At 39.4% G+C, this 144,179-nt stretch overlaps 2 protein-coding genes across 4 annotated transcripts in view; one reads left to right on the forward strand and one right to left on the reverse strand.

Moving 5' to 3' along the window:
• The first annotated feature begins 10,086 nt into the window (after positions 1-10,086).
• Positions 10,087-114,939, forward strand: LOC132126566 (contactin-associated protein-like 5). The gene is made up of 24 exons (XM_059537885.1): positions 10,087-10,543; positions 45,876-45,986; positions 49,822-50,015; positions 67,773-67,920; positions 68,314-68,517; positions 69,293-69,477; positions 70,968-71,111; positions 79,995-80,265; positions 80,833-80,982; positions 81,615-81,786; positions 82,149-82,255; positions 93,231-93,350; positions 95,247-95,447; positions 96,330-96,486; positions 97,189-97,316; positions 97,478-97,648; positions 98,018-98,236; positions 99,671-99,907; positions 100,815-101,048; positions 111,318-111,451; positions 111,720-111,807; positions 113,018-113,230; positions 113,357-113,431; positions 113,721-114,939. Exons 1-24 carry the CDS (start codon positions 10,465-10,467, stop codon positions 113,915-113,917), a joined length of 3,939 nt encoding a protein of 1,312 aa, XP_059393868.1. The 5' UTR covers positions 10,087-10,464; the 3' UTR covers positions 113,918-114,939.
• Positions 114,940-139,302: 24,363 nt separating this feature from the next.
• The window catches only part of LOC132126313 (LIM and senescent cell antigen-like-containing domain protein 1), a 9,418-nt gene continuing 4,541 nt past the window's right edge, over positions 139,303-144,179 (reverse strand). The window contains exons 7-11 of one of the 3 annotated variants that reach the window (XM_059537504.1): positions 143,415-143,507; positions 143,255-143,303; positions 142,646-142,721; positions 142,152-142,285; positions 140,462-140,600 (exon numbers count right to left, since the gene is read on the reverse strand). In XM_059537504.1, the coding sequence (XP_059393487.1) occupies positions 140,599-140,600; positions 142,152-142,285; positions 142,646-142,721; positions 143,255-143,303; positions 143,415-143,507 (354 nt within the window). In that variant the 3' untranslated portion in view covers positions 140,462-140,598. Of the gene's footprint in view, positions 140,601-142,143; positions 142,286-142,645; positions 142,722-143,254; positions 143,304-143,414; positions 143,508-144,179 lie in introns of those variants that run through there. The other 2 variants (XM_059537506.1, XM_059537503.1) reach the window with 2 other exon arrangements.

Raw genomic sequence — 144,179 nt, forward strand, 5'->3', positions numbered from 1 at the left:
ACACTCACAAGCTGCTGTCCTTCTCTGTAGCTCGACTGTTTCTTCTGACAAGTGCTTTCTAAACAGCTAATTAAGTACTTTCACTGGCTTTGGCCACGCCTCACTATTTAGCAGATCGAAACCAGGCAGTCCCGCGATAGGCAAACGCAAAACCAAGCGCCACTGTCAGCACGTATTAACCAGGGTAAGACACACACAATTTAAACCAAAAAACTTTCCTAGCAATGACGATCCCACACTAGTCTGATGAGAAAACAAGGCAAAACACTCACAAGCTGCTGTCCTTCTCTGTAGCTCGACTGTTTCTTCTGACAAGTGCTTTCTAAACAGCTAATTAAGTACTTTCACTGGCTTTGGCCACGCCTCACTATTTAGCAGATCGAAACCAGGCAGTCCCGCGATAGGCAAACGCAAAACCAAGCGCCACTGTCAGCACGTATTAACCAGGGTAAGACACACACAATTTAAACCAAAAAACTTTCCTAGCAATGACGATCCCACACTAGTCTGATGAGAAAACAAGGCAAAACACTCACAAGCTGCTGTCCTTCTCTGTAGCTCGACTGTTTCTTCATAGGGGCGATAGGGGGAAAAGCGTACAGACGAAGCCTCGGCCAGGTCTGTACCATAGCGTCCAGTCCCAGAGGAGCTGGATGAACTAGAGAGAACCAGAGGGGACATTGCGATGTCTCCTGAGTCGCAAAGAGGTCCACCTGAGCTGTACCAAATACTCTCCATATCTGCTTCACCACCTCGGGGTGAAGCATCCATTCCCCGGGCCTCGGCCCCTGTCTCGACAGTATGTCTGCTCCCACATTCAATCTCCCAGGAATATACGCTGCTCTGATCGAGAGGAGCTTGCCCTGGGACCACAGAAGGATCTGGTGTGCCAGCTTGTACAAGGGGCGCGAACGCAGACCCCCCTGGTGATTGATATAAGAGACCACTGATGTGTTGTCGGTGCGCACCAACACATGGTGACCTCTCAGGTCCGGGAGGAAATATTTCAATGCTCGATAGACCGCTAGTATCTCTAGGCAATTGATGTGCCATGTTAGATGGCGACCACTCCACAGACCGCGGGCAGAGTGGCCACTCATGACCGCACCCCAACCGGTGAGGGACGCATCTGTCGCTAGCGTTACACGGCGACAAGGAACTCCCAGCACCGGGCCCTGATTCAAGAACCAAGGTTTCCTCCACATGTCTAAGGCACGAAGGCACCGCCGCGTGACCTTGATAACTCGACGTGGATTTCCCCTCGGGGAAAAACCCTTGGACTTGAGCCACCACTGTAGGGGTCTCATGTACAGCAGGCCAAAAGGTATCACGTTGGACGCAGCTGCCATCAGCCCTAACAATCTCTGGAATTGTTTGACAGTGAGTGACTGGCCTTCTTTGACTCTCTCGACTGATGTGAGGATCGACTCGATCCGAGCAGGAGACAAGCGTGCCTGCATCGTGGTCGAATTCCACACTACGCCTAGATAGGTGGTTCTCTGAACTGGAGAAAGTACACTCTTCTTGGCGTTTAGTCTCAAACCCAGCTCCCCCATGTGTGCGAGAACGACATCTCGATGTCGAGCCGCCATCTGCTCTGATTGAGCTAGGATCAACCAATCGTCGATATAATTTAAAATGCGGATGCCCTGCATACGGAGGGATACCAGAGCCGCATCCATACATTTCGTGAACGTGCGGGGTGAGAGTGCGAGGCCAAAGGGAAGTACTCGATATTGATAAGCTTTGCCCCCGAAAGCGAACCTCAGAAACTTCCTGTGTTGTGGAAGGATGGATATGTGGAAGTATGCATCTTTGAGATCTATTGTGACAAACCAGTCCTCGGATCTGATTTGAGCTACAACCTGGTTGACAGTGAGCATCTTGAACTTCAGTGACATAACTGAGCGGTTCAGGAGACGCAAGTCCAGGATCGGACGCAACCCCCCATCCTTCTTTGGAACTATGAAATACCGGCTGTAAAATCCGGATTCCCTGTCTAGAGGAGGGACCACCTCGATGGCCTCCTTCCTTAATAGGGTATTCACTTCTTGTTCCATAACCAGAGCCTGCTGGGGGCCGACCACAGTCGGTGTAACCCCGTTGAACTTCGGTGGTGGATGACCGAACTGAATGCAATAGCCTCTTTCTATTGTACGCAGGACCCATTGAGATACATTTGGCAGTAGCTTCCACGCTGCTAAATAATCTACTAAGGGAATCAGTCTCTCGAGACTGACCTCTGGTGTAAGAGGCCCCCGAAGGGGCGGCGAGCATCCCAGCTCCGCTACGGTCACGGGCGGAAGTAACTGGGAGTGGTGCTCGCTGGAGGCCGCTGCGCCCTGAAACTCTGGCAGGGTTGGCAGACCGACCTCCTGAGGGTACTGAGGTGAGACGGGCACCGTGTAATGAGGTGAACCGCGCTCTACCCCAGCAGGGGCTACCCTCTGGATCCTGGCGTCAGGATCGTTTCGTCGAGGACTTCCGGGCTTCGATGACAGATCTTAAATCGGCTTTCGCCCTAGAAGCCCCCGACTCAGAGCGTCGTTGCCCTCGGTCCCGACGTGGGGGAGCACGAGTGGCGACGCTCTGTTTTTGCGCTACCCGGTGTGAGGAGCCGGTATGTGGCGTGGTCATCTCCCGCCCAGATGTACCACGAGAGCGACGAGGGAGGAAACTCTGGAACGCCGCCGCCTGCTTGTGCGCCTCCTGGAACCTGTCGACGACAGTATTAACTGTGTCGCCGAACAGGCCCGAGGCTTGAAGCGGGGCGTCCAGGAGGCAGACCCTGTCCCGTTCTTTAATTTCTGACAGGGTCAGCCACAAATGCCTCTCCGCGGCCACTAAAGCTGCCATAGACCGCCCAATTGCGCGAGCGGTCTCCTTAGTGGCGCGGAGGGAGAGATCAGCGGTCTTCCTGAGTTCTTCAATCTCCTCAGACTTAATCCCCTCCCCCTCATCGACATCTCTCAGCAGGTCAGCCTGATAAGCTTGCAGGACTGCCATAGTATGAAGGCACGCCCCAGCCTGACCTGCTGCCACATAACCTTTGCCCACTAGCGATGATGTAACTCGAAGCGGCTTAGTGGGCAATGTCGGAGCCTTTAGAGACGAGGCCGAACCGGGTGACAGATAGCTCGCGAGCGTCTGTTCAGCCCGTGGCATCGCTCTATAACCACGCTCTCCCAGCCCCATCACGTTGCCATAGTATAGTGAATCAGGGCCAAAGAGGCGGGTCGAATACGGGTGTTTCCACGATCTCGATAACTCGTCATGGAGATCGGGAAAATATGGAAGGCTCCGACGTGGAGGTGGTTGCTGCGGCCGCAGAAAGCGTTCATCTAATTTGCTTCTCTGCGGCTCAGTCTGTTTTTCAGCAGGCCAGTCAATTTTTAATTTATCTACTGCCCGCGTGACCACCTCCAACAGCTCCTCATACTGGGGCGACAGGGGTGGCGAATCCCCAGCAACAGTCTCCACATCGACCTCCTCGGAGGACGAGAGGTGAAGAGCTGATCCCTCACCCTGGGGGGAAGAAACCGACGAGCGTGCTTCCGAACCCAGGGTTTGGGCGCCGGATCTGGCAGATGAGGAAGGAGATAAGGACTGGCCCGTCTCCATTCCTTCTGACAGATCCACCTGCGAGCCCCACGAGTGCAGCAGCCGCTCTGCCTCGGCAGAAGCGGGGCCAGCACCGCGAGGAACGCTGGTAAAGGCTCCCTCCTCGAAGAGAGCCCTCCGGGATCGAAGCGTCCGCATTGGCAAACGTTCACAATGCGGGCAGTCGGCCCCCTCGAGAGCCGACTCAGCGTGCTTCGATCCCAGGCAAGCCACGCACAGCATGTGTGTATCCCCACTCGTAATGTAGCGAGTGCAGGGAGGAACACACAGTCTGTAACGCGGCTTGGAATCGCCCTTCAAATATTTGGTCTTTTGCTTTTGTTTAGGCATATTGTAGCTGTTTTAGCGATCTTTTTAAGCTAAGGGACAGACAACAATAAATAGGACCAACAGACAGACTTTTGCACATGCACACACAGAGCGCTTGCTGACAGATTCGAAGCTGAAGCCAGCTGCACGGCACGTGCTTTTATAGCTTCCTGGTCGCTACGTCACCCCGCCCGTGACGTCACGCCTTTCCGATGGACTGATTGCACACGATATTCAGAGTCGGTCTCGTCAGGGACGTTCCCCAAAAGCGTTTCGACGCAGCTCGAGTTCCTGAAAAGGAACTTTGGTATCACCCCCCAAACACACTCTCTTCTATGCACACTAGACACTTTTCACACACTGCTGTGTGTACATCATCCCAAAAAAGGCTCAGATATATGTGTATGCTTACATGCTCATGCACTACAAATCATCTTACACTGTTCCCCAGCCAGCTGCTTGACTTACGATGTTTCTATTTGCACATGTACAATATTATGTGAAGCATTCGTATAGTTTGTATGTATAAGCAAACATTTATATAGTATATTTATAGTCAAAATCTGTCAGTAGGTTAGTTGTGTATACAGTAGGTACAGTATTTGTGAAGCATTCATATAGTTTGTATTTTTTAGATTACATATAGGTAAACATTTATACATAGTATATTTATAGTCAAAATATGTCAGAGGTTAGTTGTGTATAGGTTTATACTGTTTTACTTAATTGTCTGTATTTATGTAGCACCGCAGTTCTGTAAGGCACAACATTTAGTTCAATTGTAGGTTAACACTATTATAAAATAGTATGCAATAATAATGTATTGAGTGTAAATTATCATTTTAATTTAAATAATTAAATGGATGCCATTTTATTGTGACAATGAAGCCCCCCCCCAACCCAACCCTATACTTTATTTTAAACTTTTTGGTTATTTCCTTCATTTTTATTGAAAATAAATGTCTTTCCGATGTGATATGAGATTTGAAAAGGGAGAAAAAAAGTTTGGCCAAAAGTCAATTTGAACTCGGGTTGATTGTGTTAAAAAGCATGTGCTTTACCATCGATGCCACCAGAACTTATGTGCGACAAGTGTCTTTTTTAGTGTTAACTAGCCCAATCACACATTGGTGGGTGGGGTTAGTGTAAAAAGCCTCTGCCAACAAACCAGGCTATTTGCACTTAGTGTAAATAGACACTTGTTTTGTGTGTGTGTGTGTGTGTGTGTGTGTGTGTTTGTGTGTTTTAAAATAACTAATCAGAATATACTGTATATTTTTCCCCATTAAGATCTTTTGTGGTATGAAAATGTTCTGTGAATGGTAAAGGTTCTTCATGGAACCAAATGCCAACAAAGCACATTTGTTTCTAATAGTATAGGTTTGGAGCAACATGAGGGTAAGTCAATGAAGACAGAATGTTCATTTTTGGGTGAGCTTTCCCTTTAAACCTGGAATAAAAAATGCCCATTGATCTTGCATGTCATATTTCAGTGCTTTCTTTGCCAATTATAAGTGCATTTCTAAGCTAGCAAGCATTCTATATTGTCTAGTTATGCCTGAGACATTTTGCAGAGGTAGTCTAATGGTTTGTGCAAGACTGGCTAATTTACTTGAGATCCAGTTCTACAGATGCTTGAATAAGATACAAACAAAATACTTCAGAAATCAGATCTCATCATTGTACTATAAATGTTTGCTTTTAGATCTCCATGGGAACAGCATAGGAAATATGTCATTAGACTGCACCTGTTTCTCAGCCTTTCATTAGCTCAAGCTTAGTTTCAAAAGCTAAGGGGATTTAATAATATGCAGACCAGACGATGCTTTGCACGAAGGCACGAAGGAGACACGTTGAGACTTGCATGGAGGCGTTGAAAATGTCTGCTGCTCCGTCAAGATAACCTTTACATCAAACAGAGTAACAGCTGAAACTCCCAGAGAGAGCGAGAGAATTTAATATTCTACAGAATTTAAATATATGCAGAAACATCCTACACATTGCAAGAGGGGAATAAATATATAATGTGGAATAAAAAAGATAGCCACTTATAATTAATTAATATCATGAAGACTGTACTTAGTTCCTGCTTTAAAATTAAGCTCACACAACACACTTCATAACACTGCAGCATCCCTCAAATTACAATATATGCTCTTAATCAATTACAAAGTTCATCAAGCTGACTGAAGGAGAAAAGAATCAAGCTGAGTTTAGAAAAGCTTCTATAAAACAAGGTCTGCAGTGCCAAGGGAAAGCTATTCTTCACTGAAAGTTCACGATCTTAAATGTGCCATATTTTCCTCATCATGAGCTGTCATGTGATTCTCTCTGGAACAGATGAACATTTACATCATGGCATCGCTGACACTACAAGAGCATTCAAAGTCCCAACCCTTTTACTAGCCGCTATCCTGAGCTGTGAGGTCAAAGACAGCAGAAAAATGTCAAAAATGTCCAAGTCAGTTTCACCCAAGGATACAACTTCTTCCTAAATTATTTATAAGATCTTGTCAGAATATTACAAAAGCACATTAACTTGCACCATTGAGCACTGCCAGAAAAAGCACAATGTTGCAGAGTACAAGTTACAGATATTCAAAATCAGACCGTGGTAAAACATCTGGTATAATATAATGGAACTTTTGAAAAGCTATCAATTCACAAAAATCCTATTAAGAACTATATAGTATAGTTTCAACATCTACTAGAAGGCACTCAACTGTATTAGGTTAATCAGATAAACCTTGTCCTTTTTCTTTTAAAGCAACCAGTAATATATCAAGATCATTGTTTAAGAGACAGTGTGTAACAATCTATTGCTTGCCATCACACACTATCAGTAATAAATGTGTGTTTATATGAGTATATATAGATATTATATTTTTTGCCCTACTTTCATCACCACACCATATCTAAAAATATATTTTTGAACTTTATTCAATATTCTGTACTTTCTCCTTAACTTCTAACTGTATTATGTAAGTACTTAAATTATGTAGCAATATTGCAGTCCTCTAAACTTACTGTGTGTCTCAGTGTTTTAAAGGTCTGGTTGGAGTAAATAATTAGCTTAACACTTAAGCATCACAATTCCACTTAAAATTGGTTGATTCATTCAATTAATTAAATGACAACCTTTACTGTAAAGTGTTTATTTCTACATAACAAGCCTACTGAAATGCAATGCGTAGATACTGTATAAGCTAGAGTTCAGAAGTTTTTATTTAAAAGAGCTGTTTTCTATGTGAATATTTTAATAATAATTAAATTATGCCTGTGATTGCAAAGATGAGTTTTCAGCATCATTCTCCAGTAAATAGTGTCACATGATCCATCACAAATCATTTTAGTATGCTGATTCGGTGCTTAAGAAACATTTCTTCTCAATGCTGAACATTGTGCTGCTTAATACTCCTCTAATATTTATATATTTTCAGGATTCTTTTAAAGTTCAAAATACCAGCATTTATTTCAAATAGTCAAATAATAGTAATAGTACACATGAATAAGACGATAGGTCAGAGATTGTGTAAATCATTTTCATTTACCTTATTACATCAAACCTTCTGAAAATTAACTGGAGAGGTGGAGGGCAGCAGAGTTCTTGCTTTTCCTCATCAGTGGAAACGATTCCCATGTCCGCCATTGAGTGAAGGGCAGTGAAGATGAGAAGGCAGATTATGGTAAAAAATAAAGGAGAGGAGAGATTGTTTGCAGCTTAAAGGGTACGCTTCATTTCTCTTCATTTACTCTGAATTACCCCGGAGTCCCTCGGGAGGCTTGTCTTGCCCGGTGCCCTTCAGTTCATTCAACAAAGCCTTGAGAAGTTCACACTTACTTTACCTTATAGGAAACTGAAGACCCGTTGCAGGTAAAGGTTATGTAAAGTTAAATGAATTCCATCTCCACATCAGTTGTTAACCTGTGGTAAATAATGATCGTGAGGGTGAATATGTTGGTTTAGATACACATTATTTGAACTAGCAATCATTGTAAACACCACAATTTTGCTGCAAGAAATTACTCATACATTTTGTTTCATGACCAGAGATATAATTGCACTTTTTTAGCTAAATTATTCTTGAATATTGTTCCACCCAGTTCTAATATTTATCTAAAATGTAAAACTTCCCTGTGGCTTATTTACAGAATCTGTAATTCTTTTTGTTCCTTCAGTCAAGTCAGAAGTGCTGCCATCAACTGTGTGACATCTTAAACACATCTCTTTGATCTGATGTGCCTTTGATCTCCTCTCCGCTTTCTTTTTTGAATGGTAGGATATTCACTTTTGATTAGACACAATACACGAGTTTTATCAAGAGTGCATATGGATTGAAAGGTCAGACAGTTGCATATTTATAGACTCAATCAATGTAATTCAATGCTTACTTATTCATACACTCTTCTAAAGATACTGCCACCGCAAGCTGTCAGGAAAATCCAAACTTCTTCATTAGCAGATACTACTGTGTTCTTTATCTGTATATCTAATCTTGAATCTTCAGTTTATGCTCAAAAATAACTACTGGTGTAGTCAGACTATGAACAGTTTATGTATCCAATATGTGTCAGATGGTTAGTGAAAACGAGTGGTCTGTGGGTGTAAGTATATCCAACTGGTGAAAAGTGGTCAGTTTAAAAAGCAATATCAACAAGAGATAGACATATAATAAAGTCATGAAACGGGCCTTTCATGTGTCATCAGATTTTATCTACTTCATTTCCTCACTTCTGTTTCTGCAATACTGAAGTGAATTGAACTCCAGCATGGAGTGGATGTCTCATGGCATTTCTCCCACACAGCCAAATCGCCCTCTACTCAAGCTCCACAGCGGGAGTTCAGTAGGTCAGACCTGTTTTAATGAGACACACAGACAGCATGCATGAGAAAAAGAAAGACAGAGACCATGTATTAGAAAGTCGTGTTCACATGCTTGCCGCTCTTTACTCTGGACAGGATCAAACAAACATGTCCTTCAGATATTTACTCAGTCTGAAGCTCATGTTTTCTCATCACACACACATAAACAGAGTACTCCCTTGGTGTACCAATATGTCATGGTGATTTCAATTCACTCTCTGATATGAAGGAATTCTCAATATTACGCTAAATATCTATTAGAACTTGCTCAACACCAGCCGAACAAAGTATACCATCATAATCTGAACAATCAAAATGACTTGAATTATAGATATATGAATTTTGGATTACAAGTCAAACGTTTATAATATTATGTTTTATTGTTTTGGGGGGGGGGGGGGGGGTGGTATCTTATGCTCACCAAGGTTGCATTTATTTGGTCAAAAATACAGTAAAATATTGTGAGATATTATTACAATTAAAAAAATATATTTATATTGTAATATATTTAACACATTTATTGGTTTGGAGGACTCTGCACTAAAGCATGACATACATCACCATTTTATCAATTTTTGGACATTCTAGTACTTTTAAGTTCTTTTTTTTTTGCAATGAAAAAAAAATTATTTAGTGGAGAACTACACGCTTTCGGACACAGTGAAAGAAGCTAACGCTTTTATATGGGTTTTATTAAGAGGCACGCTACCTAAATATACATTAGGCAAGTTATTCTTGACAGCGTTTTTTCAAATTTTTATGACACTGTCCCTAATATAATGATTTCCTTTTAGTGAGGGTTCACCTTCCTAAAATATAAAAGGCATATATTTCTATATGATAAGGTCTATATATGTATAAAGACTTGAATCATAGGTGAAAAATAACATTTAGAATAAAATAATTGTAATTAATCACCAGTCTATATAAAATAGGATGATCAATGATCAGTACATCTGATTTCTCTCTCTCTCTCTAAACTTTTCTACATACTTCCTTTACCCCTCAGTTGAGGCTCTTTGGTTTGAAAAACCTCTTGATTCAGATTAACTATCCTAAACAAGAAAACATATTTCTTTCGTGTGGAGCTCTCCGTGGTCCGGAAATCCAGAGCGTGCCACTTGTATCCTCATACACATAGTCATAGAACCCTTATTTGAAGCTTCTTGGTTTGGAAAACTGATTTAGGTTTTCTGACCTATCAGGGAAAAGAAAAGAAAACAAAAAAGAAAAGAAAAGAAAAGAAAAGAAAAGAAAAGAAAAGAAAAGAAAAGAAAAGAAAAGAAAAGAAAAGAAAAGAAATCGAGAGCACGCCACTTGTATCCTCAATCACACAGAATCCAAAGAGCGAGTGTCTGAGATAAGCACAGACTCGGAAAGAGAAAGGCAGGGAGTGAGAGAGAAAGACCAGAATCAGAGAGAGAGAGAGAGAGAGAGGGGGAGGGAGAGAGGGAGACACAGAGACAGCATCAAACATAGAGCGCGCGCAAGTTTTGGATCAGTCCTTCAGAGGGATCTGAGGAAACGGCGGGAGTCGCACGCTCATTCGTGGCTGCATCTCATTGTGGTGGGAGTCAAAGCGTTACCTTCACGAGACTTAACGCTTTTCCCCTAAAGGTTTTAACGGTCGGAGGTACCTCAAAAGTGTGGAGCAGAGTACTTTTCCAAATATGAGATTCCACAACGGCATCGGAATTCTTCTTCTCACGACGTTAAGCTCGTTGACTTCAGTTTTATTGGCGGGTAACTGTAAGTTATTTTATTTATTCTTTCAAACACGATTGTTAAACAATATGTAAGTTAGTTGTGATAAACCAAATAAATCTAATCACGTACAAACCTGAAGATTTGAAGAAATCCTGTCAGGTTGCTCACTGAATTAAAAAGCATTTAAAAGGCAGTTTGTATAGCCTACCGCCAATACGAAAATCTCAGTGTCGTTTATTTGTTAAGTATTAATGAATTAACATTCATTGTGTCTGTTATGTATTTTCTGATGAGTTTTATACAGCAGCAGATAACTTCTCTTAGACCATTATGGCTTTTTGAAGTGACTCGACATTGTTTGGAATCACGCGGTTTTGTCTTCACTCAAATCTGCATTCAAAGTCCCGTCGTCGCTAAAATTGTGTATTATTTTATACACACAAAAAAAATATGCTAACTTTAAATTTGGGGTGTGTTTAAGGTCATGTTAGTTATGTTATCACAGCTGGTGTAAGCTTATTACACAGAAATGTCTTGAACCCTCTGTAGAGGTTAGAGTCGGTTATTCAATAAAGATGCATAAATTATCACGTCAAAAGAAAAAGAAAGAAAACTACTCTTTTGACAGCATAAAACGGGTTGTAATATATCCTAGTCTTTCATCTGTGCTCTTTTCGCGCATTCTCACATATACACATCAAGGCGTGCTCGAGCAAGAAGACACTTCTTGAAAAGTCACGCGCTGAGTTGCTCGCTCTCTTTTTAACATTTCATTTCATCTGTTTGGAAGCAAAGGCGAGAGATGGGAGGAGTACCATAGGAATAAAATGCTTGCGATGCCTGTGAAGATCTGCGGCGATCGAACAGCCTCAGATACTCGCACGGAAGGATGCAGTGTGTGAGTCACGTTCTAGGAAAATCGCATATAAACGCACAAACAATGTCTGAGATGTAAAAATGAAGAGAAGTGTGTATGTGAGAGTAAGGACAAAAATATTATTTGATCAGTAAACAATAGTATAATAGGCATAGAAGGCATGAAAAATTCCCATTATATTATGGGGAGAGACTGTTATATATATATATATATATATATATATATATATATATATATATATATATATATATATATATATATATATACCTGAGGGTGTGGGTTTGTTTATTTATTTATGAATGATAGAATGCTGAAAGAAAAGAAAAGAAAAAAACAACAACTTGGGAATTTTTTAGATTTTTTTAAGGCAAACATCTTTAGGTCTGAGTGAGGGTTAGGCTTTAGGGTTAGTGTTTAGATTTAGCAAATATCTTCACCTCCATATGAAAACCATTGTGTCTATGAGTATTTCTCAGCAGTATTGAGAAACCAACATGTGTTTTGGTGTAGCCTACACTAAAATACTTTTTAGTTGCAGTAGAGCATTAAGCATGTTTGACTAGTATGTGATTGTTTTGAAGGTTGCAGTGGACTGGGAATATGAGAGAGAGTTTTGGAGTGCACTAAAGCATAGATTTTAAAATTTTCTTCATTCCAAGTACCAATTATTTTGATTCCCTTGCATGGGGCTGCCCTCTTAAAGTATACAGGCCCATTTATACTGTGTGAGTAAAGCAAGATATTAAGTGGGCTATAAATTGTCATGGTACTGTGTGTGTGTGTGTGTGTGTGTGTATTAGTGCTTTCAAAATAAGCGCGTTAATACAGGTGATTTTTTTTAAGTTTAACATTTTAAAAATATTTAATGCAATTATTGCAGGGGTGGAGCTATGGTTGGCCACTCCACTCACAACTGCTGCTTCTGTCTCATTTTTCTTCACAAGAACCATTGTTTATTAAAACGCAGAATGTCTTTGTGACCACATCAAAATGGAGACTTCACTTCAATACCAGGAGTCACAAGCACGGAAATGGTACTGTGCTTGCAGCACGTGCTCTTCAATTATATATACAAATGCGCCAGCGTGCACTGTAGCCTTTATCATTTCATTTTAAATTGTGAAAGAAATATGAGCAGGCAATGTCGTAGTTATGTCATCAGTTAAGTCATAAAGTCATCAAAAAGGCAATTAAAGCTGTCTTAAAGGGTTATTCCATCCCAAAATGCAAAATGTGGCATTGGTAAAAGCTTTGGAACACAAATTAAGATATTTCTGATGCTTTCTGACAGCTCTCTGACCCTCCCATTAACAGCAATGTAATTAACACAATCAACATCCAAGAAGCATAGCAAGGAGATCGGAAAACTGTAATTTTATGAAGCGAAAATTATACTGTCTTTATGTTGTTTCTACAATAATTTGAAGACTGAATGCAAAATTATTGCAATGTAAAAAATTTTAAAAAAAACTTTAATGTTACGCGGGATTAATCTCGATTAATTGTGATTAATTTCAGAAAAATGTGTAATTAGTTATTTTTTAATTGATTGGCAGCATTACTGCATAAAATAATGTAAACAGCCATTATTATAGATTTAGTATAATTTGTGTAGGCTATAGTTAAAAAAAAAAACGGATAATGTTCTGCTTATCTTTTATTTATTTTTTATTGTCTATATTGTATATGTTGTAAATACAGGTCTCAGTGCTAAGGATTTTTCTTGCCTTGCCAACATTTTCACTGGCCCTGCCACAAAATATTAGATAGTTTTTGTTTTCATTGTTTTTTGACCATGTTATCTTGTACTCTCTCTAATAATTAGGATTGAATAATAATCATTTTAGATGCCAGCGAGGTTTTACAATTATCTGTTCTAAATTTGAAACCACAGCAAATACTAGCCTAACAAATATACAATTCAAACATTAGCAAGACGAGTAAACAGTGAGTAACAACAACAAATAAATTACAAATTACAAGCAATAGCACAAATAAAGTTTTTCAGGTTTGTAAGTGATTAGGTACATAAATCATATACTCACTCTGTATAACACTCTATAAATTAATTATAGATTAATTCTTGTTAAAGTTATAACAAGAATTAATCGAAAGTTGTTCACTTTAAGACACAGTGCATGGATTTTTGAAAATTTTTGGTATTTTGAAATAATTTTGTATGTGTTTGTCTGTTTAAATGCAAGTAGACATGAAGGAGGACTCAATCTGGTGTTTGTGGGTTGTAAGAGTTGTTTCTTTCTGTGTTCATGATGTGTGCACTATATAAAAAGAGTGAGAGTAATGAATTGAGTTACTTTTACTTGAATGGTTAAAAATCACTTAAATGTTCAAATTGGCAAGGCTTAAAATTGAGGAAAAAATGATAAACCTTTGTGAGGATGCAGTAGTGGCCCGATCGGGCAGTTCTTATTGTCAAGCCCTGATAGCATAAGCTGTGTTCAGCAGTGTTTACTATAAGCTGTGGCAAAATGGGTGATTTGTCAGACTTCCAAAAAGGTAAATTATGGGAGCCCATTTAGCAGGAGCATCCGTATCTTTAACAGCTTAGTTGTTTGGTGTTTTAAGAACAATTGTGTGTACACAAAGTTTGGCAAGACTTCATTAGCAAAGAGGAATCGTGGGCGAAAACTGAAAGTGAATGATAGGATCTGGGAAGGATTATGTTAAACAACAGAAAATTCAGAAAGACGACATCTATTAAAGAGCTGCACCTGGTAAAACTTTAATCACAGACAGCAATGCTAAAATGGAGAATAGATATCATGATCATAAAACCTGGACAGTTGGACCAGAATGTTATTAAACCACTGTGAGCAGTTTTGGACTGCAAGATCTGTGATTGGTCAGCTTGGTAGTATCACGTTTCCTCCTACGCATTTCCGGAATGATCTTCTGCACTCTGGACCGCCCGCCATTTTTAAATTCCGAAATTCAGTGAAGAGCCAACATGGAAATGGACCAAGTGACCGAGCGATTAATTGAAGAAGTGAGGAAATACAGCTGTCTGTATGACTCCTCTTCGGGAGATTACAAAGACTGCCAGATGGCTCTGTTTCAGTCTCCATTGTTCGTAGAAGCCCGCGAGGATCGAGGAATGTAAACACAGTGGAACCCGCTCGCGTCAACTAGCGTTTTGGCTGTGTAACTGCAGAGCAAAACAGACATACGCAGAAGTATAAATGCTCACGAAGGCGTCGCCTATGTGCGTAGCCTACGACGTACACTACGGTGTACACTCGACGCAGAAGTATAAATTGGCCTTAAGAGTGATGAGGTTGCGAGTGTTTTGTTGGAGGAATGTGGAAGGCTGCTGTCTGTGAGCAATCAGTGCCGCCCATGTCAGGCAGAGGTGCTGCAGCTTCTGTAAGACAGAGAAGTGGCATTCAACTCGCTCCCTGCTGAGAACAAAAGTCCTCTGCAATTTTCAATCTGTCTCTCACAGACTTCAGCGCCCATGAACAGGTGTGTGAGTGATTGAACTTGTGGACCCTTGCCAGGAGAAAATAACTTTCCTTTAAATAAGTTACGCTTTGGAAAAAGTGCTCTGAAATAGACAGAAACTGTGAGATCAGGGCTATAAGAATAATCAGACAAACCCCTAGAGGTAATGTAGCTGATTATGCTGGGAGCATGCTTTTAACAAAACTTTAACACAAAACTGCATGCAGAAAGAAATAGGTTTTAGTTTTTACACCCTTTCAGCTTTTGGTAAATGAAGCAGCAATTGTTATAAGCAGCATGTAACTTTGTAATGTGACAATGACGTTCTGGCATCATACCACAGAAAAGTAAATTGCAGTCAGTTGTATGGCAGTGTGGTTTCTTTGGCATTTGCTAGGGGTTTACATGTATTGCAGGCACATGCGTGTTATCATTACACTGGTAGAGCAGCAGAATTGTTTGTTTGCCTGCACAGAATGTGCTTCCATATTGTACACACACAAATGTCTTTAAGAAACAGAAAACATGCTTACACAAGCTTCCAGCTGTTGATGTAGATTAAAGAATTTAGGCAGTCAAGTCTGCCTGAATTATGCTAGGTCTGTGTGCTTCTGAGTCATGTGTTTACAGTCTTTTCTGCTGAGAGTTACGTGTGTCTTGTGGGTGTTTATTTATGGAGCCGTTTTCAGTTAGTTTCCACCAAATTCATGAAATGCTGGAGGGACGTCTTACTATATTTATAATCAGTTTGGGCACCACACCAAATACTGAAGCTGGATTTTAAATCATGTAGCTTTTCAGCAGTGAAGCTATTTTATTGATTAGTAGTGGAGCATGGCTGACAAACTCTGCAGCATAATTTTTTTCTGACAGTATTCAAGTGATCAAGTCGTGTTTCTTCTTTCAGCTGTTTATAATTGGAGCAGACTTTGTTATTAAAGGGACAGTTCAAACAAAAATGAAAATTCTGTCATTAATTACTCACCTTGGGGGAAGTCATGGCCTAGTGGTTAGACAGTTTGACACCTAACCCTAAGGTTGTGGGTTCGTGTCTCGGGCCGGCAATACCACGACTGAGGAGCCCTTGATCAAGGCACCGAACCCTCAATTGCTCCTGATGCACCGCAGCATAAATGGGCTGCCCACTGCTCTGGGTGTCAGGAACACAACTGGACACAGATGCAGGTTACAGTATGAGACCAAAAAAACTCCCTCAACCGAACAGAAACAGGCCGGGAAATAAGAAAAAAGGTCCAACAGAAAAATAAGAGACTTCAATGTCCTTGCGTAAACACCCGGCAGGGGGTGACCAATGGCGCAGCCGCGTAGAGAGTGGAGAGGGGAGGAAGACACGAGAGAGCCAGTACTGGAGCAAACCGAAACACTTCTGAGGAATGCAGGTGCCCGGTCTAGGAAATGAGGGAGGGGAAAAAATAGAAAACAAAACAAAACCAGTGGCAGCACACAATGGCACGACAGAACAAGACTTGACTGGATCAGACAGAATGGCTACACATGGACTAAAGTCGAACAACGATCTGGCACTGATTGGCACGACAGACGGGAATAAATAGAGCAAGAGATGAACAGACATTGAATTCAGGTTAGCGGAGTCAAACAATTAGAAGCAGAAACTGTAGTAATGAGGGGGAGGGGGGAACGCCACAGATAGGTGCAAGACGAACGATTAAAACCAAAACAAAACACCATGTGCACACGAAATGCAGAAACGCACACACCGAAGAACGGGGAGATCAGACAGCGGACATGACATTGGGTGTGTGTTCATGGTGTGTGTATGTGCTATGGTGTGTGAAATTTGCTAAATTGTTGGAACTGGAGACTTAAATGTATTTGAGAAAAAATCGTGCAGCATAATCTTGATTTAAATTGCTCAATCACATGCACACCACGCTCTGCTTACTACAGGGCTATTGAGGCCACACCCCCTACATGCACTATACTTTCCTCCATAACATGAACAGATAATTTCTTAAATCCTGCACACAAAATATCAAAATGGCCATCTTGGTATGTACTCATGTAAATTACATGAATATAAAAAAAATAAGAAAAATACTGTGCAACTAAATTAGGCAATACCATTGTACAACCCGAATTCCGAAAAGTTGGGACGTTTTTTAAATTTTAATAAAATGAAAACTAAAGGAATTTCAAATCACATGAGCCAATATTTTATTCACAATAGAACATAGATAACGTAGCAAATGTTTAAACTAAGAAATTTTACACTTTTATCCACTTAATTAGCTCATTTAAAATTTAATGCCTGCTACAGGTCTCAAAAAAGTTGGCACGGGGGCAACAAATGGCTAAAAAAGCAAGCAGTTTTGAAAAGATTCAGCTGGGAGAACATCTAGTGATTAATTAAGTTAATTGATATCAGGTCTGTAACATGATTAGCTATAAAAGCTTTGTCTTAGAGAAGCAGAGTCTCTCAGAAGTAAAGATGGGCAGAGGCTCTCCAATCTGTGAAAGACTGCGTAAAAAAATTGTGGAAAACTTTAAAAACAATGTTCCTCAACGTCAAATTGCAAAGGCTTTGCAAATCTCATCATCTACAGTGCATAACATCATCAAAAGATTCAGAGAAACTGGAGAAATCTCTGTGCGTAAGGGACAAGGCCGGAGACCTTTATTGGATGCCCGTGGTCTTCGGGCTCTCAGACGACACTGCATCACTCATCGGCATGATTGTGTCAATGACATTACTAAATGGGCCCAGGAATACTTTCAGAAACCACTGTCGGTAAACACAATCCGCCGTGCCATCAGCAGATGCCAACTAAAGCTCTATCATGCAAAAAGGAAGCCATATGTGAACATGGTCCAGAAGCGCCGTCGTGTCCTGTGGGCCAAGGCTCATTTAAAATGGACTATTTCAAAGTGGAATAGTGTTTTATGGTCAGACGAGTCCAAATTTGACATTCTTGTTGGAAATCACGGACGCCGTGTCCTCCGGGCAAAAGAGGAGGGAGACCTTCCAGCATGTTATCAGCGTTCAGTTCAAAAGCCAGCATCTCTGATGGTATGGGGGTGCATAAGTGCATACGGTATGGGCAGCTTGCATGTTTTGGAAGGCTCTGTGAATGCTGAAAGGTATATAAAGGTTTTAGAGCAACATATGCTTCCCTCCAAACAATGTCTATTTCAGGGAAGCCCTTGTTTATTTCAGCAGGACAATGCAAAACCACATACTGCAGCTATAACAACAGCATGGCTTCGTCGTAGAAGAGTCCGGGTGCTAACCTGGCCTGCCTGCAGTCCAGATCTTTCACCTATAGAGAACATTTGGCGCATCATTAAACGAAAAATACGTCAAAGACGACCACGAACTCTTCAGCAGCTGGAAATCTATATAAGGCAAGAATGGGACCAAATTCCATCAGCAAAACTCCAGCAACTCATAGCCTCAATGCCCAGACGTCTTCAAACTGTTTTGAAAAGAAAAGGAGATGCTACACCATGGTAAACATGCCCCGTCCCAACTATTTTGAGACCTGTAGCAGAAATCAAAATTGAAATGAGCTCATTTTGTGCATAAAATTGTAAACTTTCTCAGTTTAAACATTTGCTATGTTATCTATGTTCTGTTGTGAATAAAATATTGGCTCATGTGATTTGAAAGTCTTTTAGTTTTCATTTTATTAAAATTTAAAAAACGTCCCAACTTTTCCGGAATTCGGGTTGTAAAAACAAATACACTGACTGAAAAAACATAGACTGGAACTAACATTAAGGTGAGAACAGAGGTCTTAAAAATGACCCTCCCCCACACACAATCCTCTCTAGTCACCTAAGAGCAGTGTTGGGAAGGTTACTTTGGAAATGTAATAGGTTACAGATTACAAGTTACCCTGTTTAAAATGTAATAGTAGTGTAACTTTTTCAATTACTTTATTAAAGTAATGTAACTAATTACTTTTGAGTACTTTTTGATTACTTTTCTAAATTTGTGAAAATTAAAGAATAATAAATAAAAGCATATACATCAACTTAAATACAGTTATCTAATAAGCATGTGATGTATTCTGTGTAATAAACTCCTGAAACATTGGTGTTTTTTTCTTGAAACTGCTGTCTGTATATGATGATAGTTTTCTCAAAATAAGTAAAATGCACATGAAGTGACACAAAGCAGTTCTAGAAATTATGTTTATGTGCTCGTGTACTCCTATATTGAGGCAGCAGAGGTTGAAAACACTGCGAGCTTCAGTAGGCCTATGTGTAGTAAATGAAACCATGTCTTTGCCATTAATTTACAGGAGGGGCGGACTGGGAAAAAAATTCAGACTGGAAAATTCAAACTCATACAAACAAATTCATGGACAAAACTATTTTTTGTATGGACCTGACATAAAAAAGGTTTAAATCTTTAATTTGGGGACATGCAAAATAATTAAAAGTTCTCTCCTGAACTGAAAGAACACCTTCACTTCCATTTTTCTCTTCAGTCTCTTTATTTTGCCCTGTTATCCATCTCTCTCATGACTTTAATACTCAAGATTGAACAAAACTATACTTTACAATACACTACTCTACAATACTACAATATCTTTATAGAAAAATCCTAATACTGTACATGTCATGTTTTTCCCTTACAAAAAATTACCATGCTTTTATTAGCCTATATAAAAGTAAAATAACCTTGTTTTTTTTTTTTTTTTACAAATGGATTTGTATTTATTTTTAAATAAATACATTTGTAAAATAATTTTACATTTTTGGTTATCACAGTTAAACAATAGTAACCATTTTCTCTGGATTTATAGTTAAATATTTTAATGTTAATTTTCGTAAGGGTTGTGGTGTTGTCTGTCGTAGCTCCCCCTAAACCTATAAAAAAATCAGAAATTTTTTCAGCTAAATTACTACTATAACATTACAACAGATAATAATGATGTCCTTTATAAAGTATTTTGAGTGATGACTGATGAGCAACGTGCTGCTGCTTGATTAATTAAATAAAAAAACAAAGACAAAAAAGCATCTTTACAGATGAAACTGACCTAAAACCCTGAACAGAAGTTCTGCTTCTCTGCTCCAGCTGTGCGCTTTCACAGTCCACTTTTCTCTCTCTCTCTCTCTCTCTCTCTCTCTCTCAGTCTTTCTCTCTCTCTCTCTCTCTCTCTCTCTCTCTCTCTCTCTCTCTCTCGCATTGATTACTCTGAGTCTGATGCAAACCGTTTGGCGGAGGCGCGGAGAGCGCGCGAGTCATGACTAACACTTCATGACTTATTAGAGATTTAATTATCAAATGGCGGATTCGCAAATGATCGCTTTAGTATACAATAATGATATTAAATAGTGGGGCAAAATCGGCTGCCAGGCCACCGGGAATTGTCCTGGTTCTCCCGGTGTCCAGTCCGCGCCTGATTTCCACAGACATGCAGAACGTGCAAGTCATATATTGCATTTTTGGGGCTTTATATTCACAGACACTAGTCGATGTCATGTTTTGATTCAAGTGTACTGACCTACTTTTGATTTAGTCATCCAAAATGTGGCATATTCCGTCCGCGTTAGGCATTTCGTTTTTATGACTGGATTCTACAAACCAGACTGTGTTTCCGCATCCCGGAAATTATTAGGGCGGTATGTCTCAGAATAGTCAGTGCAATTTGGGAAAGAAAACAGTTAAATCTGTATGTGGATGTGTGTAAATATTCAAATGTAATCCCCTTTGTAATCGTTAAAAATTTCATAAGTAACTGTAATTTAATTACTCATTTTTTCTTAGTAACTGTAACTAATTACAGTTACAATAATTTTGTAATTAAATTACGTAACGCCGTTACATGTAACTAGTTACTCCCCAACACTGCCTAAGAGGGGGATTCCCCTCCATTTTCTCCGAAGACACACTTGCTGCATTTTAGCCCAAAGACTACATCTAAGTTTTGATATTTTAAATATATTTGATCTTTGGGATTCAAGTAACTAGTAAATACCAAAATGTGTTTATACAGTAGCTAGCTAGCCAGTAAAATCAAGATATGACAAGACAAATCTAAGCATGTTAGCACTTTTTATTTGACAATTTAGAAGGTATAAACTAGCTCAAGCTGTAATGCTCTTTCTGCTAGCCAGTTTTCTGTTATCATACAGTACTGATCAAAAGTTTGGAAACTATACTATTTTAATATTTTAAACATTGCATATCTTTTGCTCATAAAGCTTTCATTTATTTGATTAAAAATACAGAACAAAACAGTAATATTGTGCAGTATTACTGTTTTATATATATTTTCATATATTAGTTTTTCTGTGATGCAAAGCTAAATTTTGACTGAATGACAGTCTTCAGTGTCACATGATTCTTCTAATATTCAATTTTGGAAACAGTTGTGCTGAGTTCATTTAAAATAGAAATCCTTTTTTAACAATCAACCCTCTACATTGTGAGTGAAATACTCGCATATGTAACCAAATTTTACTCCAGGTAACAAAAAAAAAAAACGAAAAGTGACGTGACATATAGCCAAGTATGGTGACCCATACCCAGAATTTGTGCTCTGCATTAAACCCATCCAAAGTACACACTCACAGCAGTGCACGCACACCCAGAACAGTGGGCAGCTTTTTGGATAACGAGTCCAACTCTATGACTATTAGGCCACGACTTCCCAATAAAGTGGGATAAAATAATGTCTATCATTAGCCATTGGCTAATAAATTCTTAGATTTTACTCCAGTGTGTGTGTTCAAGACTATTATTAGTTTAGCACAAATATATTTTCACTCGCTGAACACTGACTGAGCGCATCAGCGTTTTGCTCTCCATCAAGCGATCTGTACTTTTTCAATTCATCTCAATGGACGCACAGAGCACCTGTATTTGTTGCACTGTAAACTTTCAACTATCTCAGACGAATGACAAGCGACAGACCGGAAGTCATTCATTTCGAATGGAGAGTAGTGCGGTAGCTGCGTGGAGTTCCAATCATATGCGTATGCGGAAAATTCGAGAAGGGTATAACTACAGCCTGGAGATCTCCACATAGGGGCAGGAACTCCAAAACAGGGTGGGAGCTCCAAAATAGGGCATGACTTCCTCTCATTGACAGACAGTTGCATGACATGCATGTAAAAAATTTCCCCCAATCCACTTCAGTGCAAACTCCAACCCAGAGCTGATTCTGAAGTTTTTATTGGTTGTGTCAGTTAGCTAGACCGTATGCAACTGCTCAACCGGTTGTGATGTATTCTATTAAAAACTATGAGTGTTAAGCTTAGAATTACCAATATTTTGTTCACTTTAACATTATTCTTTAAAAACTATTTTTGTAAAATTGTGCTTTAGAATAATAATCAAAGGCATAAATAATTATTTTATAATTATTAAATCATTATTATGTTGATTAGCCCCATAAAACCTATGATATTTTAATTTGGGGGTCATTTGTTTTAAGACGATACTTTCATACATTAATTATATTCAAATAGTTAATTTTACCATGGTGAATAAGCCGAGGTAACGGTTGCTGCACGACCACTTAGAAAGTACTGTGCAACTGCCACAAGGGGGAGAAAAGCGACAGTCGTGTCAGAATGTCGTGTGCAGTGGAAAGACAGCTTGTGTGAAGGTGCACGACTCGCCATCGCTTTTCTTATAGCGTAGTTTCTCACACATGCAAAGAGAGAGAGAGCCCTCGATGCGATAAATGTAAACTATATATTTTTTTGTATTTTCCTGTCCAAATAATGGAGTTATTTTAAAGTTATTCAGCTTTTTAGAACAAGCAGAAGATATCAACAACAACAACAACAACCTTTATTTATAAAGCACATATTAAAATTAACACAATAAAATTGATCCAAAGTGCTGTACATAGTGCATAGCAGGACTACACTATAAAAAACAACAATTACAAATTTCCAAAAGCTAAAGAATAAAAATGTGTTTTCAGAGTAGATTTAAAAGTGTCCAATGAAGGGGCAGACTTCACATGATAAGGGAGAGCATTCCAAAGCTTGGGCCCAGATATGCCTTTCCTCCGGTAGTGGGTGGAGCTAATAAGCAAATTGAAAATTGCTGATCTATTACCGTCTCTGTTTTGATTTCAGCAAATCAGTTCCACCGAACGCAGACAACGTGATTAATATTCATGAACCCAGCAGCTCATCAATACATAGTGCATTGTATATTGTTATTATAGGGCAATTCCAGTGTTATGGATGTGACATTTGAACTCATAATGACAGCTAAAGTGTGTCACTAAAAATAAACTTCTTACAATATTTAAATTGGCAATGCAATTCTCAGAACACCCAATCTAGAGAACTGACAGGCAAAATATATTTTTCTAAAATATATTTATGCCCCCCAAAAAAGACAAATAGTCTTGGATGTGACAGGAAATAACATAATTTTCAGTATACTGCATGTTTTTCTTTAAAGTCTGTGAACTTTTATGTCAAATGTATAAATATGTATAGCCACATGATGAAGGGGTCTTAGCTGAACATGAAAAAAGGTTTTTTATGAAGTGCATTTTGTGCATCTAGTGCATATAACTAGATTTTTATTCAACTTATTTTCCCTGATTCTGTGCTGTTGTTTTAAGTGTCATCTTGCCACTTTTAATCTGTTGTGTAAAATAGTCTTCGAGCTGTCAAAATCGGAGCTTGAATGACAGGTAGCGCAAGCGAATTAGAGTGCGCCTGTTTCGAGCCTAAACCAATCAGGTTCCTTGTACACTTTCAGGATGCCTCTCTACTAGGACGTGAATACTATATAATCAGACAGGCCAGTCACAGAACATTACAGCAGAGATGATAACGGAAAATGATTTTAATTATTATTTGAGATGTCGATCCCATTCCAATTTATTTATCACATGTATCTCCAGTAAACAACCATTTGTTTCGTTAACGTTTACATATGATTGTACTTATAGCCTAATGACATTATGTTATGTTACGTTCAGGGCTGGGAAGGTTACTTTTAAAATGTATTTCACTACAGATTACAAAATACAAGCTTTAAAAAGTAATCAGTAATGTATTTTGTTACATTACTCAGGTTTAGTAACTTAATCTAAATACAACCCGAATTCCGGAAAAGTTGGGACGTTTTTTAAATTTTAATAAAATGAAAACTAAAGGAATTTCAAATCACATGAGCCAATATTTTATTCACAATAGAACATAGATAACGTAGCAAATGTTTAAACTGAGAAATTTTACACTTTTATCCACTTAATTAGCTCATTTAAAATTTAATGCCTGCTACAGGTCTCAAAAAAGTTGGCACGGGGGCAACAAATGGCTAAAAAAGCAAGCAGTTTTGAAAAGATTCAGCTGGGAGAACATCTAGTGATTAATTAAGTTAATTGATATCAGGTCTGTAACATGATTAGCTATAAAAGCTTTGTCTTAGAGAAGCAGAGTCTCTCAGAAGTAAAGATGGGCAGAGGCTCTCCAATCTGTGAAAGACTGCGTAAAAAAATTGTGGAAAACTTTAAAAACAATGTTCCTCAACGTCAAATTGCAAAGGCTTTGCAAATCTCATCATCTACAGTGCATAACATCATCAAAAGATTCAGAGAAACTGGAGAAATCTCTGTGCGTAAGGGACAAGGCCGGAGACCTTTATTGGATGCCCGTGGTCTTCGGGCTCTCAGACGACACTGCATCACTCATCGGCATGATTGTGTCAATGACATTACTAAATGGGCCCAGGAATACTTTCAGAAACCACTGTCGGTAAACACAATCCGCCGTGCCATCAGCAGATGCCAACTAAAGCTCTATCATGCAAAAAGGAAGCCATATGTGAACATGGTCCAGAAGCGCCGTCGTGTCCTGTGGGCCAAGGCTCATTTAAAATGGACTATTTCAAAGTGGAATAGTGTTTTATGGTCAGACGAGTCCAAATTTGACATTCTTGTTGGAAATCACGGACGCCGTGTCCTCCGGGCTAAAGAGGAGGGAGACCTTCCAGCATGTTATCAGCGTTCAGTTCAAAAGCCAGCATCTCTGATGGTATGGGGGTGCATAAGTGCATACGGTATGGGCAGCTTGCATGTTTTGGAAGGCTCTGTGAATGCTGAAAGGTATATAAAGGATTTAGAGCAACATATGCTTCCCTCCAAACAACGTCTATTTCAGGGAAGGCCTTGTTTATTTCAGCAAGACAATGCAAAACCACATACTGCAGCTATAACAACAGCATGGCTTCGTCGTAGAAGAGTCCGGGTGCTAACCTGGCCTGCCTGCAGTCCAGATCTTTCACCTATAGAGAACATTTGGCGCATCATTAAACGAAAAATACGTCAAAGACGACCACGAACTCTTCAGCAGCTGGAAATCTATATAAGGCAAGAATGGGACCAAATTCCAACAGCAAAACTCCAGCAACTCATAGCTTCAATGCCCAGATGTCTTCAAACTGTTTTGAAAAGAAAAGGAGATGCTACACCATGGTAAACATGCCCTGTCCCAACTATTTTGAGACCTGTAGCAGAAATCAAAATAGAAATGAGCTCATTTTGTGCATAAAATTGTAAACTTTCTCAGTTTAAACATTTGCTATGTTCTATTGTGAATAAAATATTGGCTCATGTGATTTGAAAGTCTTTTAGTTTTCATTTTATTAAAATTTAAAAAACGTCCCAACTTTTCCGGAATTCGGGTTGTACTTTAGAATACTTTGAAATACTTAAAGGGGTCATATGATGCAATTTAAATTTTTCCTTTCTCTTTGGAGTGTTACAAACTCTTGGTGTATAAAGAAGATCTGTAAAGACTAAAAGTCTCAAATCCAAAGAGATATTCTTTATAAAAGTTAAGACTTGTCCACACCCCATAAAACTGTTCATTCTAATATGCCCCCACATGTCTACATCAAGATGTGGGAAGATTTGGATAACGCCGCCCAAATGTTCACGCAAAGAAAGAAGGCGTACCTTTTTTTCTTGCTGTTGCCTGCCGGCAACATTTCTAGAGAAGCTTTGTTTCATTGTGAAAGTGAAACTACTTTGTTTGGCCTTCCAAAAGGGCATAATATCCACTTCGTCATGCCTAGAGGTGATCCGTGCTGGTCTCTGAGGAAATACATCAACTTCGCGCTCACTGTGGACGAAGAGGACTCCAGTCCGGGGTCGTCACATGTGGTGGCCGCAACTACTTGCCGTTCTTCATTATAGTCGCCGGCTGTTCCTCACTCTTTGCAAGGACAGTCTGGCACTTCTAACTCACGGTATGTAAAGGATTTGTCACTGCTGATTCAAATGCGAATTTTGAGCAGTGTAGAGTAGCACTTGTTGTTTGTTGTTTTTCCGATCACAAATGCAGACAATATGTAACGTAATGCGTAAAAAGACAGTATAAATCATTATAATCAGTTATTATGTCCCAACTGGATGACCCCATTAAGCTATGAAACACACAAGGAACTGATTAACTTGATGTCTTGTTTTTATGCTTTCCAACTCTAAATAAAAGTGACATCTACCAGTCTCCCCAAATTCCATCAACATGTTTCCTGCCATACTAGAGGAGACAAAACTTTTGATCATTTTACACAAACACTGATGGAGCTTACATCGTGACCCCCCTCCCCCACCTGGGACAGTCTGATCACCTTTCTTTGTTTCTCACCCCTAAGTATTCACCCCTCATCAACTGTGTAAAGCCATCAGTGAGGACCATCAAAGTTTGGCCAACTGGAGCAGACTCTTCAGGACAGGTTTCAATACACAGACTGGAGTATGTTTGCTTCCCAGGATGCCTGTGGCTCTCACACAGACATTGATATATACTTCCTCTACACTGGATTACATCAACACCACCATTGACAGTGTTACAACAGAAAAACAGATCACAACGTACCCTAATCAGAAGCCATAGATAAACAAGGAGGTGCGACTCCTGCTGAAAGCCAACAACACTGCCTTCAGATCAGATGATGCTCAGGCCTACAACAAATCCAGGGCTAACCTAAGGAGGGGCATCAAAAAGGCCAAGTACTGCTACAAGCTAAAGGTAGAGGAACACTTTTCCAACTCTGACTCCCGACGGCAGGGCATCCATGTCATCAGCGACTACAAGCCAAGCAAATCCAACGGTCACAGACGCCTCTTTCCTTATTGAGCTAAATTACTTTTATGCTCGCTTCAACAGTGACAGCAAGGAGATTGCCATCAAGATCACACTCTCAGCAGACCACCATCCCTTCAAACTCACCACCACAGATGTCTACACTGCATGGAGCCGGATCAACGCATGCAAGGCTGCTGGACCGGAGGGCATTCCTGGACATGTGCTTAGGGCATGTGCTGAGCAGCTTGCAGGGGTCTTCACAGACATTTTCAACCTGTCCCTCACCCAAGTAACTGTGCCAACATGCTTTAAGTCCACACCTCAAGGACTGCCGCTTTCACCAATTTGCCTATGGTAGCAATAGGATCACAGAGGATGCAGTATGCAGGTACTCACACACTTACACTTAAAATAACAACACATATGTAAGGATGTTGTTTGTTGACTTCAGCTTAGCATTTAACACCATCATTGCAGTATGCAGGTACTCACACTCTTACACTTACAATAACAACACATATGTAAGGATGTTGTTTGTTGACTTCAGCTCAGCATTTAACACCGTCATTCCCTCCTAGCTGACCACAAAACATGGGGAACTGGACATTAAAACCTCCATCTGCAACTAGATTTTGGACTTTCTGACCAACAGACCTCAGAATGTTAGGTCAGGGCACACCTGCTCCACCACCATCACACTCAACACAGGCGTACCTCAGGGCTGTGTGCTGAGCCCATTCCTTTATTCCCTCTACACCCACGACTGCAGGCCTGTGTATGGATCCAACTCCATCATTAAGTTTGCGGATGACACCACAGTGATTGACCTCATCAGAGACAACAATGAGACTGCCTACAGGAAGGAGGTTCAGCACCTGGCCGCATGGTGCGCTGACAACAACCTGCTCCTTAAGACTAGTAAGACAAAGGTGCTCATTGTGGACTTCAGGAAGATGAAAGGAAGCATGTGTGACCCCATTCACAATAACGGGATGGTTGTTGAAAGTGTCTCCAGCTTCAAGTTCCTGGGAACCACCATCTTGGAGGACCTGTCTTGGACCACAAACACCTCCAGCCTGGTTAAGAAGGCTCACCAGCACCTCTTCTTCCTCAGGACACTGAGAAGAACCAGCTGTCTTCAGCCATCTTGGTGAACCTTTACTGACGTGCGATCAAGAACATCCTGACCAGTTGTATCACAGTCTGGTATGGGAACTGCTGAGTTGCTGACTGCAAGGCACTGCAGAGGGTGGTGAAAACTGCCCAACGCATCACAGGGACACCACTTCCTGCTATTGAGGACATCCAGAGAAACGCTGTCTACAACGAGCTCGCAGCATTTTTAAGGACTCCACTCACCCTGAGCATAGACTGTTTAACCTGCCCTCTGGGAGGAGCTTCAGGAGCCTCCGGACAATGACCAGCAGACTCAAGAACAGCTTTTTCCCTACAGCTGTCTCTTTACTGAATTCTGCCCTCTGACAACCCCCACCCACCACCACCCCCCACCCCACACACACACTCCACACCCCTCCTCATCACTACATCTGGTTTACAAAAAAACAAACAAAAAAAACCAGTTACACTTGTTATTACTTGCACTACTATCTGTTCAACTAGAATACTGAATGATCCATTTGCATGCTGGAATACTTTTCTATAAACTTTTTTATTTCACTTACCTCCATCCATTTTCAGTAAGTGAAGAGCGCCTTGTGTTTGGGCCGGCCAACTTTCACATTGTCCTGAGACCACGACCTGGATAAGTGGCCAAGGTTCCCACCACTCCCTTCTGAGACCAGGTTGTGAACCTGCAAGCGCTGCCCCCAGAGGAGGCAGATCCAGCCTTCCTTGGCGTTACCGTCTCCCATAAGAGCGCTGCGTATATACGTGGACCACACCCAGAGCTTCAGAAGCTCTGAGGAGCTCCTTGTCTGCTTTGGAGGCCAGCAGAAAGGGAAGGCTGTCTCTAAGCAGAGGTTGACCCACTGGATAGTGAATGCCATATCTTTGGGGTACTATGTCCCTTGGGGGTGAGAGTCCACTCCACTCGGAGTGTTTCCTCCTCCTGGGCGTTAGCCTACGGCGCCTCTCTGGCAGACATCTGTTGAGCTGCGGGCAGGGCGACACCTAACACCTTTATAACCTTCGTGTAAAACCATATGTGTATTCTTCCATGTTAAGGTTTCCCTCTTGGTAAACCCGTGTCTTCCCTTGACAGAACTGCTCTGTCAGTCTCTTCTGGCAGTTGTTCCATCCCTACTCTAAGGTAGAACCGGCCTCAGAGATGCATTCCATATGTAGTACTGCCCCCTGGGTCAGTCCATATCCATATCTCCACGTCACCTCCCTATGGGTAGGATGTGGCCTCCATAGCAACCTTTTTCCTTAAGGTTCGCTTCCCCATCATTCTGCCAGACTGAAAGAACAAACAGGAAAGATTTGAAGCAATCTTTCAATGAAGGTTGCAATCCCTTCCAAAAAACTTTTTTGTGGACGGAACAGCAGCATGGCCTTCTCCAGCAGTGCTGTACTCACCCTTTTGGTCCCAAGTGAGACCCCATATTTCGTTCAACATAACGCATCTGTTCCCTCCATCAGGGAACGAGGGTTACATACATAAGCAAGATGTTTACAATTCAGTGGAAGCTATTTGGACAGTTCACTCATGCACTAAATAATTTAGAGCAGTTACTCACTAAAACTTGAACGGAATTATATATGAGCATATGTTATAAAGTGATGAAAATGCACACAGACACAAGCAGCTGTGAATCCTTTGGGACAGGACAGAGGTTATACTTTCCTAATCCTCCATAAGGTATTCAATTAAAAATGGCTTAATTCCAGGACCTATATTTTATCCTCTAACAGATCTAACGTGCTGGTGTGCAGGAGTGCCTACCTATGAAAAGCTCCAGAACAGTCATTCAACTCAGAGCTGTTGAGTTAAAAAAAGGTGCAATCTCTGTGTACAGTACTTTACATTAAGCGTGAATGTTAAATGTGAATTAAATGAACCACACAAATCCAAAGCAGGTTTGAAGTGCCAGCAGCAGACAGGCATAAATTATCACAAAATGCCCTGTGTAAGAATGTATTTGTTTATGAGTGGCACTGACATCTGAAATAATCACAATTCAGCTTGCCAAGAGATCAGTGTGATTGTTTTCTGCTGACCCTAAAGCTGCGGGTTTAATCAGTGTCATCTACAGGATGGCCCAGACGTTGCTCAAATCCACAAGAAATTACTGTAAATGTAAGGATGCATTTCATGTCAGAAAAATGTAATGCAATGACTTTGATTTGACTGTATCCTCATCACTGACCTCATCTTTTTCTTGTCCAAAAAAAAAAAAAAATAAATAAAAAAAAACATTCTAAGTATTAGTTTTAATAATCATGCATGATGATTTAGCCTTATGGGGAGTTGTTGCAAATACACTTTAAATTGTAATTTGTAAAGTAGAAAGACTGAAATTGCATTTTCTTTTAAAACATTCTCCAATAATCTTTGAGATTTCATACTCCTGAACAATATCTGCACTAGTTATCATCACTAGTAAAAACTCATCTCATGTTAGGACAGTATGCAACATTAAAAATCTGGAGCTCAGCCTCCAGATATTATGAGTTGAGCATACATAACACAGTATGTAAGGCAGGCATGCTAATTAGGGCTCCTTCCCGCTTGATGGCTGGATTACCTCTTGATTTCAGAGGAAGTAGCTCAGCCCAGAAACCACAGTTGACAGGCTTGCCTCATTCTGTTAAAAAGTCAGGATTACCCAAAGTTATGTCTCTGAATTTTCTGAAACTTTGACACCCAATAATGCACTGATGGATTAGAGAGAGGGGGTTGAAAATTAAATTTGTATAATTAGATCATCAGGTTAACATGCATTTGAAGGTGAAAACAAATTGTGTGTGCGTGCGTTTCATGGCCTACATTTTGCGAATAGAGTCAGCATAAACATCACTATTTGCTCATTATAAGTTAGTAGTGTTTACAAATTACATGTTATTTATTTTCTCCAAACACCCAAGACAAGTACAAGAATCTTGAGTTTTTTAAATAAACTCCATTACCTTCACAGTCACTTAAAGAGCTGCATAGTTTGGGTTGTCCTAATAGCCACAAAGTGTTTGTGAACTTTCTGCATAAAGAGATGTGTTTGGTGTCATATACTGTCTCAGGGAATTTGCTTATGTTAACTGTTATTCAGTGGGTGGATTCTTGAAAGATGTTAGATGCTCTTATGTAATTTCTTTTTTAAAAGGTTTACAGCACCACTTCTTTTTTAGAATGTTCACTCTGTTTTGATCAGTGTTGGGGAAAGTTACTTTTAAAAGTAATGCCGTACAATATTGCGTTACTCCCTAAAAAAGTAACTAAATACGTTACTTAGTTACTTTTTATGGAAAGTAATGTGTTACATTACTTTTGCGTTACTTTCACATTACTTTTTAAATATGAGCAGGGCTTGATTGTTTTTAATATAAGAAGTTCTATTTATAGCAAATGTAAAAGCCCTTTTACACCAAAAAGTGTAATGAATAAACCTCAGGCTGAAGGAAAAGTAAATTCACGTATGTACAGTAGAACACAGGAGAAGAAGGTTCAACACTCTTCAGCAATAAAAAAAAAAACAATGAAGCACAATTGTTAGTTTATCTAAAGTCATTTTTTAATTATTAGTATGGTTGCACTGGATCATTAAAGGTCAGCAGCAAAGACACTGTTAATAAAATGGGAATAGATACATTTGTGTTTTTTAATATATTTAGTTATTGCAGGTTTGCATCATATTCTGAGTTTGCATTTCACTGTTTTGATTAATTTTGATGAATACTTTGTTTGTTTTGTTTTTTTGTGAGTGGGATGAATTAATGCACATTCACATTTAGTCTAGAACTACAGTAACATGTTCACACAGCGCACACAACGCCTCCATACTTCCGATTTCTCCCAATATGGGAACAGGAGGCTTGTCAGTCAAAAAATGGGAATACAAAGTAACTGGCGTTACTTTTTTGAAAAAGTAACTCAGATATTTTCTTGTAAATGAAAAAGGAATGCGTTACTTTACTAGTTACTTGAAAAAAGTAATCTGATTACGTAACTCGCGTTACTTGTAATGCATTACCCCCAACACTGGTTTTGATGCATCTCAGGTATTCTCTCTCTGTCCCTCTTTTTAACATGCTTTTTAATTTAGCATATTGCTGGGCAAGTGAAGTTCTTAGTTATATTAGGTGAATGTTATATTTGATTTTAAGGATATTCTGTTTACCTTTGTTGAAAAAAAAAACCCTGCCTTTTGAAGTTTGGTTCTTGGCAGAAAATATCACTGCCGTAGACACTTTATCAGGGTTTGACATGAAAAAAGAGAAGAAAAAAACTTTAGGGGAGTAATAAAAATTCAGCAAATAAGTTTTTTTTTTTTGGTTTTTAATAATGGCATTCAATGAGATTTAAGCACAATAATTTAATTAACATTACAGCAAGAATAGTATTTCTGTTTCAAACTGAAATGAATAATTCTTTAAATATTTACACACCTGCTTTAAACTTTAGAAAACTCTTGCCATACCCTGGTTGTTTGTAGCTAAGATTAATTTATTTTTTTTTTTACTTTTTAGGGACCTGCATGGACTTTTTTTTATCCGCAAACATGCTCCTAAATGTGCTTTTAGAATTCACACACATCTATTTTAGGACACAAATGCGAGTGAAACACTTGCACTGTTGAGCCCTGCTGAGATAAATGAGGTTATATCATCCAATAGTCTTTCTGTCTCTTTCTGCTTTCAGTCTTTCTTTGTACTAATCTTAAAGAAACATGATAGATGAGATATTCAAAGGATCCGGTCAGGTGGGGGAGTTTGGCAAAAGGGCCCTCCCAGTCACACACAAATATTGAGAGGACCCTCCCACTCACACACAAATGAAGATCAGAGAAGGCAGGCAGGGATTTACAGAGATTAAAGCAAAGTGAATGACAAACAAAATCCTCCCGAGTTTTGATGAGGGGAAATTAAGGCCATGACTTACCATCGGACAAACAAATAGAGTGCTTGCCAAATGACACATTTCATGGAAAAAAAATGCACATGCAAATAATATTTTTCTGGCTTTTAGCAATGATGTTATTAAATAAATAAATAAAAAATGGCATTATATCATTAGGCTCTGTTTTCAAAAAAAAGGCTGTTTGAACTTTCATGTGGTGTGACATGCTAAATTCCATGTAAAACAGCATTTTTTTCCAATCTGTTTATACTTCTTATGCATTTTTATTGACATTATTTGAGAGACCACATTAAATATTCAAATTTTTACAAATCAGTTTGTCTCTCTGCAGGACCATTAGATTGAACTAGTGAGACAAGTGCTAAAATCTTGAAATCGTTCATGGACCTTTGCCCAAAACCCTATAGCCAATTTTTGGAAAGAGATTTCAGATTTCTTTCCTGTGGTTTGAATCTCAAAAAATTATACATCAGATAACTAAAGCTCAAGGGGCAAACTGAGTTATTTGTCAGTCAATCTTATCAAAGCTCCCTTTACACTGTAAGTACTGCTGTCATTCTGCTGGGAGATGATTTAAACAATGCCTGGCGGAAGCACTGATCAAACCTGTTAATCTGCCATTAATCTCCCACCTTAATCAGTGCTATCGTGGCGGCCCATCAGATGGGTGATCGATCCCGCTAGCTATAAATAGCTTAGAACAGTGTGGGCTAAACAACTCTCTGATGTGATGTATACATATATGTTCATTAGACCTGGATACTCGGGGTGTTCAGCATATCTTCTCCCCTCAGTGAAGATCATAATCATTTCCTCTCTTTTTAATCTTTCACTCTACTCTTTTAATCTTTCCGCCTTTTTTACAGTTGTTAAAAGCTGTCCTGTGATTCCTCTATACAGGGGTCGGCAGGCCTTTTTACATAAAGTGACATGTCAACCTGTGAGTCAATTGTATTTTATAATATAGACTGTAATACAATATAGAGTGGACCCAGAATGTATACACTTTTGTACACCTTTAAAATGAATAAAGTTGCATACAATGACAAAATTAGGTTTAATTTTAAGGATTTTTTTTTTCACAAAACCTCTAAGCCATTTTTGCTGTTATTTTTGACTGACTGGTTTTAAAGTGATTTTAATGTATGTTCCACTCTTTTTTGACAACCAAAAGATAAGCCATTTAAGCCATTTTTATCATTTGAAACATAACTCCTTGATGGGAAATGTTTTGCTTTAAACGTGGGACCACTGTAATTATGCTATATAGAAGAATTATCGTTTTATTTTCATTTAATTTTTTGCACAAAAAAATAAAAAATAAAAAAAATGTCAAACCCACAGACCAAAGTGCAACATTGTCGCTTCACTGCTGTGGGTGTGAGTAGGACTATAAAATAAAGCTGCTTAAAAATTCTTCACAGCGATGCATTAGAAGAACCATTTTTGGTTCCACAAAGAACCATTCAGTCAAAGGTTCTTTAAAGAACCATCGCTTTCTTACCTTTTTATAATCTGAAGAAACAGATTCTTTCGCAACAAAGAACCTTTTGTGAAACAGAATGGTTCTGCAGATATTAAAGGTTCCCTTTCAGTCGGTCACTCTCGATGCCACGTCAGTGACCAACGAATATTGGATATCGCTTCGATAGACCAATCTACTTCGAGTGTAAACTAAAAGAGCCAATGCACATTGGCATGCAATTATTGCATCCAGCTGCCACTGATCACTGCGTGAGTATAAGAAGGCAGCAGGTTTAATGCATGCCAGCTTTTCGCTTCGGAGCCGAGCGTTAGTATCGCTCTGCTCAACTGTGTCTGCTGTGAACTACGAGTTCAGCACGCTCTCGGGAAGCTTCGTGTGTTGGCGAGACGGCGCTTCAGTGGCGGTCGTTCCTGTGTCGAGTGGATTGCACACTTCAGGCTGCACTACCCCTGTCGTGTTGCAAGCGGCCAATTCCCCTGTGCGCCTCAGCACTAAAAGAGCATTTCCTAAAGAGCAAATTTCTCTAAAAGAGCTTCATGGATGCGTCTTTGTAAAGACAACGGATCGTCCTTATAAGGATGCCATTTCACCTGTGCGTTTCTGGGTGCGGTCGTTACCTGGCAACTGGTGATGGTCACGATCGCTGCCTCACGTGTCTGGGCATCGAGCACGCTGAGGTGGCTTTCATGGATGAGTCATGTTCTCACTGCGGGAAATGACCATCTTGGAGCTGCGAACCAGGCTCCGCTACCTTCGGGGGGGGAGTCCCGTTGCCATGGCCACGATCTGGGGCTCGTTCTGGCGGCCGACAGACGAGAACCACTTCCGGCAGTAGCGCGGGTGGTTTGAGGGTCACAGTGGTGGCAAACCCCGCAGGGAACCAACCCTCTGGGGACCACCACTCCTCTTGCACCTCATGCAACCCACGGAATGCGCTGGGCCCTCTTCAAGGAGCGTACCAGCGGTATCCAGTGGGACTCCCCCCGACCAGATGTCGATCTCAGCATCGGAGGGAGAGCTGTTGGATGACAATTCGGCTGCGCTACCACCCTCTGGGACGGTGGCAAAGCCTGAGTCGGATCCCGAAGTGGCAGCTATGCTTTCCTGGGCCGCCAAGAGGGTAGGGCTCGAGTTGGATTCGGAGTTGGATTTGGTTGAACAGACAGCACGCCTCACAGAGGAACGTGCGCAGTCGGTGCTAGCCTGCTTGAATACATTCAAGAGCAGGACAGCGGTCCCACTGAAACTCTTTCAGAGGCTCCTGGGGCATATGGCGGCTGCGGCGGCACTTACACCGCTCGGCCTATTACATATGAGACCGCTCCAGCACTGGCTTTATGGCCGAGTCCCAAGTTACACTGGCCTGTCGCCAAACCCTCACTCCGTAGTCAGATCTTGCATTTCTCTGGGCACAGGTGCCCCTAGAGCAGATCTCCAGGCATGCTGTGGTTTACGCGAATGCCTCCACCACCGGCTGGGGGGCCACGTACAACGGCATGCAGTCTCAGGGGTTTGGACGGGCCCGCAGCTGAAGTGGCACATCAATTGCCTAGAGTTGTTAGCAGCGCACCTTGCCTTGAACCATCTCAAAGGTCTCTTACGAGGTAAGCATGTGCTGGTCCGAATGGACAACACTGCGACTGTTGCGTGCATCAACCGACAAGGTGGTCTTGCCTCTCGTCGCATGTCGCAACTCGCCCGCCACCTCCTCCTTTGGAGTCAGAAGGTTCTGAGGTCACGTCCTGCCATTCACATTCCAGGCCTGCATTCAGTCGCACAGCCGACAAGCTGTCTCGAGCAATGCTCCCGGGAGAATGGCGACTCCATCCCCTGATGGTCCAGCTTATTTGGAGGTGGTTCAGAGCCGCTCAGGTAGACCTGTTTGTTTATCCAGAGACCTCTCACTGCCAGTTGTTCTACTCCCTGACCGAGGGAACTCTCAGCACGGACGTACTGGCACACAGCTGGGCGCGGGACCTACGCAAGTATACGTTTCCCCAAGTGAGCCTTCTCGCACAGACACTGTGCAAAGTCCGGGAGGACGAGGAGCAAGTCTTGCTATTAGCGCCATATTGGCCCACGCGGACCTGGTTCCTCGAACTAGTGCTCCTTGTGACAGCCCCTCCTTGGCCAATTCCTCTGACGAAGGATCTACTGACTCAGAGATGGGGCACCATTTGGCACCCACGTCCAGACCTTTGGAAACTCCATGTCTGGTCCCTGGACGGGACGCGGAGGTTCTAGGTGACCTACCCCAAGAGGTAGCGAACACCATCACTTCGGCAAGAGCACCGTCTACGAGACACACTTACGCCTTGAAGTGGAACCTGTTCGTCGAGTGGTGTTCTTCTCACAGAGAAGACCCCCGAAGATGTCCGATTGCATTGAAAACTCTGCTCCTGCTTGCACTGGTCTCCATCAAGAGGGTAGGGGACCTGGATGCATTTTCGGTCGACGATTCGTGCCTATAGTTCGGGCCGGCTGACTCCCAGTTAATCCTGAGGCCCCGGCCTGGCTACGTGCCCAAGGTTCCCACTACACCCTTCAAAGACCAAGTGGTGAACCTGCAAGCGCTGCCCCTGGAGGAGGCAGACCCAGCCCTGGCTTTGCTTTGTCCCGTCCGAGCATTAAGGTGCTACGTAGACCGGACACAAAGCTTCAGGACCTCAGACCTGCTCTTTGTCTGTAACGGAGGCCGGCAGAAGGGGAGTGCTGGCTCTAAGCAGAGGATGGCCCACTGGATTGTGGATGCCATAACCCTGGCTTATCAGGCTCAGGATGTGCCCTGCCCGTTCAGGTTGCGAGCTCACTCAACTAGAAGTGTTGCATCCTTCTGGGTGCTGGCTCATGGCACCTCGCTGACAGATATTTGTAGAGCTGCGGGCTGGGCGACCCCTAACACGTTCGCTAGGTTCTATAGCCTTCGTGTAGAGCCGGTATCCTCCTGTGTTCTCACCTTAAACGGGTAGTGGCACTGAGAGGCCCCGGTTAGTGTCGGCTTGCTTAAACTGCTCCAGAGTGTCCGTACTGTAGACCCTGTTGAGATCCTCCATCACCCTAAGCAGCTGGACGCAGCGGAAAGTCCGGCGCCAGGCCTTCATGATGTATCCGTGAGAACCATGGAAGGGTGGGTTCCATATTGAGACCTAAGCGGTACTCGTATGTGTATAGTCCACGGTATAGCCTTAGAGCCCGTGTTTCCCCGGCAGACTTCTGCCTTCCCAAGAGGGTTTTTGATCACCTCAAATTTCTCTGTATACTCCTAAACGGATGCTATATGTGTATTTGCCTCCGAGACCTCCTTCCGGAAGGATGGGGCTTCCGCAGCGTCCCGGTTCCAAGCGGACCGGGTACGTTGTCCCAGTATTATCCAATCTCACCCAGTGAGGTAGTGCTTTGACAATGGTGAGTGGAGCTACTTGTTCTGAGCCCCGACCTACACCTAATAGGGGCGCAGGCTGCTCGCACAGGGCACTGGAAGGGGCAGCACCCATGGCGCTTTGATAGGGATCCCATATACTCTCGACGTGGCGTCGAGAGTGACTGACTGAAAGGGAACATCTCGGTTACGTATGGTACCCTCGTACCCTGAAGGAGGGAACGGAGACGCCACGTCCCGTCGCCATGGTTGCTGTACCGCTGTGAGCTGCCGGATCCCCAGCTCGGCTCCTCAGCGAAAAACTGGAATGCATTCCTTCTTATTCTCACGCAGTGATCAGCGGCAGCTGGATGCAATAATTGCATGCCAATATGCATTGGCTCGTTTAGTTTACACTCGAAGTAGATTGGTCTATCGAAGTGATATCCCATATTCGTCGGTCACCGACATGGCGTCTCCGTTCCCTCCTTCAGGGAACGAGGGTTAACCATACGTAACCGAGACATTCTTTATGAAACCATTTAGACAAAAAGGTTATTCTATGGCAGTGGTTCCCAACCTTTTTCAACTCGCGGCCCACACATCCAAACATATATGTTTGTGCGGCCCACTGCAAAAAAAATAAATAATAATAACTGACCCCGCTATTGTACGGTTAATAACTTAGTACTCAGAAGCTAGATTGTTAACTGTATTTATTGAATGAACTAGGGCTGTGCGATATGGGGAAAAAGACATCGCGATTTCTTTGATCAATTTTGATATTTCGATTTTAATCACAATTTAGACACACACATATATGCTTTACAGTCATAAATGCATTCAGGATGAATTTGAAACATATTTCCAAAAGAAAACCAATTAGAACTTTATCAAAAAGTTGTAACGTCTCTAGAACAGACATAAGTCAAAATAATCACTAAAGGTGTAACAACATTTATAGACTTATGGCAAAAAATAAATAAAATATAAATATATACAGTTATGTGTGCGGTGCAGAAGCAGCAGAGAGAGTGCATTATTGTAACGCGAAAGCACATTAAAATAATGCACGAGAGCGAATCTCTCCGCTCACACGCAGATTTCCTTTTGCTCTGTCACAAAACCAGACGAGATTGCTCAGATACACGCTGCTCTCACCCGGAGAGAGTGTGCGCACTTAAAACGTTTCTCATCACACTTAAACTGTGTCCTGTGCACTCACAACTCTCTCTATGCTCATGTGCTAGATATTAATTTTCGCACGTTTTTATTTAAAGCCTTTTACCTCGTGCAGTGTGAACGCTCTGATCCGTTAACATGGGCTCGGAAAAAAGGCGCATCGCAGACAGTGTGTGAACCTGGAGTTAGGCATATGCCCAGTCTGTTCTGTTCTCGCAGTAGGCGCTGCATTCTGATTGGATCAGATAGCATAATGCGGGAGGTCAGAGCCGAGGAAAAATCTTGCTATAAAGCGATTTAGAATTCGCGCAGGCTCAAATCGTTATTTTATGACGATTTCTATTAATCGCACAGCCCTAGAATGAACTGGCAATGAACAGAAAATAACTCGGACTGGCACCACTCAGCAAAACGGGAAAACCAGATCCAGGCAGAGCTCGGCAGCGGGTAGACAGTCAGCGGAGCAAGCAGTCAGGGAACATGTTGACAGCATTTATGCATGTTTGAATTTGTTGTTCTGTAGCATATGCAGCAAAAATATCTAAGATAAATTGGCGGTTTATTCTTAAACCAATCAGCAAGCTCCAATAGTGGAAGCATAGTTACAGTTTAATATTTATTTTTTGTTATTTAATTATATTAAATATATTATTATTTTATTAGTAATTGGTGGCCCACCTACAATACCAAGGGGGCGGCGGCCCACAGGTTGAAAACCATTGTTCTATGTAGGGCTGTGAATCTTTGGCAAGGCAGCGATTCGATTCGATTACGATTCATAGGTTTTCGATTCGATTCAAGAACGATTTTTGCAAATTTAGAACGATTCAATTAGGTTCGATTCACAATTAAATTCGATTCGATTATAACGATTCGATTCTGCATTCTTTAAGTGCATTCATGGGATTATTTAAATGCTTCTACTAAATTCTTTAAATGCTTAGTCAGGGGGCAAATTACAGTAGCATTTATGGTTAGAGAACCATAGGTTAGAAAAAAAAAAAAAACTTTTGTCCATTGTTAAATGATAGTTTTATGATGCGACATGGCATACGTAAAAATGTATGTAAGCCAAGTTTTTAAAAAAGAGCTTAACGAGTATTATGTATAAGCTAACATTTTGTCACACCAGGGGCGTAGCCATAATTTCAGAAGTGACAGAAATGTCAAATACAATCATTTTATGTATGTAGCCTATATAATAATAATAATAATAATAATAATAATAATAATTATAATAATTTTTTTTTTTACAAGGAATTATCTTCTTTTTTAATTACTTTTAATTAGCTGTAATAAATCAAATACACTGCTGGACAATAATCAATCATTTGTAATCGATATTTTCTTTCCTAATGGCAATTTTATGATTGTTTTATATACTAGGCTACATTTAATTAGCAATTATTTAAATTTTCTGCACAGAATAAGGTAGAAAATATACTTTATAGTTTCTGTACTGTAATAAAAGTCAATTAGCACTGGATCATTCATAAATTGTTTGTGGGTTTCATCAGTTCATTCTGCTTTTATTCAGTATAGCTGCAGATAAAGCCTGGCACGTCTGTGAGAGCGAGATCGCTTCTCTTTCAGTGTGAAAACGTCTTCATCTCTATTTAACTTTTCCTCTCCATCAGCGAATGATTCTGAGAGAAAACGTGCCAGATGTCTGTTTGCTAATGAAACAAACGCTACTTTCATGCATCTGATTATCAGATAAATCTCGCGCTCTTATTTCAAGGTCGTTGTTAATGCTGTGGTTAATTTTAAAAGTTCCCTTCATATATACGGTTCATCCGATTGTTTAAAAACATTTATCATTCAATGGATCTGTGTGTATGATTTAGACACTTACATTTCTGCTCCGTCCATGCAATAAATACAGCTGTCGACGGCTCCGGTAACTCCGTCGGTAAGATGCAGAGAGCCATTGACAAACTACAGAAAAGTAAAACTACTTCACGTTAGCATTAGCTACTGGCCACGAGTCCTATAGATCACACGTCAGCTGCGTCAGAGACGAACGGAGCGCGAGCGCAATCCTGTGACAGTCTCAGCCGGTAAACAGTGGAGCACGTGAAGGACAGATAAGAGGCACGATTCACAAACACTCTTCAAGGTCTCCATTAATTCATGCGTGTAGTAATTTAATGTGTATACATTTTGAAAGCATTGAATCGCTATAGAAATCGGGATTCATTCGATTCTTGGCATTTTGAATCGATTACTGTCCAAGATCGGCGATTCACGATTCAAAAATCATGTTTCAAGATCGATGCATATGAATCGACAGGGTTTGTAATCGATGCATCGAGAAAACAAGTGAATCGTTACACCCCTAGTTCTATGGCATTGTGAAGCACCTTTATTTTTAAGAGTATGTAGAGCATTCCAGTTATAGTGCAGTGCAGATCATTTTCTGGTTTGCGCTGTCTGTAGGTTTTGCAAGTAAATGGAATGGATCTCTGCGCTGTTCAGTGGGCCGTGCAAGTAAACAGATCTGCTCTCCAGTGATTCGTGCTGTGCGATTCAACTGAGTAGTGAAGTTTCATCCCACTTTTTCAAGCATTTGGCTTCCCAAACAGCTTTATAACTCAATAAAACAGTCTGTGTGATTACAAAGCAGGGCTTCTGAAAGATTCATGCAGATATGATTGACTTCAGTTTTTCTAAAATAAACAACTAAATAAAATTATATGCATGATATTCTTCTCGCTCCGCTCTTATTGCCTGCATGGCAGTGATTACACCTCCTTGTTCCAATGGCATCAAGCAAGCTTTCCCAAGTTCCTTTGCCTTTCTTCATACTCTTTCTTCACAGCCTTATTATCATCATTCCCTTAAATTCGTCCTCTCATTTCTCTCTGCCATTCCCACACATGTCCCACATGTCCCTGTGAACACATGATTAAAGTACTTCTGCCCGTGTCACAGTGAGGCAGCACAGTAATAATGTCTGACCTTTTGAACAATGACCATGTGAATGCACTCTCAGGCAGGTCAGAATGAAGAGTCCTTCAGAGACACGGATCTGCCTGAAACATCACTGACTCGGGCCCAACTTTCTTAGGCCAAAAATTCCACATAATGTCTGTCATTCAGCTACTTCAAAATGCTGCTGCTCAGGGGGTTATTTCATGGTGGAAAAATATAATTATGTTCCTGTTGCTAGGCAAACACTTAACTAGCACTGTGGTCTCTGTTATCCTTATGTTCAGATGTGAGTGTGTGTGCATGTGTGTAAAGCCAAAAGGGAGTGATAATGATTTGAAATTGTGGTGATTTTTTAAAATGCTGAAAGGTCAATGAGACACTTGTGCTGTAGATGAAGTGGATTGAAGAGAGGTGCTTTTGTTGTTTTAACCATGGAGGGCCATAAACCATTTTTTGAAAGATAAAAGCACACATTTTAATTGGCCTATGAGGTGGAAAGGGTCCTGCTTAGGGTACTTATGAAACCACCTACAATGGTGGCCTTATGACATTGTTTTTTGAAGAATAATATTTAATTGTTCTTTTTAGTAGTTAGCAGTATAATTGCATGAATTGACATCACATAAATCAAATCCATTGAATGCCTATTAAATTGTCTGTAATGACCGTTGAGGATATTTATAAGTTATCATTATTTGGCCTGTTCCTGGACATCTGCCGTCCTGCGATGTTCAGCTCCAAGCCTATTCAAATACACTTGAATCAGATAAATAAAATCTTCAAAAACACATTAATTATTACAGCCAGTTGTGTTGGAGAAACTGAAGTAACAGAAGTCTTTTCTTCTGTATTCACCAGAGAGAATTATGTTGTTTCACTGAAAGATCAAGTTATTATGTTTAAGACTCAAAGGGCCACATAAAAAAAAGAAAAAAAGAAAAGAAAGAAACATATGCTTAAAAGAATTGTCCCGAATAAGATCAATAATACGCACTTAGAAAACAGATTTTCTGCCCATGTTTGGTCTGAAGTTATCTGTCAGTACAGTAGGTTTGTTTTAATAAAATGGTACAAAAAAGTACCTGGGTTCATGTATGTGTTTTCTAATAGCTGTATATGATACCTTTATTGGAAGAAGAGAATTGACAAGAATACTCTGTGATTAGTCAACTAAAACTAGAAACTAGAATGTGTGTGTGTGTGTGTGTGTGTGTGTGTGTGGCAGGTTCTGTAAAATACATATAGAATTTCAACACAAATTTACTCTCAGCTTTTGTAGTGACTGTCAGTTGCTCTCTAAATGGGTCAACAAGCAACTGAAGACAGCTAGCATGATCAGTTTTCACAGTGTATAATTTCCTCTTCTTTGTTTGTTGCTTCTACATTTATTGTTTCTAAATCTTGAGTGGGATTATTAGTGTGAATATGTCCATCCCTAGTATGTGCTTACAGTAATTAAACATTAGACCAATTTTGTGTGCCCTTATCATCCATAACATCTTCGGGTCTAGACACTCCATTGGGAAATTAATTTTATTTAATGAAAAAATCCTGTTAGAAATATCGCTGGAGTCAACAAGACCTCCAGTGTGTTTATAATGCTGACAGTGGCTGTTTATTAATTTTCCCACGCAGAAAGGGCTTGATTACTTTCAGGACATGCAGAAGTTCAGAAATATGCGCTTCAGTGAAATTTATAGGGTGCTTCTTGTGAATTCAGACATGAAATATTTTGTTGTAACCATCAAATGATGTCATACCCTTGAGGGTGTCACATAAACGTCAGGTATATCATTTGTAATCCCTGAGGTTGTATTTTCAGTGCAAACAAATCAACCTCAGATGAACTTTGCAGAACATTTAGTAGGGCATTTCATCACTTTCTTCCGTGAACTTTCTTAAAATGCTACTTATTGCAGTAGGAGTAAATCTGAGGGGGCTGCTGTGTGTCATTTGCTAAGCTGAGAGTGAAAGGACGATGCCGCAGCTGTTCTCTCTGATGCAGTGGAGAACACTGCTGACTCAGATTATAGCTCTCTTATGGTGACAATAATGCATGTGAGCCCCTTCACAATGGTGAGACTTCTCTTTTTTCTCATTAAGTTGAAGAGAAAGTGGGAGTGTGTATGTGTGAGATGGAGAGCGAGGAGGAAGGAAAACAGAAATTGAAGAGTGGGTGAACAGAAAGATGGGCGAGATTGAGGAGGAGAGAGCAAAAGAGATGTAGAAATGGCCATAGGGAGTGTCAAAACGGAGAGTAGACAATTCAATGTCAAATGAGTGATTGTCAGGCAAAATGTTGCCACAAACGCAGAGGTCCTCTAAATAAGGATATATTTTTTCCCTGGTCCATGGAGAGTGCTGCAAATTGCTTACGCTGCTGAAACAGGAGAGAGCTTTAAAATGCTCCCTGGACACAGCTAATGGCTCCCTAACCTGCTGTTCATTGTTTTGTTATTCTGACGATACATGCATATTTTGAAGGCTCGAGACTAATGCGTTTGGGCTGTCGAGCTGCACTTCATTAGAGTTATTTTGATCTGTGTGTTTCCATGGAAAAGGCCATTGAAGGATGCAAGAAAAACAAACTAAGCCATGTTATCTACCTTTAAGGTGCAATAGTCTTACATTTGGTGTGGTCTCTTATGACCTTCATGAAGTTTAGTCTTTGTCCATATGAAAGCAATTATGTACTCAATGATTGGTTGCATGGTTTTTGTATAATGTCTTTACATGGGTGATATATGAAAAGCAGTTTGTAATTGGTTGTACATTGCTCGCTCTACAACTGACGGCCATAGAAATGCTTTTTAGTCTCTTTCATCAAAACTAAAAAGGGCCTTGACCTTTAGCAAATGGGTATTCTTGCCCACCACACTGAGCAAAAAAATTCAAAAGACTAAAATTACCATTGCTGTAATAAACTGACAAGATTTGAACTGTCTGATTCAGCCTGTACTGTCACATACTGTAACGAATTAAAAAATTCTCACATTTGAACCTCCCTTTTGCCAGCTTTGGTTTTGAATGCTATACAATTTCTGACAATCCAGACATTTTCAAACATGAAACATTGAAATTAATTCTTTAAAAACAGACTGAGGTCAGTGACAGACTGGCACTCACAAAGCAGGCAGATGAAAGGCAGGCTACATGTGACAGCTTGCAAGACTCAAGAATTTAATTAACTATCACAAACTGGCTGCTTTTGCAGAGAGCAGATGACTTTACATTACACCCTGCAATATGAGACTCCACCTCTGCAATTAAAAGAGAGTTTACTTTTTAGTAAACTGTATCTGGCAAAAAAAAAAAAAAAAAAAAAAACACCATAATATTTATTACGATTAATACGATTATTTAATATAATCATTTTGTCAAATAAAAATCATGTAATGATATTTATATAAGATTGAATAAACAATGCAAGGCTGCAATCAAATGGTTGCATTTTCTGAAATTTTTTTCTTGCCAGTTCAACTAAATTTTGCTAGAGGTTGCACTGATGCAATCACCACATTGTCCATTTGATAAGATCTGGTGTTTCTGTCTAATTTGAGAAATATCTAATTAAATGAAGGAGGAACGAAACCACACTATTAGTTTGAGCTGTGCTGCATGGACCATTTATCAGCTCAAAGCAATATGCGCAGTTAAAGCTCAAAACAGATACTCGCGGGCCAAGTGTCAAATCTTGACACTTTTTGTTCTTAAGTATGGAAAGCTAGGAAAAGTCACAAAGTCTCAAGAAAATCTAAAATTTCTTATAATTCTGATGGAATTATACAATAAGCAAGTAAAGAGCACTCCTTTTATAATCACTGAATCTGTCAGTCAGTTCAGTATGATATAGTAGAATATTAAACATTTCCCCTATAAAAATTGTTTTTTGCGTAATACATTTAACTTTTGTATTTCAAATAAAGACTAAACGTTTTTGGTTGTAATGCAAGTTCTCATTATATTTGTATCCAGATTACTGTGAAGAGCCACTGGTGACAACACTACCCCCGGCTTCATTCCAGAACTCATCAAAATTCTCTGACAGAAGGTCACCACACTATGCTAAACTCAACAGAAGAGAAGGTATGTGCTCCTGTCTCGTTGTTCTCCTGCTCTGTTTGTACCAAAAAACATCCACAGTTGTCTGTGTTTTTGTGACTAGAGAATTAAGCAGAAGGGAAATTTGTCCTTGTCAGAAGAAAGTGTTGACGTAAAGCTTTTTTATGAATACCTAACGTAATGTGATATAACTTCCACAAACACTGCAAAAAAAGTATTAGAAGACTTTATACTTTCATTGGATGGAATGTAACAGTCTGCTGGTGTCCATGAGCAGTACTGATGTGAAAAGCTCTGGTGATTAGCTGTGCCTGAAGCATCATTTTAAGATTTGAAAAGTCATTTCTCAAGTGTGACAAGACATAGACAAACATTAATCTCTAACAATATGCCACAACCGTTCAAAATGTAAATTCGGACTCAAATGAAAAGGAATTTTAAAAAGTTTAGACCATTAGCATCTCGCTCAAAAATGACCAAAGGGTTACTAACCCTAATATTCATTTTCCATTGGTCTTAGTACAGATGTAACTACAGAAGAGTTAAGTTTTAAATATAGAAACTCTTTGGTCATTTTTTGTCAGTCATTTTTTACATAGTGCACCACACTGTCTTAATACGGCCCTGTCCAAGTCAGTTATTTAAAGGAAAATGTACTCAAACGTAATATTTTGTCACTATTTGCTCACCCTCTTGTCGTTCCAAAATTATATGACCTTTTCTTTTTACTGTGGATCCTAAAAGATGATATTTTGAAAGATGCCTATTAATTATTGTATTTTTTTAAATCCATAAAATGCAAGTCCAAAACCTTTTTTTGTTACAAATACCAACATTCTTTAAAATGTATTTTGTGTTTCACAGAAGATAAAAAGCCAAACAGGTTTGGAATATGAGGAAATTATTATTATTATAATTTTTTTTTTTTTATAATTTTTTTTTTTTTATTATTATTTATTTATTTTTTTTGGCTAAATATGTATAAATCAGAAATGCCAGTAAATACATGTTTCCTGAACAACAGCAGCCCCAGAAACTATCAGGCATTAAATCCAGAAAGAGTATAATGACTGCTCTTGATTTGCTTAATGATCCTAAAACACTCTTAGATGAACTATTGTGCCAGACTGAGCTTTGGCAAAGCATGAGGTATATCAAGAGGGATGTATAAATTATGACTAAGCAAACGTGTTGTGGTTTTTACCTCAGGGAGGTGGAGAGCAGTTTGATTAATGCAACCTTACAATCAGCAACTGATTACAGTCTGTAGAAGCACTTGAGAAAAGTCCCCAGCCAATTAAGCAGTTAAGCATAGACATGTCATAAACACCAGCTAATACCAAGGCCCTCTGAGAGTTTTGTTTTGTGCACTGTAAGATGCTTGACCTCGTGACAAAAACACACTTAAAGAACTTCCTTATGATGCTTGGTGGCAATCACAAATGATCGCACTACCAAACTCTTTAGTGGATTCGTAACTTTTTGGATCAGTGGTGTCTTCCAGCGGTAATAAGTGGGGCTACGATATGTCGGCTTGTCCCTGTCACCCCCAAGGCGTTTCTTTTTCTCGCCAAGCTTCTTGCTTAGTAACAGCAGGAGGTTTCCTTTTGCTGTGAGACACAGACAGGCAGTTCGTTCCCAGTCACTGCCAGCCTGATCCAAACGTGTGCAGACACCAAATGTTGTTATCGTTTGATCTACCCATCTATTCATTAGCTGCCTCTGATGGTCATTGGAATATGGGACCTGTAAGTTGTCATTTATTTCTGTGCTTATTATTTGTGTCAGTTTTTAAATTATTTAATAAATTAAATAAATCGCTCAGGCTAAAAATACATTTTCTGGATGCACATGCTGTATAAGAATGTTTTATCTTCCTCCTCATGAAGCCTGCACTGGAATGTAATGAGTGCAGAGTGTTCATCCTGACCTTTTGTAAAAATCTTCATAGATGATATGTCCCCAGTCACTGAACAGCACTGATGAAGCATTTATTATCTGACCATTGTGTTCTGGCTTGCCCTGAGGCAACCTTATCACACCTGACCTTGAGGGTTTCCTTCTTCCTATCCAGCTTGATGTTCTCTTGAAAAGCAGCTTTAATTGAGCTAGGTGTGTGTCAAAAAAATGTATTGAAAAAAAAAATCTCTTTAACTCTATATTTTCTGGGATTTTGTCAATAACTAGATGATATTTCATGAAATTTTGCATTGAGGCAATATTTTTACCTTTATAATGCTAATCGTCAGAAACTTCAGATGTATGCATTGTCAGAAACTACAGATGTATGCATTGTATGTCAATATCCGAAGCTCTAGAGTAATAAGACACTGTTATCAGTTAAATGAAATCTGTATCAATTCAAATGCTTCTTTGCACTGGACAAATGGCATAAAAACTGCAACTGTAGAAGCATTTATTATAGACTGTTTAATGCAGTTCAGAGTTCCTTACAAGCATTTACACTGCTTTTACAATTGCATAAGTAATACTATGAGGTTGTTTTTTTTATAGATTTTCTAAATGAAACAATGATTATGAAATTATTTATTAATTATTGTTTTCTAAACTGCATTTATAATCCTAGTTAGGGCTGTGACGGTGGCAGATTTTTACCACCGCAGTGGTAATGGGACCAACTACCACCGGTGATGCAGTGTTTATATATATATATATATATATATAAACAACATGCATGCAGTGTCGTTAGCAAAAAAACTGTGCGTGCATTTAATATATTTTATATGAGTCAGTTTTTGAAAAATGTTTTCCGATTTAACTCGTCAGTTCGTGTTTATTTTAGCACTTCCGTCAGTGAATATGCAGCCTGCAAAACACTAAAATACATATAAAAGAAATAATTCAGTTAAACAAGAAAGTAGCATAAATAAGAAAGTTAAATACACCCTGTCTACAGTATGCGAGAGGTGCAGTGTGACAAAATACTATAGAACCACTGATCTACAGTATATATGATCTATTATAGATCAGTGTATAGAACTCATAATAAGTGTCACTACACTTGCGCCACGACACGGGATGCCAAATCAGAAAACAGACTGAAATCATTGTGTCTAAATTTTTTAAGTAGTTTAATAAACAATGACATCAGCACTTTTGTAGCACACCCATAACTTGAGCCAATTTTTTTGGCAGATTCAAAGATTACAGTTTCTGAAGATGTTCTGCACTCGTTCCAGAAATTATTTTAGAAACCAAAAACAAATTTTGCATGAGAAAACAAGGGCAGTGTTCTTTATCGTTGTTCCAAGGTACATGTCATTTCTTTGCTATCATGCCACCTGCAGAAATCAAACACAGCTCCTTTAATGTACCTCTTGCTCAATTTATAGATTCTCCTGTCTGCCAGCATAATCCTTCCTGCAGGTACTGTTCAATGAATGCTATATAAAAAAAAGGAGGTGGGTACTCAGTACATCTGTGTGGATGGACAAATATTTCCAAGAATTCTGTCAAGTTGTTGTGTGTGTATGTGTGTGTGTGTGTGTGTGTTTGTGTGTGTGTGTGTGTGTGTGTGTGTTTGTGTGTGAGTGTCTCCTTTCTGAACAATCAATGCGGGAAAAACTCCAATAAGACATACAAGTGTAGAAATATGTTGTGTAATTTCCAAATTGCCTTTTTTTAATCGCTGTAATTTTATACTGCGCTGAGGTTTGTCTGCTGTCCTCCAGGGATGGGTTGGCGATTTCTATCTCAAAAAAGAGAGAAGCTAAGCCACAAACTGCTGGAACAAATTTAATTCATTTTTTCCTCTGACCACTAAGCTTCAGTCCTGTCAGAATGATAAACCAGAGTATGAAATTTTAGTGAGTGCCCAATTCTGTTTCATTCCTTTTAGGTGGTGGGGGATGGTCTCCAAATGGAGAAGACCAACAACCTTGGCTACAGCTTGATTTACGGGACAGGCTGAAGGTCACATCCTTTGCTACCCAGGGTCGGTGGGGCAGCTCTGACTGGGTCACTCGCTACCAGCTGCTGTACAGTGACTCTGGACGAACCTGGAGGCCGTATAGACAAGAGGACGTGATATGGGTGAGTCTAGCTAATTTCTGGAACATATGCATCTTGAGTGATTGCCTAGATATTATGAGGCATTGTTTGAATTATTGGACACAACTGATAAATAGTGAGAAATAAGTAAATTAGAGCTGAAACAACGAATCGATTTAATCGATTAAAATCGATTATTAAAATAGTTGTCAACTAATTTAGTCATCGATTCATTGCTAAATAACTTTTATTTGCCGTAAGCGGCTCATTTCGCGCATATTTCAAATCTGCGGTGACCAAAGTGTGGCAGTAATGAGCCACCGGAGGTTTTACTCAGCCAGTACAGCAGGAGAAGTAGCGAATAGCCAATAGCTGGCCTCGTTTTATGTCACGTGCTTCCCGAACAGCGTCTCTGCAGCATTCAGCGTGATGTGGGAGAACTTTACTTTGAGCCTTTAAAAAAGAAGAGTAACCTGTAAACTCTGCACTACTGCACTGTTTAAGGGGACGTTCACATATCGCATCTTTTGCGCGCTCAAGTTCGTTATTTCCAACACCGCACCGCATCGAGTTAAAAACATTTAAACTTTTCAGAATGCGGCAAGCGCACCGCGGGTCATGTGACAAGAACTAACCAATCAGCTTCATCCTTTCCCATAACAACGTTAAAAGCTCAGTCAAGATGAAAGGAACAGCTGATCATAGTTGTATATGGATTTCCATTTTGAAATAAATTTAGTAGCAGAGCTACTGCAAGCGATGTTTTGAGCATCAAATCCATTTATCCTTTGCTGAAATTTCCGCGTCTTCAAGGAGAGAGCACGTCATGGTTGCTTAGCAAAGGCAGACGCCTCAGGGGCGCAACTGCCCGAGCGCTTTGGAAAGAAGGAGAAAGCGGTGCACCTAGCGTTTTCCACGCGTTTTTAGGCGCGATATGTGACTTTCATTTGTGCAGATTCTCCAGTACAATGTTGTTTGCAAATGTTTAGTCGTAAAAGCTGAGAACATTGCTTTTTAACAGTTAACATTTAAAGCTTTACAAACATGTTCTGTGATCAGTTTGTCGTTTACCAGTTCAAAATTCAGTCTTGCAGCCTAATTATGACTGAATGAGAGAGGTAAATGTTTAAAGATATTTGAAATGCACTTTTTTTCTAAGTATTCACCGCTCTTTTTCACACAGCAGGTTTTTTGTGTGTGTCCAATTTTTTTTTCTGGACAACCTTCTGATGGATTTTACTTTAAATTGTGAGTTCCATTCAGGTTTCATGCCATTAGCACTTTATTCGAAGGATTGTTTACAATTTCACAGCATAAGCTATAAAGCTGTTTCCCAGTAAATAATAAAATACAATGCACTGCAATTTTATTCTGTTTTATCCTTATTCTTCGTGAAAATATGTTCTGAAAGATTCCTTAATAAGCTTTGTTTGGGATGTTAAACTACTTTAGGAGCTCTAAGGACTGCCATGGTGAAAACATTATTTGAAATCTACTTGTGAAATTTGCTAGAGTATGGGTCAGTGTTCTGATTGCAGAAGAGTTCGACAAAGGATTACTAACACATAATAAAACAACTCCAGGTATATTTTTGATGAGGATATGACAGTGCAAAATGGTTAAAATCTCTTAAAAAATCTATGCGGAAGGATAAAGACCATTTATGAATAATTTACTTGGGGAAAAAATGGAAAAAACTAAAATATAAGTACATAAACCGATTAATCGATTAATCGTAAAAATAATCGACAGATTAATCGATTATCAAAATAATCGTTAGTTGCAGCCCTAAAGTAAATATGTAACAACTCTTAAATGTCAGAATGGCACTACAGATAATGCTATTAATGGTTTTATTTAATATAGGAAAACTGAAAACTCTCAGTGCCAATTTGTTGGGCATCAAGAGTCACTGCAGAGACTGGTTCAGGTCCTTTTTATGTTTGTACAATTATAGTTAGTTTTAGTTTTTTTTTCAGTGATAGTTTTAGTAATTTTTGTATTTTTGTCCTACTTATCAGAGCTATAATTCTAATAAGTTTTTCATCTAACATTACAATTTAATTCAGCTTTTTTTCTATTTAACGAAAATTTATTTTTCGTAGTTTTAATATTTAGTAACTGAGTACAACATTGACTCTCTGTAGAGCTTCTGTGGGTTTTGCTTATGGGCATAATAATGCAACACTGTGATCTTCATGGGTCACCTATGAATTTTTTTTTTTTTTTTTTTGCTGGATCCTTTTATTCCGTTTGACTGTCAAATATTCCAGCTTATGTTTTGATACAAATAGCAAAGATCTAAATGCTCCATGTGGCATTGATGCAAGATGCAATGAAGCACGAGACATTATGATGAACTGCGTTCTGTGATGGAATTTTGTTTGGAATATGTTGATAAATTATTCTCCATGTCTGAGATCAATAAAACACACTCCGGGTCACTTAAGACCTGTCAGTGCATGCAGCACATACAAATGATTCATTAGACTATGTTAATTAATCCTGCAGTACTCTAGTGGCTTGTTTCAGTGAAATTATGTTCCTCTCTTCAACACAGAGAACAATTCAAATGTACCTGTTCTCTTATTTTAAGTACATTTAATTGTCATTCAGACTCAAATGTGAAGTGCAGTGTTACATTTCTAAGAAATGTCAATCAATCTTGTGTTCTTGTTTATTCTCATTAGGTTAAAAGTTACATAGAAACCACCAAATCCTAAGAGACTGATGAGAGGGAGTATTAATTATGAATGTGTCCGTAAGCATCAAGAGTCCACTGTGACAATACTGGTGACACAGTGACTTGAGCATTAATTATCTTGAAGGACATCTTGCTAATTTGCTTAATTATTTTAGATTATTAATTAATAAGATGAATATTGCCCAATGGGATGACTTAATAGTAATCTGAGCAGGAAGAAACCCTATTGTACGGCAAGCAACCCCTGTAGAGACACATGAGCATGTGATACTTCTAAGATTAAAAAAAAGAGTTGGGAGACAGAAAATATAAGTATAAAAAATAATCAATATATATTCTGCCTTCAGTCTAACCATTGGGTTTCTTTTCACCTTGAAATACCAAGTCTGTAACAAACAGAGATGGTGTGAGCTTTGTACATACATACAAGGATACATTCGAAACGGGAAGCTCAGCTTAGCTGTTGGACACACACTGACAATAAGACCTTGAATTTTGCTTGTTTACAGAGGAGCAAACCATCTCACAGAGGTGCCAGTCTGTGCGACTGAGGTGAGTTGCCATGCCAGCTGGAGCAGATGCCAATAAGACAGACAGCCAGATAGACAGAATCCGATGCCATCTGTTTAACGCCAGAATACAGTCACACATTTAATTAAACACACTGCCCATTAAATAAAGGTCTCCTCTTTACTACCGCCCACTATATACTAGCCATTAATCATAGTAAACATATGAGTTTCCATCAGTTTAAATCTTAATGGTATGATTCTGCTTCTTACATGATATTTATGAATCCATTCTTGCTGTGTGTTTGTGTATTTGCGTTTTTGGATTGGTAATATGTCTGCATATGGATATATAGGAAATATATATATTAAAAAAAACATCTATAGGCAGTCTAGGGTTGAGGCTAATGGATGGAAGAGAACAGTAATATACAGTGGTGATTCTGCAAAGAGACAAATTTGTCATGATTCAGTCAGCCTTTCAAAAGGGCTGCTGAACTTTTCCATTTCCAGTTTTTTTTTTTTTTTTTTTTTTTTTTTGAATCATGGACTTTTTGTTGAACAGATAACCCTCTCCTTCTCTCTTTCCCACCATCTGTGTGAGAGCTTTCTGGGGCCTGGAGTACAGCTGAGGTTTTATTCCTGCTGGCACAAAGCATTTTATTCTCATCACAGCATAAAGGTGGTGCACTTTGACAATTAAATCCTACATTAGCCTCAATCTGCCTTCCTCCTTTTTAACACCATCTGTAACGTACCTTTTGCACCTTTCCTTTGTTTTAATCTATATCTGTACCATGACATTTGCCTCATGTGTGCATGTGAGAGAGAAGAAAGAAACTGTGAACCATTATCCAAGTGGAGAACGAATGATATTGAGTTTCATTCTTTAGTCAGTTTAAAGGTCCCCTGAAGTCCCTTAAAACACGCAGCATTAATCTATGTGGTGACTAGTGATGTGTCGTTCATGAACGAATCGTTCTTTTTGAACGAATCTTTTAGGTGAACGAATCGTTCTCGTTCACGCAATCCACTGACTCATATTTCTCGTTCAGTGAAGTTCCTCCCTCCACAGCAGCGCGGCGCTATTAGCAGCGCATGCGCAGCTTGGTGAACCGGTTCACAACCATTTCATCCTGTCAAAGAATTACTCAACCTCGATCCAATAGCCTTCAAGTATGAGATGTGACAGAGCATGTGATTTGTTGAATATAGTGAACGAATACGCCCTTCAATGAACGAGTTTCATATGAGTCTGAACTAGATCTAGAGATCTTATCATTCGTGAACGAAATGACTGAACTGGTACCCATGTCGTTAGTGCACGAGTTGAATGATTTAGTACATCTCGTTCGTGAATGAAATGACTGAACTGATACACATGTCTTTCGTGAACGAGCTGAATGAACGGATACATGTCGTTCGTGAATAAAATGAACTGGTACATAAGTTATCTTGTTCGTGAACGAAATGAATGAGAGTAAACCGGGTTAGTCTGCCATTTAGCATGTCAATCTCGGAAAATGCAAACCGCAGTTACAGGTACTGTGCACATACGCTTGTTTTGATATTTAGCAACTCCACGTTTAATCCCCGATTTATGAATGTGAATATATAATATACAAACTGTCTGACCAAACAATTAAAATGCTAATTAGGCAAGAAAACCTCGTGCTTTGTTCATCTGAACAACTTAATTAGACTTTATACATTGAATGCGATTATACACACATTTTAATAAAGCCAGATCAGTTTTTGTAACAAGTAAATACATTCGTTGACTAAAGATATAACACACTTTTTTTGCCACCTGCTGGCATATTTTGTGTAATACGAAAAAATTATCACTGAACGAATCAGTGAACGATTCTGAACGAATCATTTTGCTGAATGAACTGAAAATGAACAAATCTCTAGAAAGAATCATAATTTCCACCACTAGTGGTGACGTAATTTCAACTGAAACAGGAAGAGAGGGCGGGATAAATCTAGCAGCCCCACCCCCTTTTTAAAATAGCCAATAGTTTTTTGTTTATATCTGCTCCGGCCAGAGCCATTGAGCTTGGTAGAGTCGCATTTGACAGCCTCAGTCTAATAGATTACCCCCTAGATTCAATATAAAAACTCTTAATAAAACATAGCCTGTAAACATAGCCTGTGTGAGGTGGAGTGCCCTCTGGAGGAACTCATGGGCACTCTAGTCAGTGATTGTAACGATTACATTTGATCATGTATTAAAATGGATTAATGTAATGTTTTAAATTGCTAAATATTTTAAAGTATTACTGTTTTTGCTGTAGTTTTGCTAAAACATAAATAAATAATAAATTTCAGCTTGGTGAGCATGAGACATCTTTCAACAGCATAAAACCTTATTGACCCAAAACATTTAAACATTAGTCTTCTTTCCTGTCCATTAATTTCAAAGCAAATGAAACACAATAAACACTAATGATTTTTTATGCAGAATATATTCTATACCAAGTTACGATTCACATTCCTTTTGTTACTCTGAAAAAAATATTACTTATTTAAATTCTAATCGTAGAATATTTAAATAACAAATCCATGTTTCCAAGACGTGCAAGTCTTGCACACATTCTGTTCTAAATTTAGAATAAATATTCATATTTATGAATCATTATTTTGATTATTATGTTAGCATGCAAGTACATACAGTACACACGGTTTGTGAGCAAGACCCATGCTCATTCGACATACGTGCCTCTAAATACATTTATGCAGCACCATTATTACGTACCTTACTGCATGTTTTGCTCCAGTTTCAAATTGTAAAGTCCAGTGAGTGGCACTAAAACACAGGCTCCAGAAGTGACCTTTGCACGTATTTGTTTTGCTGATATAAGAACGTATTGCTGTTTGTATTGCATTGCTTCAGATACATATTGCAGTGGTTCATAATTCAAATATTCGAGGAGTGTTGCTAAAAGTTAATGCTCTGTCATGTTGGAAATATCTCCTACACCAAACCCAACTGTAAACCTACCCAATAGTGTTAACAAATGCAAAAGTGATATAAAAACACATTTGTTGATGCAGCTGCACTATTGTAACCGCAACTGCAGTTCAAACAACACCGTGTTCAAACAGCTATTCACCACCTAAGTGCAACACTGTATTGCGTGAGCTATGGAGAAAACCTATTGAATTTGAAAACTCATGTATATGAAGCTGTATATGTGTCAGCAACATTCTAATGCATCAGTTTTCAAATCTGCAGCATGTTAAAATTGTTTAGAATTCAAAACATAATATTCATCAATTAATTAGGCTAGGTTAATTGTGTATGTTCTTAATGACAGAATGTGGAAAATTCTCAAAGACCAAGTGTGTGTGCGTGCGTGCGTGTGTGTGTGTGTGTGTTCTAGAGTACACTGCTGATACCACTGTTGAAGTGTCAGTGTAATGAGACATGACATGAAGCAGCACAATACAGGAAGCCACAACCACTCTATATCTATATTCAGTATCCTCCTCAGTCCTTAAGTGCACACACAAAGACATACGCACTACATGTGACGAAGGCCAAGATATTACACTCCAGCTTCTCCTTGCTCTAATGGTCATGTTCAGGCAAGAAAGACTGAAGTGACTGTTTGATGGCCATATCCTGTGCACAGCAGCATCCAGGAGTAAACACCACTCTGCCTGGTGCACTCTATGTTTGGGCACGCAAGATAAAATGTTTCAGTAGTTTGGTTGTTTTTTTCTGGCAAGGTGACACTGCATACAACTGCAGCCCTTCATCTCATAAATGCTAGCAAATGTGTGCATTTTGGCTTACAGTCTTTGTTTTCTCTTAAATTTATGAAGGGTGGGCACTTGAGGGGTGGAGCATCAACATCTTAAACCGCTAGCTGATTTCCGTTTTATGTTTCCTACTTGTTGTAATGATGTTGTAATAATGAATGCCCAATTTAGAATCAGAATTTACCATTCCTGGAATACATGTGCAACTGTTGTAGTTGAGCAAGATGCAAACATTGAGGAACTTATCAGATTATACCAGATATTTTTTATTTGATTATTTTATTTTATTTATTTATTTTTTTTTTTGCTTGTTTTTTGTAGCCTGCTAACAGCAGACACTTATCCAAATGAGAATAATACAAGCAAATGCTATAAATCTAGTACAAATTAGCCACTATTAGCTTGTTAGCTACAGAGGAATGACAAGAGAAAAGGAACAAGACAAATGAAGATTCATGTCAGCGGACAGCAACTTTAATCACAGGCAATACAATGAATGGGGATACAGTAGTACCCACAGTACAGGGAGGTAGATCTCTAGATGTAGCAAGAGCTTGCATTTCTGTTTTCCTGTATGAATACAAGAAAAAAAGTTAGATTTTTGTGTATAGATTTGAATTGCTTTGTATTTCCCATCAATGTTCATTTAAACTGTGCAGCTGTGAGAGAGATTAATAGTGGGAGAATTTCCACTAAATGAAAAAGGTTTAGTTTGAATCAGCTTCTCTGTTAGGTACAGAGATGGAATGTTTAAAATGGATTGGCTGTTCAATAAGGGAAAGCAGTACAGTATTAGCATTGGATTGCCCACTTATGGAGGTATACAGGTAGATGTTTTTGCAGACTCTCCAGAAAATAACAAATCAGCAGGTGTCTAGTGTCTTTGAAACATTGCTTGAAGCTACAAGCTCAAGCTTACGTTCACTTAAATACATTTTTGGAGAAAAACGTGGTTAGTGAAACTATCAAATTAAATGTTTATTAATTAATTAATTAATTAATTAATTTGTAATTGTTTATTAGAAAAATATAATATATAAATGCATACATTTATAAAAAATAAAATGTAAACATCATCATTTGATTAATTATTAAGTTATTTTGTCAAATTATTAAACTAATATTGCATTATTGTCACACCTGCCATTTTTATTTATTTTTTACCAGCCATGAAACTCTTTTTGCAAAAACAGGCAGTTATTACTACAATACTTTGCTGTGTATTATTTGGTTTGCTCTTGTCACTTGTAACAGAACAGCTAATCTCGATGATCTTGTCTTCAGAAAATATTATTTTATTCGCTTATGTCAGAAACAGTGAATCTCTGTACAAACTCGATTCCAAAAAAGTTAGGACACTGTACAAATTGTGAGTAAAAAAGGAATGGAATGATTTACAAATCTCATAAACTTATTCACTTATTTTATTCACAATATAATATAGATAACATATCAAATGTTGAAAGTGAGACATTTTGAAATGTCATGCCAAATATTGGCTCCATTTGGATTTCATGAGAGCTACACATTCCAAAACATTTGGGAAAGGTAGCAATAAGATGCCGGAAAAGTTAAATGTACATATAAGGAACAGCTGGAGGACCAATTTGCAACTTATTAGGTCAATTGGCAACATGATTGGGTATAAAAAGAGCCTCTCAGAACAGCAGTGTCTCTCAGAAGTCAAGATGGGCATTAGAAAAATAATGGAGCAATATCAGAAAAGAGTTTCTCAGAGAAAAATTGCAAAGAGTTTGAAGTTATCATCATCTACAGTGCATAATATCATCCAAAGATTCAGAGAATCTGGAACAATCTCTGTGTGTAAGGGTCAATGCCAGAAAACCATACCGGATGCCCATGATCTCAGGGCCCTAAGACGGCACTGCATAACATACAGGAATGCTACATTAATTGAAATCACAACATGGGCTCAGGAATATGCTGAAAGGTATATCCAAGTTCTATAACAACATAAGCTGTCATCCAGATGTCGTCTCTTTCAGGGAAGACCTTGCATTTTCCAACATGACAATGCCAGACCACATACTGCATCAATTACAACATCATGGCTGCGTAGAAGAAGGATCAGGGTACTGAAATGACCAGCCTGCAGTCCAGATCTTTCACCCATAGAAAACATTTGGCGCATCATAAAGAGGAAAATGCGACAAAGAAGACCTAAGACTAGAACTAAACCTGTATAAGATAAGAATGGGACAACATTCCTATTCCTAAACTTGAGCAACTTGTCTCCTCAGTCCCCAGACATTCGCAGACTGTTATAAAAAGAAGAGGGGATGCCACACAGTAAACATGGCCTTGTCCCAAATTTTATATATATATAAAGATTAGTTAAATCCAGCAGGTGTATTATGCATTTGTCAGCCACTACATACAAGTTCTGGTTCAAACAAACTCTCATAGAAAAGATCTCATAGGTTTTCATGTTATGTCTTGCACCTCAAACCTTATTTTTAAATTATTTCATTACACCAGAAAAAAAAGTTTCACCAAAATGACCTTTGAGTAATAGTCTTACTGTAGCTACATTAGTGTTATTTGGACTAAATTGTAGCAGATGGGAGTTTTACTTACTCAAACATGTTCTGAGGACAGAAAGGAAAGTGATTGGTTTACAGATTCAACCAATGAATTTGAAGCAGAGGCGGAGTGAGGAAATTTGAACGTGTGGAAGGAATACTTCAGACAGATACGTTACTGAGGCTTCGTGGGAGGCATTTATTGCAAGGTAAGTTAATTTACCATGAATTCTCATGAAAAAAAATTAAAATCTCTAACATTTTAAAAGATAATTAGTGAACTAAGATACACAGAACAAATAATCATGCATTTTCACTTGACTGCTTCATCAGATTGCAGCAAAGCTGGTTATGAGGTAACTGGAGGAAAATATGCTTTTCCAATGCTTCCACACTGTCTGTGAAACCGAAATGAGCGAAAAAGTACTCATTCATTTCTCCTTGATATTACATCAGTCAGTTAGCGTTAGCATTAGCGTTAGCACTGCTCTCAGGGTGCTGCTTTCAGGGCAGGAGTACTTAATATTCATATTACTATTATTTTACTAAACTATGTGCTGCTTTCAGGGCAGGAGTAATCAATATTCATATTACTGTTATTTTTAGTGTATTATGTGCTGCTCTCAGGGCAGAAGTACTCAATATTCATATTACTATTATTTTACTAAACTGTGCTGCTCTCAGGGCAGAAGTACTCAATATTCATATTACTATTTACTAAAATATGTGCTGCTCTCAGGGCACGAGTAATCAATATTCATATTACTGTTATTTTTAGTGTATTATGTGCTGCTCTCAGGGCACGAGTACTCAATATTCATATTACTTTTATGTTTAATTGAATGTACTGCTCTCAGGGTAGGAGTACTCAATATTCATATTACTGTTATTTTTACTGATATATGTGCTGCTCTCAGGGCAGGAATACTTAGTATTCATATTACTGTTATTTTAATAAACGATGCGCTGCTCTCAGGGTAGGAGTACTCAATATTCATATTACAGTTATTTTTACTGATCTCAGGGCAGGAGTACTCAATATTCATATTACAGTTATTTTTACTGTTCTATGAGCTGCTCTTCATGTAGGAGTACTTTATATTCATACTACTGTAATTTTTAGTGTATTATATGCTGCTCTGGGGCAGAAGTACTCAATATTCATATTACTGTTATTTTTACTAAACTATAAGCTGCTCTCACGGCAGGAGTACTCAATATTCAAATTAGTATTATTTTACTAAAATATGTGCTGCTCTCAGGGCACGAGTACTCAATATTCATATTACTGTTATTTTAGTGTATTATGTGCTGCTCTCAGGGCAGAAGTACTAAATTTTCATATTACTGTTATTTTACTAAACTATGTGCTGCTCTCAGGGCGGAAGTACTCAATATTCATATTACTATCATATTACTAAAATATGTGCTGCTCTCACGGCACGAGTACTCAATATTCATATTACTTTTATGTTTAGTGTAACATGCTGCTCTCAGGGTAGGAGTACTCAATATTCATATTACTATTATTTTACTAAAATATGTGCTGCTTTCAGGGCAGGTTTACTCAATATTCATATTACTGTTATTTTTACTGATCTATGTGCTGCTCTCAGGGCACGAGTACTCAATATTCATATTACTGTTATTTTAGTGTATTATGTGCTGCTCTCAGGGCAGAAGTACTCAATTTTCATATTACTGTTATTTTACTAAACTATGTGCTGCTCTCAGGGCAGAAGTACTCAATATTCATATTACTATCATATTACTAAAATATGTGCTGCTCTCACGGCACGAGTACTCAATATTCATATTACTTTTATGTTTAGTGTAACGTGCTGCTCTCAGGGTAGGAGTACTCAATATTCATATTACTATTATTTTACTAAAATATGTGCTGCTTTCAGGGCAGGTTTACTCAATATTCATATTACTGTTATTTTTACTGATCTATGTGCTGCTCTCAGGGCAGGAGTACTCATTCATATTACTATTATTTTACTAAAATATGTGCTGCTGTCAGGGCACGCGTACTCAATATTCATATTACTGTTATTTTTAGTGTAACATGCTGCTCTCAGGGTAGGAGTTATCAATATTCACATTACTCTTATTTTTACTGATCTATGTGCTTCTCTCAGGGCAGGAGTAATCAATATTCATATTACTGTTATTTTTACTGATTTATGTGCTGCTCTCGGGGCAGGAATACTCAGTATTCATATTACTTTTATTTTTACTGATCTATGTGCTGCTCTCAGGGCAGGAATACTCTATTCATATTACTGTTATTTTTACTGATCTATGTGCTGCTCTCAGGGCAGTTTTACTCAATATTCATATTACTGTTATTTTTACTGATCTATGTGCTGCTCTCAGGGCAGAAGTACTCAATATTCATATTACTATTATTTTACTAAAATATGTGCTGCTCTCAGGGCACAAGTACTCAATATTCATATTACTGTTATGTTTAGTGTAACGTGCTGCTCTCAGGGTAGGAGTACTCAATATTCATATTACTGTTATTTTTACTGATCTATGTGCTGCTCTCAGGGCAGGAGTAATCAATTTTCATATTACTGTTATTTTTACTGATCTATGTGCTGCTCTCAGGGCAGGAATACTCAGTATTCATATTACTGTTATTTTTACTGATCTATGTGCTGCTCTCAGGGCAGGAATACTCAGTATTTGTCGTGCAATTTGATCTGTAAACCTTTGCAGACTTTTTACATTTACAAACAGCTATATTGCAATTCATGATAAATAATATTTGAGGGAAAAATAATATGGGCACTTATATCAGCAATAATATGGGCACAAATATCAGCAAGATTCTCAAAAAAAAACTAGAGGAGCTTACAAAGAAAGTCCAGAAATTTCCTTTCTCCAAGAAGGGACCACTGATGGCTTCTGCCTTTTCCAAAAATGTTATTCTGCAAAGAGAAGAAAAACTACATGAAACAGTCACAGCTGTAAAAAAACAAAACAAATGTATGGGCCCTGAGAACAGCATATAGTTTAGTAAAATAACAGTAATATGAATATTAAACAATCCCGCCCTGAGAGCAGCATATAATACACTAAAAATAACAGTAATATGAATATTGAGTACTCCTGCCCTGAGAGCTGCACATAGATTATTAAAATAATAGTAATATAAATATTGAGTATTCCTGTCCTGAGAGCAGGGCATAGATTATTCAAATAACAGTAATGTGAATATTGAGTACTCCTGCCCGAGAGCAGTGCATAGATAATTAAAATAATAGTAATATGAATATTGAGTATTCCTGCCCTGAGAGCAGCACATAGTTTAGTAAAATAAAAGTAATATGAATATTGAGTACTCCTGCCCTGAGAGCAGCGCATAGATTATTAAAATAATAGTAATATGAATATTGAGTATTCCTGCCCTGAGAGTAGCACATAGTTTAGTAAAATAACAGTAATATGAATATGGAGTACTCCTGCCCTGAGAGCAGCACATAATACAATAATAATAACAGTAATGTAAATATTGAATACTCCTGCACTGAGAGCAGCTCATAGTTTAGTAAAATAATAGTAATATCAATATTGAGTACTTCTGCCCTGAGAGCAGCACATAGTTTAGTAAAATAACAGTAATGTGAATAGTGAGTATTCCTACCCTGAGAGCAGCGCATGGAATATTAAAGTAATAGTAATATGAATATTGAGTACTGATGCCCTGTAAGCAGCACACAGTTTATTAAAAATAACAGTAATATCAATATTGAGTACCCCTGCCCTGAGAGCAGTGCTAATGCTAATGCAAACGCTAACTGACTGATGTAATGTCAAGGAGAGTTCTTTTTTCACTCATATCCGTTTCACAGACAGCTTGGAAGAATTGGAAAAGTTTGTTTTACTCCAGTTACCTCATAACCAGCTTTGGTGTAATCAACTGATGAAGCAGTCAAGTGAAAATACATGCTATATAATATTCAGTCCATGATTACTTGTTCTGTGCATCTTTGTTTGTTAATTATCTTATTAAATGTTAGAGATGTTAATTTTTTTCATGAAAATACATGGTAAATGAACTTACCTTGCAATAAATGCCTTCCACGAAGCGTCAGTAACGTATCTGTCTGAAGTATTCCTTCCACATGTTCAAATTTCCTGACTCCGCCTCTGCTTCAATTTCATTGGTTGAATCTGTAAACCAATCATTTTCCTTTCTGCCCTCAGAACATGTTTGAGTAAGTAAAACTCCCATTTGCACAAAGGCTAACCATAATTCATAGAAGAGAAAGTCAAAGCTGGGGGGGGGGGGGTGGTGGGGGGCATAAAATGCACTATTTATTTCCTGCTGAATGACTGTGTTGATTTATGACCAGTTGATGTGGCTCCTGCTCCTTGAGGTTGTGCATTATTTAGAAATACATCAAATGAAAAATATTTGCTAGTTCATTATTAGAATAAAACTTACCCCCAAGTTGTCATTTTGAATAAACTGCAAAACCTGTAATTTTGAAAATGTCAAATGAATAGAAAATTACAACAGAGAATTGCTAAAACTCCAATGATCTCTATAACTTAACACATGAGTGATTTTAATGTCAGGTTTTGGAGTTGTTGGTTTCAGAGCCCTAATGTTGGCAGATCCGGCTGTCAAGATGGACTGAAGACACTCTGCAGAGCTATTGTTTGAATTACTGTAGTGCCTCCCATTGACTCCAGTTGTCTTTTCTTTAGTTTGGGCTTATTGCAACATCTCTGAAATCGATTTCCACTGCTCCTCTCCACCGCTGAGTTATGTTCACGTGATCCACCAGGTGTAAAGCCCCAGACTTGCACAAACCCACACATGTGTACGCATTCACACAAAATCAATATATTTCATTTCAGAACTCTCTCTTATCTGTTCCTCTGTGCTTGGATTGGTAAAGAAGATTAACCTACACCTTTTCACTAAAATAATATAACTGCAAAATGCTGTGGCAAATATGAAAGTCCCTTATTTTGTACCATAATGGTTATCTGTCAGTTTTATGTAAAAGTAATACTTGACATCCAGGATGAGCTTCTGAGTAATATTTTACTTAAATGATGCTCAGCGTGCAGTGTTTAAATTGTCATCAAGTGTCTGCAATCTCTAAATCTATAATGTAAGTAGAATCTCTGGTGGTTTTAAAATAGTAATGAAAATAATTATTGCTTTTTTCTAATTGTGATTTCTTTTTTTTCTCACACAATTAAAACAAGCATTTGAGGTAGGATTGCAAATTTAATCTGCAGGAGCATGAACAGGTCAGAGCAGCTATGTTATGTTTTGTACTTTAACCCTGATCTCCAAGGCTTTTCATAATGTTTATTTTTCATTAAGCGCTTTGATGCCTTTGCTCTGCAAACCGCCCACTTTTTATCCCACATAATAAGAATTTGGTGTCCATTTAAAATAAGTAGCAATAGCTGGGAGGAGCTTTGGTGTAAGCGGCTAACAGCAGCTAATGTGGCAAGGAGGATTCATCACGTTGTGACAGATTCTATTAAACTACTCTAAAAAGGTCAATCAGTACAGAAATGTGTTTATAGATATTTTCTCCCAGCCATTCTGGTATGCTGATCTGTCTCTGTCTGGCTCCAAAGTTGTTTTAGGTGTGGTCCAACATGTCTTTGTATTTCCACAGAGCTGGAGGTGACCATTGAAAATATCGATTATGTTGAGCTAAAGCCGCTAAAGGCTTAATCAGATCATCTTACTGTTGTGAAGAATCTTTTAGCTTAAAGGGTTTGGCTGCTACATGTTTCTTTTATCTTTTCCTCTCTTTTAATATTTAAAGCATTTCTTCTTCTTCTTCTTCTTCTTCTTCTTCTTCTTCTTCTTCTTTTTCTTCTTCTTCTTCTTCTTCTTCATCTTTTTTTTGTATTCAAAGGCTAAATAAAGAAGTATGAATTGACCAGGATCATGCTCAAAAACAATATAAACTCAGAATAAGCCAGATGGGAATTTATAGCTTGAAAAGTCTTCCCAACTTTCATACCTCTGCTTTCAAATAAGGGTCGATAGCTCAAAGTTAATTGACCTCCTTATTGAACTTTAGAAATGACACAAAATGTCAACTGTACCTTTAAAATGCAAAAAAATAATGATTAGAATTTAAAAATCAATACCTGCCGTCTGTGTATTGACTCTATATTGGGATGAAAGAGCATCACAGTGTTATACTATATTGATTGGCTTGTCCCCACTTTAGTTCAGTGCATTCAAATAGCACTACATTGGCCAAATAAAGAAACAAGGAAGTTTCTGGACAGCAATTCAGTTAGAATCCATATAAAAGTACATGGTAAACAATATTTTGCCATTTTTAAGCTTAACTTGTAGATTCTTAGGTTGATAAATTCTTTTCATACCATTCATTTTAAGGTGAATATAAAACATCCTGAGAGAAACTGATATGCAGAAGGCCTGGGATTTGTAGCTGGTCTGTATATTGCACTTTTCAAGCTTTATGATAGATTGAGAACAATTTGCAGATCAGCTAATGTAATACAAATTTAAAGGGTTTGTTTAGTTTTCTTTTGTACTTTAACACACAAGGCTTGATTAATTTAAAGTGAAACTTATTTTATATAAAGGAACTTCACTTTGCTTGCATGTTAAACAAAGTACCATCTTCTTTTTTAATAGCTTTATTCAAAGCTTAAGAATTTAATTTAAGTTTCAATAAGTGATATTTACAGTGTGTTGCTTAGTCCTCTCTCCTTTGTGTATCTGACTAATGAACATCTTTGAGAAGCTGTTGTACCTGACTTCCTCTCTTTCTTTCTTCCTCTCACTTTACCTATGCTAAATTAACACATAAAACTAAGCCTATTGTTATGAGGATTAAACCCCTAGCCCTTCATCCTTGAGTTCAGAAGGTGAATCACTTGTAAATTAAGTTTTCCTGTCGTTGCCCACAGGGATGTTGGAGAAGTTCAAAAAGCATTGTATTATTAGCTTCTTCTCTGAATAAAAAATACATATAAGCATTGTTGAATTATGGATAGAATTTTTGTGTTGCTCTATTGGTTTGTCTCCAAAGTAAATTTCTGAGCACAAAAGAGATAATACTATGGAAGATGTTGAAGAAATATCTGAAGGTATGTCAAAATTTGCTATCCATATTAAACCAATATGTAGGTCATTCAGACATGATCTTCCAGCATCCAAAATGATATTAAAGTGACTAAGATATGGCTTTTTCCAGAGTTTCTCAAAAAGTGAAATTTTAAAGCTTTTCCTTCGAAGAAAAACCAAGGCTATTAATTCACGGCTTGACGAAGCAAAACATAATTATAATGATTAATGTTTGCCAATCAGCTATGCTGACCTTTCTGTTAGAATTGTGGTATTATTTTTCATTTCTGTATTTTAATAATTAAAGGTAAATGACCATTGATAGTCCAGTTAAGGTTGTGTTCATTTACAACGCAACTCAGTCATGCTGGAAGCTTGTCAACCGTTAGTCAGAGGTTTATTCATCGTCACAGTCTGTGAGCAAGGTCTTAAAATTCACTTGGCAAACAATCCAGTTACTCTCTCCCACAGAAAAAGAGAGAGAGAGATAGAGAGATCTTTTTCTCTATACAAGTTTTCTCATCCTTTCCCATTGTTTCATCACACCCTTGATCTTTCATTAACTTTAATGATGCAGACAAGATGAAGGAAATTAGTTTATTCTGGTTTGTATGCTGTTGGCATGCGTTAGCTCGGTGAAAGACAAACAGACTGGCTGCCAGCTTCCAAAAATCATTTGGCAACTTCCCCCTTACCAGCTTGGGGAGTGAATTATGTTCAAGGATCCTTTAATAAAAATGACAAAACAAAACAGCCCAGTAGAGAAGAATCAGCACACAGTTGAAAGACAGAGGAGGTCAGAACTCATCAAAAATCCATTTAGTCTCATTTCATCATTGCTGGGGAGCAAAGAACCAAACTCGAGAGTGGATAATTTGTGCTAATATAATGTTTGCATCGTTGAAAGCATTGTATGCTAAATGGTGTCTGCGGGCCCTGGTTAGCATGGCAGCTGTTTTGTTGAAGAGCCTTTAATAAACTGTTGCTGAACTACTGAACTACTACAAATCACCCATTTGTTTTACTCTACTGTTTGACCAGCATTTTGGGGAACAGCTTTGTTTGTCTTAATGGAATGGAATGGAAACGTATCCAAAAACTTAAACTATTAAGAACTGCCTGACCAATATCAATGCGTATTTGTGTTTTGTGTGTCTGTGTGTATATTTACAGACATTTACTGGAAACAGTGACACAGACACAGTGGTCCAACACAAACTCCCTCACTCAATCAGAACTCGATATATGCGACTTCTGCCCCTTGAGGGAAGCCCCAAAGGAGGAATGGGTCTACGGTTAGAAGCCTATGGCTGCACATACAGTGAGTGATACCTTACATGAACTGAGATAAGAGTTAATGATATTTTTCTATCCCATACCACTAAACCTGAGCATCAAATTAAACTTTACTTAGCTCTTTCCCTATTAAGTTATATATATATTTACTAGACTTTCCACAATGCAGGTAAAAGAAAGAAGCACACCAGGAGAAGCATATCAAAAATGCCATTTCGTTGTTCATCAGAGTCTATTAGTACATTTTATACCATATTTAAGACCTGAAGAAGTGAGCTGCATTCAGGCATTCAGCGCAGCTTCATTTTCAAATCAACAGGAAGTATTAGAGCACACAGATCTTGGAAGGTCAGAGAAAGTTCAGAGAGCAGAGGGTCTTCTCACATTCTCTTTGATCTCCTTTTTCTGTCCTCCTCAGAGTCTGACGTGGCTGACTTCGATGGTCGAAGTGCCTTACTCTACCGGTTCAACCAGAAGTCCACCAGCACAGTGAAAGACGTGATTTCCCTGAGATTCCGGAGCCATCAGGCAGAAGGGGTTCTGGTTCACGGAGAGGGACAGAGAGGAGATTTCCTCACTCTGGAGCTTCAGAGAGGAAGACTCGTTTTGTATCTCAATTTGGGTGAGAGAAAGAGAAGGACGGGACACAATTCAGATTGACCTTGTATCATTTTATTCACACTCATGCACAAGTGTCTCAGTGGATTAGAAAGGGAAATTAGATATTAAAGAAAAGTACCTGAGGTGTAGTGAGTTTAGATGCCTGGCTGAATTCTTTGCTTTTAAAGGGTTAGTTCATCCAAAATGAAAATTCTGTCATTAATTACTCACCCTCATTTCAAACCCATAAGATCTTTGTTCATGTTCGCAATTAAAATTAAGATATTTCTGATGAAATCTGAGAGCCTTCTGTTGAATATCAGTCTCTCTTATTTCCTTGTCTGTGTATTCTAGTTTAAATATTTAAGGCTGGGCAAAAAATTGTTTTATGTACAGCATGCATCTTTATCTGCTTGTAAACAAGGTGCAGTGCATCCGGGTTCTACGTCATGTACGCACATAGAAGACTGACGCAGAAGAGAATAATTTGTTAAATGAAGTCATTGTTTTGTTTTTCTTTGCACATAAAAAGTGTGTAAAATTAGTCATAAAATTATGGTTGACTGATGTCACAATTTTGACAATATCCTTACTATCTTTATGGTCCTTGAACATGGTAGTTGTGTTGCTGTCTATGGAGGGTCAGAAAGCTCTCATATTTCATCAAAAATATATTAATTTGTGTTCCAAAAATGAAAAAAGGTCTTATGGGTTTGGAACGACATGAGGGTGAGTAATTCATGACTTTAAGTTCCTAAGTCTAGGTTCCTATTCTGTCTTTTGCCGTCCCTCTGCAGATGATGCCAAGCCTCAGTCTACTGGACACTCATCTTCAGTCATGTTAGGAAATCTAATGGATGACCATCACTGGCACTCTGTTCAAATTGAGCGCTTTAACAAACACGTCAACTTTACTGTGGATGGACACACGCAACACTTCCGCAGTCCAGGACAGGAGGACACACTGGAGATAGACTATGAGGTGAGAGCTGAGTGTAAATTATAATACATCTGAATATAATTAATTATTTTGATTCTTTAATTTATGTTATTTATTTATACAATACTGAAAATATGATGACGGGCTATCCCTAATACACAACAGACACTGACACAGCTAAATATTTAAAAATAAATAACTTCTTGTCATAACAGAACAAGAAAATAAGAAGAAAATAATAAGATCTATTACTGTGACATGCATAAAGATCCTGTTCCCTTGTTACCTGAAACCATGTTTCAAAACATTTTATTCAATCTCTGTCACTGCAAACTTCTGAAAGCCTGAAACAATAGAGAACAAAGTCAGTAATTTCTGGAATTTCAGCACAACCAAACAAACACATGCAGACCCTTTGAAATGCACTACCATTCAAAAGTTTAAAAATTAGCTTAAAAATGAAATACAGTAATATTGAGAAACATTCTCACAATTTAAAATTACCATTTTATTATTTTCTAATATGTTAAAAAGTAATTTATTCCAGCTGAATTTTTAGCATCCTTACTCCAGTCTTCAGTTTCACAAGATCCTTCAAGAAAAAAATTCCTGTTTACTCCTGTTTACTCAAATTATTTGTGGAAACCATAATGCTTCTTAAGATTTTTTGATTAGTAGACAGTTGAATGGAACAGCTTTCATTTGAAATAGAATATTAAATTTGGTAGCATTGTACACTATGCATACTGTCACTTCTGATTAATTGAAAGCAGCATTATTAATAAAAAATAAAATAAAAACTATTTTGGGTAGTGCAGTTGCTCGGTTTGCTATCAGCCCAAGGATTTAAGTGTTTCTTTCTCATTCTCATTTTTTCCCCATTTTTCTGTCCTTTTCACCTTTAGTTCTTCATTCTTTAACCTTCCTTGTAACTTGTATCCCTCCATTTTTTGTGTGTGTGTATAAGTGAGAATTTCAAACATGAGAGCACACATCCCCAGTTTTTTGTATTATTTTTTTTACTCAATCCCTCTTTAATGATTAATGGGTTCAATACTGAATGAAAATTGATACCATTTATAATAGATTAACCTCGTTAAAAACAGCTGAAATATTTACCACTTCCCTCGCTCTCTATTTTTTTTTCTTCTTTGTTTTTTTAAAGAGCTTCCGATCTTGACAAGAGCAGCAGAGTATATAATTTTCTTGTATAGATTGTGAGTGCCTGTTTTATACTTTGTGCCGTCAATATCAAAGTACTATTACTATAGGTTGCAGCACTCAAAATAACAACCAAAAGTGCACCTACACCACTAATAAAGCCCAACTAGATATATTTTCTGAAAATACAGCAATCAATTTATTGATTTTATCAAAAGCTGGGTAAAACAGTCCCCACAAAGTAGCCTTCAGAGCCATTCTTTGCATTCCTTTTCTATTCTTTGTTACTGATCTCTGGGATATGTGGTTGTTATGTGTGTGTGTGTGTGTGTGTGTGTGTGTGTGTGTGTGTGTGTGTGTCCTTATTCAAGCTCAGTTTCGGAGGAATCCCTTTGCCTGGTAAGCCTGGGACGTTTCTCCATGAAAATTTTCACGGCTGCATAGAAAACCTCAACTACAATGGCGTCAGTGTTATAGACATGGCAAAAAGACGGAAGCCACAGATCTATACAGTGGTAAGTATGAACTTTTACAAGTGCTTTTGTGACTAAATATCACATTTCTACATGCCCATCAATTGTGAGAATTAAATGGCACCTAGTGAGATTGAAGGCCATCAAATCTCACTGTCTGTGGGATGTGAGTTTAAATCTCTCTGTTCACAAAGTAATTTGAGACCACAAAAATGTAAAAACTTTACGTAAAAAACGTAGACGTAAAAACGTAAAAAAAATTTTGCTGTAAAAAAAATGAAGCAAAACTTTATTCACACAGTAAGCCTTTATATCTAAAGCAATTTACAACAGTGTCACATGGCAAATTACAGTAGCTCTATGTGTATCTAAAGTGTGTTTCTGCAGTTGTGTGAAGTTGTGTGCATCGCACCATAAAAGAGCTCTCTTTCCCTAATTAACAGGCTGTGAAGTCTCTCCTCTAGTCCATTTCTCTCTCGCTCTTTCTGGGTGGTCTAATACACTTATCACAGAAAGAAAAGAAGAGCAGTGCCACATTGTGATCTTCATTTTGTCTTTCCCTCCCTCTTGTCAGAGGCATTTTAAGATAAAGAGCTTATTTCACTACAGTACATGCTGAATTTCATGCATAGATTGAGACACTCCACATGTCACTGACTAAATAATGTTCATGCAGTGCTATAGCTATTTATTATTTATACAGTGAATTGTTGTGGTACAATATAATTTAAGGCTGCAGGTTATTATAATTTTGATTATTAATTGTGATTAACAGCCTGTAGATTAAAACTGTATTGCCTACTCTTTATGTAGATTACACTTTCACAAAGGTCTAAGAACTTAAACTATGATAGTTTGAATAGTAAAATAGTAAAATCGATAGTTAAATTAAATACAGCACTACTGCATTCATGCACACAATTGCCTTTAATGTTATGTTGTAAATGGGAAACCTTCATCGTTACAGGTTTTTCAACTGTTTACACACATTTTCACATTTTTCAACATTTCACAATTTTCAACTTTACACACAAATCCAAGAATTGCACATAAAAAATGCAAAATGCCTCACAACTCTTGCAAAATAAAGCAACGCATTCAAAATATCACAAACACATCCCAAAAGCAAACATTTGCAAACACCTTTTCCATAATATTAATTCCTGTTAGATTTTTGTGTTACATAAATAATTGTGTGTTTTGTTTTGCAAAAAGTGTTTTATGAAATAGAAAACTGAGTCAAAGCCGAGAATTAGTGTATGCCCTTACAAAAAAGATGTTTATTCAAGTGTGCTATTAGTGTGTTACTACTAAACTAGCAGTTTGCTGAGACTATACTTCAGAGTGTACTAAAAATGTTACAAGTATTTGTTTAGTAAACTACCACTATACCTATAAGTTCACTTTTAGTATAGGCGCAATACAAACTAAAAACATATATGTAATTTAGTTTTGTACTCAAATAATAATAAATAATACTGTTGTAATAAAAGTATACTTAAAAGTATACTTTTATATACTACAAAGTGGGTCAGTTTAGTGTATTAAAATAGTACACTTACAAATGTACTACTAGTCCACTGATATTTGTATACTCACTACATAAAATATACTTAAAAATATACTTGAACTATAAAGTAAAGTATTTATTAAGCATACTTAATAAAATAAACTTTAAGTATACTTCTTTTTGGTAAGGTTAGTGTCACGGCTTATGCTGCTGGAAGGAACACGGAGCCGAGGGATAAACGAAACAAGGATTTATTAAATAAAACATAAACAAGGTAAGTCGTAAATAACAGGTGGCAAGAGGCAAGTGGCAAGTGGCAAGTAACAGGTGACAAGTAGACAAGTTGACATTTAGACGAGTAGACCCGACAAAACAGAACTGAAAGGACAAGGGGTCCTAGGCGGAACAGATGGCTCTGGTGACTGACGTGGCGATGTGGATCCGGAAGGCCGCGGTGAGGCCAGAGTGACCGAGGACTGAGGTGTAGCCGAGGGGATGAAGGAGCCTGACGGAGCCGGAGGGACGGAGGGATGAGGCGAAGCCGGAGGAGTGGAGTCCCGAGGCATAGGATGGACGACGCCAGACCAAGGCGGAGCCGGAGGGACGAGGGAGCCAGGCAGAGCCTGCGGACTGCCGGGCCACGGCGGAGAGGAAGGAGCCATGGTGGAGCCGACGGGTCAACGGGCCGAGGCAGAGTCCAGGCCTCAGAGGCTGGAGGCGGAGGTGAGGGAGACGCCGACCAAGGCGTCGCTGGAGGATGGCGGTCCCGCTGAGCTCGCACCACAATGATGGTAGGCTGAGGGCGAGCAGAGGGGCAGCCAGACGACAGCGGAGGAGGAGGCAGGAGTGGGTGGGAGGGTGGGAATTTTGGAGGAGCAGGCATTGGAGTAAGCTCTGGGGCTGGAGCCCTTCCTGGGCTTAACGGAGGACCAGGAGCCCGTCCTGGGCTTAACGGAGGATCAGGAGCCCGTCCTGGGCTTAACGGGGGTTCAGGAGCCCGTCCTGGGCTTAATGGGGGTTCAGGAGACCGTCCTCGGCTTAACGGGGGATCAGGAGCCCGTCCTGGGCTTAAAGGAGGATCAGGAGCCCGTCCTCGGCTTAACGGGGGATCAGGAGCCCGTCCTGGGCTTAAAGGAGGATCAGGAGCCCGTCCTGGGCTTAACGGAAGATCAGGAGCCCGTCCTGGGCTTAACGGGGGAACAGGAGCCCGTCCTGGGCTTAACGGGGGAACAGGAGCCCGTCCTGGGCTTAACGGGGGAACAGGAGCCCGTCCTGGGCTTAACGGGGAATCAGGAGCCCGTCCTGGGCTTAACGGGGAATCAGGAGCCCGTCCTGGGCTTACAGGAGGATCAGGAGCCTGTCCTGGGCTTAACAGAGGATCTGGCATAGGTGAATTGGAACCCCCCTCATTTTGACCCATTTGGCGCTCCATATTTTGCTCCCTCGTGGTGGGCAGTGTCGCCGGCTCTGGCACCTGGTCTGACGGGATGCTCTCTGTCATCGGTGGGCTCGGGCTTATGCCTCGTACCGTGGGGAGATTGTAGGCTGGGCTCTGGGTCCAGAGTGGACCTGGCGAGATCCTCCATTGGGCCGACCGTGAGAGGGGACCCATTTCTCACCAGATTCCACTCTATAAATGCGGCGAAATCCTCCCGAGGACCATCTTCGGGCGACAACGCTCTGCACCTAGGGTTCAGGCTGGCGTGATAAAAGGTGCAGAGCGCGTGGTCCGGGTAGCTGGTGGCATTAGCCAGCCAGAGAAACCGTCTGGTATGGTCCTCGAGAGACAGTCCCTCCTGCTCCAGCAGGAGGAGGAGGTATTCGGGGCGATAGAGGGGATCCATGAAACACTACGGAAAGAAAAAAGACTGTGAAAAAAAACGGAAAACAAAACGGAGGGAAAACACGCAGTTTTTAACTTTTTCAGGTCGGGTCTTCTGTCACGGCTTATGCTGCTGGAAGGAACACGGAGCCGAGGGATAAACGAAACAAGGATTTATTAAATAAAACATAAACAAGGTAAGTCGTAAATAACAGGTGACAAGTAGACAAGTTGACATTTAGACGAGTAGACCCGACAAAACAGAACTGAAAGGACAAGGCATTTATACAGGGGATAATAGGCAAAACACAGGTGGATGGAATGACTAAATTAACAGGGACATGGAACACATGGGGAAATGACTATACACACCTGGGAACTAATCAAAACCACACACGGAAGACAGAAACTGGGTCACAGGGGAAAAAACACACAAAATAAGTCCAGGTGTGTGACAGTTAATCTTACAGATTTGGTGTGCAGTTCTGGTGTTTGTGAGTCAGAAATTGTGTGACAAGTAAATATTTTGTGTTTAACCAGTTTGAAAAAAAAATGCTTCAGTTACCGACATAACCTTCTTTCCTTGAGATAAGGGAATGAGTTTTGTTTATAGGGTAAAATTCTATTTACTCTTACTGAAGCCTGATTTTCTCACATTTGTTTAGCTGCACAAACCAATGGCGCTTTAGCCCACCAGAAAGAGTGGAGCCTACGTGTATATAAGTCAGCTCGCAGTGCCATTTCATCATAATCATTAGACTGAAGGGACAGTCATCAATCCATGTGTAGCGCTTAACATGGCAAGTGACCCAATGCTCGTTCCCTTATCTCAGGGAACCAAGGTTATGTCAGTAACCTTTCGAACATTCACTTCACATTGTGATTGGGCAACTAATCCAATCACACCAGGCTGTGAGCAGAAACACACTACGCCACTTTGCAAACCCACTCATGTTTAGGGCCCCTAGAGAACATGAGCCAACTGAATTCCATAGCATAGCTGAGGACTTGGGGCATAGCTATTTCCACCATAGGCAGAAATAATCAGTTTAAGCTGATAAAATCCATGCCTGAAGAACAGGGACATCAAGGCTGTCAAATCTGGCAAATGTGTAAGGATTATCCAGTGGGATATTCTTTGCTTTGTAGCTGGCAACCCCTTAGTGCGGCCTCCAAAGCAAACGAAAGCTGCTCCGACTGTCTGAACAGGCTGGAGCATTCAAGATATATTCTCAGTGCCCTGACAGGGCAAAGAACATTGGGACTGTGTTCACCATCTACACCGTAGTGTTAATTTCGTCAGACGAGACGAGACGAAATATGTTCGTCAACGACCTTTTTTTTCATGACTAAGACGAGATGATGACAAGACTGCACCACTGTCCAAAAATGCTGACTAAGACTAAATTAACATGCATTATTGTTGAGGAAAAAAGACGAGACGAAAATGTTTTGTATAAAATAAAAACTAAGTTAAAATCTCTCTTCATTTTCATCTACAATCGTCTCTGCTTTTTCATCAGCTGTTATGCCTTTAAAATATTCAGAACAAGTTTGCGGCTTCACGCTGTTGCTCAAGTTACAGGTGTCATACTCCTGTTGCTGCCAGCCTGTGGCTGAAACACGAAACTGCTGAACACACAACACCCGAAGCGAACATGAGTGACGAGTGACTACGACATGCTAGATCGAAGGAAGAGGCTTGATATTTGTGTGTTATAGTTAGCAGCAGTCTGTTATCAAGAAATAAAATAGTGAGTGCATAGAAAGAATTAGTCCACACGGCACTCAAAAAAAAAAATCCTGAGCGCAAGTCCACCGTCTAGGCAGGCTTTTTGTGTTAAATTATATTTAACGTCGCTGCTCAGGCTCTTTTTTTGTACATGACAGCTTATGTCCTGATAACCGGTCTTTGCATTACGATTAAAAGCAGTATCAATAAAGTAAAAAAAATGTGATCAGGTTAATCATTTGTGAACGTGTCTCCTAAATCAGAAATTAAAAAACCAGACACGTTTAACATTAGCATTCAACAAAAATCATTCAACAAGTGTATTTTGTCAGGTAATTATTACATTTAACCAATGTTTGAGATATGTGAAACACTTTTTTTTACTGAAAAGTTTATCAGTAATAATCTCAGTAATCATGGGTTATTAAAAAAAAAAGACTAAATTTTTTTTACTAAAACTAGACTAAAATTAAAAGACTTTTAGTCGACTAAAACTTGACTAAGATACCTTGAGTTTTTTTTTGACTAAAACTAGACTAAAATGACGAGACTTTTAGTCAACTAAAACTTGACTAACAAAAAAAGATATGTGAATGACTAAATATGACTAAAACTAACAAGGACATTTGGCACAAGACTAAGACTAAGACTAAATTAAAAATAGTTGACGAAATTAACACTACTACACCGGGAAGCATCAGAAGGGTAATTACCTGGGCTCTGAACAGATTTGAGAGCACCTTCGGAACATATCCATGTTTAGGCTTGAGGATGACTTTACAGTCGCTAGGCCCAAACTCCAAACAGGAAGCACTGATTGACAGTGCTTTTAAGTCACCCACTCGCTTGTGCCAGTTGTAGAGCAGTTTTCAGTGCTAAAGGGCATAGTTCAGCTGAATGTAGAGGCTCGAAGGGAGGACCCTGTATGGCCCTAAGGGCTATTGACAAGTCCCACATCGGTATGGTCAGTCAGTCTTAACGATCAGATCATTTCTGCCGATCAAATGGCCAGCTTTGAGGAAATGATTTGCTGTGATAGCTGCCATGTAAACTTGTAAAATTGTCCTACAACTCTTGTAGAAATGATAGCACGTGGATCATGTCATGAGATACAGGGTCCAGGCTTCGTGCAATAGACCAGTCATGAAAAAGGTGGGAAGAGGAAATTCGCTCTTGAGTATTTTGGTCTGCTATCAGTAAATCGTTTGGGTATGTGCTGCACCTGCATGACCCGTGGAAAACAAAACTCCATCGCTCAGAGGTGTTCGGAGGGATGGAGCTTGAAAGCGAGCTGTTCATGAGGGAGAACCGGCGGAGGTGAGAACTAACCCTTTCTTCTTTCTTTCCGAACGCAGTGCAGGCTTTGCGGGCTGAGTGGATGGGGCTTTCTGGTGGCTAACGGCTGCAGCACCAGAGCGCTTACGTCCACAGCGGGCCAAAGATGCCCTTTGACGAGACAAGAGAATCAAGGAATGCCATCTTCTCGGCATTCCTTATTTCAGTGAGGTTCAGCCAAAGGTGGTGTTCCAATACCACCAGAGTGGCCATGGTCTTGCCGATAGCCTGAGCTGTGGCTTTCATAGAGCACAAAGCCAAATCAGTTGCTGTGTGCAGCTCTTTGAAAGAATCCTGAATTTGGCCAGACTCATCCATATCATGGAGAAGACTGCCATCGTATGCAGCGCTGATCTGGCTTGACCAACCATTGCATACGCCCTGTAGGCCAGAGCCGAAATGAGTGATGTGCTGCATGGGCCTTTAAATGGTGAGAGCTGCTGAGGAGGAGGAGCTAACTCAGGCCGAATAAGGGGCACACCACGTCTTGGTTGGTTCTTCGTGAACCGCAGACAAGAATGGGGTGGGCCGCTGACGGTAAGGTGGCTAATGGTGTCTCGGCAGGAACCACTCATCTAAGAGGCCATTGGCAGGCTCATCTGGAGCCAACCACTCGAGACCCAGATCCTCCACCACCTTGGAGAGAACAGGGATCAGCTCGCTGTCCGGTTTTGGCCACAATGGTTGGAATGAAGGGAGGGCTTCGGGCTCGTCACCGGAAAGGCACCATCCTTCAGTGTCTAATGCAGTCAAGGATATTGAGTAAGCCAAGCCACTCTCTGCAGAGGAGGGGTTTTGATCCTTTTAGAAAGCGGCAGATGGTTCTTCGACGGCATCAAGTGGGTTGAGCCTCTTTCCATCTTCTTTCTTTGGCTTCTTGCAGAGTCAGCAAAGAGATGATCCTCATCGCTGAAGGAGAAGATTCTGATGAAATGGTGCTGTGAGCTGACTTATATAGGCTCTGGCTTTTCTGGCTGGCTAAAGCGACATTGGTTTGTGCAGCTACACAAACATAAACAAATCAGGCTTCAGTAACAGAGTAAACAGGAATTTACCCCATATACAATGTAAAGTGAATTTTTGAAAAGGAACTCCATTTTCACGTTCAGTATATATATTAATATATTAATATTGGCACAGTAACATTTATTGCCTTTCTTTAAAAACATTTATGTTATATTAACAAAATACAATATTGATTGACCCCTAAGTTGCATGTTCATATCATAAAAACTACATAAACCAACTTCAATACATATGTATATATTGAATAAAACGTGTCTTGAGTATTTTAAACTTGCAGTTACCCTGTTTTGCAGTTAATTGTGTGCATGTTCTATTTATGAATCTAAGATTGAATCTGATTATTTATTCTCAGATTGTTTGGGTTTGTTCTGTATGGAAATACAGTATTAATGTTATTTGTGGAGGTCTTAAATTTGATTTGAAAAACCGATTTCTTTGGTCCAAGGCTTTAAACCCTTTACTGAAGAATTTTTGGCATGTCTATGACAAATATTCTTAGAGAGCCTCTGGTAGAATACTTACAATCCATCACATGTTTTTCCTTGGTTTTGCAATCAGATATTTGTTCACTAGTTTTTCCACAAAACCTCTAACTATTTTAGACAGTATAGTAATAGAAGTCTATGCGAAGTCCCCACAATTCACAGAAACAAAAGGGTTTGTGTATATGTGTACCCTTCTACCAGCACACATCTATTGCTTCAATAATTAAATTACTATGCACCATGTGCCCATGTGTATTAAGTAAGGAATAATTGATGATGGGCCGTTGAATAATTAGAAAATAATGTACGCCCAAAGTGGTGATGTGGCCATGATGCAAAGCAGATTTTTCTAATGATTAAATGGCCCAGAGTAAATTATTCCACTGATACCACTCAAGACATCAATCAGCTGATATATTTCAAGGCATTTGTCTGGTTTTTGTATTAAGAATTCATTTCTTCTCCATCTCATCCAATGCCTCCATTGCTAATTCCAAAACGTCATTTTCTCTGTCATCCAAATAACAGAGACTTGAGCCATTGAAAGCAGACTAATGCAGTTAATATCTAAGTTATATATGAGTGAGAGAGAGTGACAGAGAGAGAGAGAGAGAGAGAGAGAGAGAGAGAGAGAGAGAGATTAAGCATGTTAGCTTTCTGAGCCTGTGCATCTATCTCTCAACAGTGTTTGGCAGCAGCATCTCTACAAACTTCAAGTAAATTTTCTTAACAAACAGTGCCATTGCTACCTCAATTGTGAGAAATATCATGTTGCTAAACTATTTTACTGATAAAATTTCCAGAGTAGTGCTAACAACATTAACGTGTTTCTGTACTGTAAGTTATTTATGTGAGGGAGAGAGGGCGGGAGAGATAGAGTATGTGCTTAACCCACATAATAAAACATAATTATTTAGGAAAACTTTTATTTTGTTTTCCTGTCTTTTTTATAATATTGCATACTATATTCATTTGTCCGACTAGTGTTATCTTCTTCCCTCTCTTCCTTACTAAGGGTAATGTGACGTTCTCGTGCACTGAGTCTTCCTCAGTTGCTGTGACATTCCTCAGTTCCAAGGCCAGCTTTCTGATGCTCCCTGCAGATTACAGTATGGAGAGTCTCTCTGTACGACTGCAGTTCCGTACATGGAATCAGGAAGGGCTGCTGTTCTCAATCCCACTCTCTCGTGATCTGGACACCATTAACCTGCTTCTGCAGCTCAGCCAGGCTAGGCTACTCCTCTTGCTCTCTGGAGGGCCACAAAACTCTGCTCAGGTTTTTAGCGGTAAGATGTTTATTTATGATTTCCATGCTGTGAAAAACATAGATAGAATTGTTGAATCCAGTCATATAACAGGAATTTACTGCATAATGCTGAATGTCATGGAATTTGACTAAATTTCAATTAAAAAAATCAAAAGCAGGGCTGTATACTGCAGTAAATCAAAACACAGTGTGTCTGTAAATATTTAAGTGCAAAATGACTATTGAAATATGAATTCAGTGTGTCTCTGTTTGGCCTACAGCACAAACTCAAACACACATGATGCTCAAGATGATTTGCCTGAAGAAATTGTAAAAATATATTACTATTGTACAGAATGTAGTACTTAAAATACTAGCAATAATAATAATAATTGATTATTATTATTAATAAAACTGTATTTTAAAGATTTTAAATAACTTTTTTTGGGGGGGAACACAGATTCCATTTGGGAATTTGTAGAGTAACAATAGTTTATTTATGAATATATTTTTGAGATTGTATACTGAATATTTGTTGATGGACATGATTAAGTGATTCATCTTTCTTTCATTCTGAGGACTGCCTCATTATTACTGTTTGTTTCAGGTCAGAATTTGAGTGATGGACAGTGGCATTCCATAGCTGTTGAGGTCAAGGGACAGAAGGTGTCTTTAACAGTCAACAACCAGAAGCCTGTCACTATGGAATTCAGTGGGCTAATTCAGAACATTCAAAGGACAGCCATCTTCATTGGAGGTATAGCATCAGAAATTGAAAAAGCTAGTTTATCCTGATTCTTAGAAAGAATTGTTGGTTATATTCAAATGCATAGATCATAACTTTTTTTTATCTGTTATCTACAAAGCTGAGTTCTGAACTAGCCTGATGGCTGTAGGCTAAAAGTGGCTATTACCCTAAACATTTTCTTGAATGCAAGGGACAATTTTCTTCTACCTTATTAACTATAACCTCCATCAACTGAATGTTCCTCATATTTCTGAATAAATTACGGGCTTGGCAAGCTGAGCATGTTCTTAGGATATTTCATTTCACATGCATAGCTGTTATTTCCAAATGTCCGTTTTTTTTTTTGTTTTGTTTTTTTTTTCATTCAGACAGCTCAAACCACATTCAATTACTGTAGAGGATAAATGCAGTTTCTTTAAAGCTGTTATTGGAATCTTTGATTCAAACTTCCAATGTCTTAACTAAAACCTCTAAATCTCTCATTTTGCTTACTTCAGGGACAATGAAGCCCTGCTGAGATTTTATAAGCTGCTTTGCCTGAATTTCTCAGAACAGAGGTTTTTCTTTGTGCAACTTGGTATTAGTTGTGGGTGTTGTTTTTGATTTAAAAGACAGTAAGTTGAGATATTTCATTATTTTAGGCTGCCCATTATTCCAGAGTGGTTTCAACTGTGAAAACCCCAACAAAGGATATCAGGGCTGCCTTCGTCTCCTTTTCATAAACAGCCATCCAGTCAACTTCCTTCAGATTCAAGAGGAAAGCCTAAGCAACTTTAGCCAGATTAGCTTTGATGTCTGCAACATACAAGACAGGTCAGTTTTCCCCATCGATTTTCTTGTGTTCACAAAGTTTTTTTTTTTTTTTTTTGTGATTCACTCTGTTTCTTGCAATAATGTATGTAGTGATCAAATATGTAATTTGGCTTATAACCAGGCCCAGATGGAATTTACATAATTTATTTTCCTTTTTTATACACATTTTGTTGGAAAATGTATTATCTTAAACCCCTTATACTCATTACAGAGTATACTTAATAAGCTGTCTGTTGCACAAATCTGCAGAATAAGTTACATATGATGATAAAATGCTGGGATGAGAATGAGCAATTCTATTGGTAATTAAGCTATTTAAAAACTGAAATGATCACTGCAGTTGAACATGTTTGTCCCAACAGGTGTTTGCCCAATCTGTGTGAACACGATGGTCAATGCTTCCAGTCATGGGACCAGTTTTACTGTGACTGTTCTGGAACAGGATACACAGGAGCCACCTGCCACAACTGTGAGATATGCAAAGCCTCAGAACAGTCTATGTCTGCATAATGACTCAGATATGAGCCTGTTCCTCTTCAGGAACTCGAGCTGCGTCGAAGCGCTTTGGGGAACGCGTTCAGCGTACGCGACTCTGAATATCGTGTGTAATCAGTCCAATGGAAGGGCGTGACGTCACCGACGTGGTGACGTAAGCGACCAGGAAGCTATAAAAGCACGTGCCACGCAGCTGGCGTCAGCTTCGCGTCTTTCAGCAAGTGCTCTGTGTGTGAATGTCATTTGTCCGTCTTGTGAGTCTTATTTACTGTTGTCTGTCCAGTTAAAAGAGCTCCTAGACATGCCAAAAAGCAAGGCGAAAGTTAAGCACTCAGATGGCGATTCCAAATCGCGTTATAGGCTGTGTGTTCCTCCCTGCCCGAGATATATAACGGGTGGGGATACACACAACCTGTGCGTGGTTTGCCTGGGTTCGAAGCACGCTGAGTCGGCTCTCGAGGGGGCCGACTGCCCGCACTGTGAGCGAATGTCGGTGCGGCTGCTTCGTTCCCGGAGGGCCCTCTTCGAGGAGGGTGCCTTCGCCAGCGTTCCCCGCGGTGCTGGTCCCGCTTCTGTCGAGGCAGAACGGCGGCTGCACTCGTGGGGTTCGCAAGTCGATCTGGTAGAGGGAATGGAGACGGGCCAGTCCCTATCTCCTTCCACTTCTGCCAGATCTGGCACCCAATCCCTAGAGTCGGAAGCACGCACAGCGGTTCCTTCCACTCAGGGTGAGGGATCGACGCTCCGCCTCTCTTCCTCCGAGGAGGTTGATGTGGAGTCGCTCGATAGGGATTCGCCACCCCACTCGCTACAGTATGAGGAGCTCTTAGAGGTGGTTACTCGCGCGGTGGCCAAATTAAGTATCGATTGGCCCGCCGAAAAGTCTACCGAACCGCAGAGAAGCAAGCTGGATGAACGCTTCCTGCGCGCGAGTCAGCCACCTCCCAGCCGGGGCCTTCCATTTTTTCCCGACCTGCATGATGAGATCGCCAGGTCGTGGAAACGTCCATTCTCGGCCCGCCTCTACATCCCCTCGTCTGATTACTACGGAAATGTAGTGGGGATGGGAGAGCACGGTTATAGAGCGATGCCCCGGGTGGAACAGACGCTTGCGAGCTATCTGTCCCCTGGCGCGGCATCGTCTCTGAAGGCCCCGGCATTGCCCTCAAAGCCACTAAGAACAACTTCGGCTTTGGTGGGCAAAGGGTATGCGGCTGCAGGTCAGGCTGGTGCGTGTCTGCACACCATGGCGGTGTTACAGGCGTACCAGGCCGACCTGCTCAAGGAGCTAGATGAGGGAGAGGAGATCAAGTCCCATGATATTTCTGAATTAAGAAGGACCGCTGATCTCTCCCTCCGCGCCACCAAGGAGACCGCCCGAGCGATTGGGCGGTCCATGGCAGCTATGGTGGCCGCGGAGAGGCACTTATGGTTGACCCTGTCCGATATGAAAGAACGGGACAGGGTCTGCCTCATGGACGCCCCGATCCAGCCGACTGGCCTGTTCGGCGACGCAGTTAATTCTGTCGTCGACAGGTTCCAGGAGGCCCGCAAACAGGCGGCGGCGTTCCATAAGTTCCTCCCTCGGGGCATCTGGGAAGGAGATGCCCCAGCCGCACCCTAGCTCCTCACACCGCGAGGCCCAGAACCAGAGCGTCGCCTCTCGTGCTCCTCCGCGTCGGGAACGAGAGTCTCAGCGACGCTCTAGGCCGAGGTCTTCTAAGCCCAAGTTAGATTTAAGGGCGGTTATCGAAGCTAAGAAGTCCTCGGCCAAGAAACCCTGACGCCAACGGCCCGGGGTTTCAGAGGGCAGCCTCCGCTGGGGTAGAACGGTACACACCGCAGTCCACGGTGCCCGTCCCACCTCAGTGCCGTACTTTCTCCGGCTCAGAGAACCACCTATCTAGGCGTAGTATGGGATTCGACCGCGATGCAGGCACGATTGTCCCCTGCTCGTATCGAATCGATCCTCATCTCAGTCAAGAGAGTCAGAGAAGGCCAGTCACTCACTGTCAAACAATTTCAGAGATTGTTGGGTCTGATGGCAGCTGCGTCCAACGTGATACCTCTTGGCCTGCTGTACATGAGACCCCTACAGTGGTGGCTCAAGACCAAGGGATTTTCCCCGAGGGGCAATCCGCTTCGCACTATCAAGGTCACGCGGCGCTGCCTCCGTGCCTTAGACATGTGGAAGAAACATTGGTTCTTGAATCAGGGCCCGGTGCTGGGAGCTCCTTGTCGCCGTGTGACACTAGCGACGGACGCGTCCCTCACCGGCTGGGGTGCGGTCATGAGTGGCCACCCTGCCCGTGGTCTGTGGAGCGATCGCCATCTAACGTGGCATATCAATTGTCTAGAAATGCTAGCAGTTTATCGTGCACTGAAGCACTTTCTCCCAGACCTGAGAGGTCACCATGTGTTGGTGCGCACCGACAACACATCAGTGGTCTCTTACATCAACCACCAGGGCGGTCTGCGTTCGCGCCCTTTGTACAAGCTGGCGCACCAGATCCTGGTGTGGTCCCAGAACAAACTCCTTTCATTAAGAGCAGTATATATTCCTGGGAAGTTAAATAGGGGAGCAGACATACTGTCGAGGCAGGGGCCGAGGCCCGGGGAATGGAGACTTCACCCACGGGTGGTAGATCAGATATGGAGAGTGTTTAACAGGGCTCAAGTAGACCTTTTTGCGACTCAGGAGACGTCACAATGTCCCCTCTGGTTCTCTCTAGTTCATCCAGCTCCTCTGGGACTGGACGCTATGGTACAGACCTGGCCGAGGCTTCGTCTGTACGCCTTTCCCCCTATCGCTCTTCCGGGAGTTCTGGCGAGAGTACGCCGGGACGGGGTCCGTCTGTTATTAGTAGCCCCGTTCTGGCCGGGCCGAGTATGGTTCTCAGATCTAGTCTCGCTCCTCGACGGCTCTCCGTGGGAGATACCGATCAGGACAGACCTACTCTCACAGGCGCAGGGCACGATAATTCACCCTCGCCCGGAGTTGTGGAAGCTGTGGGTGTGGCCCCTGGGGGGGCACAACTGGTAGCAGCTGGTCTCTCAACTGAGGTTGTGGAGACCCTACTCCAATCCAGAGCTCCCTCTACGAGGAAACTGTACGCCCTGAAGTGGAAGCTTTTCACTTCATGGTGCAGAGACCGCCAGCTAGACCCAGCAAACTGCCCAGTTGGTACAGTTCTGGAGTTTCTACAGGCTAGGCTCTCTGCAGGGTTGACCCACTTTACTCTGAAGGTCTACGTGGCGGCCATTGCGGCCTACCACACCCTTCTCGACGGTCAGTCTTTGGGAAGACACCCCCTAGTTACATGTTTCCTCCGCGGTGCACTGAGGCTGAGACCTCCAGTACGGTCCCGTATTCCCCCGTGGGACTTGGTTGTGGTGTTAGAGGCTATGTGCAAACCCCCGTTTGAACCTATTCAAGATATCTCAGACAGACATCTCACACTTAAAACCTCTTTTCTGTTGGCTATTACCTCTCTGCGGAGAGTAGGAGATCTTCAGGCCCTCTCGATGGCCCCTTCTTATCTTGAGTTTGCACCAGGCATGACTAAAGCGTTCATATACCCTCGAGCGGGATATGTTCCCAAGGTTCCCTCTGTTACACCACGACCTGTAGTGCTGCAGGCCTTCTGTCCTCCTCCCTTTCGGGAGCCCGACCAGGCGAAGCTAGACTTTATGTGTCCGGTTCGAGCACTGGACGCATACGTCCACAGAGCTGCCCTGTGGAGAAAAACTGACCAATTGCTTGTGTGCTACGGTCCCCCCAAGAGGGGTTCTCCTGCTTCTAAGCAGACTATTAGTCGTTGGATAGTCGAGGCTATCAACGTCACCTATGAGTCCTCTGGTCGTCCCCCGCTGTCGGGAGCCAAGGCTCACTCTACTCGGGGTATGGCGGCCTCTAAGGCCTTCTTAGCAGGTGTATCCATGCTGGACATCTGCAACGCTGCGGGGTGGTCCACGCCCTCTACATTTGTTAGGTTCTATGGCCTAGATATGCCAGTCACTCCAGGCGCTTCTGTCCTCCTGTCCTGAGCTGTGCTCTTCGGATACACACCAGGCAGGGGTTTGGTAGTCTGGCGGCGTTAGGACTCGTTCCCCAAAGCGCTTCGACGCAGCTCGAGTTCCTGAAGAGGAACGTCTCTAGGTTACGTATGTAACCCTAGTTCCTCGAGGGAACGAGACGCTGCGTCTCGGAGCCATACCCCCGGCACCCCTGCCGGCGCTTGCTGGTACTCGAAGCTGACGCCAGCTGCGTGGCACGTGCTTTTATAGCTTCCTGGTCGCTTACGTCACCACGTCGGTGACGTCACGCCCTTCCATTGGACTGATTACACACGATATTCAGAGTCGCGTACGCTGAACGCGTTCCCCAAAGCGCTTCGACGCAGCGTCTCGTTCCCTCGAGGAACTAGGGTTACATACGTAACCTAGAGACGTTTTCATTTGTTTACATTTTGTTTTTTTTTTAAATATAAACAAATAATAATACAAATTGATAATGATACAAATTGATAATAATACATTGTCAAAGTTATTATTTTGTATGGGCTAAAATAAATTATTTAAAATATAGTTTAAAAAAATTAAATAGTACCTAGTAATTGTAATCTACAGGTTTCTACATAGTGTGGGATAAAGTACCCTACTAAATGTTTTATTCAATTACTCAACTTTGTTGTTATGTTTCACTAAAGTTGACAAGGTCCATCTTTCCCCATATTATTGTTTTTATCATTCATATAAACTGTATTATTTAAAACGTCTCAAGGTTACGTATGTAACCCTAGTTCCTTGAAGGAACGAGACGCTGCGTCGAAACGCTTTTGGGGAACGTCCCTGACGAGACCGACTCTGAATATCGTGTGCAATCAGTCCATCGGAAAGGCGTGACGTCACGGGCGGGGTGACGTAGCGACCAGGAAGCTATAAAAGCATGTGCCGTGCAGCTGGCTTCAGCTTCGAGTAGGGAAGCAAGCGCCGGCAGGGGTGCCGGGAGTATGGCTCTGCGACGCAGCGTCTCGTTCCTTCAAGGAACTAGGGTTACATACGTAACCTTGAGACGTTCCTTTTCAGGAACTCGAGCTGCGTCGAAACGCTTTTGGGGAACGATGTGCCCACGCTGCCAGACTTCCAAATCCCTGCCTAGTGTGTAGTCAAAAGAGCACAGCTAAGACAAGAGAACAGAAGAGCCCGGCGTGGCTCGCATGTCAAGATCGTAAAATCGGACAAATGTGGAGGGCGTGGACCACCCCGCAGCGTTGCAGATGTCCAAGAGGGACACACCTGCTGAGAAGGCCTTGGAGGCCGCCATACCCCGAGTAGAGTGAGCCTTGGCCCCCAAAGGAGGGGGAAGACCAGAGGACTCATAGGAGACGTTGATAGCCTCGACTATCCAACGACTAAGGGTCTGCTTGGTGGCAGGAGAACCCTTGTTAGAAGGACCGTAGCAAACAAGCAATTGGTCTGATTTTCTCCACAGGGCAGCTCTGTGGACGTATGCGTCCAGTGCTCGCACTGGACACATACAGTTTAGCTTCTCTTGGTCTGGCTCCCGAAAGGGAGGAGGACAGAAGGCCTGCAGTACGATAGGTTGTGGTGTAACAGAGGGAACCTTCGGAACGTAACCCGCTCGAGGGTATAAGAATGCTTTGGCCATACCAGGGGCAAAGTCTAAGTAAGTAGGGGCCACCGAAAGGGCCTGAAGATCTCCAACTCTCTTTAGTGAGGTGATTGCCAGTAACAGGGCAGTTTTAAGTGTCAGATGTCTATCTGAGATATCTTGTATTGGCTCGAATGGAGCTTTACAAAGAGCCTCTAGAACCACAACCAAATCCCAGGGGGGAACACGGGATCGTACTGGAGGTCTCAGCCTCAGCGCACCGCGGAGGAAACGTGTAACTAGGGGGTGTCTACCCACTGACTGACCATTGAAAGGGACATGGAAAGCAGCTATGGCCGCCACGTAAACCTTTAAGGTGGAGTGGGATAACCCCGCAGAGAGCCTGGCTTGTAAAAACTCCAGAACTGTACCAACTGGGCAGTCTGCTGGGTCAAGCTGGCGGTCTCTGCACCATGAAGTGAAGAGCTTCCACTTCAGGGCGTACAGTTTCCTCGTAGAGGGAGCTCTGGATTGGAGTAGGGTCTCAACAACCTCGGTTGAGAGACCAGCTGCTAACAGCTGTGCCCCCTCAGGGGCCACACCCACAGCTTCCACAACTCCGGGCGAGGGTGAACTATCGTGCCCTGCGCCTGTGAGAGTAGGTCTGTCCTGATCGGTATCTCCCACGGAGAGCCGTAGAGGAGCGAGACTAGATCTGAGAACCATACTCGGCCCGGCCAGAACAGGGCTACTAGTAGTAGACGGGCCCCGTCCCGGCGTACTCTCGCCAGAACTCCCGGGAGCAGAGCGATAGGGGGAAAAGCGTACAGATGAAGCCTCGGCCAGGTCTGTACCATAGTGTCCAGTCCCAGAGGAGCTGGATGAACTAGAGAGAACCAGAGGGGACATTGAGATGTCTCCTGAGTCGCAAAGAGGTCCACCTGGGCTGTGCCAAATACTCATCCATTCCCCGGGCCTCGGCCCCTGTCTCGACAGTATGTCTGCTCCCACATTCAATCTCCCAGGAATATACACTGCTCTGATCGAGAGGAGTTTGCCCTGGGACCACAGAAGGATCTGGTGTGCCAGCTTGTACAAGGGGCGCGAACGCAGACCCCCCTGGTGATTGATATAAGAGACCACTGATGTGTTGTCGGTGCGCACCAACACATGGTGACCTCTCAGGTCTGGGAGGAAATATTTCAATGCTCGATAGACCGCTAGTATCTCTAGGCAATTGATGTGCCATGTTAGATGGCGACCACTCCACAGACCGTGGGCAGGGTGGCCGCTCATGACCGCACCCCAACCGGTGAGGGACGCATCTGTCGCTAGCGTTACACGGCGACAAGGAACTCCCAGCACCGGGCCCTGATTCAAGAACCAAGGTTTCCTCCACATGTCTAAGGCACGAAGGCACCGCCGCGTGACCTTGATAACTCGAAGTGGATTTCCCCTCGGGGAAAAGCCCTTGGACTTGAGCCACCACTGTAGGGGTCTCATGTACAGCAGGCCAAAAGGTATCACGTTGGACGCAGCTGCCATCAGCCCTAACAATCTCTGGAATTGTTTGATAGTGAGTGACTGGCCTTCTTTGACTCTCTCGACTGATGTGAGGATCGACTCGATCCGAGCAGGAGACAAGCGTGCCTGCATCGTGGTCGAATTCCACACTACGCCTAGATAGGTGGTTCTCTGAACTGGAGAAAGTACACCCTTCTTGGCGTTTAGTCTCAAACCCAGCTCCCCCATGTGTGCGAGAACGACATCTCGATGTCGAGCCGCCATCTGCTCTGATTGAGCTAGGATCAACCAATCGTCGATATAATTTAAAATGCGGATGCCCTGCATACGGAGGGATACCAGAGCCGCATCCATAAATTTCGTGAACGTGCGGGGTGAGAGTGCGAGGCCAAAGGGAAGTACTCGATATTGATAAGCTTTGCCCCCGAAAGCGAACCTCAGAAACTTCCTGTGTTGTGGAAGGATGGATATGTGGATGTATGCGTCTTTGAGATCTATTGTGACAAACCAGTCCTCGGATCTGATTTGAGCTACAACCTGGTTGACAGTGAGCATCTTGAACTTCAGTGACATAATTGAGCGGTTCAGGAGACGTAAGTCTAAGATCGGATGCAACCCCCCATCCTTCTTTGGAACTATGAAATACCGGCTGTAAAATCCGGATTCCCTGTCTAGAGGAGGGACCACCTCGATGGCCTCCTTCCTTAATAGGGTATTCACTTCTTGTTCCATAACCAGAGCCTGCTGGGGGCCGACCACAGTCGGTGTAACCCTTTTGAACTTCGGTGGTGGATGACCGAACTGAATGCAATAGCCTCTTTCTATTGTACGCAGGACCCATTGAGATACATTTGGCAGTAGTTTCCACGCTGCTAAATAATCTACTAAGGGAATCAGTCTCTCGAGACTGACCTCTGGTGTAAGAGGCCCCCGAAGGGGCGGCGAGCATCCCAGCTCCGCTACGCTCACGGACGGAAGTAACTGGGGGTGGCGCTCGCTGGAGGCCGCTGCACCCTGAAGCTCTGGCAGGGTTGGCAGACCGACCTCCTGAGGGTACTGAGGTGAGACGGGCACCGTATAATGAGGTGAACCGCGCTCTACCCCAGCAGGGGCTACCCTCTGGATCCTGGCGTCAGGATCTTTTCGTCGAGGACTTCCGGGCTTCGATGACAGATCTTAAATCGGTTTTTGCCCTAGAAGCCCCCGACTCAGAGCGTCGTTGCCCTCGGTCCCGACGTGGGGGAGCATGAGTGGCGACGCTCTGTTTTTGCGCTTCCCGGTGTGAGGAGCCGGTATGTGGCGTGGTCATCTCCCGCCCAGATGCACCACGAGAGCGACGAGGGAGGAAACTCTGGAACGCCGCCGCCTGCTTGTGTGCCTCCTGGAACCTGTCGACGACAGTATTAACTGTGTCGCCGAACAGGCCCGAGGCTTGAAGCGGGGCGTCCAGGAGACAGACCCTGTCTCGTTCTTTAATTTCTGACAGGGTCAGCCACAAATGCCTCTCCGCGGCCACTAAGGCTGCCATAGACCGCCCAATTGCGCGAGCGGTCTCCTTAGTGGCGCGGAGGGAGAGATCAGCGGTCTTTCTGAGTTCTTCAATATCTTCAGACTTAATCCCCTCCCCCTCATCGACATCTCTCAGCAGGTCAGCCTGATAAGCTTGCAGGACTGCCATAGTATGAAGGCACGCCCCAGCCTGACCTGCTGCCACATAACCTTTGCCCACTAGCGATGATGAAACTCGAAGCGGCTTAGTGGGCAATGTCGGAGCCTTTAGAGACGAGGCCGAACCGGGTGACAGATAGCCCGCGAGCGTCTGTTCGACCCGTGGCATCGCTCTATAACCATGCTCTCCCAGCCCCATCACATTGCCATAATATAGTGAATCAGGGCCAAAGAGGCGGGTCGGATACGGGTGATTCCACGATCTCGATAACTCATCATGGAGATCGGGAAAATACGGAAAGCTCCGATGTGGAGGTGGTTGCTTCGGCCGCAGAAAGCGTTCGTCTAATTTGCTTCTCTGCGGCTCAGTCTGTTTCTCAGCAGGCCAGTCCATTTTTAATTTATCTACTGCACGCGTGACCACCTCCAAAAGCTCCTCATACTGGGGCGACAGGGGTGGCGAATCCCCAGCAACAGTCTCCACATCGACCTCCTCGGAGGACGAGAGGTGAAGAGCTGATCCCTCACCCTGGGGGGAAGAAACCGACGAGCGTGCTTCCGAACCCAGGGTTTGGGCGCCGGATCTGGCAGATGAGGAAGGAGATAAGGACTGGCCCGTCTCCATTCCTTCTGACAGATCCACCTGCGAACCCCACGAGTGCAGCAGCCGCTCTGCCTCGGCAGAAGCGGGGCCAGCACCGCGAGGAACGCTGGTGAAGGCTCCCTCCTCGAAGAGAGCCCTCCGGGATCGAAGCGTCCGCATTGGCAAACGTTCGCAATGCGGGCAGTCGGCCCCCTCGAGAGCCGACTCAGCGTGCTTCGATCCCAGGCAAGCCATGCACAGCCTGTGTGTATCCCCGCTCATAATGTAGCGAGGGCAGGGAGGAACACACAATCTGTAACGTGGCTTGGAATCGCCCTTCAAATGTTTGGTCTTTTGTTTTTGCTTAGGCAAATTGAGCTGTTTTAGCGATCTTTTTAAGCTAAGGGACAGACAACAATAAATAGGACCAACAGGACAGACTTTTGACATGCACACACAGAGCGCTTGCTGACAGATTCGAAGCTGAAGCCAGCTGCACGGCACGTGCTTTTATAGCTTCCTGGTCGCTACGTCACCCCGCCCGTGACGTCACGCCTTTCCGATGGACTGATTGCACACGATATTCAGAGTCGGTCTCGTCAGGGACGTTCCCCAAAAGCGTTTCGACGCAGCTCGAGTTCCTGAAAAGGAACTACACTTAGTGGATAAGTCCATTGCTGCTTACTTTTTATCTTTAAATCATTAAGATTAATTAGAGTATACATAATGCATTACAGCTTCAAGCCTAAGTGTCATGTAACAATGATTTGAAACTGCGCAGTCACCAATTTAGCCATTTAATTTTGGCATCTGTGTCTATGACAGTATTTCGAGTAAGCTGTAATTATTTTGGCAGATATGTTTTTATGGTTCCTTGCTGTAATCAAATTTGTCGGATCAATATGTTCTCATCTGCCACCACATGCACTGTTTTATCATACACTCATGACTGTTCATGTTCACTGGAGGAGAGAGAGGCATGACAATGCCATCTGTTAGACGTATTGCTTTAAAAGTGCGAGAAATGTTATATTTCCTTTTTACAAGTCTGTGCAATTCACTGCTGTGCAATTCACCATCAGCAAAACCAAACATGCAGCAAACTAGCTCACTCTACCGCACAGAGGACTTCTCTGTCATGACGATCGGTTCCCAAGTAAACAATAATTACCTCTGTTTGCTAATGAACTGTTTGAAATGGTTATGCCATTGTTAGGAATATTAATTCAATTTAAATGAAAGAAGACTCATTTGCATGTCAACACTTTTTATGTATGACTGAATTAACAGATATCTACTGTTTATGGGATTCAGTGCTCTGTCTGAAGTATACTGCTGAAGAGCAAACGTTGACATGTAATCTATCTTATATGATTACACTTTAAACGTCAAGGCAAAAAAACAATGTTCTTGATCTTACTTTTGTGTTTACTTCCTACAGGCTCAGTATCCCTGTGCCAAGCATGCAGATGTGCCAAAATGCAAGCATTCTGTATTTAAGCACAACATAAAAACAGCAGCAGATTTATTTCCATCATTTCTATGATTCATCATTTTCAGCAATATATGAGCGATCCTGCGAGGCCTTCAGGAAAACAGGAAGCCAGTCGAGTGTGTTTACAATCAACCTTGATGGGAGCGGACCTCTAGAGCACACTCAAGTCAACTGCACCGTGGCAGGTGACTTACCCAATTATGTATACACAGATTTGCACATTTCTAGACGTATTATACAGTGATGTTCATCATCTTTCACATTATTGAATGATGAAGCTCAAAGCTCAGCACTTTTCATTTACAAACCTGATTCAATGCATGGACAGGTGTGACCCCAGCATGTGTCGGGGACTGCCTGGAGAAATCACACATCTCATTAAGTGAGTTCAGCATCACATGCGGCTGTCTAGTTCAGCAGGTTGGATCAGTGTTGGCCAACCTTCCTTTAGGGAGACTCCGGTGAGGCAGATCTTTTGCTCAGGCACCACACAAACATCCCTTATTCAGCTAGACTGGATCCAATGATGTACATGATGAGTGTTACCAAGACATTTAGATATTTAGTTTCTTTACAGTATTAAAAATGTATATATTACATTTAAATATATTAAAGTTACATTTATAGTAAAAAAATAAATAAAAAAAAATGTGAAAAGTGAGATAATGTTAATATACCAAACTACATGAACCAAAATCTTTTTTACTTATATGAATGTGAATACCCTAATATAGATGCCTCATGATAAATCAGAGTAAATTATTATTTACCTGTCCATAAAAAAATGCAATAAACTTAAAAAAAAATATATATATATATCCTAACCTAAAAGACCCTAATGTACACTACTGATAACATAAATAGGACGAAAAAATTTAAATAAAATATAATCATATGTGATGTGTCACCCTATACTTTGAGTGTGAATTATATGGTAATTTGAAAAACAATACATCTGACAGTATTTTACAAAAAAAAAATTAAACCATTGTTGTATAATGTAAGGTAACTAACCGTTAAACAATTAACAGGTTTTTACTGTAGCATTTTTACAGTCTTTTTCTATATATACCATATACCATACTTTTTCTATGTATATTTTGGAACTTATATCTAGAAATGAGCTCTTTATAACCGGTTTTGATATATCAAGACATAGCTCCTACCAAGACATGTGGGGGCAAGCAGATGCATCCTCTATCGCTAGAAACAATGCGTTTTCTCACTTCTCCTGTCAGGTTTCATGACCAATTTCACCGACCTTGGTTTTTGGCCTCTGACATTCCCCATGCTATAGACTGATTTGTCTCTGTGATAAGACTGTAATACATTATATCATCATGCAGGGAAATTCAAGCCCCATTATGTCAGCAGCAGGGAGGAACGCAGGTGAAAGAAGAAAAAAGTCAAGGAGCATGTCTGCCTGCAGAGACTGGCAGCGCGTGCTAGCTGCGACTGATAGCTTCATTTTTCTTAGTTTCATAGGCAGCAGGCATTGGCTCTGCGGTTATTGGAGCTGCAAGCTGAGCGGAGAAAAGTAAGCACTGGGAAACTGTCATACACTGTGACCACCTGCTGCATGTTGGCGCAGCTAAGCTGGCTTTATTTTACAAAGTTAGCTTTCATTGAGCTTTAGCCAAATTGCAGAGTTAGCTTTTTCACAGTGAATGCATTAAAAGATCCAAAGTCCCAATACAAATAGACCTTTTCTCTCAGGCAACGCCAACAAGCACTGGCACGAAAATCGTTTGAAACTGACCTCAATTACAGGAGCTATTAGCCATGCTAATGCTGCAAGACACCTCAAACCAGCGCCTTTGGAAATCGCATGCAGCGATTTCAATTTGCATAAGGGAAGGTGCTAGCGTAGACTACCATACCCTCATCATTTCACACTCTCCTGAATGAGTGACCTTATGTTCTCTGCTTAATATTTGCATATGACTCCATCACTCTGTTAATCTTTCATTTTCATTCGTGAGCACATAGGGTCGATTGAGTGCAGACTTGAGAGGGTTGATTCACAATCCGAGTCAATGGGGATATCAGTCTTTGTGTATGTGTGTGTGTTTCTTGCACAGAAGATAAAGTTTGGACTATAGTGGGCCACGATCACATGGGGCCCATCGACATTCAAGGATCTACTCCACGCAGCCCTTTCGTTCTCATCTTCAACTACACCATCTCGCCATACCATCTCCGCTCGCTGGTGACCTCCTCGGAGCACTGCCAACAGGAAGTGAGATATCGTTGCAGGAAGTCTCGGCTTTTTGACACCTGGGGTTGGTCCAGCTTTATTCCTCTAGTCTATCTTTTTTTTTTTCATGTACTGTAGTGCTAAAATGTTGTTTTTCTTATGAAGTGTGTGATTTATGTTACCTCAGGAATTCTAATCCCCTAAATTCGGCTAATATGTTCCAAAGGAACAAAGAAGTACCTCACAGCTAAATGATTCACAACAGCAGGTTATTACCACAGATATTAAAGGGGCTCAAGTGACATGACGACAATGCATGGTGAATGATGATGTTCACTTAAAAAGCGGTTAGAATGTAATTCTTGTCATGCAGGGATGGTTATGGGATGTGATGAGAGCATTTGAATTGCAAAGGTATGCATAAAGCCTTAAAAAAAAATTATACACTGGTACGCTAAATTATTCCATGTTTTTTCTCACACTGCTTTAATACTTTTGACTTTGCATGATTGATATGCTTAGGCTTTTAACTGAGTTGGAGGTAACTTATCCTCAAACATCCGGCTCATACTTTAGGTTTTTGATTAAACGGAATGAGATCCAGTGAAGCCTTTGAGCAAAAGATCCACCTATAATCAAACATCGCTGAAATGGTGAACCTCCAGCACTTTAGACATCTTGCATATCTGATTGCCATTTGTTATTGGCTAAGCTCTTGGCCAGATCTCTGCACTGCTGTGATAGCAGATGTCTGGTCACGCACATTGTAGCAATATTATAATAGCTACTTGACTGACAGGAGTCTCAGAGCCCATTACTGACCAGCAGGGGCAGGAGACCAGATGTCATCATGCATGACTAAATTACTTTAGACTCCAAACAGTGTTGTCCTTATTTGCATAATTATTTACTGCCAGATAAGTCAAAAAAAATATTCTTATCCTCTGGGCATTTTGTCCATTTTCAGATGGAACTCCTCTGTCATGGTGGCTGGACAGAGACGGTGTGAAAAGAACATATTGGGGAGGATTTCTGCCTGGGGTCCAGCAGTGCTCTTGTAGTTTGGATGGCAACTGCAGGGACATGAATTATTTCTGCAACTGTGATGCAGACCAAGACACCTGGTAAATCTTAATTTAACAATGAAACACATTTGGCTTGTGAAATCCCAATGGCCAGTCAAAAACAGCCCAATGACCCTAGCCCAAAATTAAAAATACATATTTTCCATTCACTTTTATGTTTTATGCACTATGTAATAAGCATACTGTATTTGTTTTTTATAAAGGACCTCACAAAAGCTTCCTCTATAAGTATCTATCTTTCAGAAAACATAACATCTAGCACAGTTTTAAAATTGCTAAAATATATAACATTTTAATACAAGCATTTTAGTCACATAACTTTAATATGTCAAACAACCCATGGTGAAAATATCCTTTTAAAAGTAGCCCAATTTCCCACAAACATGGTACTGTATGAGCAATTTTCCCTACTTTGTAAGGTAACAGGATTGTTATCTTTCATCAGAAATGATATTTTTTGGCAGATTGCAGAGAATTAGTCGATTAAATTGCTGTATAGGAAGTGCACTTTAAAACCCTTCATTAGTTTTTCTGTTAAAGTGTCCGAGATGCTGCAGAAAAAGCTTAATACTCGCCATAGGGCAAGAATAATTTTTTTTAAGCAACAAGTGAGGCACACTCTCTCCTTTGAGGGCAATTTTCTACCTCAGAAAGCGATTAAAAATACCTTCTCCTAGCTTTTCGCTCATTACCTCATTTCTTGCATATTGTGATTCTCTCATTCTGTTTCTCCTCCTGCAGGGCAAATGATACTGGTGTGCTGTCTTACAAAGACCATTTACCCCTTAGTGAGATCGCCATTGGAGACACAAACCGGACAAACTCGCAGGCCGAGCTCCAAATTGGACCGCTGCGTTGCTATGGCGACCGTGGGTGTTTTGTTTACCAAATTTAAAAGGGGAATGGGGCTCTCCACAGAATACATTTTCATATTTCAAAATGTGGAAGAGATTGACCTTTTTTATCAAATTCAGTGCAAAATTTGTTTTTCTACACGCTATGTGCTTTCTTGCCTGTCCCTCTGCTGCAGGATTTTTCTGGAACTCTGCATCTTTTTACCAGGAGTCCTCCTATCTGCATTTCCCCACCCTCCAAGCTGAACTGAGTGTCGATATTTCACTCTTTTTCAAAACAAGTGCTCTCTCAGGAGTCTTCTTGGAGAATCTGGGCGTCAGAGACTTCATAAGGCTGGAACTGAGTTGTGAGTTCTTGTTTAAACATTACTCGCAAAATAAAACTAAAAAAAATGTCTGCTTTTTGTTTTCCGTTTTTTTTTTTTGAAATATCTAAATTGTAAGTATAATTGTAAAAAATTGCATAAGAAAAATAACAGTTTTATAAAGAAAATTTGTTATTTTAACTGTAAAGCAAGAGAGGAATAAATAACATAGTAGGGTGATATATTGGGTTTGTCTGTCCTGAAAATAAGGGTTTCAGCATGTTTGTTGTGAAGAAGTGCTCAGAGGCCCTTTCTGGAAGTACATTCAGTGAACTTTCAATGAACTGTAATACTTTTGTTTAAACCACACAGTGTGATTTATTTTATTTATTTTTTTCCTTTCTTTCTCAGCTCCATATACAGTGAACTTCACTTTCGACCTAGGGAACGGACCAGTAACCCTTAACGTTCATTCACCTGTATCTTTGAATGATCGTCAGTGGCATTATATTCGTGCTGAACGAAATGTGAAAGAAGCTTCTCTACAGGTTGACTCCCTGCCGCCGAAGCTAAATGAAGCACCACCTGAGAGACCCTACCGTCTTCAGCTCAGCAGTCAACTCTTTGTGGGTGCGCAGACATGTAATCGAGCAAATGTCACTAATAATGAAAAAATAACACTGCAGGAATTACACTTTAGCTTGAGCTATAATACCTCTGGGAACAGAGAACATTTAGATAATTTAAATAGAAGGAATCTGTGATCACATTCATAAGTCAGAAACCATGGTGTTGATAAATGTTACAGGGTTGAAGATCAGTGCAAAAACGTTGTTATAGTCCAAGCATTTCACGCTCAATTTTGCAACTACAAATAGATTTGTGCATAGACTTTGGATAGTCCTTGCAGGTTCTTAAAAGTATTAAATTAATTTTTCTCAAATTTAAGTAAAATCATACATTTCTTAAATGGTGTAAAAATTAATTATTATAGAGATCTTAAATTTGGGGATGGAAAAACAGGAATCACATTAGTGCCTAAAGTGATTATTTAACTTCATTCATTTCTGAATGAATTGAATGATTGCAAGCACTGCACGATTCAAAGTAAAAATGTTACATGTTCTTGTGGCTGTTCTGTGGGCTTGCAGTTTCAAAGCACTTGCAGTATGTGAATTCCGCACATTTATATCCAGCTATTGCATGGATGTGGTATGACAAAGTTTTAACTTTGGTTTTCTACATGGAATATGTTCTAGATGCTTTTAAGATGCATATTTGATGTCCCTCATTTATTTGAGTGAGCAGCTGGAAGTAGTAAAGACCTAAAATAAGTCTTGATGTATTTTGGGCCCGTGCATAATCAAAAGTCCTGTATTGCACAATAAACAGCATCTGACATTTAGTTCAACATTTAAAATAAATAAATAAATACATAATTATTAAATAAATACAATTTGAAGGCAACATATTTAAAAACCTATAGTATATTTTGTATTCAAATAATTAATTTAGCTTGTAAATGTCTCCTTGTATCCCTTAAGGAAAAACTTCAGTATTTTTTTATAACAAGAACAATGCTTTTCAGTAAACTTATCTCTGTTAACAAACATGATCAGAAAAAATGTTATGCTGTCACTCCCTTAAATACAGTGTCATAAAACAGAGATCATTATTTTGAGAGTTCAACAGAGCATGTAGAGAAAAAGACAATTAGCGCATTTACATAAACTTTATAGAATATAACGATAATGTAATGCCATAAAAGCAGGTAAAATTGTAACCTATAAAACCTTTTAATGTATAGCGGTGATGAATTGTAACATGTAAATTGATGTTAAGGTATATATATATATATTAATCAAATATAAAAAAATTTGTTTACACACTAAACAGAGTAAAACTATCAAATAATAATATTCAATTCGGGTATTAAGTCAGTAGCTCGGACACATATGCCACATTAATGGAACAGTTTTTCTGAGAATGACACTATTATGGACTTCAAAAGCCTTGGCTTTCTAATTTACCTATGACAATTAATCATTGTACTCTCCCCATTAGGAGGAACAGCTTCTAGGCAGAGGGGATTTCTGGGCTGCTTACGTTCCCTCACCATTAATGGGGTTACCCTTGACCTGTATGAACGTGCAAAGACCACCCCGGGGGTGAATTCTGGTTGCCCGGGTCACTGCACCAGCGACAGCGTCTGCCATAATGGAGGGAGATGTGTGGAAGAGAGGAGCAGTTACACCTGCGACTGCACGCAGACAGCCTTTGACGGGCCACACTGCAGAACAGGTGAGGTTACGATGGCCTCCGGGCGAGCACGCTTTCATTGGTCTTGTTGCATTAATCAAAAAGAGCTAAATGAAACAGGCACTCTGGATTTAAGCACGCCTCAGATGCATGTAGCTCTCAAACGCCATAGTGTTGGCATTCTGGAAAGGTGGAAGAGTTTTTATTGGATTTACACTTTAAAATCACACAATTAGATCAAAGCTTACAGAGAGAAATTAAATCAAGACTTTATAGGAGTTGATTTAATATTGGTTTAATCCAAGGCTTGCCATGGGCTGTTGGATGTGGCATAAGTCTCACAATAGGAGACGTTTGTACCAAAAGTGTGTATAAAATGAAAGTCAACCCACTATATACTCTATAATATACTCTATAGAAATTTTTTAGACAACTTTTCATTTTCTATTTAATCAGGAGGTTCGGCCGCCGGTGGATGACAACATGCCCTTGATGGCATATTCACCTTGAATTCCTTGAGGCTGGGCTGACAGGCCTTGGCAGAAAAGCTTTAACTGACAAATGGAATTTAATTACAGCGGTCATTCATCTGCCTCATACCCATGCAGCACCCTGTCAGTCAGATTAGTGATGTAATAGCTTTGTTTCTTTACAATGTGATGTCTCGACAGGTCCGCTCAAGCCACGGCTGTTTACTGCTAGCTAGAATAGATGACCTGAAAATGAGAAGAGACAGACAGAATCAGTAGGACACGTCTTCGCCACGGTCTCAGCTGTGGTTGGGGAGGAAACAATGCTAATGTTGTGGTTGTTTATCACTCAAGTAATGACAGATGAGACACAGAGTTTGCACGCAATCTGAATTTGCATAGAGATGATGATGAGGATGATGATGATATTATAAGTAAAGTTCACCAGGAACTGCTTTCTCTCTTTGTGTCCATCACAGCTCTTGCAGCTTCCTTCGAAAGTGGATCTTCAGTCCTGTACACTCTCCAGGAGCCATTTTCTGGAATAATGAATGAGGAAGCCAGAAAATCACCAGCCAGTTTTCATGATGTTGAAGTAACCACATCTCAAGAGAAAGTGTCGTTTGGGTTCTTGACACTTCATGTCCCAGCCTTGATCCTGACAGCACACACTGTGGACCAGGACTATATGGCTGTTATGCTAACAACAAACGGTACCAAGTCATATTCTAAACCTTCAAAAAGCTTTAAAAAAAGCTTAGTCAATATCTTATTTCATTGAGTAGAAATACAATCCCCACGAGGGGGGAAAAATATTAAAAATAGTAAATGATCTGAACAATCGCATCTAACAATGCGAATAGGTTTTCTGTAAGGGGTAGGTTCAGGGTTAGGGTTGGGTTAGAAGATATAAGATACTGTTTGGTCAGTATTTAAGTAAAAGAAGTCTATGGAAAGTCCCCACAACTCGTGCTGTGTTCTGAAATTAGGAGAAAAAGTTTTGTTATTATTATTTATTTATTATTATTATATGTTAATTTCTATTCTATGTCCCAGTCACATTTTCTTGTTTAAATAAACATTACTTTTACTATTTCGATTCAATTCAAGTTTATTTGTATAGCGCTTTTAACGATATTAATCATTGCAAAGCAACTTTATAGAAAATTAGATGTATAAGATGTATAGTCAACCAGACGATTAACACTATTAACAGCAATTATTATATGATGCAATCACTCTTGTAGCAATATTTGGTAGTTCTGTATGTTGTTTCAGGGTTACCATCATTTGAGGTCCTCTGAGGGGTTTGCATCATCTCTTCTCATGTGTTCGGGATCCAGACTGGAACTTGTGTAAATCCTAGTTACCTAGTTAATCCTGGAGCATGATGGGTTGTAGCGTGGTATAATGCTAGTTAGGTACACAGGAGCTAAACCATTTAGGGCCTTATAGGCAAGTAATAATAATTTGTAAATGATATGGAACTTAATAGATAGAAAATTGGGGTAATATGATCATATTTTCTTGACCTGGTAAGGACTCTAGCCGCTGCATTTTGGACTACCTGTAGCTTGTTTATTGAAGATGCAGGACAACCACCTAGCAGTGCATTACAATAGTCCAGTCTAGAGGTCATGAATGCATGAACTAGCTTTTCTGCATCAGAAACAGGTAAAATGTAGCTTGGCAAATATATAGTTGAGTATCATCAGCATAACAGTGGAAACTAATCCCGTATTTTCTAATAATATTACCAAGGGGCAACATGTATATTGAAAATAGCAGAGGACCTAGGACAGATCCCTGTGGCACTCCATATTTTACTGGTGATAAATGAGATGACTCCCCATTTAAATAAACAAAATGGTAGCGATCGGACAGGTAGGATCTAAACCATCTTAGAGCCTGCCCTTGAATACCTGTATAGTTTTTTAATCGATCTATGAGTATGTCATGATCTATGGTGTCGAACGCAGCACTAAGATTAAGTAAAACAAGCAAAGAGATGCAGCCTTGATCTGACGCAAGAAGTCATTTGTAATTTTAACAAGTGCAGATTCTGTGCTATGGCAGGGCCTGAAATTCTTCATACAGATAATTTTTTGCAGGAAGGAGCACAATTCAGCAGACACAACTTTTTCAAAAATTTTAGACATAAATGGAAGATTTGAAATGGGCCTATAATTTGCCAGTTCACTAGGATCTAGTTGTGGCTTCTTAATAAGAGGCTTAATAACCGCCAAGATAACGCTGAGTTAATAATATTGAGAAGCGTTTCTTCGGCTACAGGTAAGAACTCTTTCAGTAATTTAGTGGGTACAGGATCTAATAAACATGTTATTCAATATCAGAAAAAAATCTGTTTTATATTTTTAGATTAACAATGTAATCAATATTCTATTTACTAAAGCTAAGTATGAATTTTATCAAGTTGGTGTTTTTAAGCATGTTACATTTATTCCAAAATACAAACTCAAGGCAGTAACAATTTAAACAATATATTTTATTTTTTAATTTATGTAAATTTTTTGGGTCATCAGTAATCAGAGCTCAGTTAATATTGGTCACAGATCCAGAGATTTACTTTAAATTTTACCAAGCTGATTACTCACTAAAAACTTGCACAGATCATGTTTTCTGGCTATTTTAAGTCTTATTTTGACATTACAACATGGTTATATCTAAGTGTGCAAGTTGTTTATTTGCTTTTTTAAATCAGTCTTCCCCTTAACGCCATTATATCATTCACACTGATTCGCAAATGCTCATGAACACAAGAGGCAGGATTTATAGCATGAACCAATCACGGCCGAACATAACCAGTCATATCCAATGATACTGTGATGGAGGCATTGCCCATCATAATATTGTCTGCAATTGATCGCATAATAATGCATATAACTAATAATGCATTCAAAAGTAGTGTATTGTGCACTTTTTTCTCATTTAAAAGTAGGCCTACTGCTATATGAAAAGTGTAATAACATTTGGTTTGCAAACACTTTAAAGAGATAAGGTGCTTTGTAGTAGCAGTTAAAATATTTGTTGCAGTCTAAATCTCAACTTATAACATTAATGTTATTAAATGAAATATAAAAGAAGCCATTTGTCACTGCCAGGACATTACAATTTTTATTGAAAATATTTTATAGTTTGTTATAGAAAATATTTTATAGTTTGTTATATAAAACCAAGTTATTCTCATAGTCCAGAGCCTTGATCATAACATAATAACAGGCACCTTCCTATTAGAGACCTGCACGATCATGGGACCCATCGATTGATGTGCAGGTGGAGACTAGTGTGTTTGGGATGCAGGAGAATAATTAGGTTAGGAGTGCATATTTTTCGGATACGTGCTGCATGATTGCGTGAATATTTCTGAGCAGCAAAAGCGATAGGTGTAAAGCAATATATTGTGAGAGGGTTGTGTGTTACCGCTTCCCATACGACTCAAAATAGTAAACCACAAAGTGGTTTCACTGTGTTGAGTGAGAGCGCTTCTCTGCTGTCTTCACGTGCTATCGGAAAACGTATTATTTCCAGCTTGTAAAGTCATGATTACGAGCTTGTTGCATTCTTTTCTGTTAAAAATAACAGTGGACAGTGGTTTGTGAAAGTATCTTTTGTAAATTTACAAATGTCTTTACTGTCACTCTTGATTAAAGTAATGGATCCCTGCTGAATAAAAGTCTTAAATTTCTTAAAAAGTACTGACCCCAAACTTCTAAACTGAAATATATGCTTATGCTGTCTTCCTTTAAGCTCTGAAAATGAAATTATAACTATGCAGATTATTTTACAGAGCAGTGATACTGAGTTGTTCCCTTAATCCTAAAAGTAGTTAAGGAAACAGGTTTTTTTTTTTTTTTTTTTACACCCTGTTGACATGCTGTATCAAACTGGCACATCCTAATAACAAAATAAATTATGACAAATAAATTGTCATAATTTCCTCACATTCATTCCAAACGACTTTCTTCTGAACACAATAAGGTTTTGTAGAATGTTACCAAACCATTTTGATTAACCGTGATTTCTACTGTATGGAAAATATGTATTGAATAACTCAAATTATGTTCCACAGAAGAATGAAACTCAAAGGTTTGGAATGACATCATGTTGAGTAAAAGACAGAGTGAATCTCCCTTTATTCAGAACTTTATTTTTTGTAAATAAGTACCTAATTTATATAAGACGCTGCCATTTACCTTTAAGCAGGCTTTTGTTAAACAAACATTTTTCTTCAATTAAAATTCATTCAATCATTTATAAAGTAGTATCCAAAGTTGAGCTGACTAGTATTAGTAGGATGGTGGTCACAAGTAAAACCATGGTCCTCATTGAGATAAAAACAAAAGTAACTTATAAAATGACATTTAACAGGAACACACAGGAGCCAAGACAACAGTGGACAGAATTAAGAACACTAAAGACATACACTGATGGGACACGGCTGGAACCAAATAACAAAACAGGGAACACCTGGAACATGACCAAATAAGGGAAACAGAAACTAAGACTGGGGTTAAACAAGGAAACTCAAGTCCACAACACTGACAATTAGATTGTTTTTCAAATAAATAACATTTATAATAAACAATAAAAATGTGTCCAATATACTTCATTGTCGTGGCTGTTTTCAGCCAGCATCACTACAGAACCAAATGTTCTCATATCACATGACTTTATAACAATTCTGAATGGATCAAGCTGCTTGCGCTGTTTATCACTTGTAAATAGTGGCAGAAAGCGCGGCGCCCACGTTCGTCAGTGCTGTGCAGGTGATGCTCTGCTTTAATGCGCGGCTAGCGGATGCATCCGTAATTTAAGAACGGCACCTAATATTCGGGCAGGTCTCCTTCACTTTGGAGAATGGAATGTCCCGGTGCCCCTGATGGCCAGTAGGCGATCACGGGCCCCCAGGACCTCGGGGCCCAATATGCACTCTGTCACCCTTTCCCCCCCACTAGCGACACCCCTGCTTGCAACCATTGACTCATCACCATTTACAGCACTCTTTCAAACCTCTATTTTTTCCACTTAGTGAGAAATAATTTTTCATCACCATCTCATCAAGAAAAAACATGGCTGGTTAACATGTCATGCACAGCAGATAGCAATACATATTAATCTTTAACATGGACGGATAAAAAAGAGAGAAAGTTAATAAAAAGAAAGACGTACTGAGTAGAGGAGCAGGAATTGCAGAACATAAAAAATAATTAATTACAGAAATTATTGTCAGAATAGTAGAATAGTATCATTTTTCAGCTCAAGTCAGTTCAATGTTGATTCAGTTCAGCTCAATAATAGAAGACAATATAATATAATTAATCAGCTCAACTTGGTTTCTAGTTTCATTCTCATCTGATAGAGTCAGTGCAGTCAAATCAATATTATTACTGAATGTTAATTATCCTTTAAACCTCAACTGAGAAAAGGGAAGGCTTGTGGATGGAGTTAGTAATGTTATACCTACAAGAGAAGTAATAATTCACATGAGAACTGTTCAAGTGCAAAGGTGATTGCAAAGACTTGCATGGTCCTGTTATCCCAAATGACTGTTAAACATGTTCAAGCATTCATAAATCACAAATTGTTAATTGCAGTGATATGACAGAACATATAATTAATGTACAGTCTTATTTTCTAGAGTGTTATTGTCTATTTTGGGAAATATTGGTTTGCAGTTGCACTCCAATTAAATTAAATTAAAAAAACGCCTATTTTTATTTCTATTTCTATAGCTTCCATTCAAAAGCTTAGAGTCTGTAAGATTTGTTTATGTTTTTAGAATAAGTGAATTAAGTCTCTTATGTTCATCAAGACTTTATATGGCATTTATTTGATCAAAATACAGTTAAACAGTAATAGTGTGAAATATTATCAACATTTAATGGTTTTATGTTATTCTCATATATTTTAAAATGTAATTTATTCCTGTTATGCATTCTAGTGAATTTTCAACATCATTACTCCAGTCTTCAGTTACACGATCCTTCAGAAATCATTCTAATGATTTCTAATTCCAGTTCTTATCATTATTAATGTATAACATAATTGTACTGCTTAATATTTTTTGTGTGAAACTGATACAGGATTTCTACATTTATTTGATTGAAATACAGTAAATAAATATACATAAAACATTTAATGTCAAGTCGCAGTGCGGTATACAGATTGTTTCAAAGCACAAGTGTTGATGTTGCGGAATTAATTAATGAAATAAGTTCATTTCTATAGAAGCAGATTAGTCTCAAATATAATTCACGCAAAAAAACACGATTCACACATGCGTAGACAATTTCACATGCATGAAACCTAATGCACGTACAAACAAAAAAAATTCACGTGCGTGAAAAAAATATATATTCACAAAAAGCAATTCACAAGCGCAAAATAAAATTATATATTTATAAAATACATTTCACAAATGCAAAAAACTATTTGTAGATATGCAACTATGCCCAAAAACCTTTGAATGTTTAAAATGTACGAGTGTCTAAATGTACGAATCGTCATTTACTACGAATCCACTCGGATTTGTGTGTGTGTGTTTTGAGACTTTCCTGGCAGAGCTCTCTTCCCACGTGGGTCTGTCGTACTCTTTAGCCAATCAGATGCGAGCTTACCATTCAACCAATCATATCATAAACCACTGAGTGCATTCAAGGAGCACGATTCTGCGCACCTTTAGCGCAATATGGATTAATTAGAACGGAAATTAAGCCTTTACATCAGTAATCCAGCATGGTGAATGAGGAACGGGAAGCACGGGTAAGAGTTTAGTTTATTTCATAAAAGTCTGAGTTTACACATTTTATCGTTTACACATTCAATCAAGACAGTTTTTCTAGTTAGAAAACTAGTTAGAAAAAAATACAGTTGTAACAGGACAGTTACAGTAGCTAATTATAAATTAAACTGCAACCAGGATAGTAAAAACAAAGACCTGTAAAGACAAAAGTAACATTTTGAGAGTTGTGAAATTATAATTCTAAATAATCTTGTTTTATAAATTGATGTCTGTTAGGTCAGTGTGTACTTTCTTACAGTAATACATTTTAAAACATGTAGCCTAGTCATTGTTACGTTGAAGCAATGTAGTTCGATCAAGATAAACAACATCACATATTTAGAAACGTTGTTTAATTTGTAAATATATTGTCTGTACATTGTAATGCATATTTCTCTTCTTATAATTTAGGAATATCTAAAGCAGTATATTCTTCAGCGACTTCACGATCGTTTAGTTCAGGGATTCCCAAAGTGTGGTGCGCGAGAGGAAAAATGTAATGGCGGTCTGTTTTTTTTTTAATTGGGATTTTTCCATACAATAAAAAAACATGAACAGTAAACATTTCCTTTGTAATCACTTTTATTTAAAAAAATATATAATTTATTAGTTTTCGATGGAAACGTTGAAGACAGATGCTGTCTTCAACGCACTGTTCTTCTTTTATGTACTGCATGCTAATATTCGTGCCAACTCGTTTCATTCATTCCATAATATATATTATAAATATGCTTAACTGGCTGAAATCAGAGAAACTGTCAAGTCGGACATCTTATGATAAAGTTGTTAGGAGGAGAGGGGCCAAGAGAGAGTGAGGATTTGGAGGCAACAGAGACGAAGAGAATAGAGAAAGAAAATGAGCAAATAAAAAATCTGAAGGAAATCTCTCTCTCGCTGCAGGCTGAGCGACTTTTGCGCTGCACTCGAAAAGTTCCAGATGCATCCTCTTTCATTTTATTTTATGTTTGAGCCTATGCTCTTTGCAACTTAATTATGTTGTGGATCGTGTGTAGGTTATTTATTGTCGCACTTGAAAAGTTTCAGATTGATGCTCATTTTTATTTATTTTATATATTTCGGAGCTTATTCTCTTTGTGATGTGGATCGTTTGTAACTTCATTGCAATTTAATTCAATGTACTGTCGTTCTAATTTCCATAACCGTTATGTTATGCAGCGGTTCCCAAACTTTTTTTCCTGTGCTCCCCCTTCTATGTCCCAACCGGGTTGGCGCACCCCCAATCCCCACTTAAAAAAAAACGCAACAAAGCTGTCTTTTATCGCCATATAAAGAGTCATGAACAAAGAACATCAACAAAGTTTCAATATAATGCAACAAAGCACAAGCTTCCACTTTTAAGAGGACGAGTGACAGACACAGGCTCAGTAACAGAAAGCACGGTTATTTTCAGCTGTGTAAAAGAAACAATAGGCTAGGGCTATTAAATGACCATGGAGCTAGCAGCAGCATCATCTCAACCCGCGGCCCATCACCAATTCAAATGCGGCCCACCATGCTGAACACAATTAATTTTTTTTTCAGTTTTACAATTATTATTATTATTTACATTAATTTAAACATTTACTTAAGAAATATATATGTTTCATATATTATTTTCAGACATGAGCAGACATACTCACATAACATTAGTACGCATTTAACGAACACATACAAGCGCCCACTTTGGCAGAATTCAATCAACAGCCATTAGTTCGGTAAAATTGAGCATCATAATGGACAAATTTGTTTTTAAGGGAGAAAAAAAGAAATGTGAAAAATGCCAGCGAATGAACACGTATAAAAAATAATAGTCGCAGTATCAGTAGTGAAGGAGAGTGTTGGATTTTCGGTTTGCCCCGCATTTTACTTGAAGAAGTTCAGGCAAATGGGAACACCATATATTACATAGCATTCATCCTTAATTGAAGAAATGTGGCAAAACATCTCTGGAGAGAACCTTATATTATTAAATTCGAATGTGCTTTCCATAATTGATCAACATTTGTGAATGCACATTTTCTGCAATGTCGCGTCAAGTCATGCTCCCGTGCGCGTCTTACAGACTGCATCTTAAGCCATATGTTAAACTTTCTGCGTCCGTTATGGACCGCTAGGTAGGCGTGACGTAATCATCGTCATGGGAGAGTGTGTGCGGATGCTCTGTGAGGACGAACGCGTACCTCACATTTTTTTATGACCGCTCGGACAGGTGCGCGTGGTCAGTAGGCTTCAAAAGCACATTTGCACATGTGATGGCAGTGTGAAAAAGCCCATTGCTACTTGAACCTGTGCAATCCGCTTGCACTTGGACTTGGACCATAGTGCGGCCCAGTGGAAAAAAAATGTTGAGAACGAGAATCACTATAACATATATAGTTACAGATTAAACAACGTTTCTAAATATCTGATGTTGTTTATCTTGATCGAACTACATTGCTTCAACGTAGTGGTTAACAATGACTAGGCTACATGTTTTAAAATGTATTACTGTAAGAAAGTACACACTGACCTAACAGACATCAATTTATAAAACAAGATTATTTAGAATTATAATTTCACAACTCTCAAAATGTTACTTTTGTCTTTACAGGTCTTTGTTTTTACTATCCTGATTGCAGTTTAATTTATAATTAGCTACTGTAACTGTCCTGTTACAACTGTATTTTTTTCTAACTAGCTTTCTAACTAGAAAAACTGTCTTGATTGAATGTGTAAACGATAAAATGTGTAAACTCAGACTTTTATGAAATAAACTAAACTCTTACCCGTGCTTCCCGTTCTTCATTCGCCATGCTGGATTACTGATGTAAAGGCTTAATTTCCGTTCTAATTAATCCATATTGCGCTAAAGGTGCGCAGAATCGTGCTCCTTGAATGCACTCAGTGGTTTATGATATGATTGGTTGAATGGTAAGCTCGCATCTGATTGGCTAAAGAGTACGACAGACCCACGTGGGAAGAGAGCTCTGCCAGGAAAGTCTCAAAACAAACACACACAAATCCGAGTGGATTCGTAGTAAATGACGATTCGTACATTCAGACACTCGTACATTTTAAACATTCAAAGGTTTTTGTGCACAGTTGTATATCTACAAATTGTTTTTTGCATTTGTGAAACGTATTTTATAAATGTATAATTTTATTTTGCGCTTGTGAATTGCTTTTTGTGAATATATTTTTTTTTCACGCAGGTGAATTTTTTTTGTGTGTGCATGAATTAGGTTTCATGCATATGAAATTATCTACGCATGTGTGAATAGTGTTTTTTGCGTGAATTATATTTGAGACTAATCTGCTTCCATACATTTCAGCTATAAGCAGCTCTACAGAACACAGCAGTGTCATTATTCAGCTCAAGACATGTCAACGTTAATTCAGTGAAGACGTTCAATTATGAAACATATTCCATTTAGCTATAAAGCAGCTACAGAGAAGACAGTAGTGTAATTATCCAGCTGAAGTCAGTTCAAAGAAAATAAGTAGACAGAACGGAAATAAATAGAGAATGCTAGTTTTAGAGGGTCATTTTTTTATCAAGAAAAAAAACAAGTAGATATAATAAAAAAAAGAACAGAACATTAGCGTTTGAGGTTCTTTTTTAATAAATACAAAGAATACAAGTCAAAAGAAATAGAAAATGCTTATGTTAGAGGGTTATTTTTATAATAAATAAAAAGAAAACAAATTGAAAGAATAGAAAATGCTAGTGTTAGAGGGTTATTTTTATAATAAATAAAAAATAAAACAAGTAGATAGAATAAAAAAGGAATAGGAATAGGAAACATTAGTGTTAGAGTCTTTTTATATTTATCAATATTTTGTTACGATCACTAAACATGATCAATCGTTGTCCTATGCAGACAATTTCCTACATATTTATTCTAGTGGAATATTTCTTGTATCAACATAGCATCATTTATTCTTACTTAACTGAATGATTTCAACTCAATATTTCTTGTCGATTCATTTCTTTCTTTGATTATTAGCCATGAAAAAGATCACGGTGATACAAAAACACTTTACACTGGAGTCTTGAACACCCTGTTGGAATTTGTATAGCAACCCATTACTCTGTAAATTTAAAACATTTATTCTCCTTGTCATGTTACAACTCTGCATTTATTGTATTGAACAAATACCTTATGACTTTAAGCCAATAGCTTTTACTTTGATTTCCCAGGCAGCCTGCAAATACGATACTTTTTGAACAAAGAAAAACAAACAGAAACGTTCAGCCCAGTGTCATCGAGTCTAGCAGATGGACGGTTCCACTGGGTCAAAATCAATCGAAAGGGGCGAGAGCTCCTTGTCCAGGTGAGTTTTAACACAGTGGTCAGTATCTGATTTTTAAAGAAGTGTTACTTGACCTCCTATACTCAACTCTCTACAGGAATTAGATTGGATGACTTTTCTGCTTGTCTGATAACTTATCTGAAATTTTAAAGGTCTTGTAACATATAAATGATATTTCTAAAAGCATGTCATAGCGAATTTATTTCTTTTTTTTTTCTTGTAACTGATTCAAATCTATTACTGGTATCAATCTTTCCCAAGTTATCTGTCATTATCTGTCCCCTTCCAGATTGACAACACAATAACCCAGCAGTACAGCCTGTCTCCTAGCTCTGGTCTTGGCCCGGCGAGGTCAGTGATTCTGGGGAGAATCCAAGGTGAGCTTCTGACAGGCTTTTGAAGAGGACTCCATTTCTTCATGTTTCACACATTTCTATTTCACTGGTGTGGCGTCAGGCGTATGAATCCAGGCAGGTTAGGACAGGGTGGGTGGTTGTCTGGGTAGGGAGGCACACTTTTGACAGCGCCGTCACAGGTGAGTTGCCAAGTCAAAGCCAAATGGAATGCCTCAGTGTTGCCTAGGAGACTATTTCTTTTTACCTGGTAGCCAATAAGGAGGGTCTGAAAGTGGCACGAACCCTAGTGCTTTGATAGAGGCAAGTGAACATGTAATACAAATTAGCAATAAAGCACTCAAAGAACTAAAACAAGCCCCTTTTAATCTCATTAGTCATTACAGATGCAACATAGAAAAGGAACCTGCACTGAATGTGCTGATTTATTCTGTTTTAGAAAGGCTTTGTAGACACTAAAAAAGGGACTTGAGTAATATAATATTGAAGCTTTGTTAAAAAAGGTTATTAAGCAGATTAGAGGTTACTTGTGTGATTCTGCAATCGGCTCCTTTTAAAATGAAAGCTGTGGAGTGGTTACATAAACAGTTTAACAGTTGACTTTGAATTTATTTAAAGGTGAAATGCATAATTACTCTCCTTGTCTCCCATTAGTCAGACAAACAAAACTTTACTTCAAAACCATGCCATTTGTTGAGCCAAAGTCACTAACAGTGCCTTGTTTTGGTTACTCTTTTCTCAGAAGAGTAAACATAGAAATGGTTTATTTATACAGTAGATTAGCATTTAAAAAATAATAATAATAATTTTATTTTAAAAAATATTCAGCAAGATTGCACTAAATTGGTCAAAAGTGACTGTAAAGACTTTTCTAAATCATCAAATATTAAAAAAGAATTATATCAATTTCTGAAGGATCATGTCACACTGAAGACTTGAGTAATGGATGCTTAAAATGCTGCTTTGCTTTCATAGAAATAAATAACTTTTTATATGACATTAATAGTTAATTTAAATTGTAGTAACATTTTTACTGTATTATTGATTAAGGTTTGGTGAGCATAAAAGACTTCTTCCAAAAACATCCTACTGAAAAACATTCTGTCTCCAAACTTTTGAATAGCAGTGTCGTTGTCTCTGCATATTAACCTGGCATGGGATAATGTATTTTTACATATAAATATTACACACATCACATTTAAGTTCGGTTGCTCAATTCTTTTTCCTGTTTCAGGTATTGACATAACTGATAAGGAACTGGTTCAGGCTGGATTGAGAGGGTTTATTGGCTGCTTGTCCTCCCTGCAGTTCAATCAGGCTACCCCTCTGAAGGCAGCCCTGCAAAACAGCCAAAGCCCATTAGTTACTGTTATCGGCCGTCTGGAAGCATCAAGTTGTGGGACGGTATTCAGCTCAAACACTTTGAGCGACACACACACACTGTCAGGTAAATGATCCTTTTTAATAGTTTCCACACTGCATGAGACTCAAAAGCAAATGTTCTTCAGCCTGCAGAAAAGAATCACAAAAGCCAGTTCATTGTCTCCCTCTCACTCTCAATTTCCACTTGCAGATGACTCAGCAAAAACAGATCGAGGCAAAGATCCACTGAAAAAGGCTGATCAAAATGACTTGGCAGTAATAGGAGGTATAGATCCCCATGATATTGTGCTCTAGGAAAAAACTTTTCAAAATAATATTCGGATCTGACAAGTAATAAACCATCCTTAGAAATTAACAGCCTCATACATCTTTAGTTATATCAGATTTATTTCATGCTGTTCTCATTTGTTCCACTGCAGCACTACATTGTAAAGCGATCAATATACATTTGCAAAGCCATACCATTGCATTCAAAGTAGTTAACCAATGTAATTTATTCATCTTTAGCATGTTTTAATTTTTCCATGCCACCTCTTCGTTTATCTAATGAACAGGAGTAGTGGCTGCAGTGGTGTTCATCACCCTCTGTGCGTTGGCCTTCATCATCCGCTTCCTGTATCGTCACCGACGGACTCCAGCGCCCCCCGTAATCACCGGAAAGATACACCGACCCAGCATGGAGCCTCCATCGTACCAGGCTGCACTGGACCTGCACAAATCCAACCACGACAGCAAAGAATATTACATCTGACCTCGCCATCTCATGCCTGGCTTTAATCGAACTGCCTGTTGCCAGTGTACATGCTAACAACCCCACCACACTGTATTATCTACACTGCAAGCTGAGCAGCCAATCAGAGGCCAGCAATGACCCAACAGGCACAAGAAATTACAACAGAGACATTTTTGTTTGTTTGCTTATTTTCTACGAAGAGAGTCAAGCTTACGTGAAAGTAGGCGTGCGCTGTCCTCCTGTATGATGACAAAGCTGTATATTGTTATTTTACAGGCATAATAATAGGTTGTAGATGCACAGCACACACACTTTCCAAGCAAACAGCACAGCAGGAGGGCTGAAGCATCACTCTGAATTGTCTTTATTCAGTGTGCCTGCTCAAACCTGTCTGTCTCAGAGCCTGCATATACAGTGGGTTTAAGCTAATGGACTAAAACCCCAGCGGAGAGGGTTCTGAGAGAACGGTTATGTGGCAGAGCGGCAGACCTTCCCAGATGTTGTTTTTAAAGGATCGATCATTGCTCAACATGTCCAAAAAAAAAACAACAACTAAAGATTAAAGACGTCTGCATCCGACAACCACGCATTTGATGTTAAAACTATTGACTGGTGCAAGGAGCCACTAAAGGCTGGGATCAACCACCAAAGGACTATAAGAATATATCAGTGGCGGCTGAGGGATAGAATACAAGTCATTTTTGTGTATCCCAATACCCATGGGCCGGGCGAATTCAGGCAGTTTAATTCTCTTTCCCACCGTAATCGAGCTGGTCTCACCACTGAGCGTACCCAGCATGCCCTGTGAACAAAATCTCGTCCCTACTGAAGTGCATTATATCTCCTGACTAGAAAAAAAAACAATACACACACACACACACAAAAGAAGAAGAAAAAAACACTTGCTTTCTATTGAGAATTAATTCTATGGCTGTTTTTTTTATTATTACTACTGTAAATTAATGGTGTACATACATTTCATAATTATATTTAATAAATGGAGCTTTCTATGAGCTTATGAGTGCAGATGACCAATGGTTTTGGTATATATATGCAGAAATTATAATTTGTATGGCAATGTATGGAATACTGCACTCAGGCTCAACATAATGATTGTTTCTGCTTCTTAATAAGCGCCATACAATTATAAAATTCACATTTTTATTCAGTTAAATTGAGAATTTTATATTGCATTTTTAATATATATCAGATACTTCTGTCAACTGTCGCAAAACGGTCTCATAATGGCCCCAGGCCAGCAGACTATCCTTATTTTTGAGCCCTAGTGGGTTGCCGTACTACTCTTATTATTTCTGCAGTGTATAGTATGTTTACTGTGCATAGTGTGCAATTTTTTATATCCATGTAATACAACCTGGCAAAATGTGCAGTATACAACAGAGCACATTGCGCTTCTACAGTGCAGTCTGTTTGACATTCTATTTCATGTGTGTCAAATGAACTGCTAGTAATATAAGCCAAGATGGAGAAGGAAAAAGAGCGAATCGATTGTGAACCCTTAGGATACAGTGGTAATGAAACAACTTCTCTTGGCCATCTGCTGTAACAGGTAGGCTGTATAGACAAAGCCAAACAACACCTCTCAAGGTGGGATGCACCTGCTTGTCTGACATAAACAATGATCACACCTTCAAAACAAGCCCTCTGTTATAGGCGGTTTCACAATATGTGAACACACTTGACTGAAGTTAGACTACCAATCAAAGTGTGAACAGGATTCTTTTTGATCTGAAAAACTTTTGAACTTGCTGGTAGCTGTATGCTTTGCTTTGTATGTTGTTCCAGCCACGTCGCAGAAATAGAAGCCATTTCTAAAATACAAACTTCACATGTCGCCGTTGCGTCTGTTTTAGGACAAAAACTTTGGTTAACATGGAAAAGATACCTCGTGTCGCGGCATCGCTTTTAGTTATGACACAATTTAAGAAAACATTTCTTATTATTATCAGTGTTGAAAACCAATGTGCTGCTTAACATTTTTGGCTATCCTTCAAGGCTATTGACACTAACAGTTGCATTTTCTATAAAAAAAAAAATGCACGGAGCAATGCCGTCTTTTCAACATTCATAATAATAAGAACCATTATCAAATATTAGCTTTTTACTGTATTTTTCATCGAATAAATACAGCCTTACATAGGCGGAAGGCTTAGCTTAACAAAAAAAATGCCACTAAATTTGACAAAAATGCCCCTGCAAAAACAAATTAAATCTATTTAGTCTTTTGCTAACAAAGTGAAAACAAATAAACAGTGTCGGCATTAAAATAAGATCTGCTCATGTTGCACCGTATTCCATTTGAGGTGTTTTTACACTGTTGTACATTTTAACCAATCACACACAATTCAGCTGAGCTTAGGAATGCAATGGCCAATCAGAGGCATTCAGATAAGTCACCGCTGAAGCTGATTTGGTTCACCCTCTGCCTATGCGTGGGGAGCATAAAAGACTTTGTCCAAAAATATTTAAAAATCTGTGTGATTATTTAACATATGATGAGTAAATAACTTACCTTTTTATGATTTCATATCTTTTTTTACATTAAGATGTGAAAAAAAGTATTACAAAAAAAAATGTCTAAAAATGCACAAGAGATGGATGAAACATCTCTACGTTTCACATGACTAACTTGTTCTGCTCTTTTCTCTGAGCCAGATAAAAGGAAAACAGAGCACGTGGAGGAAAAAAATATATATATATGTAGATTGAATTATCGATGAGCCCAAATTCAATTCACCCCCAGTATGAGTGGATATCTTGAGAAAAGTCAAACCTGAAAATGCAGCATGTAGAAAAATCTGAAAGTGGGTTTTCAGATGCGTTTTTAATCAACACCTCAACCCTTAAAGCATGAAAGAAGGAAGAAAAGAATAGTGAAAGAGAGATAAAAAGAAATAAATTGCTCTTTCTTCTCTGCATGGATATTTGGCTTGAAGAGAAGCTGAAAGATAGGCAGAATACCTAAAATTGTGTGTCATATTAATTTTTAATGCATTCACAGATGCATTGTGCCAAAAGTATATTTGCCATTATAGGTGAGGTGGATGAAAGCTTTAGGCGGCGCAGTGTAAGTCCCAGTCTGTTGATTGAATAGGTTTAAACCACCCAATTACTATAAAATACAATTATGGTTCGCATTGATTTTAATTGGATGCACAGTGGACAGTCGAATGTCAGGAGCGGAGACTAAATCACTGCTGATGATGACTAAATCTCTTTTACTTAAGGCCTTGATTAAACCCATCACCCTCCGCACTTAACAAAAGCAAAACAATTTTGATACCGTCGATCAGCCTCTGGGGAGTCCAGAGAAGCCAATTAACCTTGGCTGCCATGTACTCTGGGATGAGATCTGAGGGAACTCTAACCCAGTGTGTCATCTGTTCTCTGCTATGTGATCTCATGGGGAAAAGCTGGCATAAACCTTGTAATTAATTTTTCTGGAACTGGCAGCATTTTTTAAAAAGTCAGATGGACCAGAGGACTTGTGGGTGGCTGGTATGAGTTCCAGCCAGAGGTTGTGAAGCTCAGGAACTTTGAACGTACTTTTGTGTTTTTAACTAGATTAATTGGTGGAGTTGGCAGCTTCATCTGCATTGTCTACATATTTTATTATTTTTATTTATTTATCGCTAATTTTGTGTTGGACTAGTCACTTGCATTACTGCCTCTGCATTAATTAATAGAATGCGTGTCAACAAGTCACTTTCCCGTGGCACACGATCACATGTGCAGTTGTCTGAACACATGACACTGTTTTGTATTCTTATGGCTGCTAGTAAATCTCAAATTGCAGCAATATTACCTGAGCCTCCGCACACTTCAATTTGCAAACTTGGCAGGGTATGGGAAATGAGCCTTCATTGTAGCGCAGAGGAGTACAGTCACACCTGTTCTCACACACACACACACACACAGACTTTACATCTGGTGGCCATCGCTTTTTTTTTCTGCCAGCTACAAGAATCATTGATTACTCAAGCAGGATAATTGTGTAAATTTACTGCAAAATTGCCTCTGCCTGTGCAGTTGAGTTACTGGAGCTTGGATTTTTTTATGTTGTTGCTGACAATTTACAGGCTCTGTGCTCAGCACGTCTCTGAAACGCCTGGATGTGCCGGGCAGAATCTTTTCCCATCAGGCATTCCTGCTGTCGGCCCCTGCAGGCGTACACAGATAAACCCACCCGCAATGTGTTTTCACCAGCCTCCGCTGCGCAGGGAAGCATATTTATCATACACGTTGGTTAGAGCTTAGAGTTTAGGGTGTAAATATTCATGATCTACAGTATCAGACTGTTGCCTGAGAGCAATGCACCATTAGGGAGGTCAAATGGATTCTGCTGTATGTGGAGTTTGCTGTTGTTTGTGCCAAGCAGCATTGTGAGAAATGTTCAGGGTTCAAGTTAAGCTCATTCGACAACATTTGTTGCACATTTTACATTAAAACAGAAAATAACTTCTACTCATCCTTCAGGTTTTTTTTTTTTTTTTTAAAGGAAGATGTCAAGATTTAAATAAGGTGCTACAGTGAAGCATCTGGAAAGTTACAATGCCAACATATTAATCCCATTTCTGATAAAGCGCTTATATTAAAGGAATAGTTAACCCAAGAATGAGAATTTACTGAAAGTGTGCTCACCCTAAGATCATCTAAGATGAGATGAGTTTGTTCCTTATTTGGAACATATTAGGAGAGATTTAGCATTACATCACTTGTTCACCAATGGACCCTCTGCAGTGAATGGGTGCCGTCAGAATGAGAATGACTGAGCAGGTGATGTAATACAAACCAGACATTTCTAGTGAGTGTAGAACTCTATAATGGCTTGGAGAAATTTTGTCCACAATTCTGCTTCAACCCAATGTTGTTAACTTTTCAGGTTGTCCCTTGACATATCTGTTGGGTAAAAATCAGGACTATAACTTGGCCTTTCCAAAATTACATTTCTTCTGCTTTAACCACTCCGTGTTAGACTTGTGTGTTTATTGGGTTGCAGGACTTACTTTCTGTTGAGCTTCAGTTCACAGAATGAGCCTTGACATTCTGCTGTAGATTTTTTTTATTTAAAAAAATTATATTTTTATTTTAGTATAAAGCAGAATTTCTTTTGACTAAAGCATGACAAACTTTTGCTAACCTACACTACCATTTAAAAGTTTAGGGTGACAAAGATATTTCTTGTTTCCTTTCTTTTTTTCTTCTTCTTCTTTTTGAAATAACAAATAAATACATTTTATTTGGTAAGGACATGTTACATTCATCAAAAGTGGCAATATAAAGACATAAAATGTCACATAAGTTTTCAAATAAATTCTGTTCTTTTGAACTTTGTCAAAAATCCTGAAAAAAAAAATTCATCACACAAAAATATTAAACAGCACAAATATTTTCAACACTGCTAATAGGAGTTTTTAAGCGCCAAATTTGCATATTAGAATGATTTCTGAAGGATCATGTGACCCTGAAGAATGGAGTAATTCAGCTTTGCCATCACAAATTACTTTTTTGTTTTGAAATTTCAAATTATGTAATTCATTAATTGAAACATGCAACTCCATTTATGTTTTTACTGATAATCAAGAAATTTGTTAAATAAATCACAAGTTCTTCTGCTGCTTCAAAACAAGCAAACTCTCTTAAACTGTGTGTGTGTGTGTGTGTGTGTGTGTGTGTGTGTGTGTGTGTGTGTGTGTGTGTGTGTGTGTGTGTGTGTGTGTGTGTGTGTGTGTGTGTGTGATTTCAAATTAGTTTATAATTTATTGTAGCATGTGCTACTAGAGTGGTTTCAATCACTAAAGACCTGAAAGGGTGAAAAGCTTCCATCTTGTATTAAAAAGCACAATCAGCAAAACATCAAAAGAGTATGTGCTTTTGGCATAAACATCAGACAGATCAAATAGCTCAATTTAAATGAAATTTAAATTTCACTTCCTTTGGTTATATGGTTTCCTCAAAAACTATACGCAAGTGGAATTATTTTGTTTGTTTGTTTGTTTTTTTGACCTGTCACATGCTGCTCATGCCAGTAAAGAAGAGATCAGGAAACAGGACGAGGCTCGGTGCTCTTAGAGGTGGAAAAATTTGTACTTCAAAGTCCATTGAACAAAGCCATCAGTGAGAAGTCTAATAGTGCTTTCACACAAAGCAACGTTTCCAGACACTCCTCAGCTGAAGGTGTTCCCAGAATGCAATGCATTGCCAGTCTTATGGTCTTTTTAGAAAAGCGAAGCATAGAACATGTATTGATTTTCATGACAAGTACAGGTGCCAAAGCATTTACAGTTTATATTCATTTTGGTGCAATTTTCATAAGCAAGTTGAAACTTTTCAAAACTCTTAGTACAAATCTCATAACACATCATCAAAAAGGCACTTTCAAACATTTTTAATGTGGTTTCAGTTGTGTTAGTACAAAACACAAAATGGCAAAATATACTTTTCACAACACAAAGTATTTATTAGTATTTACAAAGTAAGTAAGTATTTACATTCTATTTAAACATTTCATTTACAGAAACTGCCTTTCATAATGCTATATTTCTGTTCAGGTTAATACATTCATCTTTAATTCATGTGATATTAATGATTAATCAGCAAATCCTCTGATAAATCTATACATTTCTATAGATTAAATTCTGTAGCTTCATGGTTTGCAATTTGAAAATGTGAAAACAATGTTGAAAATGGTGTGCTGCTTAATATTTATGTAGAAACCATGAAACTTTTTTTTTTTCATTCTTTAATAACTGTAAAGTTACAGAATTTCTTTTTTTTTTAATAAATATTTAATTTATAATTTAACATTTTACATTTTACATGCCCTTGTTGTAATGTGATGTATCCTTAATGGGGAAAAATCTCATCTTTTTTAACGGTATATTATAAGTTAAAAGTATGCATTATGCAGTATTTGAATATTATAATTCAATAGAATGTGGAAGGATTTTAGTCAGAGGGGATGACACATTAAGTAAAAAAGTTTTTGATGTGGCCTAGTGGAACACAAACTTCTGCATATATTAATACTTGCTATGCAACGAAAATAAAAGTGTTACTTGGATTTTGATCACTCTGTTCCCTTGATCAAAGAGTCATGAAAATATAATGATTGGGGTGCAGAGAGAAATGTCTGAGAGATGTAGACATTTACACATTTACATTTATTCATTAAGCATACTCTTTTATCCATGAGACAAGAACAGACAGTTGCTTTGGGTAATTTAGAAGATGAAGGTATATGCAAGACTGTGTTTTGTTTTGATTTTTTTTACTTGCATATAAAGAACAATAAGATCAGTGAAAAATCACATAGACTTACACTGTAAGAGAAAGCTGATAGAAATTTTTGCAGAGAGTTTTTTACACCTGAAATAGGCTTGTTAACCCTGGAACTTTCTAAACCCTAGGTAAACGAATCCTGGGTTATACTGCTTTATGTTTCACACTAGTCATAATTTACGTTGGTATTTAGTTGAATTTTAGTTGTCTATCAAATTGCTGTCAAATACTGACGTCAACCTGATTCCCGAGGGAACTTCGAACTGCGTCCTCTAGGGGGCGCTTTGGGGAACACCTCGTCGTGACCCGTGTCTGAAGCATACATTGAAAAAACACCAACTTGTTGGCCGGCGACAGCCTCCGACGTCACTACCGGCGCTACTATAAATCAGCACCGGGAGAGCACGTCATCATCTTCTTCATCTCCACTGACTGTTTTGTTTGAAGCGTGCATCTGAAAGAACCGGTTAGGGCGATCTTTCTCTGTTTATCATGGCGACAACTAGCAAGCGTTTAGACGATGTGTGCATCCGTGTCGGTGTTATTTGACACCCAATGACACATGCGATCTTTGCGTCAATTGTTTGGGTGAAGAGCACACACGCGATGTCTTTGAGGAGGCAATCTGCGTGCATTGTGAGCGTTTTTTCAATGGAAAAAGCTCTGCTCTCATTCGTCTCTCTTCTGAAAGAAAAAAGGCAAGCCATCTGCTTCCCGCAGTTCAGGATCTGTCCACGCTGAGGTGTGGAAGAAAATGAGCTCGTGAGAATACAGGTGGATCTGTCTGAATGGTTTAAAGAGGGACTTTCCCTTTCGCGCTCGTAAAAAAAAAAAAAAAAAAAAAGGCCGGCGGACGAGAGAGAGCCTCGGGAGGATGATGTTATATCTTTAACACTTTCTCATACTGAGGTTAGTGCTCTGCTGGGTTTTTACCCAGGAAAAGCAGGAGATATTTGAGGATGGTGAAGAATCTGAGGCTGAGCCTTCTCAATTCTCCTGCCCTGCGTATGTAGAGCTGTTGGAGGTTATTGAGCGAAAATTACCTTTTGACCATAGCCCTCCAGCTCAGGTGAGCCTTTCATTTGTGCATGATCTCTATACAGAGATTAAAAAGAAATGAAAGATGCCGTTTTCTTCTCGCATCCATCGGTTTCGGCATGAAAGTAATCTGCCGATATCGAGGTGATGCGCGAAAGCGGCTATGAGGGAATGCCCCCTGTAGAAAGAGCTAAAATTTTATAAATACTTTATAAATAATTTTTATCTGTGAAATTTTTTTCTTTCTGCAGGGGAAACATCCTCTCTTAATCTCCCTCCTTGCCATCTAAGCCCCTTCAGAAAATCATCTTGCTTAAATGGCAAGGCATATGCAGTAGCAGGGCAGGCTGTGGCTTTATTACACACAATGCTGGTGCTTCAAGCATATCAGACTGATCTGCTAAGAGACCTGGATAGAGGCAGGGGCCTTTTTCTGATCAGGTAGCTGAGCTGCGCCGCACCACGGATCTCTCTCCGTGCTACCAAGCAGTCTGCCTCTGCCATGGGCAGGACTATGGCGGCCATGGTGGCAGCGGAGAGACATCTGTGGATGAACAGACATCGGTGGAAAGAAAATGCTTTCTGCTCGATGCTCAGGTTTCACCTTCTGAACTTTTTGGTATTTCCGTTGAGACGGCGATTTAAGAAGTTCAGGGAGACGAAGGCGCGCTCTGCTGCCTTCAGATCCTTCATTCCACGAAGGTCCAGGTCTGAGCCCAAACAACATAGGGGTCCTGGTCTGTCTCGATCTGAGGATCAAAGATGGGCACAGAAGGCTAGTGTCGCAACTCGCGCTCCTCCCCCACCTGCGGGCAGGGGTTAGAGGAATCGTGGGTCACAAGGAGGTAAGCAGAACCTAAGGGGTATGATCTAGACGAGGTAGTGTTCTCGTCCGAATCGGAGTGATACCGAGGTACCTACTCATTACCTTTGGGGATTTTTAACCCTCTGGAGTCTAAGAGGTTATCAGGAGAAAATAGCCTCATAACGCATAGATGCGTTAATCGACTTCAGAGGGTTAAACTTCTGCTTTTATCCTCCCCTTCCTAATTCCCCTGTAACCACCCGCTCTCCACCTGATCGAGGTTAGGTGGAAACCTCTCGCATAACAGTCTCCTATGCTGGACCTATAATGTTTTTTTATGGTTCTATGTCCATAGCAACCACCTGACTGATGGTCCAGACTAAAAGGAGGCGCCCCTTGAGCGGGGCTCTGGCGTAGGAGGGAGGGTGAGTAAATATAACTCTCTCTGTATATACTTATGTGTATTTAATTGCTGGTGGTTACGTGTCTACTAATAAACTCTGTGAATTTCCTTTGCAGTGCTCAGTTACAGTGTTTACTAAACACTCGCCAGCACAAGCCATCCAGCTTCATGTTCCGGTATTAGGCGGCTGAGATCACAGGTTTCTGAGGGAGCCTCCTTGATCATCAGGCCTGGCACAGCACTGCAGGGAATTTCATGGATGTCTGGCCAGGTCACCCCGAGGGGTCTCCTGGCCGCTTAGTGGTGCTGTCGCATCTAGCAGGAAGTGGAGGTGGCAGTTACAGAATTCTTCTTGTATATGCTGCCTCAGGTGATGATCCCCTCGTCCGAGGTTTGTAAAATTGAGCTTGCCTCTCCCGTGAGATTCAGCACCTCTGCGATGCTTAGGAACCTTTAAGTACACACGCTAAGCTTTGTGTACTTTCTCAAAACCACATGGTGGTCAGTGTGCACGTGAACACTTTGCGCACTTTCTAAAAATCCACAAGTGGTAAGTTTGCACGCACTCTGCAAACTTTCTGAAATCTTGTACGATAAGGGTTACGCGCTCCGCTTTGTTCCCTTTCTTGAGATGATCAGACCTTGGTTCCTTGGGCTCCATTCAGCCAGTGTGTATTTGTTTATACACCTCAAGCATCGCTTCCCTCAACATGAGGGGCTATTTGGGTGATTCTCGTGGTAATTTAGCAGCGCTCCCCTTTTTCCAAAAAAAGGTCGCCTATGAGCACGCTACTCTGAGCTCGGAGTTCTCCTCTCGTATGAGACGGAGTTCTCTGTTTTTTTTCCCCAGAGCACTCCAGTATTGTTTCCATAGATCGAGTTGATGGCTCTCAATCATACTGTTTTGAGATGCAGCATTCCATCTATGAGCTGCTCTATCGGAGTGCCACGAGAGCCCCTCCTTAGAACAGTATTTGAAAATCCATGCTATGGTAAGTGTGCACGTGTAGTCTTTGCACACTTTCTGAAATCCACACTGTGGTAAGTTCGCACGCTAGTATTCTGCGTTCTTTCTAAAATCCTATATGGTGAGGGCTTCGACCGGTTGCTTCGTGCCCTTTCTTGAGTTGGTAAAAGCCCCGTTCACCTTGGGCGCCACTCCACCCATGTATCCTCGGATACCTATCTAAACAAGGTGTTGCTACTAGAGAACTGTTGAGACAGCTCTTTCAGCAAGCTTATGCGTAAGCTAGCGGTAGCCCCTGTGTGACAGGCAAGACTTGGTACAAATGCTAGGTTCTTAGCCGTATCCCTTTAAAGGAATCTTTCCTGATTCCAAGCCTTCAGCTCTACCCTGGGCCGAGGCCCTAACAATTAAGTTGGGTATGTAGCTTAGGCCTTCTGGCCGTAAGGGGTACTGTCACAGACAGCCATCTAAATGTCCCAGGGGCAACTCCCATGGAAATGGTAGAGTTGGTACTTAGTGCTCGCCATGATTCTGGCCTGCATTCCCCTCAGCATGGCGGCGTGGGTATACTGTTCCCCAAAGCGCCCCCTAGAGGACGCAGTTCAAAGTTCCCTCGAAAGGGAACTGTCTCAGGTTACGTATGTAACCATGGTTCCCTGAGTAGGGAACGAGACACTGCGTCCTCTAGCTCCCTGCCATGCTTCGGACGCAAGCTTCAGATGAAGAAGATGATGACGTGCTCTCCCGGTGCTGATTTATAGTCACGCCGGTACTGACGTTGGAGGCTGTCACCGGCCAACAAGTTGGTGCGCCCTCTAGAGGACGCAGTGTCTCGTTCCCTACTCAGGGAACCATGGTTACATACGTAACCTGAGACAGTTTTCAATCTCAAGCAAAATGTCAACCACTGTCTGTCCGTCATCATGTCCAATGTTAACCTGCCGTTATATTGATGTCCTGTGCCGGCTGGGAACTGTTTCACACAGTGTTGCCTTGACTGACCAAATCACGCAACTGAAAAAAAAATTAATAAATAAAAAACATACTGAGTGGTATTAGATATGTTTAAATTTGAATAAAGCACATAATCTGTAGAGATTATCAACTGTCAGTTAGTTTGTATGTTGTTGTTCCATACTTTCGTATTGCGTGTCATGGTATCGTGTTGTGTGTAGGATAGGGTATGTTACATATGTAAAATGTACCTCCAGGGCTAAAAGTGTGTTAGAACAACCCTAAACTGGTGTTAAGCTTAGTGTGAAAAGCCCTATAGAAACTTGTAGATAGGCTTATTGACCAGGGTCAGAAACCACCCAGAACATCCAGTAAATACCAAATAGCATAGCAATGTCTTGCTGACCACCAATAAAATACCCAGTGTTTGAATTGTGTCAAAGGTCTTGGGGCCAAAACAAAAAATGAAGACACTCACCGACAAGCGCTCATGTGGGGGGATTATGAGATATCCGCAATTCTAGTTTAAATGAGTATAATGACCATGCTACCAGTCATATCTTCTAGCGAGAAAAAGCACACAGACTGCATGGAAATTGATTGTCAAATGGAGTTTGAAAGGATGCTGCTGAACCGCTTTAGCACACAAAAACACACACAATTATGTGAAAATGTGTGGTTATGGCGTGTTACCTCGTAAACACAGTCTAAAATGAGTCCTGAATGACCGTAAAATTTTGGGAGAAAAGCGAATGTGTGTGTCAGATCTGCCACATGTGCATCAGGTTTTAAAGAGATAGCACTGCTTTTTAGTGAAAACTGATGAAGTCTGTCATTGATGTAAATCAAAGAACAAAAGAAAAAGAAGAAATCACTGCTCTAGTCGCTGATTAACTTTTGTAGTTTGAATAAAGATTCATTTAAATATATTTTATAGTTTATACATACAATTTGTGAAGGGTGTTTTAAGTTCACTTAAATTAAAAGTTGTCATATTTTTCAGAGCCTATGAAGTGTTGATAATAATGGCTTTCAATTATATAGTAATGTTGAAAGGTTATAATTATTGGCTAAAACTGAGGGGAAATTAACTTAATAGAGATATCAGTAATACTGTATTATGGGTATCAATGATACTGGCTTTGATTAACAGTAGGCTACTTAGCAAAAAGATGCCATTAAACAGTATTTAAAATATACCATCTTTAAGTTGTTTCTTTATTAATTTGGAGGTTCAATGTGCAATTAATTGCAATTAATTACATAAAAAAGTGTGACTGATTAGTTATTTTTTAATTGATCGATAGCACTAATGTTAACCTTTCAAAGATGTTATTGTTGGTATAATATTTGTTTATTTTACAATTGAATATGCCCCCCCCCCCCACACACACACACACACACAAAAAAAAAGACATTGGGATGACCACCCCCACCCGGCCTCCTTCAAATTTTCAATTTGATAATCTGGCCCTCAAATGAAACTAATTGAATATCCCTGGTCTAGCTAGTGTTTAAGCACTCATAACTCATAATCAATGAAGCTGCTTCACTGCATGATAAATAAATCTCTTATTTACATGTTACATACATCTAAACAAAAATCGTGGGTTTCAGCAATTACTGATCTGAACGCCTCTGATTGGCTACTGCATTCCTAAGCTCAACAGAATCGTGTGTGATTGGTTACAATGAGCAATGCTGTAAAAACGCTAAAAATAAAATATGATGTAAAATGAGTAGGTCTAAATTAAATACAGCAATCGAAAGTTAATTTTAACTATTATAGCTTTATTGACCCCCCCCCCATGTCCCCCAGCACCCCCTCAATTTGAACACTGAATATAACTATGAAGTTTTCAAGTTTTGTTTTTAAATCACAGATTTTCCCCAGAAAAACAAAAGTGTAGTTAGAGTTAATTTTAGTAATTGAATCATTATTAAAATTGTCCCTTTCCCTCTGAGAGCATACTGTATTGGTACTCAATGTGTTTAGTGTGGACCACACATAAAACCTCAATAGCATAAAAAGGAACAATTGCTACTCAAAGTTAATACTTGTTGGAATTGCTCAAAATCAGGCACTTAAGCTTTGATGGGGTCCCTGCATCTCTGTAAACTGCTGATTGGGAGTCTCTAAGGCTTGCTGCACATAGGGTTTCTGGGAATTTAGGCCATTTCAAAAGCAAGGTTATGCCTCTAGGGAAATAAAATCAATACACAATTAAAGTATTACAGGAAATGGAAACTCCATTAAAGTGTACTTTGAACCTGAAACTGCAGCAGTGATATTTTTTAATGACCAGCAACATATAGTGTTGTAGGCTGTTTTATGAATATGTCAAACTTTTTGTACTGGTTAACACCATCACACCATTAATAGCAGTGTATTTATTTCTATTGTATTAAGACAAAACATTATTTTAGCGAAAGTGAATGTGAAAGTTATTTAATTTATATTATCTATTTTCACTAGCATTTGTTTGCTTGCATGCTTGTTTAATAGTCACAGGAAGAGCTGGGTAACTGATTACATGAAATCTGGATTACGTTGTTAGATTTCAAAAATCAAGTGCTTATAATTAGAGCATATTACATTTTAAAATGCTCATAACTAGACTGATTTTTTTTTTTTTTATGGATTACATGATTACATATTACTCACACAATAGCAGTAGATCATTCATAATTACAGTCTCCCTAATTTGTTTTCTCTCTCTCTCTCTCTCTCTCTCTCTCTCTCTCTCTCTCTCTCTTTAAATGTTCCTCTCTTAAACATTTTTAACACTGGTGATGCATTTCTTCATCATATCCAGTGACCTTAAGTAACTGTTGATTCTGGAAATCTGGACATAAATATTTCAAATCTGACAGACTCTGGGTGTGTAATGCCATGTTTATTAATATTTGTTCCTGTAATACACGTATTCCCAAATGTTTTTTTGTCAGCCAAACCTTTTTGAAATGATCGAATTTTCATTTGTGATGAAATGCGCTTTACTTTTTTGATGAGGGTAATATTCCTTTTCACACATGACTGTACCTTTAAATTTGCTATAGAAACAGACGATAACCATATAAGAGCTTTTTAATGAACATTTAGTAATTTACTGCCAATTCAGTTTAAATATACTTTTTTTTCTGTGTACTTTGTGTGAGTGTGTACAGTGTGTATGAAGACAAACTACCCACACTGCACTACCTGAAATGGCACACCACATAATCAGCCAGTAACCTCTCATCATGACACCATTAAAGCTTCAATCAACATTTTCAAATAACCCTCAACCTTTTCCATGAAACACACACTCTGTAGACTATTATGCTTCTGCTCTAGCAGATGCTTTTTGTACAAATGAACATTCACTAATTTCAGCTCAAGTCTTTCCAAAGCAGCCTGGAGCAATGGCTATGAAGCAAGGCCGGTGCTTCATTTATTCTCCAGTTTATATACCGATTTGGGAATATACATGAACCATTTGTGTGATCAGCTCGAATCCATAGCCATTTTGCAACTTTCACATCAGGTAGCCTAATGTGCAAATTATGAGAAGTATCATAGCAAAACATGCTTAACCTTTAGAAAGTGCAAACAGAATTTGTATTTACATTTTAAGTTTTTATAAGCACTCACCAAGGCAACTTTGAAAAATTGTAATTCCCATTATCATAATGTCATAATGTCATTTCCCTGGACAGATAGCCAAGTTCACATAAAAAGACACAAATGCCAAGAAGAACCACATATACATTTCAAGGGTCTTTTAATTATACTACTACCAAACAGAGTAGCTGAAAGTAACTAATCTAACTCTATTTTAGTTTAGCTACTTTTAAATTGTGTAGTTTCTAGTTTTCAAGCTTTCCCAACTCTGTGACCAGAGTAAATCAGTCAAAAAGAGTTAACATAATCAATAACAAGAAGCAAAGTCATCTGAAGTGCACTAAAGTGTGTTAAAAATTAGACGTGTTGATCATAATAGAGAGAGAAAAAGAAAAAATAATTAAGAAGTATCTGTTAGTTTATAGGCCAAGAGTTTAAATACATTTGAAGAGACATTTGCTTTAGTAAAAAGAAGCACATCTATTAAAATATCCAGCTAATTAGCAGGAAATTATTTGACAGCCCAAAGGCAATATGGGGATTTGTTCCGAGGTTGTAAAACTATAGTCTGGTAAGTTTTCAGACTTCACTCTAATGAGGATATTTGCAAATGTCCTTCTTATTAATTTTTGTCATGTTAACAACCTTACAAGTTGAGAATTATGGGAATTTTCTCTTCAATCCACACGCAGAGTAAAGTGCTCCTTGCTTTACCCATTGGCTAAATGTAGCTCTTAAATGTAGTTTATTGAACAGTCACTTCATAATATATTACTGCAAGTACAAATTCTACTTCCTGACCTAAAGAGTCCACGGGCATGTAACACACACACACGTTTGTTTTTCTGTCATGTTTGGGAGTTTTCATTGAACGAATATTTAACCGAAAAGGAAAAAAAAAAGAAAGAAAGAAATTTACTGATTCTCAGGTCATTCAAGATGCAGACGAGTTAGCTTTTTCATCAGTATTGCTCACCAGTGGGTACTCTGCAGTGAATGGGTGCCATCAGAATGAGAGTCCAAACATATGAATAAAACATCAGAGTAATCCACAAGCAATCCACACAACAGTCCCTCAGTTAATATCTTGTGAAGTGAAAAGCTGTGCAGTCCATTACTGTGATGTTTTTTTTATCAGCTGTTTCATTCTGATGACACCCATTCACTGCAGATGGTTTTGAATTTTTGTAGAAACCATTTTCCTCATGTGGTCTGTTGGCTTGTCCCCTCAATGTAGATAATTTCAGGTTTTACTATTCTTTTGGGGTCATTCTTTCCCCAAAATGTAGGCAAAACCACACGCTCTTGCTCATTATTTTGGCAGTGCTCTCTGCAAAATAAATGTAAAATGATCAAAGCTGCCAAACACACACACACACAAAAAGCCAAATTTCCTGGTTTGGTTTAAATATAGCTCTTTACACAGCATTTGGTTGAGGAATATGTGTTCTGCTGGGAGCAGGCCAGAGGGGAGAGAGATCTAATTTGGTATTCTCGTCGATTCCCCTATATATTTGTCTGGAACAATCAGGTGATTACAGCAGTGGAGTTGGATGGCAAATCAATGGCATGCCTTTCCCTGTTGTTTCTCTCGCTGTTTCTCGCCATCTCATCAGGAAGGCCAGATTCAGTTCAGACACACAGAACATACAATGCAATATGCTAAAGGTTAACAGAGCACAGGTCAGCCTTAATCAGATCGCTTGAAAATGTCAGCAAAGTGCAGAATCCTTAAAACTGCATGAGCGCATTAAAGGAATAGCTCACCCAAAAATTATAATTATGTAATTTTCTCTTCCATTGTATTGTTTTCATACACAAAAAAAGGAGATCTATTATACCACTATCTGTTAAAAATGTATAAGCATTCATCTTTTTGTGTATGTGAAGAACAGAAGCTCAAGAACAGGTTTAAAGGGATAGTTCACCCAAAAAAGTAAATTCTGTCATAATTTACTCAATCTCAAGCTGAAGGAATTTCTTTCAGCTATTGAGCACAAAAGAAGATATTTTGAAGAATGTTGGTGAACAGACTTTTGACTGTACTGCTGTAGTTCCACAGTATGGAGGGAAAAAAAGAACATGACTGTTACCAATGGCCGATGAATAATTGTAATTTTTGGGTGAATTGTCACTTTAATGTTTGATGTCAGTGGCAAAACACATGAGAACCAATGATGTTCATAAAAATGTGCAAAAAATCTTGTTCGTAAAACAATTATAAATCGTAAAATCATGAAATGTATCTTTTACTCTGTGCCTATTATCAATGTACTTGTTCTGCTGCTCAATCTATGCTGCCTCCACTGAATCTGTAATGCCACGACAGTTGAGAATGTGAGTTTGCAGCATGTAATAAATGTCACGTACTAAAAACACAGTTTACCACAAAATAATGGCAAGAAATTTATTTTTGTTGGCCAAGTGCAAAAACAATGATTCAACCCAACAAGTGTTATTCAATTCACTACCAAATGACTCCAATGAGTTGATTCGTTTTTGTGATTGTAATTTCTTTCATAAGCAGCATGGACAGCAAGCTATAACTGAAATATGAACCTAAATGAATTGGGAGTTGAAAATCGAATTAATAGCTTCTGAATCAAATATGTTGTAGCCTGTAGAAACGTTCTTGTGCATGTATATATATGGGCTATCCATTTTTCAGTAAAATATGTTCTGTAAATTGTGTCTCATGTCTAGTAGATGTGTTTGAATGGACTTTGATTTAAAAAAAAAAATAACATAAAGGTCTGTATGCTCATCTTTTCATCACTTTACATCTCTAACCTAACGCCTGCTAATATACCAAGACATTACGTAAATGGCAGACTAGAGATGTTTAATAACGTACTCCAAATACAGCGAGGCAGGGAGTCTTAAATCAGGAGGCCAGCAATGACATTTAAACAGACACCTGAGCAAATTAAACCCGAAGAAGGTTAAGCTCTGTTAACACCATCGCAATGTCAAAAAATCCTGCATAAAGTTACTTTCCCATGCCTCTTTTATTTGAGGTGGGATTCAGTGTGATGGCTCACAAAGCTAGGAGAGCTCTCAAACTGTGCTCTGTCTGAAACGAATTATCTGCTTTTAGCTTACTAGGATTTGTAGACCGAGAGTACAGAGAGAGAAATGGGATACTGTCAGTGTGACCATTTAGGGAGGGTTGTGAATTTGGTGCACTGTCGTCCCTTTATGTTCCTCAGAAGGACTAGATGCAATGAATACTTTACTTTATAGGCATTTTTGACAAGGAAAGTTATCCCATTCTAGATGGAGCAAAGTTATAGCTTGTTTTAGGTGGAGCAGTGCTGTCAGAGAAGCAAACCGTTCACATGTGAAATTTATAACTCTGGGTTATAATTTTTAACCCTGGGTTATCTTGCTCCATGTACTTTTCAGGAATTTGGCAAATGCACAGCGTCTTCAAGCTATTTTTCAGTATGTGCATTCCCTGAAACCAGTGGTGTAGCCACGAGGGGGCCTGGGTGGGCCTTGGCCCCCTCAATTACATGTCCGGCCCCCTTAGATTTCCGATTGCTTAAAATAAAATAAGTAAAATAAGAAAATGATGATTTGTCAGTCTGATTGATAGATTGACAAATCAAAATGCTGCACGGTAAAATGCGGCTGTTTTCAAACAGATTTGATTAGCCTATGTCACGTGTTGTGCGTAACTGCCATTATTCATTAATATTCGGTGACAATGGCAGCTGTACAATATTACACTTTTTCAAAAAAGCTCTGCGACAGCCAGTGAAGTGGCAACTGAGGCTTCTCAGGACACAGAAACACCTATTTCATCACAGGAGTGTAGCGAAGACTTCCACGACACAGATCAGCATAATGCCCAATGATTTGTCTGCAATTGATGAACGGCATCCACAACCAGTGATGATCGCATTTACTTACACTGAGTTTGCCGGAAAGAATCGTTGCTTTCCCCCAAAATGGTACAATGAGTTCACATGGCTTGATTACAGTTCAATAATAATCGCCCCCGTAGACACCGCCTTGTCATGTAAAAGGTAATCCCATGGTTTGAATTACAGCCGCTTAATAATAATAATAATAATAATAATAATAATAATAATAATAATATGTTTAATTTATATAGTGCCTTTCCCGAGCACAAGGACGCTGAACATTGTACACCAAAGCAACAAAAATTTATAACAAAGAACAATTTAACTGGACATTTGCCCAATGCAAATATTGCAAATAATGCAGTTGCATATAATACAGATTATGTAGTGAAGACATAAAAATGGAAAAAAAAATGGACAAATACACATGTAAATTAGTGATAGTGTTGATTAAACAAATAAGTTTTAAGTTTTGACGTGAATTCACTACAAGAGGTGACTGTTCTGAGTGCCAAGGGAAGTGAATTCCAAAGTTTGGGTGCAATAACGGAAAAGGACCTGCCGCCCATTGAAGATAGGCAGAACCTAGGTACAGAAAGAAGTTCAGAATTAGAAGACCAGAGTGTGCGAGAAGGTATATAAGAAGATAGTAAGTCGGAAAGATAGGAGGGAGCAAGACCTTTAAGTGCCTTAAAGGTGAGCAGAAGAATTTTGTATTGCACACGAATAGATACAAGCAACCAGTGAAGTTTAAATAAAATAGGGGTGATGTGAGCAGATTTTTTTGTTGAAGTTAATAATCTGGCAGCAGAATTTTGAATGTACTGCAGATGAACAATGGAGTGAGCTGGTAAACCAGAGAAAAGAGCATTACAATAGTCTAGGCGAGTGGTAACAAATGCATGCACAAATATTTCTGCATCTTTTCTACTCAGAAAAGGAAGAAGTTGTGCAATTCGACGTAGTTGAAAAAAAAGCAGCTTTGGAGAGTTTGGTAATGTGGTCATCCAAGTTTAGAGATGGGTCTAGAATGACACCTAAATTTCTAACAGTAGCTGATGGAAAAATAGAAATAGCGTCAAGGTCAAAGCTAGAAACATCAGTTTTATTTTTTATTAGAGATGGGGGACCAATTATTAAAATTTCAGTTTTATTCAAGTTCAGACTGAGAAAATTAAAATGTGGCCAATCCTTTAACTCACTGACACATGAAGATAAGGATGTCATTGACTGGGTAGAATCTGTTTGACAAACAGTATATATCTGGATGTCATCAGCATAACAGTGGTAGTTAAAACCATGACGACGAATTATTTGGCCAAGAGGCTGAATATAGAGGATGAATAATAATGGTCCGAGAACTGAGCCCTGGGGAACTCCTTGTTTGAGCAAGGCACTAGGAGATTTGGACTTGTGCAGTGAGATGAAGTATTGCCTATCTGTGAGATATGAGGAGAACCAAGATAATGCAGAACCTGAGATGCCAACTTCTGCAAGGCGAGAGAGTAGTATCTTATGGCAAATAGTATCAAAAGCTGAGCTAAGATCAAGTAATAAAATAATTGATAAACTGCCTGAATCGGCAGAAAGTAATAGATCATTGAGAAACTTTACTAGCGCAGTTTCTGTACTGTGCCGTGTGCGAAAACCAGACTGAAAAATATCAAAGAGATTAGCTATGTTGTATGCTGTTATGCTGCTGAAACAGTGAAGTAAAAATGCTGTGATTTTATGCGGTATATATATTTGCTTATGCTATATATATTCTGCTGTTTTTCGAACGTAAATTGGTGGATTTTCTGGACTGAGTATGATGACATAATTTAATAATTGCCCTCGTAGATTCTACGACGTAAGGTTAGACTCATGTAAAAGATCTATATATATATATGTGTGTGTGTGTGTGTGTGTGTGTGTGTGTGTGTGTGTGTGTGTGTATAATGAGTTGCCCCCTCATTTTAAGATGGGACCCACCAAAAATAAAATTCTGGCTACGCCCCTGCCTGAAACAAAACCTTAGTTGAGCTATAGGAATGTTTCACACTGTACACTCCCAGATGGTCAGGTTTTGAGATTTAATACTGTACATTTGAAAATCATGGTTAACATTCTTGTTTACATTACTAGTTGACAAGATTTATTACTTTGATTGGCCAAATACTGTGTACAACAAGCACAAAATCTGTTGTCAGATGTCACATAAATCCATTGTGGCTGTCTACAAAATGAAAGAAATGTGGAGGACTATATCACTTCATTTATTGCAAAGGAGCATGTTTTATTTATTTATTTATTTATTGCAAAGATACATTACCATATCATTTATATTTATTTACTTATTGCAGAAGAGCATTATTGCTCAGATTTAAAAAACTAAACATAGCACATTCAAATTTTTCTGCATGATTGGTTGCTTTTGTCCCACATTCCTGTAGCTCAAATAGTTGAACATCAGTCTGATTCCCAAGGAATGTTTGAACAGATAAAATGTACACTCTGAATGCAATGTAGGGTGCTTTGGTTAAAAGCACAAACGAAAGCTTAAATTGTTTAAATGTGGCCATCCTTCTCGCAAAAGCCTTGCAACTGTGAAATTTTGCATAATCCACTTTGTCTTAAAATCTGAGGTTAAAAAAGACATTAATCCACAGTTAAGATTCACTAAAATAACTAGAATTAATTGTGACATCCTTCACTAGAATTAACTGAGGCATTCTTGTGAACCTCCTTGCTTGGAAATTTCCATTTCCATATGTTGTTGTCATATGTTTTTTTTACACGACAAAACAGCTAGTTGATCTTTAACTGCCAGATGACATCCTGGTACAGGAACCTGCCTGTTGAAAACTGGAGAAAAAAAAAGAAAAATATATTTAGGGAATATAATCTTCTTCATGTCAAAACAAATGCTATAGCATTATGTTACTACAGAAACTTCCTTAGACCAAATTTGCCCAAAGCTGAGCAAAACTTGCTGTCACACTGATGAATAATGCAATTAAACATCGGCATCTCAAACTCACAACATCTAATTCACCCCCCACATTTCACTGGTTCACTACATGCTGTGGATTTAATGCCAGTCTTAACTAAGATATCCGTGAAAGCATTTCCTTTCTGCCGTGTTCCTAAATCGTAAGAAAATGAGCCTGAAAAATCAATAGGTAAAGTAATTTCACTTTAGTGACTTCCAATCAAACACCAACCCAAACAAAAACACTCAAGCACAAGTTTTTTTCCCCCGATGCACAAGCCATGATATCACTTGTCTCCTGAATAAAACATGCGTCCCATTTAGATTCACTTGGCTTCATCTTGAGGAGAGAGAGAGAGAGAGATCTGGCCTGATGGGACGTAGAAAAGAAGCAACATCTAGAAATAGTGTTGGCACAAAGAATCGACCTATTCACGGATAATTATGTCAATTATACAACTCTGAATTCCTGCTTCCTCTTTTCCTCAATATCTTGCGATGAAGATGTCTGGTTGCGTTCGAAAATCTCCACTTAAAAAAGTAAACCAGAAACCAGCAGCTCAGAGCACCTGCCATGATGGTACTCCTCTCAATATGCTAATTAAGGAGACAAAAAGTAGAAGATTTGACAAGTACAAGATATTGAGAACACTTCTCAGTCACATATGCTGGAGTATATATAGAAGAGATGCCATTATTGCGAGCCAACACATCCTGGCTGCATTTCCCCCGACGTTTCCCTCTCTAAACTTTAGTGAAGAGAAAAGCAACTTTGATATCAGCGTGCTTATATCGGATGAGTGGGCTACCATAATTTACCTTGCCGGATCAATAATATTAATCAAAAAAATGAACTGGGCTATGTTTGGACAACCAGAACCCCGATAAGCACAGCTGTACCTGCGTTTCCGCACACAGATCCCCGGCTCTGCGCTTTCCTTTATCCACCCGGAAGGTTTTCCGTGTGTGACACATATTGACGTTTTCCATGCATACTGTCACTGTGATAGATTTTCAGTCCTTTGCCATAACTCCCGGCAGTCCTGAGCCTCACTGTTTCCATCAGTCAGTCTCATTTTCAGCCTTCTTTCTTTCTCCTGCACACACAAATTGATCCAACTCGTGCTAAGAAGTACCAAGCGTCTACGCTAGTCAATCAATGCATCCTATCGTTGAATAACAAAGTCTAGCAAGTACGACTATTCCCACTCAGCATGAATAATTAAAGTTGGCTACTCTCATGGACACAGTCTCTTTTGACAGATTTTCTTTTCTCATACTTCATTCGCACTAGTATCGGCCTCTGGGCACAGCATGATTTTTAAACCCCACGATCAACAAACCAAATGCTCTGCGGGCTCCAAAACAAATATCTGGTTTGATGTAAATCCTTAATTAGCAGACACTATACACTTCTGGCTTCCAGCTAGCCTATGTTTCAAAAATGTAGTTAAGATTTTCTTTCTTTTTTTTTTTATGGTGCTTTCATAAAGGCGCAACATAATCAATGAACAGGGAGAGTAAAGTCTATTCGGCCCAGTGCCTCTGGATAAAAATTAAAGATGTTTATTAAAAGGCCACTCAGTGAAAAGAAACCGTGCTATGCAATGATGTAAAGATGTAAACACATATTCAGGATTGAGGGGAACCATATATATTTTATTATACTATATAATAAATAAATAAAAGATTACATTATATAGTATGTGTATGTGTCGTGCGAGGGGCCTCATCCAAAAATGTAAAAGGCATCTATAGTTTCTTGGATAAAGACCCAATAAATATTATAAATGTCTATATATATATATATATATATATATATATATATATATATATATATATATATGTATATATATATATATGTGTGTGTGTGTGTGTGTGTGTGTGTTTTCTATTAAGTTATTACTTTCTTTTCTACTCACAGTACTATACTGTAATGTACTCTGTACTAATGTATTATTTATTTATTTTCTTATGTTAAAATGTTTTCTTTCATATATTTATTCAAATCAAGTTATTTATCTTTTTATACTGATGAATATTTTTTAAGGGTAAAATAGGGACTAAGTGGAATTACTTTTAAATTGTAGCATATTTAGATATACAGTACGTTTAGCATGAATGATGATGATGCATCAGCCAATGTATTATTATAGGAAATAAATAGAACAATTTTAATTCAGCTGTTATAGAACAAAATGTAAATTATTAAAAGGGGTGAAAAAAAAAAACCTATCACTTTTATAGACTGTAGGTCTACTGTATGCCTTAAAGGACTTTATGACAGTAGTCTATAGTAGGGTATACGTATACCTACTGTATATAGCCTTGCTATGTTATTTTGACAGTTTAGTTCAATAACTGATGACAAAGCAGAATCTCAAAGGTAGAACTATTCTAGACTATACACCCCATTTTTAATTGCCCAGATTTTAACTGAAGATATGTGATTAGCAACACTGTGAATGCAAATCTGTCTGTCCATCTATCTATCTATGAACTAGCAAAAAACACTGAGGTTGATGTAAATACTGAGGAAGAAAGTGTCTAAGTAGATTACAGCCCTGCCATGACGACATAGGCCTATTGTTGAAGATTATCACTGAGGAAACTAACTAGTCGAATCCATCCTCTTCAATAGCTCTCTTTGAGAACCTTTTGAATGTGTCTCATTGTTCTTTGTCATTTCCTTCTCTCGTTTCATTTGAAAAGACTCCACAGAGGAAGAAATGCTCGCAGGGAAATGACGAATAGCTGCAGCCCTCGAGAGCACAGAAATTAGCGCGTCTGAATGTAAATTACCGCCATTGTAAATGATGACAGAGGCGAGGCGACACTCGGATAATATTTTTCTGCTTTTCTCACTTCTCACTTGAGCTACCATAATAGAATCAGAGGTATTGTTTCATCTGTACTTAGAGGCACAGCTTCAGAGGGTATGACAGCGAGTCTTTTCAGCAAGTAGTTATTTAGTTCAATCCACCTCATAGCGGCTAATATGCGTTGCATCTCTTTTATTTTTTTCTAAATTTTTTGAAGCCATTCAACCATGATGCACTTCAACTCAGTGTAATTGTAAAGAGAAACCAGAGAATGAAGATACAGTATTGAATAGATTACACTTGGCTTGAGTGTCTCTTCCAAACGAAATGTAACTTTCCTTGAAGACTGTTGTCTAGTGTAGCGTCGCCACCTGGTGACATATTTCCATATAAAACACAAACTGATACATGTCTGTACTGTTTTTTTTTATTATTTCATACAGTTCAGATAACTCAAAATATTGCATGTGAGATTTTACTATTGTGCCGTTGCATTTTCTTGAAGTTCAAGTTGAGTCATCGGTATACAGACTGTTGACTGCAAATACATGTAGGTTGAAGGCTGTTGTCTTCTAAAAATTGGTTTTGCACATTTTTAAGAGTACATATAGCTGACCTTAATAGTTATGGACCCCATTAAAAAGAAAGTGTGAAGACATCAGAAATAGTGCATACTTTATTAATATATTTAGATTTTGCACACAGAACATAGTGAGATTTATCATTCAAATCTGCCAATAAGCATATTAATACACATTTTGCCAAAATGCGTCATTCAGTGAATGCAGACCGTGATGAATTCATAAAGTACTTTTGCAATGGCTTTTTAAAAATTACTGTAAACTAAAATTAAATGTCTGACTGTAATAATCTTGCTTTAAAAAACTAATTAGCAAATAGCTAAATGCATAAACAAAATATCATGTTAATTAATGGTAGAAATGTAGTTTAGTTAAGTCAAGTCAACTTTTATAATATCTTTCATACTTAAAAACTTTATGAAATCAAAGACCGTTAAATCATGTTTATGTTCAGTCAATTGTTACAAAAATCATACTTAATTATTGCCAATGTTGATAATACACAAGGCATAAGTTCATCATATCCGAAGAGTATAAAATGAATTTTTCTTCAGAAAAATGATGGCAGGCATGTCATAAAACTAAAGCTTAAAACAAATGAAAAAGACAAGGATGTTATGTTGCAAGACAGTCAACATAGTTCATAAACCTCTCAGAAGAAATATAAGTGGTCTAATTTATTAGAGATTTCGAGAACACAGCTAGGGCTTTAATAAAGCATATGAGCAAAAAGTTTTTGGTTTAGAGCTTGTGTTGCTCCAGACTCATTACATCATGCATTAGCTTCTGATCCCATCTGACAGAAAAATATGAGGCTTGAGAATACATTAAAAATCAAATACAACTCTCAGATCAGTACATCAAACTGGGCCCACGGTCAGGCCACAGAAAGGGGTTTAGCCTTGAGAAAAAGCTCTGTGGCATTGCATATGAGGCAACAGAAGTGACACACGTGCTGAATAATCACTCTGAACAGTGAATATAACTAGTATTATCTTTATAAACATGCAAGTACATACATATCAATAAACAATATAAAAGTATTTGTTTGGTTTTGGTTGCAGAGTGTTAAGACACAAGAACATCTGTTGGTGTGAGACCACAGAAAATCTGCCATGGAAAAAAAAAGGTCAAGCACCTAAGACATACTCTTACGACTAAGCCGAGATAATTTGAGGTCCAGGTTTAGTTTGGTCTCTTTTCGTACTTTAAGCACCATAGATGTAACGAATGACCATCCTTTGTCTCCCCCTGTGGGCGAGGAGATCTACTTGCGGCCTATGGTCTCCGCCAGCTTCTTAAGTCTCTTCTTCAGCTCCAGAGGAAACTTCTCGTAACATTTCTTACACACCGGCTTCATGTCAAATTCCACAAACTTGTTCCTAAAACATAAATTTTACTTTTAGGAGTGTGATTTTTAACACATTCAGGCCAGACACAGTCTACATGTATGTATTCCATTCCAACTAAAACAATCAAAAATAATTTTTGATAATAAAATCAAGCCAAAATAAACTAAATATTGTTGAAAATGTTTTTTAAAATGTAATAATTATAAAACAAATTGCTCTGACAGCTAACTGTAATAAAATTTAAGTTAAAGTACTAAAATTACAAAAAAAATAAAAATAAAAACTTGATAAAAGCACATAATAAAATTACTAAAACTAAAATGATCACTGAAAATATTAAAAGCCAGTTAAAAAAATTAAATACTATAATAAATAATAAAATATGTTATTAATACATAGGCACTGTCATGCATTAATTAGGTCTATGAGTGACCAAACAAAATGGTTGAAAAACATCAATAGAATATCAAAAATATGATAATGCTCAACTGACAAATGAATACTGGAAAATAGGGATGCATCTATATTACAATTCTTGCTGATAACAGTACATTACATGTATGATATCATTAATAATATTATATATATATATATATATATATATATATATATATATATATATATATATATATATATATATATATATATATTGCATTTATGATGTATGGAATTGGGGAGTTAACAATGTGGTGTGGTGTTGATTATTCAATTACTAATCTTGATTGGATATTGATGATTCTTCACTGTGATTTGTCATGTTTTAAATACAATGGAGTTTGAATACAATGTTGATGCCTGATGAAGATCAAACGATCGAAATGTTGCCATTAAAATATTTTTATTGTTTTGCAAGTTGATAGTGTGTGGGATTTTCTTGTTTTCTCATACTTTGACTATATCAGTCTTTTTTCCTACGCACCTATCTATGACCTACAGGTGTGCGACGCTAATTGATCATTGCTGATAACAGAAACCATATTATTTTGATGTTATGGCCGATAACTGGCTGATTTTAATTTTAATTTTCACATTTGAATAATGAAATTGAAAATTTAAGACACAAATTTGCTACAATTGAATTTAAGCATCTCATCAAGCTAAAAAATATATTAATTTAGAAAACTATTATTAAATTACTAGTGTTTTCTAAGAACAAAGCCCAATCCCAGGGTAGGGGGTAGAGGTAAGGGGAAGGGCCAGATAGCCTTTCAAATGAAGATTTTTCAGGACCACCCTTCAAACGAAGGGGTGTGAGAATTATCTCTGCAAAAACCGGCTACAGCGGCAACATGGCTGCCCAAGCAAACAAAAATAGAGTATATATTTTTTTGCATTAATAAAGATTTGAATGAAAAGTAATCATTCATTTTATTTTACATTCATTTGTATTTTCATATTTATTGTCATGTTATTTCAAGAAATGTATGCAAAAAAAAAAAGCATGCACAATTAAATATCCAATAATGAGTAATGATAAAAATAAAGGAAAAAGTTAGAGGCTGGAGACACTAACCAATGATAATGAATGAGTGGAGCAGATGAGCATGATCAAAAGGAAAAGGAGAGAAAAGAGTTACAGACAGACGGCGATGACTTTCTTTCGCCGTTCGCGAGAGTCACGTTCACGTTTCGCCAAACGGCGCTTCAGATCTTCCGGCAGGCGTTCGTAACAATGTTTACACATCGGCTTCAGGTCCATCTCCACAAACCTGCCCCTGCAGGGCCACCATCAGGGACAATGAGGGAGAAAAGAGCAGAAACAAGCGAAAGGAAGGGGAAATTGGATTGAAGATTGGAAGAGGAATGGGTTTGAAGTGAGAAAGAGAAAGAGAAATGGAATGCAGTAGCATTTTTAGAGCGAAGGAGAATTGAATGGGACAGAAGCAGAGAATAAAAGAGTTAGCTGGAGAGAAAGGTTAGTAATGATCCAAAGAAGAACATCACAGCAGCCGAGAGACCCAATTTAAAGGCACTTCTGCACAAATTTAAACACAGCTACCGAACAATCGCTAAGAGATAAAGGAAAGGGGACAGACTGTGATACAGGATGAGTATGTGTGTGTAATATCACTTACTTGAGGGTGAGCTTGGTGTTACAGGTCGAACACGAGAAGCAATTCACACACCAAGCCTTATTCAGAGCCGACACCACTGAGAGAAAACACAAAAACAACTCAACAACTCAGAACAGCAGCACCCCTACTTATAACAACTGCACATCAAAGCATTCTTTTATGTAATTATTATACACTGAAGCTTTAAAGATTAAGAACTAAATGTGACCCTGGACAACAAAACCAGTCTTAAGTGTCATAAATGAATAAATAAGCTTTCCATTGAAGTATGGTTTGTTAGGATATTGACAATAAATACAACTATTAGAAAATCTGGATTCTGAGGGTGCAAAAAAAAGCGAATCTAATCTAATCTAAAATCTAATCACCTTTAAAGTTGTCCAAATGAAGTTCTTAGTAATACATATTATTAACCAACAATTAAGTTGTGATATATTTACAGTAGGACATTTACAAAATATCTTAATGAAACATCTATATAATATCTATAATTTTGACCCATACAATGTATTTTTGGCTATTGCTTCAAATATACCCCACCGACTTAAGACTGGTTTTGTGGTCCAGGGTCACAAATGTCAATATCATGTTCAAGTAAAGAGCAATTACCATCTCCTTCGATCACACGGTTGCAATGATAACAAACGTCACCAAAGAGCTGCACAGAACAGAACAGATGCTTTAGTCTCACATTAAAACGTTTCATTATCCACAGCGCAGCATTTTCAGATCAAAAGAGGCTCTGAAAGAAGAGCCAGGCATGTGTTACCTGGTTGTAGTGAGTCTCACAGTAAGCAAGTCCTTTTCTCTCGTAATGACGGTGTCCCAGGAAAGGCTTCTCACACTTGGCACAGACAAAATGCTGTAGAGACACACAAACACAAGCTGTGAGCATGCCGTTCAAATAAACACTAGCATTCAAAAGTTTTGCGGTAAGATCTTCTCAAACCACTTTATTTTGAAAGAAGCATCTTATCCTCATCAAAGATGCATTTATTTGAGTACAGTAAGACAATAGTATTGCTAAATATTATAAGAATTTAAAATAAGTGTTTTCCACTGTTCCAAACAATGTAATTTATGCATGTTATGGTAAATATTACATTTTTACATCATTACTCCAGTCTTCAGTGTCACATGACCCTTTAGAAATCATTCAAATATGCAGATTTGCTGCTCAAGAAACACTTCTTACTATCATCAATGGTGAAAACAGTTGACAGAGACTTTTTTCGGTATGCTTTGAACAAAGTAAATAAAAGAAAAAAAAAAAGAATAGCATTTATTTGAAAAATTATTAATGCCTATGATTTATGCCACTTTTGATCAGATTTGTGCATCCTTACTGATTAAAAGCGTTAATTTCTTTAAAAGCCCTATAATCCAGTCATAACACAGAAAAAAGACGGGTATAATACTGATCTATTTAGTAATAATTAAATATTACTCAATTAAGTATAGGACTGCCATATCAACATTTCAGGAGAACAGCATGAAACCTTAATGTTTCTCTATTTAAGTGTTTTCATTTTTC

The sequence above is a fragment of the Carassius carassius genome, chromosome 44 (genome assembly GCF_963082965.1).
Source record: "Carassius carassius chromosome 44, fCarCar2.1, whole genome shotgun sequence".
Lineage (NCBI taxonomy): Eukaryota > Metazoa > Chordata > Actinopteri > Cypriniformes > Cyprinidae > Carassius > Carassius carassius.

What these genes read in the sequence shown, in the direction of transcription:
- LOC132126566 (XM_059537885.1), top strand. Translation starts at nt 10,465, where the DNA reads ATGAGATTCCACAACGGCATCGGAATTCTTCTTCTCACGACGTTAAGC. An exon ending in AGGAGCCACCTGCCACAACT is followed by an intron (nt 82,256 to 93,230) that starts GTGAGATATGCA and finishes CATCATTTTCAG; the next exon opens with CAATATATGAGCGATCCTGC. An exon ending in CATAAGGCTGGAACTGAGTT is followed by an intron (nt 97,649 to 98,017) that starts GTGAGTTCTTGT and finishes TTTCTTTCTCAG; the next exon opens with CTCCATATACAGTGAACTTC.